The sequence below is a fragment of the Pantherophis guttatus genome, chromosome 7 (assembly GCF_059756535.1).
Source record: "Pantherophis guttatus breed Tessera chromosome 7, ASM5975653v1, whole genome shotgun sequence".
NCBI classification, from domain to species: Eukaryota; Metazoa; Chordata; class Lepidosauria; order Squamata; family Colubridae; genus Pantherophis; species Pantherophis guttatus.
The window spans coordinates 38,432,009-38,576,187 of record NC_142069.1 but is presented as its reverse complement, the minus strand read 5'-3'; the positions used below and the strand labels follow the sequence as shown (position 1 = coordinate 38,576,187).

At 37.5% G+C, this 144,179-nt stretch overlaps 1 long non-coding RNA gene across 1 annotated transcript; it reads right to left on the bottom strand.

Annotated features, from left to right (window-relative positions):
- Positions 1-52,214: 52,214 nt before the first annotated feature.
- Positions 52,215-134,596, bottom strand: LOC117655471 (uncharacterized). Its single transcript, XR_004588677.3, has 3 exons — positions 133,786-134,596; positions 54,528-54,679; positions 52,215-54,375 (listed from the first exon to the last, which is right to left on the bottom strand). It is a non-coding gene; the product is annotated as an uncharacterized LOC117655471 (long non-coding RNA).
- Between the last annotated feature and the right edge of the window lie 9,583 nt (positions 134,597-144,179).

Sequence of the window (144,179 nt, the reverse complement as noted above, 5' to 3'; positions counted from 1 at the left end):
TGCAACAAGCAGGAACCTCACACACCACAAAAAGCCCAAAAACCAACTTTCACACTTTACACACACAAAATTCCACATACAGCTTTGTGAGATTTTGTGTGTTTGTGTAGTTAGATTGAAACACTACAGAAACACACTAAATCTCAGAAAGCTGCACAAATATTATTTTATTTTATTTTATTTTTATATAAAAGCAGCTAAATTTAAAACTTCCTAAACTTTAAATGGCTAGGTCTAAAAAAAGAACAACTAAAAAAATCCCAATTAACTATTTTTTTTAAACTCCCAAAGGGGGAAAAAACTTACCCAATAGAACAGGGGTCTCCAACCTTGGCAACTTTAAGATTTGTGGACTTCAACTCCCAGAATTCCTCAGCCAGCTTTGCTGGGAGTTGAAGTCCACAAGTCTAGGCAGGAAGGCAGGCAGGCAGAAAGAGCTGCTCACCGATGAGCTTGATTGCAGGCAGGGAGATTCAGTTGCTTGCTGATGCATGGATTGCGATCGTCATGCGATCAGCAGCTAAGGTAAGCAAGCTGGAGGCTGGGAGGGGGGGGGAGAAAAAAAGAAACTTTTTTTCTTTTACATGGCTCTGGCGATCCAAGCTGAATTGCCTGATTAGCAGGAAACTCAGCTGGGATGTCAGAGCTTGGCTGGTCAGAGCCATTTAAAAGGAAAAAAAGGCTCTGATGATTGCAGGGCTCAGCTGGGCATGGGGGCGGGGGCAGGGATTTTTGCTACCGGTTCTTCAAACTGCCTGCAGCCATCGCTACCTATTCGCCCGAGCCAGTCCAAACCTGGAGCATTTCACCCCTGAGCCATGCCCTTCTGGGATTCGAACCTGGGCTTGTTTCCATATTAAGCAAATGTATTAACCTCTAAGCCACCGGTTCTTCTCGCTTTGTCAGCTTGTACCAGAGAAGATTAAATGGGTTTTCTATTGAAGCAACCTGGTCTACCCAAGTATGGGAAGGAGTATACTTCTTCCTTTTCGCCTTTCAGCCCCAATCCAGAAGCCCTCAGGCAGTTGCATTCACGACAAACTATTTTGTCATGTGTTAAATTTATATTTACTGACAAAGAAATAAAGGAGACTAGTATAGATCTATTTCAAGCTATTTAGCTCTCATCAACTAGCCATACCCTTCTGGGATTCAAACCTGGGCTTGTACCTAATACAAGCCTAATATGCAAGCATATCATATATAGTGTGTGTATGTATGTATGTGTGTGTGTGTGTATGTGTGTGTGTGTGTATATATATATATATATATATATATATATATATATATATATATATATATATATATATATATATATATATAAACACACACACACACAGAGAGAGATATATGTAAAATATTTTCCATTGACTTTTCTAAGTATGTATATACAGTATGTGTATATACAGCATAGATATATAAATTGATCACAACTTTTAAGACATGCCTTTTTGTGGAAATTTTTAGGCAGATGCTAACAGATTTTGGCAGAACCTATTTAAGTGGCTATTCATTATTTACTTCCACAGCAATCCAAACAGATATTTATGTTTCTATTCCTGACTGTGTATGTATTTAATCAAAACCTTTATTAAAAACCTACATTTTAATTGAAAAGAGAAATTCTTGGTGCACTTAAGTGCTGTGCCGATGTATAGCCCATATTAAATTTTCTTTTACATGAAGATATACTTGTTCAAATGTCTACATGATTTTTATGCAGAACAATTTTTCAGGGCTTCAACAAACTATAACATAACAGAAGAAGAACTCATGAAAGATTAATTGAACTGGTTCTCCAGTACAAGAGACCTAAAAAAGGGCCCTCAAGCAATATCAGATGGCTCTATGAAATGCCTGGAAGAAACGACCTGACACCATTACCTTCTTGGTGAGCATAAAAACAGAAACAAATGTACACATCTTGTAAGTAAATCTGACTTTGAATCTGATAAAAAGAAAATGACATAAAATGACTAAGATACACCTGAGAATTTACTAAAAAGTGGTGTCAATATCAGTGATCCTTATAAAAAGAGCACTATAATAAAACCTGTGGCATTGACTTGACAGACTTTGAGAAACAATGACATAGTCCTTCTGAAGAGAAGGCATCTGAAAAACTTGCATAAGTGCAGCAGGTAGAATATTTACTCTGGCTACTAAGAATACATAGCAATGCCTTGGAATGAAGACATCAAAAATGTAAGAGGGCAGAACAGTGGTTTTTGATAGCGTTTCCAGTTGCACAGCTTTGGCCATTGCTAATACTATTTTATCCATGTCCCAAATTTGCTGTTTCATGACTTCTTTGACCACAAATGCCACAGAAGATAGTGAGAAGCCCTACCCCATGGATTCCTTCCAGAGGACTTATCCAGAGTGATGTTGATCATATAATGTTAATGGAGTTAAACATTCTGGGCACAATAAAATCTTCAAGAATGCAGAAGTCTATTTTGCCAAAACCAGGTTTCTAAAGACATACAACTTTAACAGATAGAACAGTTTCTCAACCAGAGCAACTTTAAGATGTGTGAACATCAACTTCCCTTGAGGAATTTTGACTGATGAAGTTCAACGTATCTTAAAGTTGCTGAGATTGACAACCACTGGCATTGAGTAATGTTTGGGGCACAGTGAGGAGTGCACAACCCCTCTCTCCCTGTTTGGATTTTGTTTTCCTAAAATAATGTAAATATTCAGAGACAAAGGCTGTATAAAAATTGTGTGTTGTTTTGCCTTGAAATAGCTCAAAGGCTGAGGGTATGAACTGATCTCCCATTTGATTAAAAAAAAAAGCTTAGAACAGCACATCATGATCTCTGGCTAATTTAAGTAGCTCAAGCAGTTGGGCTTCCCATGAGTTTGTATATAGATAGTTTAATAAAAGAAGGGCAAGGAGTGACATAAGAGTTTTCCAACATCTAAGCCATGGTGGCACAGTAGTTAGAATTCAGTATTGCAGATTAATTCAGCTGCCAGCAGTTCGATTCTCACCAGCTCAAGGTTGACTCAGCCTTCCATTCTTCCCAGGTCGGTAAAATGAGGACTGTTTGTTATTATTATACTTATTAATAAATCCCCATTTATTTGGCTCCAGGTCCTACGGAGACACAATAATAGAGAGTGTTGTTCTGGCCCAGAGTGAAATGGTAAATAAATAGTGGAAGAATCTTTTACACAGAGAGGTTGCCTATCTGTATTCAATTCCTTGAGTTCTGAGCAAGACAATGTGTGCACAACAGCAGTGCCCTCTGGATTGCATCAACAATCTGACCTCATTAAAACTGATACAATATTAGTTTAGTGGCAATGATGACAGAAGCTGCCTTCCAGATGAATGAATTTTTGTAGGTCAGTTCTGTTCAAATTAGGTTTCTTCCGTAAGGATTATTATCTTAAATTGCAGCCGATACAACCACTGCCAACTCCTAAACCATATTCATAATCCAGTTCTAATACACTTATTGTAAAAGGTGAAGTATCCCAGAAATTACAATCTGAGACAGAAAATACATTAAAAATTATACCTTTTCCTGCTCAGATGCTCTCATATTAATGCTTTTCATGTTTATATCATTCCTTTATCTGTAAGAGCAATGCCTTTACTTTGCAGTGTAATTGTAAATGGCTTGGTTTAGGCTGAAAAATATATTTCCTAAAACTATGTCCAGTTATAGTGACTTGTCTTTGGAAATAGAGGAGTGACTTACTAAAGCCATCACAGAAATACTAGTCCTTCGATTGGCCCAACATTGCAATTATAAATATTTTGAATTGTTTTGTCCTAGTGACTAATTAGCATATGTTTGTGTGTTTGCACACATGTAATGTATGAAAAACACTGAATCAGCACACCAGTAAAATCTTATGCTGAAAACAGATACTTTCATGTCATATGAAACTGGGATTTTATTCTCTAATGTAGGCCACATCCAATATCCAATATCTTTGGAACAAAAGATCATGTTGGATGAGTAAATGATAATTCTATGCTAGGATAATTTTTAGTAATGTTTTAAATTTGAATATTTGGGAAAAGTTATTGTCATAAACTACACTTTTGCATAGACAGAACATTTTTATTCTAGTTTCTTAGCGCATCTCACCACAATGCAAATTCATATTATCAAATAACAGACTTAGAAACATAAAAGGTTTTCCAAAAATGGCATGCTGAGCCATGGGGCAATCTTTTTCTCCTGCTGACAAACAGCTGATTTTGCCACCAAAGCTGATTCTTTGGCATTGTATTTTAAACAGGAACAACTAGGAATGATCCAGACCACCCAATAAAAGAGTTTATAGGGTCATAAAAAGAAAAAAAAATACATATATACATATACATATTTGTAACATAATATAACCCCACCTCAAACATGGCAATATACAAAGTTGTCTGCAAATTATCTTTTCCCAATTGCTATAATTTTTTATGTGTGTGATGGGCTGCTAAACAACACTTTTTACACTAACATATTTGATTCAAATGTATCTTCAAAAATATAAAAAAAGTGAAACAATGCTCTTACATCTTGTAGTGCATTGTGCCTAATAACCGTACAATATTTAAAAGCAGATCTTTACAAAAGCCTATCACTTTGCATATATTTGAAATGCTCAATAGACAAGTTAGAAACATCAAAGGACTTCTTCAGTCACTCAATCATCTAGAAAAAATTCAAACATACATGGCAATGAGATCAGGCATTTTCTCCTGGTAATTATCTCAGTACAAATTATCAAATGTGGCAAATGAATACATTTACATTCCCTTTCATTTTAAATTGGAATCAATGTCTGACCTCCATCCACAATAATAAAAGCATCCTATTTTAACAACATAAAGAAACTGCAGTGCTCTAGTACATGCATGTACATGGACAAAGATGAAATTTAATAATTATTTTTTTTCAGACTGGTCTTGAAAAACATTCAGTTAAAGGCCTCAAACTGAAGGATAGTAGGATGCCCCACTCTAAACATAATTATTATGGCTTGCATAAATTGCTTCTGTATAATTCTGCCCTAAATCTGGCAATTCTATTTTGGAAATGGACGAGTTGTTTTTTCAGTTCTGAATTTCTTAAGGAAAAATTTGTTTTGGGCCCGATTCTGTGGCTGCATCACTGAATAGAGGCAAAGTGCTCCTGTGTTTCATGTCATTACTTCAAAGGCAGGCAGTTCTGCAATAAAAAGAAGAACCCCTTAGAAAATTTGTACAGCCCTACTCACCACTTCATTGATCTAACATACACAGTGATCATACACAGTGGTAAGAACGATAAAATGGAAACACTACATTGGGTTCCTTGAAAGGAAAACATATATTATATAATAATATAATATAATATAATATAATATAATATAATATAATATAATATAATATAATATAATATAATATAATATAATATAATGTTTTAATGTTCCTTCTCCCTTCGTATGTAAAGAGCTGATAAAAAATAATTAATTTTCCATTATATACAATGGTCAAATTGTGACTCTAGAATTTCATAAGATCCAAGTCCACTTTTTTCATATCTTTCTTGAAGTCCAAAGGACAAATTTATTTATTTACACCCACACGCTTTGCTAGGATTGTCTACACACAGATACATTTTGCTATGCATTTGTATGGGAGTTGGAGAGATTCAGCTAACCAAATATTCAATTAAATGTTCTTTGGCTCAAGAAAATCAAAGAGAGAACTGACAATATCACTTATTTTCATGTTAAAGTTCTCATTTGTTTATTCTACTAATAATAGCTGAACATAGTTTCAAATTGTGTCCTAAACAGCACTGAAGGAAAAATAGTATTCCTTCCCCTCCACCATCTTTTTTTTTTTTTTCAGACAGCTTTTCAAGACAGGCGTGTGTCTGCACATAAATGCATAGACATGCAATGGCATTTCAACACTTTTGAGACACCCAGAAAGAAACTTCATGTATAATTCAGCATTCTGATTCTTGTATGTATTATGTAGCAATTCCAAGTTAAGGGAATAGGGGAGAAATCCAATTATGGTACTGTAGGGCTTGAATACATCTTGGTATCTGGATATCCTAGAGTCTCTCATTTCCTGCAACAAATCAACAATTCCTAGTTTCACATACTATTTCTTAGTTTCACACACTATTTAGCACAGAGCTGTTCTTCTGTTACCATGATATTAGATTGCAGCTATCATCCCAAAGCAACATATTCAATCACCTTGGTAGTGATCAGAATTTTTGTCCACGATATCTGTAAGGCAACAGATTGAACAACGTTGCCATACATAACATTTGATGCTGGGTGCAGTTAATATTCCTTGGCAACATATGCATAATGTGCCATATGCCCACTAAGTCAATCCAGCACAATTTCCCAACCAGGTGAGCCTTAAACTCATTGAATTATAACTACAAGCATACATATATTTCTATATCTACAATTCTTGAATATGGTTTCCTAACAAGAAGATAAACATATTCTTCATGGTAATACACACTTCAATCAGTGGTACAATTTAAGTGTTAAAAGAGCAAGGATTATAGAATTTAGCAAAGCTTTTTTTAAAAAATGATTCAGTGGCATTGGAAACAAAATCTATGGGGCTGCCTTGCCTACCAAGACATTTCCACATTCCTTAAGACCCACCTGATATGGCTGTGTGACCACCAACATAAGTTGATCAAAAGAGTATGAGATAAACACTTTTCCAAGACCCCAAGAAAGTCTTGGAAGACAGGATGTTGTCTGTGAGATTTATGCTGCCTAAGAAGCTTCTGCTGTAATTTTTTTCTGAAAACTTTTTCACAAGTAAGGAAAGTTGCCTAACCAGATGTGACTACTCTGTATTTGAATTTTCCATCATGGCTCATGAAAAACCTTTAAAAATTAGGTTGCAATATAAATAAGATATGTATAAAAGTTTGTGTGTAACTCAAAAGAGGATATGGCCATCTATGTTTGAATTCACACCCAACACAACTGATGGCAATTGCTCTATAGGGCGACCTGGGGTCCATTAACTGAGGCGAGACTAGGTTAAAGTCAAACAGGAACTCTTTATTGCTAACAACAGCTGTAGAGGCTTGAGAGAAACAGAACAGAGAACAAGGAGTTTGACAGCTATTTATACTGTAGCTGTCAAACTAAGCAACCAATAGAAAGGCAACATTCTCCCGCCGGCAAGTCCATGCATCTTAGCCAATCAGGGACGCCCGTCGTAAGTCGAGGACTTAACAGCAATGATAAAGAGAAAGTAAATATATCAGCCTGGAAGCCTTTTGGCTGTATTTGTTCTCAATGCTCCTTAACAGAAACAGAAACAAATTGTACATCTACTTGTTTTTTTTGTCCCTAAACCATTGGTCAAGCGAGTTCATTAAAAGCCACTGCTTTTACTAGGCAAGGAAACAATCCTGGAGTATTTTATTCTCCTGCTCTTTGAATCAATAGAGCTTGTTTTATTCAGAGACTATTAAAGATAAACTTTGTAAACTAGTCCGTATCCATGACATGAAGAATACATTTGTACTCCTTATCTGCTACGTTAAAATGATTTATGGTTTACCATAAAATGAAATTCTATTGCATACAGGATTCTCCAATTTACTTTAATTTAATCCACTGGTTGCACACACCCTTATTGTTAAAGCAAATATAAATCTATCAAAATGGATTTTTTTTTCCTTTTTGATTTCCATTTTAAAAATGTCAAGTGGACTTCTTGTCCACTTGAATTTGAACCATTGTTCCCAATTTGAAAATAATATGAATCACAATTAACGTAATAGAAACTATTCTTTGCAAAATGCATATTAGTATGATTTTAGATTGGTGACAAAATTGTTAATAGTATTTAGATGTCTTCTAAAAGTGACCAGAGTTTATATTTATCTTATCTTTCTGCTGTACAGAGTATTACTATTACTTACAGAATAAATTTTTAAGTAGGAGATTATAACTCAGTTTGAAAACTAGTTTGATATAGTGGTTAAGACATCTGGATAGGAACTGGGAGACTCTGAGTTGTAGTCTTGCCTTTAGCCTGAAGACAGCTGGGTGATTTTGGGCCAGTCACTTTTTCTCTCAGCCCTATGGAAAACCACTTTTGAAAGCCATTTCTAAAATAATTCCTGGGAAACTGCAGGGACTTCTGCAGGTATTTCCCAGAAGTTAATACTAACTCAAGAAATTGTCATAGATTCACAAAAGGCAGTTAATGAACCAAATCTATAAATATGGTATTCTGGATATAAAATTAATATTCAAAAAACAAATATAATTACAAGATTTTTAACACAAGAAAAACCTGTTTGTCAGTCTTTCAGGAAAATATCTTGATTTGTACCCGATTAGGAAATAATCAAGAAGTACAGCATATCAAAATAACTGTGTCAAATAATGGTAAGAGACCTTAAAAGGTGGAAGAACTTCAAGTTATCTTGGTTTCGATCAACTGCATTTATTAAAACAAATGTGTTATCCAAGATAAATTATTTATTTCAAATGACACCAATCAGAATTTCAGAGAGAACCTTACAAAAGTGGGAAAAAGCTGTCAGTAAAATGGGGATAGACCCAGACTTAAACCAAAAAACTACAAGGTTCCAAAGAGAAACGACCTCGCCCTTCCAAATTTTAAACTATTTTATAAAGCAAGCTGCTTGTCATGGATAACATAATAGATCAAATCACTGAACAGAAAACTGGCAGTTCCGAAGGGGGTGGCTTAGGCAAGGGACTTCAAAGATTTTTATGGTGCAGAGATACAAAGGAGGATAAAAACTTAAAAGGACATATTATCAAAGTTTGATAAAAGTATAGAATACTACAAAGGGAATAATAAGCCCAACAATTTCATCTCTAGCATCTCTCTCAATTGCTTTTCATGTTGGAGATAATTACAGCAAGAAAAATGTAATAACATATGCAGATATGGTTTACTCAGAGTCTATGAATGCACTAAAATAGAGCTCAGTGGTGGAGGCTGAAATATACAATGCTTACTATGTTTACAAATAGCCTGAAGACTCTCAAGAAGGAAGGAACGTTCTTAAGAAGAAAGGATCAAGCGAAGGCCTAGCCTGGAGTTAGGGCCAACTCCCCTCCCCAATTTCATCCCTAGCTTATCTAATTGTTATCTGATTGGAGACATCTAATTGTTCCCAGGAGTGGCTGGGAGGAGTTAAAAAGGGAGGAGTTAGAAAAAAATAATTCTTATAGTTGTCATTATTTTAATCTTTCTTTTTTCTTTTTCTTTTTTAGATATTTTAACTTTTATCAAATTTGCTTCATTTATCTTTTTTTTTCTTTTATTAACATATAAACATACAGTACAGTGGAAATTCTTAAGTAATTAGCTTAATATCAAAACTATTATATAATCAATATTTTGATATGAATCACAGTTCTTTTTTAATGTTATATTTAATTAAGGATGAAAAAGCCAAATAAAATGCTTGTAGTGTTGACATCCTAATTTGCAATTAATATTGATTGATTTTTTTTCCCTTTCTGTATTGCCAATACTTGAAGTTATCTAAATAATAAAGTATTAATAATATCTAATCATATCAGTGGTGAAATCCAAATTTTTTTACTACCACTCCTGTGGACGTGGCTTGGTGGGCATAACAGGGGAAGGATTCTGCAAAATCCCCATTCCCTCCGCACTCCAGGGGAAGAATACTGCAAAATCCCCATTCCCTCCCCACTCCAGGGGAAGGATACTGCAAAATCTCCATTCCTTCCCCACTCCAGGGGAAGGATACTGCAAAATCTCCATTCCCTCCCCACTCCAGGGGAAGGATACTGCAAAATTCCCATTCCCTCCCCACTCTGGGGCCAGCCAGAGGTGGCATTTGCCGGTTCTCTGAACTGCTCAAAATTTCCATTACCAGTTCTCCAGAACCTGTCAGAACCTGCTTGGTTTCACCCCTGAATCATATCTTATAAACATCACTGTACTGAAGCAGTAAAATGTATTATAATAAAAGGAAACTAAACAAAGAAAACAAAAAAAACCCCACTTCAATTGAGATCTATACTTATTTCTACAATTGAAAACTAAATGAATGAGCCCTAATAGCTTGTTTTAGTAGTTAAAACTGGGGAAATTAAATTAGTAAATTCTGAATTTGTTCTGTTTTCTGAATTAATTCTGAATTCTATTTGTAATCCATTTCTTTAATCTATACCTCATTGTAGCCCTAGAACAATTTGTCCAGGGTCCTAAAACGTTAAAATTGGTAAGTGCTCAAAAACTTAGGAAAGCTGCCTGATGAGAATTAAATATATATTAAAGAATACATTTCAGCAAGAAAATGGCCTCTATTACAATAGGCCCCAAGCTGGAGCTGTCTAATCAGCTGGCAAAGACAAATGAGGGTAGGGAATGTCTAGAAGAATATCTGAGGGAAGGAAAACAGTGTGAAAATGATGTGTATGATCAGGCAATTGAAGTCCCAGCCCTCCTTTACATGTATCACAAGCACAATAAAAAGAGGTACAACTTTGACTTCCTGATTGCACCTGCCATTCTGACATTGTTTACTCTCTCTGGATGCCCCTGAATATAGAAAACAGTGGCACATTGTCTCTTTTACTGTGCTATTGTATTCTTTGTTTGCATGATCTCTTTTCTGCTTAAGAAAGCTGGCCCCAAAATTTGCTCTCTTACTATAAGAGCTCTACTCTGAATTTTGATTTCTAGTCGTATAAGGATCTTACAGTCTGGACAGCCTCTTCAGACCTATATATCTGTTTTGTTCACCCCAGGAGTGGCAAAATGTGAAGCTTCCTGTTGAATGCTATAAGCCCTTTCATTCTGGTTTTCAGCTTTTCACAACCTTGACTAAAACAACCTTGTGTGGCATGTTGAGAAATACACAATGTACTTGCAGCTGTGGCTATAAACAGAAAGAAAGGCCATTGCTCAAATTAACAATTTTCCATCCTTGATGCTATTTCCTCAGGTTTTTCAGTTGTTCATATGGTTGTTATTTGGATGGAGATTTCTATTATTTACAGCTTTAGGAAACTGTCTGGCCTATTATGCTTTTCCTGCTTGATATCTACTGCTTAATAGCAAACTCAGATACCTGAAAATAATCCACTTACAGTAAGGAGCTGCACTACAAAAATCCAGAACACCCCTGAGTTTTTGTAGTAACTTTCTATACATCTTTGCTTACACCTCATGGTCATCCAGAATTCTGCAGTACAGACAGAATAACCCTAAGGTACAGGAAGGTTTAAAAAATCATTTGCACCCGTACAAATACTGATGTCATATTTTATCAAGCGATCAGAGACAGATGGTGCCTTGCACGGCTCCTTGCACCCACCTGACTTTTGTTTCCAAACCTGTCACTTAAAATATAAACAAGAAGTTGGCATGCTATAAAGCGAAGCTGTGGTCTGTTTAAAAAAATGTTCCTGACCTTTGCTTTCTTTTAATATTTGAAGCATAGTACTTTGTGTAGAAGTATGTTCACCTGCTCCAGAAAGAAAAACAAAATCCTAAACTAAGCTGGGACAGTAGAGCACAAAGTGAGTGCTTCAAAGTCAGTTTCTGATACATTCTTCAAAATGTTATTGCTATAGACCTGGAACTACAGGAAGTGTTGAACTTAATATGAATGATTGGCAATCATATGCATATAGGTTGTATCTTTAGGATATATATAGTTTGTGGTATAATGCACAAGAAAGATGATCTTATAGTCTCAAAGTCATTAATTCCAAATCATAGCAGCTTTACTCTACTAGCAAAAATATAAGGAGGATTACTGGGAAAAATAACCACAAAAGCCATTTAGTCCTACATATGATCTACATTTAGTAATGTTTTATCTGATTAATGGCTTCTCTTGAATCAAAGCTCTAAAATATCAATAGCAAGCTGTGATTTTTGCCAGAAAAATCCCAGTGAAATAGACGAGACCCAGAGCTCTTATTTGTGTATTTCAAAATGTAAATACACAATACATTTTAATACATTTTAATCTTAGAGAATATTTTTTTCCATGTATCTAAAGATTGCAACTATGCTAATCTTACTAAAATGATTTTTGTTAATTGCTTAAAAAGTATAATGGCTACATTTATACATACACTTAGGAAATGTATGTGCCCATGCTTCTTAAGCAAATAAACAATAATTCTATTGTTCTATGGAATAATAGAAACAACATCAGTACAAATGCACACAAGATAATGTATGTAAAGTGGGGAAAAATTAAAAATGAACATCTGGTGCATCATGCTCAGTCACAAATTCACCAATGTCAGGCTCCACTAGCCACTCAGTCTAATGCCTGTGGGAAAGCCAAGTTTTTATAGCCTTTTGGAAGGTTAACAGGGTTTGGGAAAGGCTGTTCCAGGACAGGCACCACAACAGTGAAGACATGTCTCCTGGGGATGGGGAAGTTCTGATGAACTCATAACAGATAAAGTTCATTATTCACACTGAGAGAATTTGCATTATTTCTAGAGGAATATAGTTTTACTCATATTCCAATGAATCCTCACTACTGATGATCAATAAAAAAGGATAAAGACAGGTCAAATTTGGAAAGATTCATTCTTAGTTTCAGTAAACTATCAAACATTACCTGTTCATACCAGAAGGCATAGTTCAGCAGAATTCATCATGCATCTTGCTATAAATCTCAACTCTACCCTGGAAACAAACTTCCATTCTCACAGTCCTGAATATTAAGATTTTTTTTAAAAAAACCCTTCAAATTCCACTTTGATAACCATCATGAAATATTTGCCCATATTGAATCTTGATTTCCAAGTGTGATTATCAGAACTAGCATTGAAATATTTTGATCCTATATTGTTAAGAGCAATAAAGGCATAATCAGGTGGAACAGGAGATAGTGGTAGCTATTTTCAGAAAAACAATAATTATCATTCAAAGGAAATTCAGAAACAGAGTCAAATAAGGAAAGTTTGTGAACGACTTCCAGTTGGCACTGCCGGTCTCTCTGGACCGCCGGCCCCACGATTTCGTAAAAGCCGCTTTGACAGCGTTTACAGCTGTCTGGCGGCTTGAAAACCTCTCCATCGGGAGAAGAAGGAGAGGAGAGCCGGTGGGTGAGAGTAGAGCTCCCCGTAAGCCTCCTGGAATAATTCCAGAGGCTTCGAGGGCGAGAGCTCCCCGGTCAGCCCACTGAAGCTCCGGATCCGGGACGACTCTGTTTAAACAGAGCCAGACGTCGCGACCAACTCTGCAAGCAAAAGTGAGTTTAATTGATTACAGGAGCAGACAGAGCGGAAACAGGAGTACAAGCATTTGCAAGTAACAGTGTTTAACTCTGGGTTTACATTATTTCTAATTGAATCTTTCTGAGCTGGAGGCTGGAAGATGGCGCCTTTGTTCTGGGCGTGAAAGTGAGTGTTAGAAACGAAAGTGCTTATTGAGAGCTTTGTGCTTTGAGAGTGGATTGCAGCTGCTGGGAACTGAGAGTTTGGTGGAGAAAAAACTATTTTGCTTGATAAATTATAAACTACAAGCTTTAGAAAACTGTTCAAGGGACTTTGTGGCTGTGGAAGGGAAAAATATTTTTTTTAAAAAAAGATGGCTTCTAAGCAAGTTAAGCCAGGAGTTTCTAAAAGTGGAGGAGGCTCTCCAGTAGTGTCATTTGTGACACAGAAAGCACAACTTCCGGCTGATTCACAGAGCCAGGAGGCTTCTTTTAATAAACTTAAAGAATTTATAAAAGAAGCCATGAACAACCAAAGAGTAATTATGGAAGGGAAATTAAAAAAATTTGCAGAGGATTTAAAGGCAATTAAAGATGTTGTTGAACAAAAGCATAATGAAATAAGAGAGGATATTGTGCTAGCAGTTTCAGGATTGGCAAAACATCTTGTTCAGATGGATGAGAGAGTAGAAGAAATTAATGAAGCCAATCTGAACTTGGAAAATAAAATAGGAGACATTATGACTAAAACAGAGAAGGTGGACGATGAATTGGTTATGCTACAATATAGATCTATGGAATTTGCCCTGAAATTGAGAGGGCTGAAAGAAAACAGCAAGGAAAATTTAAAGGACATTTGTGCTGAAGCTATGGCTGAGATAATTAAAGAAAGACCAGAAGATGTGGCAGTTCGAATCGATAAAATTGATAGGGTTAACTCGTGGGTGGCAAGACAAAGGCAGTTACCAAGAGATGTGGTGATCTACTTCACAACCAGGAGGATCAGAAATGATATTTTACAAGCTTCCTACAAGAATAAGGCTCAAGTGCCTGCAGCGTTCGTATTTTTGGATGCAGAGAAGGCATTTGATCAATTGAATTGGCAATTTTTGTTTAAGATAATAGAGAAAATGCATTTTGGAGAGTATTTTATACAATCAATTAGAGCAATATATCAGGAACAAACAGCACAGATAATAGTTAATGGAGGTTTAACAGATTCTTTTAAAATTGAGAAAGGTACAAGGCAGGGCTGTTCATTGTCTCCATTGCTGTTTATTTTAACTTTAGAAGTTTTGTTGAACAAGATACATGACTCTGATAAAATAAAAGGAATTGTAATTAGACAGTAAGATTATAGATTAAGAGCATTTGCAGATGACTTGGTTGTTACTTTATCTCAACCTATAGAATCGGCACCACATATGTTGGACATAATAGGTCAATATGGTAAGATATCTGGATTTAAAGTAAATCAACATAAGACAAAGATGATAACTAAAAATATGTCCATATCTCAAAGAGAAGATTTAGGGACGATAACGGGGTTTAAAATAGTTAAAAAGGTTAAATATCTAGGAGTATATATTGCAGCCTCAAATACGAAATTATTTAAAAACAATTATGAAGTTCTCTGGCAAAAAGTGCAGAAAGAAATGGAAAATTGGAAAAAGTTACAACTATCTCTACTGGGAAGGATAGCAGTAATAAAAATGAATGTATTACCTAGGTTTTTATTTTTGTTTCAAATGATATCAGTACTTAAGAAAGATGGAAATTTGAGGGAGTGGCAGAAAGGGGTTAATACTTTCATTTGGGGCGGGAAGAAACCAAGAGTAAAACTGAAAATTATACAGGATGTACGTGAGAGAGGAGGTCTCAAAATGCCTAATTTAAGATTGTACTATGAAGCAGCTGTTTTATCACAAATTAGTGACTGGTTTAATTTAACTGAAGAGAGAATGTTAAATATAGAAGGTTATGATTTGTTATATGGATGGCATGCTTACTTGTTATATGAAAAAAAAGTGGATAAGGTGTTTAAGGGTCACATACTTAGAAATGCCTTGCTGAGGATTTGGGAAAAGTATCAATATAAACTAAACTACAAGATACCTATATGGGCAAATCCCAGACATGCAATAGAAAACATAAGTATAGAAGAAAAACAGGAGGTAATTACTTATTGAGAGACCGAGTCTGCTGGTATTAGGAAACTACTGATGAGCTCCCTCAGCAGAGTTTGCATTGCAACTCAGGAAGCGACATAAGACTGGTTTTCTCTTTTTTCTTTCGGTTACATTTCCTCTTTAATTTTGGCTTGAATTCTGTTGATAAATTTCTGATTAGAGCATTTTTTTAAACCAAAAAGTTAAGCTAAATAGGAGGTTAAATGTGAGACAGAACTAGGTGTTAGAGGGGAAGAATTAATACCTCTTTGCATCCTTATTTCTTTCGCCCTAAACTGCTGTCTCTGGCAACTGCTTTTCATTTTAAAAAATGTCAAGAGAAAATTAAACCGAGCCCTCTGTACTATTCAGTTTGGCCTTTAGTTTTGCCATACTGAAGCTTCTTAATTGCAAGAAGCTTATTTCATGAAGTGAAATACATATTCATGTTAACCAAGAAATAGGTTGAGAAATATTCTGATATATTTATATGGCAGTTACTTAGTTGGCATTTTTAAAAGGCAGCAAGGCACAATAGACAAAGCTGCATATAAAACCTATTGATAAAGTGATTTGTTCTATTTCCAATAATGAGAAATGATTAACTTAGCACTATTGAGGGAAATCTTTATTGGTTAAAGATCACTTTATTTCAAAGAGTTGAACTGAACATCACCTGGTTATGCAGATACATGTTGAATGTTTTTCAATTATTTTTTTCAGTTTCTGTGAATAAGTAACAATTGACTTTATTCTTGTTTATATATGATCTCTAAGTGATGATAACCTTTGTATATTGTACTGTACATTTGAACATCTACTTCAAGCAATCTTTACTTTTCAAAGCAGTTTTCTCAGAAGTATTTTTAATATCAATTCTGGGTTTATATGAATAATAAGGATAAGAAAGAATAGTTTGCAAAGCATTAATATGTAATTTTCCTCATTCGTGAGAAGATGCGTAGATATATTAATATGTATTAAAGTTTTAACAATGATGGTTTTGTGATGGTTCTGAGCTAATCAAAAACATTTAGCATAATCCATTTATTACTGGGTAATAAATATACAGTTAGTCGTCTACTTACAACAGTTTACTTATTGACCACTCAAAGTTACAACTGAAAAAAGTGACATGACCATTTTTCACACTTATGACTGTTGCAGCATCCTTATGGTCATGTGATTTACATTCAGATGCTTGACAACTGACTCGTATTTATGATGGTTGCAGTGTCCCAGGGTCATGTAATCTCCTTTTGCAACCTTCTGACAAGCAAAGTCAATGGGAAAACCAGATTCACATAACACCTGTGTTACTCATTTACCTACTGCCATGTTTCACTTAACAAATGTGGCAGGAAAAGTTGTAAATTGGGGCAAAACTCCCTTAACCAATTTCCCACTTAGCAACCTAAATTGTGGGCTCAGTTGAGGTCAAGGACTATCTGTAGTTATGTTGACCTAATCTAAAATGTGTTGGTTATTTTTATTTCAAATCAAGATAGAATCAGGAAAAGAAAGGTGGGGAGGAAAAGTTTGCAGCTTTCTAAAGTTAAAGGTAACCTCCTTAAATAGAATAGAATAGAATAGAATAGAATAGAATTCTTTATTGGCCAAGTGTGATTGGACACACAAAGAATTTGTCTTTGGTGCATATGCTCTCAGTGTACATAAAGAAAAAAATAAAATATATTCATCATGAACCATAAGATACAACACTTAGTGATAGTCATAGGATACTAATCTTTTGTAAATAAGGTAATTATGTTAGCTTCCAGCAGGAAAAAAAAGGAAGAGTCCTTTTGGTCCTTGAAATAACAGTACGTTTATTGTTATTTAATATTATCTATTTTCCTGGACTAGAATACAATCAGCTGCACAAAGTATTATTCTTAGTATGAAAATGGGAAAAAGATCAGCAATGAGATGAATAGAAATGAAATGCATAACTAAAAATTATGATAATTAAAAAGAAAGTATAAAAGTATGCAAAGCAAGGGCTAAACTGAAAAAGAAGACAAAAGAACTATTAAGAGCTAAATTGCAAGATAATGATATATAAATAATACATTTTCCTGTTCAAGTTTCCTATTTCCTTAAGAATAGGGTGTATGGAACTGAATCAGTACACTGTGATGGGATGAGGGAAGATCACTCTCAACTTTTGAAAAACTACTTTCTTATCTATGTGAGCTTTTTAATCTCCACTGTAACAAATGAAGTTGATTTTTTTAAAACAAAATCTAGATATACCTTCTTGTCTTTGAATCTAAGCATTGCATTTCCTTCATTGAATAAACTATTTGATCAGTATTCATGATGAGTCCATAGGATTTTTACTGCATTGCAATCCTTATTGTGCACTACTAAATTTTTGTATTCATTGTTTTAATTTTGTCAACAGGTATTGTCACATTTTAACATCATTTAATATCATCAATAAACGACGGAGCCACAGCTGCAGCAACAGGAAATGCCAGAGAACATTGTGTTCTTGCAGCTGCTTCAATATAATATGTTCTTGCTAAAGTCTCAGTATATTTATAGCTTATAAAGAAATGGAAAGTTGCCCTCTTCATACCAACATTTAAGCCAGGAGAATCTAGGTGAATATGCTGGGAAAATCTACCACTTAAAAAGCTATCCCAGACATGATTTTCTTACACATAGTATGGTAAAACAAGTATCTACTGTACAGTATTCCATGACACAAGGTTTTTTTTTAAGGTGATTGATAGTATTCTCCATCAGTTCAAAATTAAAGTTCGCAAATATTTTGTTTTTTTCAGATTTATATCTCTCTTGATTAATAAAGGGTTATATTATTTATGAAAACATAGTAGATGGCACTGTAGATAGCACTGAGGGTATCTGTTCCCTGATGTTCCTCTTATTCACTGCCATTCTTTCCTGTGGAAAAAAGATGCAATCCATAGACCTGGCCTGGCCTGGCCTGGCCTTTTGCCCTTTTCCCTTTCCTTTCCTTTCCTTTCCTTTCCTTTCCTTTCCTTTCCTTTCTTTATTTGCTTATATGAAACCAGTTTTCACCTCTGACTGGTCACCATTTTGGAGATGGTGTAGTGTCTTTTATTCACCTTCTTCATCAGCTTTGAAAGTCATGAAAACAGAAATCCTTGAAGATAGCATCTTCTTACTTTTAAATTTTGCTAAGCCCTACCTCTTTCTATATACTATTTCATATTACCTTTGTGTAGCCATTGAGTAACATACATAGAAGTCCCTTTCATTCTTCAATTCAGTTTTTGATGTCTGGCTCAGGGGTGAAATCTGACAGGTTCTGGAGAACTGGAAGTGGAAATTTTGAGTAGTTCGGAGAACTGGCAAATACCACTTCTGGCTGGCCCCAGAGTGGGGTGGGAAAGGAGATTTTGCAGTATCCTTTCCCTGCCACATCCACCAAGCCACACCCACCAAGCCACACCATGCCCACCAAACCACGGCCACAGAACTGGTAGTAAAAAAATTTGGATTTCACCACTGGCTTATGTTTTTCCAGTCTTAAATCCACTCATTAAAATATGCATTTATTCATATATAATGCATATAAAATATACATTTATTCAGTGGTCAGAATTCCTAGTTTTCCTCCCAAATTAATTGGCTTGATATGATAACCACAATTTTTAATATATATTTCTTAAACTTTCTTAAATCTCACGTTCTCATATTTATGCCTATTTCCTTCATATTGTTTTACTGAGATAAACTGAGACTTTTATATCATTATCATGCCACAAATGAGTTTTTGTACATATGAAGATTATTAGAGAAAAAGTGCTTTTTAAATGAGGTCACAGGGAAATGACTATATAGAGGGGGGAATGGAGTTCTGATGTTACCATTTTGATGTTGCTGCCCATTGTTGCAGATGCCTTTGCCTATAAATTATCCATTACAATCACTAGATAAATAAAGCATTTAACACAACACTATTTTGCTAAATAGATGGAATGGCGAAAATACTTTATGGTATCATTACAATTTCCTTGTTGTTAATGTAGAGGAATATGGAGATAGTGTTGAAGAAAGTCAACAGCAGCTGTTACAAAAATGCTGTCAGGTTTCCAACCAATGCCCTAATAAAAGCAGGAGCCTCAAGCCAGTTTTCAAGAAAAATTCAGTTGTTTATTAGGAGCGCCATGTCGGCACAAACCAAGCGAAGCCAGCTTTCGTGCCTTGCCTCTGACCCTGTTTCCCACTCCCCCCAAGGTGTGTCACCAGTCACATTTCCCAACAAAGCAATTTCACGGGTCATAGGAGTCACTCCCTCTGGCTGTTGTGGGTTTCCATGGAGATGGCCTTGACTTCGGCTGGTTAGGATGTGTTTTGTTTTGACCGAGGTGTGAATTCCTCAGTGCAGTTGCGAGATGCGATTTCCCATTTCCCTGCCTATGGCAACTTGGGAGTGGGTTAGAAAAGCTTCGCAAGTTGACAAATGCAGCTCAGCCTGAGTGGGAAGGCCTCCCCACCCCAAAATATTCCCCAAAATATGAAATATTTTGGGGAATATTAAAAGAGGCAGAATATTATATTTCCCCAAAGGAGAAATGGAAAAAAATATTAACAAAGGCAGAAAGCAGCCCCATATAGAGATGTATATTTTGTGCCCATTAAGAAATCAGGGCCAATCTATTCATAAACAAAACATCTTCAGCTCCATCTGATGAGATTAAGGACAGGATTAACCCACCACCTATCAAATAATAAAAGCACACAAAGCAAACCTCAAAATTACAAAATACTGTAAACTGTATAAAAATCCTTGACCTCATCAAGCTAATTTGTCAGCTGTCCCATGCATGCTGTTGTTGGTTCTGCTCATCAATAAACAGAGTCCTTCTTTCTAATCAGCCTCTATTTTATATCTAGCGCCTTTCTCCCAGTTTGGAACTGGACCATATTTTTCTTCCAACACCTGGAAAGACAAGAAGCACTGAAGAAGAAACTTAAGACTGATCTTCCTATAAAATTCTGCCTTATACCTTAGAAAGTTTATCACGTTGTAAAGATTCTGTTATTGTAATGTATTCATTAAAATAGAGTTTTAGAAATTCTTGAGATGTTTAATGTATCTCAAAGGGTACACAGTTTCTTAAGCAATATATTTCTTGCTAAACATTAATAGAGATATACCAATAGGAGTCTGATGAACAATGTGTGATGAATCCTCCATATCTATCTGCTTTCATTTAATCTGTACATTAATCAGTTCATGGTCTCTCTAAAAATTCACAAAATTATAAGAAACCCTATAGATCTGAATAATTAGACTCACATATCATCTTTAGCTGCCTACTCTCTCCCATACCCAGCATTATACCAACTGTATTTTCCATCTTTTGCTCAGATGGTGAACTTATTTGTGATAAGTCATTCTGGGTATAGAGTGAAGATGACTAATAAACTGATCATTCCCAGTTGTACATTTTCACTTCCAGCTTTCTGAGTGACGATTTGTCTGCAGTGTCTAGAGAGTTTGAGGGTCTGGATGGGAAAAAACAGATTGTGATTCAATCCTGCCTGAGCTGAACATATACAGATTCTGGGTCACTCAGAGATAGGAGTTGGAGCATTTCCATCTTAAGTTATGGATGTGTTGGCACTACTTCATTCAGGCTTGTAAACAATTCCTCCTGGATTCACTGTGTCTGCTCAAAGAACAGATGGTGGCTGTAGTCTTGTACACCAATTGTGCTCATGCCAAGAGGCCTTGCTCCTGCCTTAATCAATTTTTATTTGCCTATCTGAAAAGCCATCCAGAAGCTTCAGTTGGTCCAGAGGTGCAAGTAATTAGGGGTTCAGTTTATTTCACCCATTTGACATCAACATTTCTGACTAGCTTCCAACAGGTTTTTAGATGCACTTCAATGTGCTGGCTATGATATTTAAATCTCTACAAAGCATGGGACCAGGTTACCTGTGGGACTGTCTTCTCCTGAGAATATCTGCCTGGCCCACACACTCCCCATAGGATTTGTGGTGACTAGAAAACACCAACCTCCTTGTAAATAACCCATAGTTCCTGCCTACAAGTAGCTTCCTTAACCACTGCCACCTTATGGAACCTAGGAATGGGGCTGTTCTCCCTTTCTCTAGAATGACCTGTCCTCTCCACTCCATTCTTATATATGATGGATGCCAACTATGGTTGCCTTTAGAAAAGTTAGACTTTTGAATGGTGTTCCATTTTGGCTATCAAGATATTCCCATCTGGTCACTATTTTGGATATTTTTCTAATATTGTATGTTATTTTTCTTTGTTATTGTTTATTTTTGTTTTACAATGTCCAGAGTCACAGTGTTGAGTTGGATAGCCCTATACATCCATGAAATAATCATCATATCCTGTAGAATTATATATATTCTAATTAAATATAGTAAAAACCATTGATTTGTATGGAGCCATTTTAGCATGTAAATAGAGAGCAAGTGGAATGTTTAAAAAGAGCTAAAGCAAGGCTTTAAAAAATTATAGATAAAAATATACAAAAGCAACACATGTGCACAACAGCAGAACTAAGTTAATGGATGGACAAAGATAGGACAAGATGGCCATGGCCAGACAAATAATGTCAACAAAACTAGGAAAGTGATTGGAGAAAAGGTCAACAAGATATTGTCTTGTTCAGCAATTCAGCAATTGTATCTATCTTGTGTTACTGTAACAAAACAATAACAAACAGCTTTCTCGTCAAAAATAAAGGATTTTTAACAGGAAAAAGACTGTAAGCTCAAATTAACAAAGATAGAAAGAGATGCTATTCAAGGATAGTGAAATATATACTATACCAAGTTCTTGGAAATGTACTAAATATTTCAGCAATCACACCAACAAAAATAAGTTAGTTTGCTTGACACAGCGTAAATACTGTCATATTCCCAAAGGGAAGCAGCTTCAAAAATGATTCTAGAACATAACGAACCTCCAGCTTCATAAACAAGTGTGAGAGATGACTCCATCTGTAGCTTATGCACAAGCTTAATTTTTATGCCCTGACTCACACTCACTTTAGGCTAATTACCTAAAGTGTAATCGTGTGAATATAAATTCATTGATTGATAAGTATTAAAGAATATAAGAACTTTTGTTCATGTTCCCTAATTTGTGCCATCTGTTTCATTTGTGCTCCTGAATACAATTTAAATGCCTTGCAACAAAAAATGCATCATAGATCAGTGGTTTGGTGTCTAAATCTTCACAATAATACATAATGTTCTTCAATTCAGACCTGATTGTTGTGGTGTGTTTGGATATAAGTAAAATAAGGTGAAATTGTATGTAACATTTTTGTCAAACCTAGCATAGGGAAGAACTTCTCCTTTCTAGTTTAATCAAAGAGCCAGCCCCACCATTAAGAAAAACTATGGACTAATATTTGAATCAGAAGTACAGGTAGTGCTTGACTTACAACAATTCATTTAGTGACCATTCAAAGTTACAACGGCACTGACTTGTGACTTATGACCATTTTTCATCACTTAAAACCTTTGCATCATGTTATCAAAATTCAGATGTTTGGCAACTGACTCATACTTAGGACCTTTGCTTTGTCCCAAGGTCATGTGATCAACGTTTGCAACCTTTTGACAAGGAAAATCAATGGGGAAGCCAGATTCACTTAACAACCATGTTACTAACTTATCAACTGTGGTGATTCACTTAACAGCTGTGACAAGAAAGGTCATAAAATGGGGCAAAACTCACTTAGCAAATGTCTCACTTAACAACAGAAATATTGGGCACAATTATGGTCGTAAGTCGAGGACTACTTCTAAAGAAAATAGTTCAATAAAATTTTATTTCCAGGAAAAGAGAGAAGTGTCTATGTTCCTAAATGTTTTGCCTAAATAATGTAGTTGGCTTGGGGTATTCTACAATTTCATTTTGTGAGGTAGGTGCCAGTTTATTTTAGCTTTAGCAGGGGGCAACATATATCCAGTCTTGTTTAATCAAGACACCAGTACTGTTAAGCAGAGATAGGACTCTCTAGTATTTGAATACAGGAACACTTAGGAATTCCAGAGTTGCTGACTGGATTTTTAAGTTGAAAAAAATGCCTTGGAAAATGTAATGCAAAACATTTTTATAATACTGCCAAAGACTCTGTGGATACGGTTAACAAGAACTGGGCTGCATTCTAATTTAGATTCTAATGCTAATATTAATGCTTTATTAATGCTAATATTAATATTAATACTTTTACCTTTTAACTTTTTAAATTGTAAATTTTAAATTTGTCTTAAGTATTGGGGGTGTTTTAATTTGTCCCAGGCCAAATTATCTAATGTGGTTTTATACTGACTTTTAAATTTTGTAATCTATGTGTTTTATTTTTTGGCTGTTCACCACCCTGTTCGGGAGTAGGGCAGTATATAAATTTAATAAAAATAAAATAAAATAAAATAAATAAAAATAAATAAAATGCTGATGTTAATCTTTACCCTACCCTTTTCACCTTCAGACAAATAATGGCTGGGTCTTCTTTGGTAGGACTACTACATGCAATAATAAGACTGTTAGATATAGTTGCATGTATTCCAATGTCCAATCCTTTCTCACTTTTGGTTCCAAAATGTATGTTCCTGGATTTGTTGCTATTATCACTTTGCAAACAATGGCCTTAATCTTTATACTGTATATAAAAGCCAAATACCACTCACTAATCACAAAATCTCCAGAACAATAAAGCCTACAAACTTGAAATTTGGCATGTATGTTTCTCTTGGCTTCTAGGTGCTCACTAAGAGAGAATTTTTCGAAATGGCCATCAGATCATTAGTATTTCATATACAGTATTATATTCACACACTCTGATGCTAAGGAGTTAGACGTTTTACTCCCCCTCCCCACCTGAAAGGAACTCTGTCCCAACTGCCAGTTGCCTTATATTAACATGCTCTGATGCTTCTCCTTCACTAAACCGGGCATGGCCGTGGCCAGCGCTTGACTCATCCGGCATGTTGGCTGGAACATTCTACTCCCCTCCCCAACTGCCGGTTGCTTTATATTAACACGCTCTGATGCTATGGAGTTACACATTCTACATTAAGTTTCAGGCTTTAAGTGTCACTTTATCATGCCCGATCACATAGTTTCATAGCGAAGCACGGGCGTCCAGCTTGCCTTGAATATTTGTTTCTTTGCCTGTTTAAGGTTCATTCATTTTACCAGACCTTGCACTGAAATGAGACTTGAAGAATTAATAATCTACTTGAAGAAGTTAACTATGTTTTCATGCTCTTTAGCATATAAAATGCAATTCTGTCGGCATACATTATCATTCTAAATTTAGCAAATAAAATACATACATTTATATCCAGGTTAGAAATTGAGCATGAATTGAATATGAATATAGGCTGCATCTTTCTCTTAGTAGCATTCAATGTTTACATGATAGGTTTAAAAAAAGAGGAATATTATGTCCTGTTGACATTCCTACATAATTTAAAAGCTAGAGGAAATGTTTCTTCCCAAATGTTAACAAAGCAAAAGGGAGAAGGGAGACAGAGAAACACAAAGAACATCTCTTGCAAATAATTTTAGAGGTTTTAAACGTTAGACACTAATTATGCAGAAAAGGCAAGCTCTGGCAGTGGTGATAATTATAAGATGCAAGCAGTTTAAAATGCTGAATCTTGAAGGATATAGTTTTGTGATACAGCATAATTATACTTCTTCCTTCACATGAAAATGTAGTATTCATTTCCCAGAGCACTCAGCCAAACATAAATATCTGTACAAGATTTAATGTAGCATAGAGGGAAATACGCAGATGTATATCTATAAGACCTAGGATCAGTTGCAAAATTACTCCCACCTCTTCCAAATTCTGCAAAGAAAATTAAAGATACGAGTTAAGAACATATAGGTTTAAATAACTTAATCATAAAATTGTGCAAAATATAAGAACTTCAAGGATCAGCTAAATGCCTCAGAAGCAAGCAAGCTAAGCAAGAAGACCATAGGCCTACCACAAGGTACTGTAGTCTGGATTTAGAATTGCATGTTAGGGCTTTCATGTTGGGAGTTCAGTAAAAAAAAAAACAACCCACCTTCTTTTAATGTTTATTTTTTCTAATTGGATGGGAGGTTCAAAGGATGGTCTATAAATAAGCTTCACACTTTCATTTTGCCCAGATATTTATACTTGAATACATATAATTTATATATTTTCAAACTTCTCCAAAGGATTAAAGAAAGAATCTCAGATGTTAATTAAATTTGAATAATTGAGGATAAAGTTTCTAGAAAAGCCACCTACTTTGCTAATAAGATATTAAACAGTATTTTTCCCCCTTTACTTAGAAAATCTTTTTAGCAACATACCGTATTTTTTTGGAGTATACTTTTCTCCCCCAAAAAGGAGGTGGAAATGTCTGTGCGTCTTATACAGTGAATATTGCGGTGGGGGTGAGGGGGGTTGGTGTGGCGCCGATCAGCTGTTCTAGAATGGGGCACAGCAGCGAATGGACGTGGCAGTGGCAAATGGGGCATGGTGGCAAATGGGACATGGCGGCAAATGGGGCGCGGTGGCAAATGGGCCATGGTGCAAATGGGCCATGATGACAAACAGGCCACAGCGAACAGGCTAGATGAATACCGGATAGATGCTGGGAGGCAAAGGCAGATTTTTTTTTCTTGTTTTCCTCCCCAAAAGCTAGGTGCGTCTTATAGTCTGAAAAATACTGTAATTAGAATGTATCTTCAAGATTTTCATTGTGTCCACAGGAAGGCCTGGCAAGAGCCACATTATCCATTTTTTTAAAAAAAATTGATTTATATGCCGCCCTTCTCCGGAGACTCAGGGCGGCTTACAATGTGCTCAGCAATAGCCTTCATCCTTTTGTATATTTATACAAAGTCAGCTTATTGCCCCCACAACTGGGTCCTCAATTTACCTACCTTAGAAAGGATGGAAGGCTGAGTCAACCTTGAGCCTTGGCGAGATTCGAACCTGCAGTAATTGCAGGCAGCTGGTCTTAATAACCAGCTTAATAACAGGGTGCCTTAGACCACTGTACTACCACTGTACTATCCCCATTTGTGGGATAAAGAGCACTGCAAAGAATGCAAGACTATATCAATTATATTTTATTTTTTTAAAGATATTTATTTGTTAGGATTTTAATGTCTTCATGCTGGAAGCATGAAAGTTGTTCGTTACGAGATGGGTGGCAAATAAAAAAATCAAATCAAATCAAAATTTATAGGTGGTAAATGCTATAGGATTTAGGTATTTTAAAGTGTTATTTGGACTTTTAACAATCACAATACTATTTATTATAAAACATTTATTATGTTTTTCCCATCTGAGAATGGCAGGGAATTGTGCCATCAGTTCTTGACAAACATGATAAAAATAGGCTCATTGGGCTATAATAAAGGGAATGGAGGCATATCTCACCCTAGGGATACAGGATGCTTATTCCTGGTCTAATCGTATCATTGTTTTCACACCTTTAATGATCATAATAAAATATTGTATATTTTACATCATTTTATTTTCTGAAAGAGTACATTAAAATATGCCTTACTTCATTCTGTGACAGTTGCCCTACACAACTATGAACTTACCATAAGTGCACATATACAAGAAGAATTTTATAAGGTATCAATCCCATGACTGTTCCTTTCCTGAGTCAGCAATGGCCAAAACAAAGTCTGAAATAAGACCTTGTTACAAAGAAAGATTATTTCAGACTCCTAGCTGGTTCATATTTATCTGGAGGTAAGCCCCACTGAATAAACATAGATAGACTATCCATTAATCATTTGTAGAACTATGTATGTTTGCCCATGATGGTGAAAACAGGAAAAGGAATGGAATAATTGAATGAACTAGATTTTCCAAAATTGATGTCTACCAGAAGTGTTGACACTAGAACTTTTAGAATGCCAAGATAGCAATATCAATGAAACATAATTGGACAGCAATTTGGCAATGAAGAGAAGAAAAACAGTTAGCTTGATCACTATGGCTTATATACGTGGAAAAGGCTGTGCAGAAGCAGGACACAAACAACTTGGGTGCTGCCATATTTTTAAAGTTTAGAGTTAAGAACAAGCAGAACTTTTACTAACTTCTGTTTGTGATTCAGAAAGAGCATATGGTAGAATTAGTCTGTTCTAAATTTTTGAAAGAAATTATTTTCCAAATACCAGTGGTTAGACACTAAAATTTTCACTTAACTGTCTTTAAAGATTCTAAAATGATTATTAGAGTGAGTGATTTGATAAACTCATATGCATGAGCTCAGCTTCAAAATGTTCTCATTCTTTAAGTTCTTCTTGGAAACTATCACATCAATATTTTCAAGATGATTTGGAACGGAATTTTCTTTTGCATTATTATTTATAATTTTGATCTTAAAAACTATATTGAAATACTCAGTGCTGACAAATGTATAATGCAAAATACTGTATAAACATATAAGACAAAGATTACAATTCAAAGCTGAAATTAGCAACAATTTAAAAATAGAGGCCTAGAAAAAGATGTGTGTTTTGTTGTTCTTTGAAAGAAAGTTAGGACCAAACACAACTCCTATAGGAATAGATTCAGGGCTGTCTTAACAGCAATATGGGCCCCGGGCAAAGCAGTGTGCTGGGGCTCCTACGACAACTACTCACAGGAATAAAAAGTAAATGGTCAAAAAAAATTAAACATATATTTATTTTATTGGCACTTCCAACAAAATTGGCATTGAAACATTAAAAACATGCTGTGCGGCAACAACTAATCAACATGATAAACATTTGAATAATACACGAGGCTTGAAAAACACAATAATACTCAGTAACCCATACATAACCCATGTTGTATTTATATGATACAAGGTGCATTGGAGGGTTAACATACATAGATTAGTATGGGGCCTCTATACTCGTGGGGCCCACGGGCAAGTGTCCATCAGGTCCATGCGTTAAGTCAGCCCTGAGTAGATTTCATTATTTATAACCATGTAGATAAACACCTTTTCTCACCTGCTTGATAAATTAGACTTTGAAAGTAGAAGCTTTATCAGATGGACCTCACTTATAAATCTTAAGATAGGCAAGTATACTGGTTAAGGTGCTATGATTGAAAACTGTAGGTTCTAAGCCTCCTTTAAGCTTAGAAGTTGGCTGGGTGATTTTGGTCAATCACTTTCTCTCAGCCCAATCTAGATCACAGAACTGTTGGTCATGGGAAAATAGAAGGCAGGAGTACAACTGCTTTGAGTTATAAAATAAAATATCCAAAGCAATTGATGACACTACAAAACCATAAAGACTACTGAAATAATTTATCAAAGTTCTGGGACTGCAACCTTTGTCCCATCTAAATTTTACATTACTACAAACATTAAACAACTATCCACCATTTTTATCTGGTCTCAAAGAATGCAAATTTTTGGTCCAATATACTGTACACACAAATGTCATGCATGTATATACAGTTAGTGAAAGATAATGCTGTAAATATGATTCATTTGTCATAAGTGGAAATGGCAACTATAATAATATTTTATTGGACTTATTGATACTACATTTCGATATTTCTTTTTTATTGCTCACTCCTAACATCAAGTAAAATAAAGCTATAATGAAAAAAATAGGTGAAGGAAATTTTTAAAGAGAAATAAGAAAAACATTAACTAAAGACTCAAATAGGTTGGTTTTGGTGTGATTGCTTTATTTTGGCTAGGAATCCAGATTCCCAACTGAACAAAGTACATCCAAACAGGGTGTTCCTGGCAATCTGCCATTTTTATCTAAATACATCTATTTTCAGAACTGGAAAAGCCATTGTTCTGATGCTATAATCAGCAGTTCATCTTAAACAATGCACCTCACAAGCAGGATAGAAAACAGAGTCAAATACTAATTACTGTCATTTTCAATTTCACAGTGAATTGGTAACATTTTCTTTTCTGATTTTCCTGGACATTGACATTTAGAGAAAAAAATAGAAATGTTAATTTTTTTAACATCATGAACCTTCCTCTTACCCACTTTCCATTTTGAATTTGGCATTACGCATACATTCTTTATTTCTAAAATGTTTATATGTGGTGAAGAACCCCTAAAGAGCAATCTGCTGAATTCCGCCTCCATTGTTCAGTGAAGCTGCTCTGACTCATGATAGAGAAGCCAAAGAATTCTAGGACATCCCTCTCTAGCAAAGTTATGCCACATGCTTCAGAGTAATGGGGGAGAAACTGAGGCTTACAGTAAAAGTTCAGTTTTGTCACTATGTCTTTTATGCAACTAACATTATGTGGAACATTTGTAAAACTGTGGATGCCAGCTTGGTTCCATGGTATCCGTAGACTGCCAGCATTTTTAGAATCAGGTCCTGGAGACATAGAAAGCAGCTGAGAGATGAGTGATGGACAGCTTACCAATCATATCTACCTAACAGCCATTTGGTGAATAGGCAATTTTCCTCTATTGCAACAACTCCTTGCAATTCCAAATAAATCCACCAGTCCACAAATGTTGATTGTTTACCTCTAGATACTAAATAGTCAGCATGGAATTTAAAAGTAAGAAAGGAAAGGAAAGAAGATGTGACAATAAAGAGTCATAAGTATGTGGCCTGCTTTAGTGTGTTCCACAATTAATTCAGATGTCAGTGGATTCAATTCAACCCTAAATTGAGAAAAAAATCAGGATCCAAATTCAGGATCCAAATCTTTTATTTTTCACAGGCCAGTATAGTTAAGCTATAATGTTTATAGCTTAACTATATACCGGTAAAAATATTTTTGTTGGCTGTATCATTAAAATGATGAATGTGTAAAATAAATAAATCCAATGCACGTGCTTTTCTAAGAGTTTAATGAAATGTTAATGTAATATTTATAAATACATGGGATTATATATGACATATCTCAGATAATAGTTTCCAAATGCTACACACTGTCACATAAGATTTGATGAAGCACCTTAATAATGAGACTGTCTGACTATAATATTACAAAGACCCCTTTTATGCTTTATGTCCTTTCTTTTCTCTCCCTACCTACCAATGAAAACAGATGAAATTTACAAATTCAAAATACAAATACAATGCATTTGGGCACCACTGCCACATGGGTATTATCAAATTAAAAGCATATCTTAATGAGTTAAATGTACATCATATATACAGTCTCCCCCCAAATAGTTTTAGTATGGCATTTATCAGGTATTTGCCTCAAGAAATATCTACTTGAGCAAAGGCTATGTTGGCCTTGGTCACTTTATGCTATCAAAAAGCCAATAAATGAAAGCCTCATTGTTTGGGTTATTTGTTTTAATTCCCCTGTTTAAACTTCAACTCAAATGAAAATTCACAGGCAGGCAGAACAGAACAAGATGGTGGAACAGGAACAGATAATATTTAGTGGTCAAGAGCTATTATCAAAATGTTGATAATAAAGGGAGGGTCACTCAGGGGTGAAATGCTACTGGTTCTACTGAACCGGTAACGGCAGGAGCAGGTGGTTTGGAGAACCGGTAGCAGCAGCAGCACAAGGTGCCGCCCACCCACCCGGATGTCGTTACTTGGTTTTAACCAGGAAGTAACCTGTTTTTTACCCTCTGTGCATGTGCAGAAGGCTTTGAGCATGCACAGAGGGTCCAAAATTGCACACGAGCGCGCACCTCAAACTGATAGGGAAGGTAAGTAGATTTCACCCCTGGGGTCACTGCAGGTAGACAAAGCAGAAAGGGCCATCTTATATGTCAGCTGTGCCAATTCTCCCATTTTCCCTTGTTTTATAGGGAGATGTTTAACTGCTTTTATGTTATGAATCTTTAATTATTTTTGGGTGTGTCCTGTCCAAAGACAGTGAGAAGCTGTTGTCAATTTTCAACAGAGGCAGGAGGGGCTCCTTCATTGCAAAAAGATGACTTAGGGCCAGATCATGTCCTAAGCCTGCAAGTTTAATAATCTTTTTGTTGAGTGAATCATGTACAGCGTTATCTGTATTTTCAGCTCTTTTAGCTCTGAAATACAATCCAACTAACCTCATAGGTAGACCCGTTTTTTCCTTTGCACCTAAAGACTGCTACTTAATTCTCCACTTCTGTCCACACATATAAATGTGCCTGCCCTCTGAAGCTAAGAAAAAATAGACCCACCAAGAGATCATTGTCTTTTCATTGAAATGGTGAAATCTAATGGTGAGATTTATTATAAAAAAAGAAAGCTTCAGGCCATGTAGAATACAGAAGGGATTCCATATTAATGCCCTTGTTAAGACCAAGCGCAGTAAATATCAAAGGATATCTGTTCCTTGCAGGAAACCAAATGTTCGGCGCAAATGCTTACAAGAGAAAAGTTTTTGGAAAGAACTAGGATCCTGACAGTCCAAGATGTTGTTTCATGTAGAAGTGAGAAAGCTTACACCTTCATATACTGTATTTAAGCTTTCTAGTTGCTGAATTTATGTTTATCTGCAGGAGCCCAATGTCATTATACTGACAACAATGGAGAGATAAGGTTTTCTTGTGCACCCAGACAGTGCCAATATGAGTCACCAATTTCTCCTTTCACCTCCCTATCATTTTCCTATAGTGACAAAGTCTTCCGAAATTAAGTTTGGAAAGTTGTCCCTTTTAGCAAGGCCAAAAAAAAACTCCATTTAAAAATTGAATAAAGCAATGGCATTAAAAAAACACAAGGAAATAGATCACCTTCCCACTTCTTTCCCATATGAAAAAAGTAAGTTGTAATGTGGTATAAAGTCTCCTGAATTACCTCTGTCACAAACTGAAATAGATTAAAATGATTTTCCTAGTATATTTTCTCACATCTTTCTGTGTATTTATGTCTTTGTAGTGAGTAGTATACTACCCTTAATTAAGACATTAATTATAAACAAAACAATGGGTTAAAATTTTAAATATTTATTTTGCAAGTGGTAATAAGAAAAGATCGACTAAATAATGAAAATGTAATTTAAATTAGTGAAAGAAATATTGTATACACTGTAGATAGCCGATGAAAGTCAAAGACCAGAGTTCAATCTAATCTTCATTTTAAAAAAAACAACAACAACTAAGATTACATCAAATGCAATACAATGTAAAAGAGAAATATGATCAGATTTTATATTCCTATTTCAAAAAACAATAAAAATGATTAACGTAACCATCGGTATGTGGTGGCTCATGAGGTTAGGACATTGGGCTGACAATCGGCAGGCTCACGTTCGAGACCTGGTTGCTGCTAAGGGATGGAGTGAGCCTGTCACACACTCCAGCTCCTGTCCACCAAGAAGTGCAAAAGTGGGTGACCATGATTGGATAGACGGGTACCACTTCATTGAGTAATTTAACAGGGATTTGGAATGAGCCCCCATCCATTCCCCACTCGGGCAATGGTGATGTCACCAACCCTTTCAATCTGGAAATACATTTAACTCACTGTTTTCTTGCTGTCCGTTTGTTTTGGGGGGCGGTATTTCTTTTTTTGTGGACATAAAGAAATCTTTTCATTTCAGATTTGGGGCCATTGCAATGTCAGGAGGTATCCAATCCTTTTAAAAATTAAGGATGCAACTTTATAAGAAATAGCCAGGTATGTTCAGTCTATTCATTCTGCACATAGCTTTCATCTGTGTAAGACATCAGAACTTGGATATCAAGGGTGACTTATTAGTAGTCAGTAAAAATGTTTAACTATTTTCCCAGAATTCAATATTATGATTTCGTCAATAGCTAGTTAATATTTTAATGTAAACATGATATTGCGACTGTTACAAATATAGGAATGAAATCTAATGCCTGACAATTTTATATATATGAAAGAGAAAACACAAAAAAGAAAAACTATGCTGTACTATTAGCATTTTTGTTTCCATTTCTGGAAATGTTAACACAACCTCCACCAGCACACACACACACACACACACACATCAAAAATCCATTTTCCTGCCATTCTCAGATATAATATGTTGGCTCAGGGACTAGTTAAGAAAAGATTTCTGACATCGCTAGAATGTGAGAATGAAAGTAGATGTATATTAAAATAGAACATGTTTGGCAATCAAATAAAATAACATTTTTTATGTATGAAAACAAGCACAAAATCCAGTAAATGTTTCCAGTCCGAATTGTGCTGGGATAGCTGCCAGAGGTTACATTAGTAGATGAAGAAACACTAGACTGTGGAAAAATGTATAGCTGGAAGAGAACAAATATTTATCACCCCCTCCCCATACTTTAAAGCCCAAAATAAAAAAGGTTGCATATTACTTGCCACTATAAGGATTAAAACTAATGTTTATAAACAAAAAAATCTCACTAAGAAAACATTGATCAGAATACAGAAGCCCTAATAAGATAATTTGGCCCACATAATGAAAAGATATCACCCTCAGTTCTATGTAAATCTGCCAATAATCCAGAACTAGGCTAAAACTGGGAAATGCCATAAGGCAACTAAGCAATAATATTCAACCTCTATCAGCATTTTAGATTCTGATACCTTTGCTTTTGCTCTGCAATTAAATGATTCAAGAGAGGAATCTCAAACTCTTCCAAATAACGTCCGGGATTATAAAGTATGAGAGTTTTCTGATGTCTTTGAACTGAGAGTTAAAAGCTCAGTGGAATGAACTTTGCAATGGAATAAACACTAACATAAAAGGCCACTTCTTCATTCTATCAAATTTTTGCAAACACCAATTTCTGAGAGAAAGAAATACATAGGTGAATAGAAGAGTAAACACAGTTGCATTTCTCAGAAATGCTTTCATTGAAAAAGTTCATTTTAAAAGCCTGTACTAAGACAGGAAGAAAGGAAGAAAAGAAGAAAGGAGGAATTGCACCTGCATAAAAAAGGACGTGGAGAATTTATAGTTACAACTATGGGTATTAAAAGCAAAGGCATATAAAGTCTTCATATCTTACAAATGGTGGCATTTTGCATTACAAAAATGAAGACGTGGGGATTGCAAAATTTTGTGCAGTGTTTTTGCAAATGGCAGACTGTTAAGAGAATGTGATGGAACAAACTTGCGGCTGGAAAAACCAACTGCTGAGTGATATCAAATTCTATAGATTTGCCCATCTCTATTTCAAGGTCAATTACCAACCATGTGCTTGCTTCACACTCCTCCAACAATAGATTCCAGGAGGGATTATTTTTGGCAGAAGTCAACTGGTTTATAATGTGTAGCAATTATTATGGCCAGAAAGTAATTTAAAAGATTCAACATAATTCCTGCTGTGGTTGGAGTCCAATAATTATAAACAGACTTGGAACTTATCCTTGCCCTATAGAGAACTCCAGTTCTAACAATATACATAGTTGTAGAGTTTCAAAGACACAAGCTAAAAAGATCTCAGGTCACCAAATGAGATGGTGATTCTATGCCTAGAGAACAGCATCCACTTTAGTCTTAAAGTAAGGCCTCATAAAATGTAATATTCCTCCTAGACTACTACCAAACTATATATTAGATTAGAGTCTTTATTGTTAAAAACATAATAAAACAGTAACTTCAGAGCAAGCAGAAAAGAAAACCTGAATCTGATCTGTGAAGTAGAGATATGGATCTTTTCAGCCTGCATCATTATGATGATCTAAAACTTAACCTCGAGAAAATGAGAAACAGCATATGGATATTCCATTTCCCCAGAGGGGAGCTAATATTAGATTTGGGCAGGAGAATGATAGAACGGAGGAGTAGCACAATAAAATTTCAAATTCCAGGGGCTTATTAAAAAAAAATACATCCAACTTGGCTACTTGTCCCTTACAGTCCCGTTATAAAATGCCAGATTTATAGACTGATACTGATGCAGTTTCTTTTACACATATGTGAACTCAGACGTTGCTGTGAAGATATATCTAGAATACAGCTGCTTAAAGCTCCTACTCTTCCATGAGGCTAAAAAAAATCTGTGCACCCATAAATGTACATATATTCCCTAACCGCAGAGCAGAGGTTCTTAGAGAGGCAAGAATAGAACAGTAGCTACTGTAGGCAGGTGGGCATCAGTCTATTTCTTTTTATATTCATATTCTGTGAATAGGATTGAATATTTTCCAATGTTTTTTTTTCTAGTGCCTTCATGTCAGTCTGGACTCCTGGCGATTGACTGGACAAGTCACTGAAGTTTTCTTGACAAGTTTTCAAAAGTGTCTTGTCTGCTTTCCAGTACTAGAAAGAGTGACTGACCCCATGGTCACCCAGTTAGTTTTGTGCCTAAGGCAGAATTAGAGCTCACATTCACCCAATTTCTAAATAGGTGCTAATAGATCCACTATCCTAAACTGACTCTCTTTTTCCAATCTAGGTCACATCTATTCTTAAGAATTTTATTATAAGAATGGATTATCTTGTTCACTTCAGATATTCATAAGATTTCTATACAACTTCAATCTGTGAGCCTTTAAGCTTATTATAAAGGGTCATAATCACTAAACCAATAAAGATCCTGAAAATATTTATTGGCCATGAACAATATTATTTTTAACTCCTTGAAAGCGAGTCTTTTTTGTAAAAACAATTTGGAAATACAGCAGACAAAATTTGGGGCCCTACATCAAAATTATGACAGATTTCCCAGGGTATGAAAAAAATTAGCAAAGAACTTCTACTTGTTCAACAACAATATTATGAAATAAATAGAAGATTATTGTTTTTATCCCATCAATAAACAATGAAATTGAATATGGCATTCCACATGTGCAAATTATCCTGTTGCTTAAGAAGTACTATATTATCAGATATTCACTGCTGAAATGAAGTGGTTAAAAAAAAAGAATAAAACCAACATCAGATTAAATATTTGGGAAGAAGTTAAACAAGGAACTCAGGAAGACCACCCAGCCACAATAAGGGACTTTTTGTTAATACAACTGAGATGGCCAAAGATATGTTAGCAAATGTAGAATCTGACTTGAAACAGTTGAATTACTGAAACACAGAAAACAGTAAGTTAGATAGAGTCAAAGTTCAGAATTTTATAATATGATTTTATCTCTAAATCATATGATTTGGTTGTTGCTTTATTCAGAAAGGTTACACTTGTAATATAAAATTATCAATTATTTATTTATTTATTTATTTATTTATTTATTTATTTATTTATTTATTTATTTATTTATTTATTTATTTTATTCGGCTTATATGCCGCCCTATCTCACAATGGACTCAGGGCGGCTCACAACAATAAAACACAAGCCACAATAAAAATAAAGACTAAAATCTAAAAAAATTAAAATTAATCCATTTAAAACCCTTAAAACCCCATCATCAGACCAGGTCAAGGGATTTGAAAAGCCAGGTTTTTAATTCCCGGCGGAAGGTGCGAAGGTCGGGCGCTAGTCGGAGCTCCAAGGAGAGTTGATTCCAGAGGGTGGGCACCCCAACCGAGAAGGCTCTACTCCTGGGGGCCGCCAGCCGCCACTGTCTAGCCGACGGCACCCTGAGTAAGCCCTCTCTGTGGGCACGAACCGGGCGATGGGATGTTGTTGCTGGCTGTAGGTGGTCCGCCAAATATCCTGGTCCTAAGCCATGTAGGGCTTTATAGGTCAACACCAGCACCTTGAATCTCACCCGGAGGGCAACCGGTAGCCAATGCAAACCGCACAGGAGGGGTGTAACATGGGAGTATCGGGATTCTCCCATCACAACCCGCGCGGCTGCATTTTGCACCAGCTGAAGCCTCCGAGTGGTCCTCAAGGGCAGTCCCATGTAGAGAGCGTTACCTAGCATTTTTTAGAATTCAATTTGACTAACGATACAATAGTGTGATGCTACTACATTTTAGTCAGTACTACACATTAGGTAATCATTTATCTTTTTTTAAAAAAAAAAAGCAATCCCTTTAGTTGTGCACTTGAGTTGTAAAATGTAGGTAGTCTCCAAGGACCTTTTGGCAAGTGTATGCCATATAAATGCATAATAGTTAACATGTTTCCACAAAAGATATAAAACATAAATGAGATCAGAAGAAAATTAAATGTGAAAAGATTCAGTCGTAATTACCTAATTTTGGCAGTGTCTTTCCAATGACATTAAAAATGTCTTCAGATTATGCTTTTGCTTCTTTTAAATTCTTTCCAGCCCAATATAATGTTGGAAAGAAATTATGAAAAGAGAATATCAGGAGTCTGTCCACCTGCCTACCATTAGCATAATAACTTTCCAAAATCCTGAACACTACAAAAATTTGGTGTGGGAAGAGAAGCTAACAAAAGAACATTTGAACAGGGTGCTAAATGCTGTCATATCTTCCATTCTAAGCCTTTCCTATCTCATACCCTAGTTGGATCTATTATTAAGGAATTGAAAAGACTTCCAGGAGCCATTCTCTGTAGGGCTTCCCTGTCTTGCTGTTATAAAAGAGTGAACTAACTGTGATGGTAAGTATGCTGTGAAGCACCATTCTAACCAAGCTAAAGTCTTAAATGAAAGTCTTTTTCATCACTTTCTTTTGTGGAGTGATTACTTAGCATGCACTCTCTGCATCATAATACTTATAAGATATTGGAAATGTCCTGTTCAAACAGAAAAAAATAGGTACTAGCTTTTTTGCTTAAATGGAAATTACAGATAACATGTACATGTATGTTCCATCCAAGCATTCCTGTAGATTCACAAAAGTATCAGTGGCTAAGATGTTGAGCTTGTCGATCGAAAGGTCCCAATTGGCAGTTCAGCAGTTTGAATCCCTAGTGATCCGTAACGGGGGAAGCTCCCATTACTTGTCCCAGCTTCTGCCAACCTAGCAATTCAAAAGCACGTAAAATATGCAAGTAGAAAAAGAGGGACCACCTATGGTGGGAAGGTAACAGCGTTCCATGTGCCTTTGGCATTTAGTCATGCCAGCCACATGACCACGGAGACGTCTTCGGACAGCACTGGCTCTTCAGCTTTGAAACGGAGCTGAGCACCGCCCCCTAGAGTCAGGAACAACTAGCACATATGTGCGAGGGGAACCTTTACCTTTTTTTATTTCTGTATCAGTTATTTTATTTATCCTATGGTAATGTTACAGTAGCCAGGAGACTACAATGCTAATACAGAGTAGTTATTTGACTGCCTTAAGACTACTAACTCGTTTGATTCATGATTGCGCACTATCCATGGTGCACTATTGGCAGGGTGGGGGCAGCATGCTAGCACTGCACCAGAAAGAAAGATGAGTGGCTTTCCTGCAGTAGTATCCAGGGCTTTGTCTTTCCACCAAAATCACCTCACAAACAGGTGTTGCATCTGGGAAGGTCCAGCAACAGCAGGAATTTGACCGTCCACATGAAGCACCAGTTCCTCTTCCCACCGAAGTGGTGCCTATTTATCTATTCACATATAACATGCTTTCGAACTGCTGGGTGGGCAGAAACTGAGGGAAGTAATGGGAGCTTACCCTGTCACACAGTGTTAGGACTCAAACTGCTGGAGCAAAGACCATCTCCAGCATTATTAAGCCACTGAACCACCACATCTCCTTAATAGTTAATAAACATTACAATTAGTCCCAGTTATTATAGTTAGTCATTGTGAGCTATATTCTTGTAAGAATAAGACATTCTTAACAGCAAAGATGTGCTTAACAGTATCACACCTGCCATAAAAGCAAAAGATTCCAAGTTTAATTCCAGATGTAAGTAGGAAATATCTCCATTTGAAATGGCATCAGTCAGTATATGCCAAGGCACTGTGTTCTTCCAAAAAGTCACAGTCATTAATAAAGAATTAACTGGGATAGATAGATATTTGGGGGGGGGAGGTAGAAGATAAAATAACTTTGTTCTGAATTTAATGCAGATTTAGTCATTTTAGATTTCGCAAATCTAATTAGGTATAGAATACAGTCTCCTGAGTTTTCTGGAATATGAAAATGGTCATGCTAGGTTTAGGAATTTTGAAGCCCATCCCATCTTGAGATCTTAGATGGGGAAGGCTATGTGATAGCACCTTGAGGTCTACATAATCTGTTTTTAAAAAACTGACATTCGGGTTGTAGAAAATATATTTTCCATCTCAAACTCTATGGAAAGCAATAGATTGCATGGCTTTAGAGATTCTGTGCACATCTTAATGTTTCTAAATAAATAAAACAGCAGGATTAATGCCTTTTCCATTTGCTATATAATTATTAAGTTTAATTTAAATAAACTATGCACATCGCAGTCACATTAATTTTGACAGCTAAAACTGAAATCTTATGGACATATTTCATGACATTGTGAGAATGTCAGGATACAATAATATCGAAACAATAGTATCCAAATAATGTTCCTCAGACATGCTTTGCAATGCCTATATTAATAACAGGGTTGGATTATTTTCTTCTTGTGCTTTAAGACGATCCCAGTGAGAAACTGGCCAACAGCTCTTGTGTTCTTCCAACATTCTGACTTAAATTCAGTAAAGCTGTTCTGAAGTTGAAGACCAAAGACTGAAACAGCAAGAACTCAATTATCAGCACTTTCTGATGTCACTGAGATATATTTATTTTCAATGCATAAGGCGGACTTCACAGCCACTTGAAAAAATATTTTCTTTACCCATATAAAACACATGTTATAGGAATTCTCTAACACATGACTATCTACCCTACCTCCTGTGAGGCTCCAGTTTGTAGAACTGTCACGTGTTAAAGAATTTCTATAACATATGTTTGTTCAAATATGAGTCAATGCTGAGGTGATAAGTAGCCACAGTGAAGTGTCCTTCTACAATTAAGCCATGAATTTGTTTGGCTTCTCACATTATTTCAAAGCCCAGGGAAAAGCTGTGCTACTGTGATTCTCACAATTCTAAAGCTCTCACTAAAATTCAAAAATCCTTGCTAAGCATCTAATAAAAGCAACAATGATGTCACACAAGTCATCATAATGCAAAATTATATACATTTCAAATTGATGTCATTATGTGCTTAATACCCTTTGCTCTCATGTAAACATCTATGGATCCTTGGTATTGGAAAATATAAATCTTGACAAGTTACTGAACATTTTGAGTACTACACATCAAGTAATACTATAGTACCAGTCTTGCAAAAGAAATATGAGAAACAAAAAGTTTCGATATAATTCATCTATTGTAATGATTATGTGGAGATACATACACACACACATACACACACACACACCAGGGGTGAAATCCAGCAGGTTCTGACAGGTTCTGGAGAACTGGTAGCGAAAATTTTGAGCAGTTCGGAAAACGGGCAAATACCACCTCTGGCTGGCCCCAGAGTGGGGTGGGAATGGAGATTTTGCAATATCCTTCCCCTACCACACCCACCAAGCCACACCACGCCCACCAAGCCACACCCACAGAACCGGTAGTAAAAAAATTTGAATTTCAACACACACACATATAAAACCTTCTAGAGCACAGGTGTCAAACTCACTGTGTCACATTGCCATCATGTGATGTATCGTGACCTTTTTTCTCTTCATGGAGCTGGGAATATAAGCAGAATATAATATAATATATATATTTATATATATATTATATATATATATGTATGTATAATATAAGCAGAAAAACTAAGAAATCATAATGATTGCTTTTTATATGATTATTACAAAACTTTGGAACTCATGCTGAATCCAGAAATGTGAATCTTGGATAATACTTCTAATAATATTACTAAACTTTTAAGCTCAGCAGGTCAAAAACAAAAGCCCAAGCATGAAGAGTTTCTATTGTGCTTACTTGCTGTTTACCTCTAAATTATTCATCTAATTGTGTGCAATTTAAACAGGATACTCAGTAAAACTCTGAAAGGGAAAGGTTTTTTTTTTCCACAGTTCAAAGGCTGGTTGTCATGATTAATAGAAATAAGAGATATGATTACAAAACCTTCCTGCAATACAATTTTTCTCGTTCTTTCTTGAACTGTAGGTTTGTGTTTTGGAACAAATCTGAACAATGACAAGAACTACCTCTTACTGACCAACAGATGAGCACTGATTGGCTGATGTGTTTCTTTTCTGGCCTTTTGGCCAAGAACAGCAAACTCTGCTTAGCTGTTGCTTCACTGCAAGCTCTGTGGCCTAACAAAGAATTAAACATGCTGGAGTCTACAGTATCATGGTAACCTTAAAAAGAATTTTAATAGCCACTCAACTCTACTCTGATTGAGTTGTTTAGCCGAGTTGCTTCATGCACTTTAGATTTTCATTGAACAGCCATCTTTCATTATTTAGATAAGCAGAATTAAATGAAAACTTTACATATTAAGTAACTACTCTATATTACAACACAAATTTGCAAACATAAGATATGCAAACTGTTAAACATATTGTGCAAGCTTACCCATGACATGCATTTTCGGGTTCCCTAGAAGATCTGCATGAAGCAACGCTGGAAGCAACCTGTATAGCTGAATTGGACATGCAGTTATGAGGCCAATGCCACACACACTCCTGTAGAGGTTTTGTATATAATTACATGGATAGTGAGGATACTTCCCTTTTGTCATGTTCTCATCCTAAATAAATCAATAAATAAATATTAATTTCACATTTTCGGGTTCCCTATATTGGCCTAATAATGATCTATTTAATGCCTTTTGAAATGCCAAACACACACAAAAAGAAAAAACCTTGAAAAATGAACTATAGGTAATCCTTGATTTGCAACAGTTCATTTAGTGACCGTTTGAAGTTACAATGGCACTGAAAAAAGAGATTTATTACTGCTTTTCACACTTACAACTATTGCATAATCACATAATCAAAATTTGGGCACTTGGCAGCTGGTTCATATTTATGATGATTGCAATGGGGCAAAATTCACTTAATAAACGTCTTACTTAGCAATAGAAATGTTGATCTAAATTGTGGTCATAAGTCGAGGACCACCTGAATTCAACAGAGTGGAAAATATACATAAAACACTAGGAAATGGCAGAGATTTTATTTATTTCTTACATTTTAGAACGGTCATAATGGAGACAGCTATTGGAGAAGGTGGATTTTGCTTTAAACAAAGGAACAAAATGCTATTAAACAATCAGCTAATTTCTTCAATCACAGTGTTGATATTAGATAATCAAGAAATACATTTGGATATTGACAAGCAGAAGTTTTTTTTCTACTTTCTTCTTGGTATGCCTTTGGCACTCATGCTTACATTCAAGAACATCCTTTGACACATCATTACATTTGCAATGGATTGCACACTTTGAATAGAGTTTGCTGGACTGTATTGGATTAATGTATATTGGGACAGGTCTGGAACGACTCCTACTGGATACGATTCCTACAGATACAATTCCTACTGGAAGAAATAGAATCTGCAAGAGGATATAAACAAGAAATAAGGAAATTCCAACCTGGATTCAATTTGAGTGGTTTCCCTCCAAGCCACCTTCCTTTGAGGCTCCCCAGCCCACTTCCCAGTGGTGAAATCCAAATTATTTTACTTCCATTTACCTATGGTAAATAAACCTATGATCTTGAAAGTGCCTGAAACAGAGCAAGCAAAAAAAAAAAAAATCCGACTGCAACCTTTAGTGCGATCTCAATGGACCATGAATTAAACTTTATGGATCTGAGCCAGTAAAATCAATATAAACTAGTTTGCTTTTTAAAAAAAATCATTTATCTTCAGAATCATTCTGTAAGAATTCAATTATAATTTAAAATCCTTTTTCCAACTATGATATTTGGAATCCATTTTTCTTTAAAAATGACCATATGTAACAGAATCAAACTAAAAATTATTTGCAGAATTCTGAAAATATATTTCTGGAAGTTTTATCAACAGTGAATTTTAAAATAATTTTTTCTCTACTTTTGCATTATACTGAAACATTTTATGGAAGTAAACTATGAGTAGTTCACACACCTTATAATACACTATATAGCTATATTAGGATCTTGAGAAAGTATTTAATTTCTTTGTAGGTCGGTGGAAATTATCATTGTAAATAGGATCTGACCCTGAGTCTACTGGAAAATAATTTTTCCTTCCAAAGAAATATAAACAGCTTTGCATGGGTCAAGTTTTCCTTGTTTCACTGAAAGTTGTTTTTCAGATAACCTAATGAGCTTTTTGTGCTGGTCAGCTCCAGTTAAATGGCAGCTCTTACATCAACAGGGAAAGAATTCTATGGCTTCAAGGTCAGAAGGACTATGAATGCATTGCTAAAATTGGAAAAAGTTGATTCCTGCTTGTTTGGCTGTGATTTTTTACCAAGCTCTTGAAGGAAAGAGGTAGTTTCATACGTTATTTATTTGCCAAACTAAAATTCTTGTAAAGCAATATTATTGTCAGATTTCATCTCTAAACTGAGGCAGATTTTCTTTTTCTACAAGTAACAGAAGGTTAAGCATCTAGAAAACATGCTTAGGTACCTTACTGAAGCCACAATGACATAATGTGGATCATGATATCACTTTACAAATAACACAATTTGTATAATTCTATACTTTAAATTCTATACTTATAGGATTAGGTCATGGCACACATAATAACATTTGTCTCACCTTGACCACTATGTAGCCCTCCATCAAAATTGCTGTGAAGATGTAGCTGATTTTCTAATGCAACAAAACTAACTTTGATTTTGTACATTGTGTGATTCTAGTAATTGAGTTTTTTAAACTGAGGCTTATGTGTAAGACAAAGAATAAACTGGCATAGTCTGTTCAATAAACTAGTTTAGCACTGGAACTTCCAGAGGTGGTGTGGAAAACTGAAGGCAGTTTTGTGCTCCTTGTGAGGAACCCCAAGACAGCAGTTTTCCATGGGTTTGAGTCAGGGGTGGGTTCTAAATTTTTTTACTACCAGTTCTGTGGGCGTGGCTTATTTTGTGGGTGTGGCTTGGAGGTCATGTGACTAGGTGGGCGTGGCTAGCTGGTCAGAGTCATTTCTGGAAGGTCCTCGTACTTACGACCAGTCCTCGCACTTATGACCCGACTCATTTGTTTGCTTTTAACACTGATCAGCTGTAAGACGGCCCTTTGAAGCCCCGCGGCAAGAGTTTAAACAGTTTTTTTCCCCTCTAGTCATCAGCTGAGACTCAGGAGGCAGCAATAGATTGGGGGTGGGACCAAATAAAAGGTAAGAATAACGTGGGTGGGTGGGAGGATGGGAGGGCGGGGGGGAAGAACCGGTTCGGTGAGTCATATCGTCACTGCTACCGGCTCGGCTGAACCAGACTGAACCAGGAGGAACCCACCACTGGTTTGAGTGCTGGGAAATGACAAGATTAGCCATTTTGCTCACAATTGCAGTAAGTCATTTTAAAGGATACTATGCTCAGGGCTCACTTTCTAATAACTTTTGGAAATTGCTTATTAAGCATCTTAAAGTTATTACAGACCTTGAGAATGACAAATTTGAAAAGCCTTTATCAAGTGACTTTTACAATTATCTTTAAAGAAAAATTAATTACAAGCTTAAGAATGTAAAGAATTTGAAATAAGCAACATAAAGCTATTGACAATTTAGATCTAAGCCTAAAAGATGTCAATGAAAGAATGTCAGGTGTGAAACACATTTTATTTGACAAAACAATGAAACTGCTGAAAGCAGAACTACAAATAAAAAATATTAAAAAATAAATACAAGTAATAAATCAAGAGAATGATCTGGAAAATGTTTTCTTATTGGATCTTTAAAAGAGTCTTATTAAAGCCTTGAAGAAAAGGGTGATGGGACATACAGAAATATTTGATTGAATTAAAGATTAAACCTGTTAGAAGTAAAATAATATAAAGCTGGTCTATTTCATCAAGGTTAAAATGGTTCAAACCATTTTAAAATGCATTTCAAAATGCAACCTGGCTACCTTTAATGGACTTTTTTCTGACACCAGGATTCTAAAGTTGACGTCTTATATGTTTATGTATCGATAAAGAACAGGATATGTCATTTCAGTTGGCAGATTTATAGGAAAAATGTTCACCAAAAAAGTATTTTTTTGTCCACATTTTTCTTAATAGACATTATTTTGTATCGTATTGTACATTTTATACATTCTTTTCTAATACATTTTTATGTGTACTTTTCCAAAATTACTCTTGGTATGCATTTTTCTGAGTTGAAAATTATACTGAAATACATGGGAAAGTGTTTCTTTGGGTTTCTTTGTCTAGCCTGGGTTCAAAGTCTGAGGTCTTAAATTCACATCCCATCTCTAAAGTAGAATCGTGCTTTTCAGAACCCTTCCAAAAGAAGAAATCAATATATAATTATTAATGTGCCAGAAAGGGAGAATGATCAGGTGTTAACTAACAATGCATACATTTTGCATATTCCTCATGCCCAGAATTAGGATTGTTTATTCAGAAATGCAAAATGTTTTTCCTCAGTTTCCAGCTGTGACTAAATTTGGCCCTCCCTCACTATTTTTTGGTTTGGTTTGGTTTGGTTTATGAATAAAGAATAACTATTGTTAACGATGGATGAAAATGCATACTGAGGAAAAGATGAAAACATCATTAAATATAGAAAGTCTTAGTTATACAAGTCATGACATTTTCCTACATTATTGCCTTTCCTGTACTGTATCTTTTCAAATACACTATTTATTCATATAATTTTGCTTTTAATGTTCTTAAGACAAACACATTCAACAACAAAAACTCCTCAGAAAACCCTACCTGGAACAAATAAATAGAACCTTGTCTTTTCTCTGGATAATAGTAAACTCAGTCTTACAAGTATGATAATAAATAATATATTTATCATTTAGGAACCTGGAAAATGTATCTATGTTTATGCAAACCTTTGTCCAATTCCCCGTATTTTAGCTGGTTTATCTACTATGCTAGAACTCATTTCTATGCCCAAATTTGCTTTTATAGCAACAGGCTTATAAAAAGCTGCTTTAAAAAATTAAGCTTGTGATCTTTGTCTCTCAGGGTCTTTCAATTTCAATATTAAAAAAAAAACAACTCCCTCCTAAAACCAGACTTTTTCTCCAGCTATGCTTGCTGAGATATTAATGTAATTTGATTTGTATTTATCCAGGCAATTCAATACTATTAAGGTACTTCAGCAGCTGCTGCTATGCTGTTACTTTTGTTGATCTAGGTAAACAGCTTAGCAAGGAGAGCAATCATTTACTATGAAGAAAAATAATGCTTTCCCTTCCCTCTTTTTTCCAGAAAAACCTGATGTGTCTTAGCATCACTGAATATGATACACTGAATAATTCAAACACTTTGATATTGATGGCTGCTCCTTCCATAAGCTACTTTAGCTGAATGGAAAGACATGCATCTGTGTGATTGTGCTTAATCCTAAAAAGCGGAAGCTATTTACCACTTCAATATCTTCATGGTCAATACAGGAGGGTGCAGATCTTTGCATTTTAAACTATCAGAATAATGTCATTATCATTCTGAAATGGGATAGATTAGTGTTTTTCAGTCTTTAAGATGTGTGGACTTCAAGCCCAGAACTCTTCAGTCAGCATGGTCTTAAGGTAGAGACTCATATTTTCAAACAGTTTTCTAAGTTGTTTTTATTTTAGTATGTTTTTTCCGCTGAAGGAACAACATATGTTGCCTCCCATCATCTTGTGGCTTTTGCTGAGCACACAAGAAGGAAGTACAGTTTTTTAAATGCTCTTTATTCACCTCCCCACTACTCCAGACAGAAAAAATCCCAATCTAATTTTGTATCACCATCATCTTCTACTTCTCCTTTTCCTTCTCCTTTTAGATATTGTAAAGTTAAAACTACAATTCATTTCATTTAGTGGTGACTAAATTGCATTGAAGTCAATGACTTTTACTTCGGAGAAATCATTCATGCTGCTGATCATATAAACTGCGTTTCTGCATCATTTAATAGAATACAAAAGTGAAAAAAAAAGTTCAATAACAACTTGTGTTGATGAATTTCTAGAGCACTTTCTTGCCCTAGAATAGGACAACACCTCTAAAAATGGATGAACCAATCTGATTTTGGCAACGGCATCGCACTTGGAAGAGATCAAGGCCTCACCACAGTTTTCCATCTCCAGTTCAACTATGGCTCAGAGCAGACAAGTGGAGACTCAAGGTTATCAGCCTCTAGGAAGAGAAAACAATCGAACTGACCTGACAGTGAAATAATGATAAAGAGGAAGAAATATCTTTCAACATGCACACAGTGCTTTCATTCCACCACCATAGTATCTCTACAGTATAAAGGCCATTCATCTTTGAAATGTCTCTTTGTAACACTTCCCAACTCCCACTAATTTTACTAACAAATTTTTAACTTAAACCCCTTTAATATACAGTGGGGTCTGAACTTATCACTTATACAACCTTCCATATGTCGCATAAAAAGAGAAAACAACAAAAGATTCATTCAAGTCAGACTCAGATCCTGGTGACATCTGTGTAGTTTTGTTGGCAATAACATGGAGATGGTTTGCCATTGTCTTTCCTTTTAAATAGATGTTTTTTCCCCACTTTCCAGTGTAGCCTACAGCCTTGGGACTTTCTGCTAGTGTCCCTATCTATAACCCTACTCCTAAGTACTAACTGTGTCCAATCTTACTTTTCTTTTCCAAAAGTGGGCTAAGTGCTGCTACCTGCTTGGCAAAATAATCACTTGGTAGAATTTTAATTTAATTTCTTATTGTTTTATATAGGAAACTAGCACTAGCACTAGCACTTAGACTTATATACAACTTCATAGTTCTTTACAGCCCTCTCAAAGTGATTTGCAGAGTCAGCATATTGCCCCCAACAATCTGGGTCCTCATTTTTACTGACCTCGGAAGGATGGAAGGCTGAGTCAACCTTTAGCCTGGTGAGATTTGATCTGCCAAACTTCTGGCAGCCAGTGATCAGCAGAAGTAGCCTGCAGTACTGCACTCTAACCACTGCGCCATCACCAAGAAATCAAGCATGGCAAGATTACACCTTAAACTATAAAGTAAAGGAAATCTCACATTATTAACCATCTCCAGTTGCTAAAGAAATAGTTCAAAATGCATTTTCCCAACATTAAAAGCTTGTAGTTCCAGGCTTTAATATCTGAAATTGGAATCTTCAAGCATTTAAGAGGAAGAAAAAGTAAATTTTAAAAAGTAAATCCATTCATGAGAAAAGTAAAATATAATAGATATAGTATATTTAGGTTTTCCAAGTTGTGTAAAATCTAGTGTATGGCAAAAATAATTTTGTTTTATTAATTATTTATTTAAACTACTTTTATATTTTCATTGCTGTATTTGCAATCAAGTTCAAAAAGATATAAAATAATATTTATGTTAAACCAGAGGTTCCTAAACTTTTTGCCACCATATCTCCTTTTATGGTAATCTTAATGTATCACATCCCCTAAAAAGCCAAACATCAAAATGAACACAAATGAACAATAAAAACAATACAATGAAACTTTGAGAAAGGTGACTTTATGTAACTAAAAGGTTCTTTACACCTCTCCTGGACTCTTGTCTGTATTTAATGCAGGTTACACCTGTGAAATCCTGTGTTAAACAATAGAGACAACAGAGAACAAAACCAAGGCAAAATGCACCATTAATCTATCCAAGGTACAGTATGGGTGTATGTTTCTATGCATTTATTAGCTTTTTGCCCCACCCTTATTACTTTGGAATATATAAACTAAGAATGAATTTTTTAATGGGTACATAAAAGTTGTAAATGTAAAAGCAACCTTCTCAAGAATTTCTGAAGGAAGAGTTAAACCTGTGTCTCATTGATGACAGCCGACCTCCAAACCCATCTGCTACAGTCACAGGAGCCCTTAAGGGAAGATGTAAGGTAAGGATGATCAGCCTAGGAGAAGGTACAGGTTATTGGTAATGGGACAGGCTTAAGGACAGGAGCAGTGCATACACACTTCAAGAGACATTCTCTTCAGTGCTTGTATGACTGGTGGCAGTGGTGGATTTCGGGCAAACCGATAGTGGCAGCGGCGGGAGGCTCCACCCACCCACTCGGACATCATCACAGATGATCTGCGCATGTGCAGAAGTGCCGCATTTAAGCGAAGCAAGTGCGTGCACGCGTGCGCTCCCGGTTCCAAACCAGTAGCGAAGGTAAGTGGAAAAAGTGGTACTTTTTCATTTCCCCAGAGCAAATGACCATGCAAACATTGGCTCATAAAATCTCAGCAAATGTCCTTCCAAACACACCACTTTACACTTGTTGAATTTGCAAATATGTAGAAAGGGAATACTTCAAATGTCATTATTGTGAAATGATTTGTTGGACTTCATATTGTGGTCATACAGTACTTGAGTAGCTATTTATTTATATTTTCATTTGGGTTGTTAGCTAGATTTTTGTCCTCTGTCACCTTGAATCAGGGCAAGAAAAACTTGTTCAGAACTAGTCTGAGCCTGCTCAACTGTTGATTCATAAGTAAAAGCTTTAAACAGTAAAGGTTAATGAAGCTTGTTCCTACCAAGTAAACAAGTCTTTGAGGACCAAAGGTGAAAAAAAAGTAAGCTCTCCTGTAGTGAATTCTGAAAAGCACTTTTCAAACACATCATAATAGTTATGGTATAACAAAATAGTGGTGCCAGTTCCAATATTTTTAAATAAACATTGTAATTTCTGGAGGAAAGACCTGTCTTTTTGATAAGCTGAACTTTGCAATGGAAGGGTGATTTAGGCCATTGAGTACAATCCCCTGCTCAGTGTAGGAATCAAAAGCAAAGTATCCCAGTCAGAAGTTTGCTTAGCATCTGCTTCAACCTATCCAGTGAAGGGGAACTCACCACCCCTCTGGATAATGGGTTTCACTGTCAAAGAGATATGTCTTCCTGTAACACTATTCCATATCCTGCACTCTGAGATGACAAAAAACAGACCTTGACCTTTCTCTCCATGAACTATTCAGTCTTTTAATGAATGCTTCTATAATTCCCTTTTGCAATCCTGTCTTTAAGGCTACAGGTATCCAGTTCATTCTTTCTATCTCTCAACTTATTCCAATGTTTCAATCTTGGACAGTGTCCATAATGGTATATCAGCAATGTAAAATATAGTAAAACTATTAACTATCATAATTTCAAAATTATATTTCTTGCAATGCAATCTTAAATTGCATTTGTGTTTCCAAAAGCATGATACTTTGCTGAGTTATATTCATCTTGTGATCTTCTACAATTGCAAGATCCTTTTCACATATCTAGTAGACTCATACACGATCATGCATTATAAGCCATGCATTATTTGTAGATTGCTTCATAAAAAAAGAGCTTTATAGTTGCATCTCTTAAAATTCTTTTGATTGTTTTCAGTCCTTTTTTCTAGCTTATAAAGCATTTTTTCTAGCACATTAATTTAAATTTTGTTTATGTCGTGTAAATTATTTCTCTTAGTGTTTCACTTGGGTTTTTGGCAAGTGCAAGCATGATTCTCTTTCCAAGTCTTTAATGAAAAGCATTTCAGAACAAGAGCAAATGCTGTAGCTCCTACTTTATATTATAGTCCAATTTGATGAAAAATTACTGATAAAAACATTTAGGATTTAGCTTTCAAGATAGCTGTGGCTCTAACTAAGAGATATATCTATTGTAATATAATTAATTAGCTTTCTGATCAAACTGTCATGATATACTTTGTCCAAAACTTTCTTGAATTCAAAATATGTGTCAGTCAACCAAGATCTAACTTGAATCTGAGATCTGAATATGAAAGCATCAAATTTCAATTCAAACTGATTTGAGATTTGGTTTGAGAAAAGATTGCACAATATCTTTTTACAACAGGGAAACATCAAACTGACTGCAGATTCTTCTTTTGGTAGTAGACTGGAATAAAAAACCCTACCCTGCTATTTTCATCAGGTTCTGACAAAAATGAAGCATTAGCACACATTATGCTTCTCTTTTATACCTGACTTATGACATCAAATATATTTTAACCTAACTGTATTGCCTTTGAACCTCAGACTTTAATTTCTAATTGATTTGTGTCACCGTCTTCTCTTGAATTCAAATAAAAGCCTGACTATATCAGACTGGAATATAAATTACAAATGTGTGTATTGATTGCTAATATCACAATACATATTAAACTAGTGACAGCCAGCAAAAAAACACCTGGGCAGAGAAGTAGTATGTAGTATTAATAGCTGACAGGTGAGCAAATAGCTATTAACAGCATTATCCATATGCAAATATCAAAATGCAACAAAAATGGTATTTGGAAAATGAAGATAATATAATGAAAACATATGAGATTGCAGTCTTGGGGCATAGATTTCTCTTATTATGAATGTAAGAGGGGAATATTAATTGGTTTATTTGGAGAAGAATTCCCAAGACATCTTCTGTACAGAGAATCCATAGAGTAACTGGAACCAGAGTTAACAGACTAGAAAAGAACCAGTGTTGTGTTGGGACCTTGTAGCTTCAACCAAAAAGTAATCAGTTTGCTTGCAGCTGCAGCTTCTCTGAGGCCAGTGGCAGGAGGAAAAATATATACTACATGCTTTTAAAACTACCTTAGATAACTGTAGATTTGAAATTATGGGTCATGGATGATGAAATAGGTAATTTCCAGTTATTTATATTAATGTTTTATAAGGGTTATAATCACTACCTTTGAATTCTTTTATTAGATCAGATTGAAAAATGGTGTAATCTGAAACAAATATGAGCATAAAAATATAACTAATAACAGTAATAACAAAACCAGGAGATTGTTAGTTCTAGTCCTGCCTTAGGTATGAAAGTTGGCTGGGTGACTTTAAGTGAGTCACACTCTCTCTCAGCCCATGACATCCTGGAGACAAGCTGGCCAGTCAATCCCTGTCACAACCAATGAATTAATAGTTGATCTGAAAAAAGTGGATTGCGTAACAATGGGGATATACTAGGAAGGAAAAAAAGGTAAGCATTTATTAAACTCCTCAATGTACAACACATGTTCCCTTTAGTGCCATATTTCCTTTTATTCTATCACAGCAGACAATAGTAATGTGATAACATTCTCATTAGAACATTCATACATTTTGTGTACATGTACATTTTGTGTCAGTTTTTTATGTTCTAGGACACATGAGAATCACATTGCAAATAGCCTGTATCGTGCATGTATTTATTGAATCCTCTTTATCCATACCAGAATCCTGTCCCCGGAGTTCATCTGAATCAGGCAAATAATATTCAGCATTTAGAATTTCAGGACTGTATTGTCTATGAAAATTAGAATGGCCAATTTATTTATTTATTCAACCTCTAAATCCACCCATCTCAACCAAGTAAATCTGGGTGACTTAAAATTCTAAAATTATAAAACAATTAGAACAATTTAAAAACATTAGAAAAATTAAAATTTCCATAAAATTAACAAATACAAATAGCAACCATGATTATTAATCAACTAATAGTAAAGCCAAGTAACAGGGTCCTTCACATATTCTGAGCCTAAGTAATTTCAAATTATTAGATGGATGATATTGATATTATATGATCTAATTTCATGATAATAAAATTATTGTAAGAAGCTAATAATTGAATCATACTCATGAGTATGCGCTCATATGTATGCATATTTATGGAAGCAGAATATATTCATCTATGAATAGGCAGACTGAGCTTTCTTTAAACAGTTTGATCTGCATAAAATAGAATTATATAGTTCAGTACAGTTGTTGATATGCTAGTACAGAACTTGAAAAATATGCAAATAAGAACTGGGAGAAATCCTCTATGTCTATTTAATAATTAGACTATTTACAATAAACCTGCCTTTTTCTGGTGGTTTTTTCCAGACTTTATTGCATAATTTATTAATAAATTCTACTTGTACATTGCTTTTTGCTCAAATGCTCAAAAAATTTCACAAAGCAATATACAAAAGATTCTACTACACTACTAAGAAGAAAATCAACTGATAGTTAAAAATATTTTTACAGATTTTTTAAATGCTAGCAAGGACAGCCAAATGCATCTTCATTTGCATTGCTAGCCCAGTCAAAATTATGTAAATTTTGTAATTATGTTCCCATATATCAGGACCAAAGTCAGTATATCAAGTCTGAATTTGATTGGGGTGTGGGATTGTTTGTATCCTTGGGTACTCTGACATGAATTCAGTTTGGCACAGTTCGAAGCTGAAGTGGGGAGAACCGAGGAGGATAGAGCCTTCAGCCAAAACAACATAGTTAGCTGATGAGTCAAGTACATTCCAATAGCTGGCTAACTGGAGGAGGAGGAGAGAAGTCACCAAGCAACTAGCTCTTATCTTGGTTGGACAATGTGACAGTTTGTTTTGGAAAATTGAGAAACTATTAGTAGTGCCAAGATGTTGTATCTAAATAAATTTGTTCTTTGAGGGAATGCAATGCATTGTAAGCTGCCCTGAGTCTCTGGAGAAGGACGGCATATAAATTAAAACAAAGAAAGAAAGGAGTTTGATTTGTAATGGGTGCATTACTTGGAACCTGACACAGTATTCTTAAAAGAGCATTTTCTGCATATTTCAGTAGCCAAATAAGTTTATAATCAGAGAGGCAGACCTTCAGGTTCAAAGCCCTGATAGCAGGGCAATAGCAACATCTTAAATTTGTCCAATAAACATTTGATAGGCAATGCAGTTCTTCTGTATTGTAGGTATCATGGGATTCCTAGAGCATGGCCAGTTACATTAGTTGACTAGTTATCTTTTTTCAGTAATTTCAAAGTAATCTATATATAACACATTCCAATAGGTAACCAAAGCTGGCTGGAATACTAATCTTAATTATGCAAAAGTACTCCTCATGACAGCCTCAACCTGCAGATTCGGTGACAATTGATAATCAAGGTGCATTCCCAGAATATGGACCCACTCCCTCAGGAGGAAATGAAACACCCTCCACATTTCTAATCCAGTTTTCTACTTTTCCATGGCATTTCCAGTCAGTTTGGATTTAATGTCAACCAGTTACTAATAAAGTTAGTCAGTGGTACAAATACTTCCTTGGAGATAACAAGAAGCAATATAAGTAGATATCTTCAATACTCAAGTGGAATCCACTCCAAAATCTTTGATGGCTTCTCCAATCGGTGTCATGTAGATGTTGAGCAGCATCAAATGGAAGCTGGAAATCTGTAAAACAGAATAGGCCAAGTGTTGACCAGTAATCCTATAAAACTATCTTTTGAACACAACTGTATATTTTAAAATGGAACTAAATCTCATTAGGCAATGAAAACCAATAATATGGCATGATTTAAAGAGCTAAGTGAGGTCATCATCACCTTTTCCAGGTTCCAGAGGGCTTTTCATCCAAATAATTTCAAGATAAAGATTCAACAGACAGCCTGGCAAGGACCTTATTTCCTGCTGGCAAATGTAGCTGTGTGCCATCTCTCTAGTCATCCACTCTCTAGTCTCAGTCTAATTAGAAAGGCTACATTAAAAAAAACATAATTAGAAATAGTAAAAGTACATTGTGATAAGGAACTACCATTCCAAATAGTATTTCCAGGAAACATTATTTATGTATTTATTTGTTTACATTTATTGGCCACTCAACTCTAGTAGACACAGAAAGTTTCAGTAAGAATAATTTAAATTAACCTAAAGAATATCTTAGCCAATTTTTGGGTTTGTGGATGTGTACAAGTACAACTTTGCATCAGTACTGACTCCTGGCAGCTGCATGGACAAGCCCCTGCAGATTTTCAGAAGTGGTTTGCCGTTGCCTCCTTCCTAGGCCTGAGTGAGAGTAATTGGCTCAAAGTCACTCTGCTGAAGGCAGACTAGAACTCATAGTCTTTCTGTTTTTAGCCTGGTGCATTAACCACTATACTAAACCTACTGTCTAGCCAACCTTGATTGATCTAAAAAAACCAATAGGTCAGACTTTTTATGTGACAAAATTCTGGTGGTAATTAGGTCTAATGCTGCTTGATTTATACTTCTTTATTCTAATGGATTAATAATGCTTGAAATTCTGAAGCAAAATAATTCTTTATGTTTATGACATCAGTGAACATTTCAGAAGTTAGTCAAGGAAATTCTCAATGGAAAACCAAGAACCAAGCATGAAAATCTAACTAATTATCCACCATCATGGTATTTGCCTAACAACCCAATATAAATAAAATAACAAAATCTCAGCCTCATTCCATTTTGCAATAATTTTCTTGAGTGATTCTGCTAATAAGAAATGTTCACATTAGGTATGTCAAACTGGTAACAAAATAATTCTGTATTTGTTTTATATACTGGTTGGCATCCTCTAAAACAGAGCTTCCCATCCTGAAATCTTCAGTTATATATTCCCATAATTCTTAATCAATAGGTTAGAGATTCTAAAAATTATAATCCACCATATTAGCCAGGAGCCAAGTTTAGGAAGATTGAGCTATGCAATTGCTGAGTTTTTCTAACTTGAAAAAAGATTTCACAATAATTTTGAAGAGCCTTTTGTTATTCAGGATATGCACACCATGTTATTATCCAGACAATCTGTGACTGAAATAGCTACCCACCAACTAAAGCATGGTTTGAGTTCAATATGTGGTTTACTCGTTCTATCCAAATTCAGCAAAATGTAGCATTGTGTGCTTTTCCTTCCCTTCTTCTTTAGTTTGGCAAATGAAAAAGAACAATGCTCAGATAAGATATGTTATCTAACTTTGGTGCTTTCATGGCATTTCCGTTTACAGCTAGTGTTGACATCCACTCTTTCCAATAGAGATGCAAAAAGTTGTTTGCATTACTTCTCTTCCAGTCAATAAATTCTAGAGTGTTATCTTGTGAACTGAACAGAACAACAGAATGGGAATTGGAGAATTCCAAGTGACGACAACTAACTAGAATCAAACAGGCTTGTAAACTTCAGGATATGTGAAGCAGGTACTGTGTATTCAGAAGTGTATTATTCACCAGGAATACAATGAAAAGGGAATGGATTATTTACTTAACTTCCTACCAATTTGTTATAAAACAACCTCTAGAAGAAATTATTTTATTTAACAAGGTATTTAAAATAGATTATCTGGTCTGTAAACCTTTGGACATCAAGAATATTTAATTTTTATATTTCTAAGACTTTTCTTTAAAACTACTAAAGTATCAAATGGCAGATAATGATAGTTTGCAACTGTATGGAGAATGGATGTAGCTTGGGACCTCTGGTTGGACTATGTTTTACAACATAAGTGGGCATTTGTTCCCTCCCTTTACATAGCCATTGTCATTCTTCCTTCAGTGAAACCTCCATGGAGATGAGTCAGCACTTCCCACACAAGTCTTCTCACGCTTTAAGCACAAATAGCCTGTGTTTACAGGCCTGGAAAGGAGCTGGGCTGCTGAAATTACAAACAGATGGGGAAAAATATCTCTCCCACTGGAACTAATCATTGGTTGGGTTATTGATCACATCTGATCAATGGCTGCTGGGGAAAAGAATTAGGCATTGTTTGAACTATCTTACAATGATGTCACCTAGCTCACAATGGAATTTATATATCTAGAAAAAAAAAGCCATGACATAATGTATGAGAAATTGAGAAAATCAATATGGAAGGTGAAAGCTTCACCAGAAGAAATTTACTTTACATGAAGCCTCAGTTCAAGGAAACCAAATGTTTAAAAAAGGAAGTTATTTCTTGGTTCTTGTAGCCTAAATTTCTGTTTATTTTAATTTCACATAGTATTTGTTAATTTCATTTTAGAATAATTGTTTTACTATAATCAAACGTCTTTTTTGTTCATTAAACTAGGCTTGTAGTATTTCATATTTCTGGAATGAAGGGAATTTGCAATTTATGGTTCAATTTCTAGTCCTTTGCGAATATTCTATTTTTTTCTAGTGTTCATTCTCTAATTTTTCTGCTGTACTTGGAATAGGTTTGGATTTGCAATGGACAAAAAAATGCACTTTTTTCATATAATGTCAAAAATGTGGCACTTTCTGAGACCTGTTTGGAAGTATGATAATCACTTTACTTCTCTGCTGAGAATGCAGGAAAAAAATCAGCATCAGGATTATACTTCATGAAACCCTTCCTAGACAGATATAATTGCTACTTCTGGCCCATGAAAGGATTATGTCTTAAACAGTCCTTCCCCATCCTCCCACCATCCAGTTTGAGTCTTTATGTTTTGTGATAGCCTCTGAATCTCTGCTCATTCAATCTAGTTTATCTCTATAATCTTTGTTCTCTTTGGTTGCCTACTCAAAGGGATTTTCATAAAGAAACCTTCTTTGAGCAGCACTGCTGAAAATCATTGAACAGTTCAATTTCAGTCTGAAACACAATGCCAGTTGCATCCTTTCCTCCACTTTCAATCCTAATATCCTGGTACAGGAAGAATAGCAACTGCCCAAGCAGAACAATAGAATTATTTCCCATTCCAGGTGATCAGCTGTCTCACTATACAGTTATGAATAACAATAATCCCCGATGGTCTCAAGGGTGACATTTCTCAATCCTTATCAGCACTGCTGCATACACCAGGGCTTGATAACATTATGGGAATAAAAAATGACTCCTACCAAGCTGCCAGTGGAAAAGTAATAAATACCCATTTTCTGAAAAGAGGATCAGCTGTGCTTTTTATATATTTTTAAACCCATCTTACAAAGGATATTTGTCTACTGCAATCCTAATAACCAACCCTAAGGGTTACTGTGCAGACTGCTGCTTGGTATTGAACCTCACCTTCAGTAAAAGAAGGCATTTTGCTTCTGGACTGTATTGAGTAAAGATAAAATAGTTCAGACTGGAAGACAAAGAGAAGACTCTGTCCTCCTGCTTTCTATTTGCAGCATTATAAGGCACTCCGTGCTTTGCAGAAGCCACACACACTATCCTTTCTCTATCTCATCTATAGAGTATGTTTACCAAAACAAACTGTTCTAAGTAAATCACAAAAATTCATTTTTCTATATTCCCTGGTAAAACTTTCACAGAATGGAAGCAAATCTACAATTGTGATGGTAGAAGCCAGATTTGGCATTCAGATTTAGTTCCTGACATATCTGGTTCAGGAAGCTGTCAGTCAGAACTTACACCTTGGGCTAAATGGGTTTTTTGGTTGACATTACAGACATTATGCATGCATATACCTTTCTGATTATATCGGGTGACAAGATATAAGGTGGGTGGATCATCTCACAAGTCCATATTTGCAATACATGGAATTTAAAATTCTGTGCCCATAGTTATCCTTTAGGCGTAGGTTACAAAGCAAACTGAAATATTAAGTCCGTACCATTTTGGTCCTCAGGCAGGCAGAATGGGAAAGTACAATTTCTATGCACCAAAAGAGGGGAACCATTCCTTTTCTATTCACTTGCATTTAGAGTCAAACTACATTAATCAACTGATGTATTAATCAGTCACTGCAATCCTAAGAATATAAAATAATTTTGCTATAAAATTCTTAGAGCAAATGTTGTATTTTCACCTAGTGAAATTATGCAAAGATTATCATTTTTGGAAGAGGAATTTTGATGGTTCTTAGAAAAGGCTGTAGAATATTTATGAAATTCTGACCTTTAGGTGAATGTTGGAATATAGGTACAGTATACCTATAATATTTTCTTTCAAGTTAAGCATTTTCTGTCCTCTACAGTGTGTGGACTGTTTTGAAATGGCTCTTGAATTTATTTACAGTTATTACTAATCTTAGATGATAGTTTACAATATATGTGAGCTACCTGAGGAAATAAGTCTCCTTAGAAGTACTGTAATATGTCAGCCTAAGTCAGACCTGAAGCAAAGGACAGTAGCTCATGCTTTCTTGATTGGAAAGGAAGAAAAAGAAATAATAATAATAATAACACGGTGCCTCCAATTCCTAATCCCCTCAACCGCTGCAGCATGATACCATGGTCGATGGTATCAAAAGCCGCTGAGAGATCTAATAGGACCAGGACAGAGGAGCAACCCCTGTCCCGAGCCCTCCAGAGATCATCAACCAATGCGACCAATGCCGTTTCTGTGCTGTACCCCTGCCTGAAGTCCGATTGGTATGGGTCCAGATAGACAGCTTCCTCCAGGTACTGGGATAGCTGTCGTGCACCACACTCTCGACAACCTTCGCCACAAAACGAAGGTTGGAGACCGGACGATAATTTACTAATACAGGTCCAGGGATGGCTTCTTGAGGAGAGGCCTCACCACCGCCTCTTTCAAGGTGGCGGGAAAGGCACCCTCACTCAAGGAGGGATTTATAATCCTCTGGAGCCAGCCTCATGTAACCTCCCGGGAGGCCAGTACCAACCAGGAGGGACATGGGTCCAATAAACATGTGGCAGCATTAAGCCTACCCAGAATCCTGTCCACGTCCTTGGGAGCCACGGGGTCAAACTCTTCCCAGATAATATTCTCAAGACTCACCCCTGTCTCCCTCCCCGGACTCATCCAGTCAGAGTCCAAGCCTTCCCGAATCTGAGCGACTTTATCATGCAGGAACTGCACAAAATCCTCAGCTCGACCCTGCAAAGGATCTTCCCGCTCTCCCACCCGAAGGAGGGAATGGGTCACCCTAAACAGAGCGGCTGGGCGGTTCTCTGCAGATGCGATAAGAGCGGAAAAATAGTTAAGATTTTGCCACTTTTATCGCCACTAGGTAGGTCTTGATATAAGATCTCCCCTGGGCATAATTGTACAGGTTTCTATGGCATAACCCAATGAACTCAAGTGATGTGTGAGTTTTTTAATGGTTAGAAATCAGCAATAAAGGAGGCCGCCTCAAAGTTTGCATTCCACCCTTCCCCAATCCGGTGTGCCCTTCAATTGTGTTCAGACTGTAATTCATATAATTCCTAACTGCTTACAACCCACTTGTGGGGCAACAAGTTGAGAAACTACTTCATAGAGTTATAACTGTTTAATTGGGCAGGACATTAGATGATGTCATTTGAATTAGATAGTACTCAGTCATAAAATAAAGATGCTTGAAGGAAGATATTGTAGTAATTTTACTGTAAACTAATGATGTCCTAGGTAAGTAGATCCTTAATTCACCAAATATGGAAGAAACTATTCACATCTGGAAAACAGAAAAGTGAAACTGATAAGTGACAAGCTTTTGAATCTGTTTGCCCTAAAATGTTTTCCTTCCTCCATTATACCTCATTTTACCTCAGAGCAAAAAAGAATGTGCATTTTTCTAGAATTTAAAAAAAAATGTTGTGCAGCTGTTGTGAACATATTATTTCACTTGATTAAGTTCCCTTTCTTCTCAGAAAGTTTTCGCTTGATGAATCACTTTTAAAAGTGCTTTTCATCGGAAAAGTTAAGATAGAGGAGAATATATATTTTTTCCATTTTAAAGAGATGTCTTTTACCCTAAACAGGGTAAAAGATGCAGTAATGATGATCTACCAATCATACTCTGGAAAACATATAAAGCAAGCTTCTTTAAGCTTAAAAATATGTGCTAGACAGATGGCAATAGGGGTTTTTTTTCTTTGTTTTTATTCCTCCAAATTGTGCATAAGGTTCCTAGCATAAGTTTACATTCATCCTGAGCTTCAGTTTTAGCATGAAAATGGCATAGAACACTGAAAATTACAAACATTTTCTGTAAGCTACATTTTGTAATGCATTTCCTTGATTTTTGCTACAAACCCACTCATACATAATTTACATTGTTTCCATTTCCTGTTACTGTAAATTTCAAATAAACGATAAAATGAATAGTGAGGGTTGTTTATCTAGTGATGACTATTAAGTTGTTAGTTACTTACGGAAAATATCTCGGTTTAAAGTAATAAGGAAAAATAGAGGAAAAGTGAAGATACTGGGGCTGTGCAAACTGGAAGGCTTACATATTTATTTGTTTTTTCAGAGATATGCACTGTAAATTTGAAACCAATATTCTGTATATAAACTCAACATGTGCTTTTTTTTTTAACTTAAAAGTAAATTATACTTTGCTTAGCGGAATTTTTTCCTTTTATGTGGATGGAGATTTTGAGGGCTTGAAAATTTATTCAGTTTCCCAGCAATTCCAACTAACAATCAGTAGAGAGGGATTGTGTGGATTATATTTTAACAGAATCTGGAGAGCTACAGTTTTCTTACCCTGAAGGTGTACGTTATTGCAGTATAACTATGGGTAGAATTATGTAGATATTCAAGTTTCCTGCTTGAAGTGCAAAAGATGTTCCAGAGCTTGTGGGAGCACTATTTCAGAAAAGTCATCATCACTTTTCTGTGAACACTGTAGAAGTTGCAGACAGATGCTATATTTGTTCCTCTTCATGCTCTGAACTGCAAAATGGCACTAACAAAAATATATCCCACATAATCCATTGTTAACTGCTTCTAATATATATAATTGGCAACAATATAAATTAAAGATCATATATATGTGATACATACATCAGGGGTGGGTTCTAATTTTTTTTACTACTGGTTCTGTGGGCGTGGCTTATTTTGTGGGTGTGGCTTAGAGGTCATGTGACTGGGTGGGCGTGGCTAGCTGGTCATGTGACTGGGTGGCCATGGCTATGTGTATAGGGACTACTCAGAGGACTGAAAAAAGTCATTTCTGACAGGTCCTCGCACTTTTGACTGGTCCTCACACTTACGACCATCCTCACATTTATGCCCGTGCAGCATTCTTAACAACCATGTCACTCATTTCACAACTGTTTCTCTTCACCATGGTGATAAGATAAGGCAAAAACCGTAAAATGTGAGGACAGTCGTAAGTTTGAGGACTGGTCAAAAGTGCGAGGACCAGTCAAAAAGAACTTTTTCAGCCCTCTGAGTAGTCCAAATGCTTAAAAAGATACAGTAATAGAGAGTGATGAAGGAAGGAAAGGGAAATTAGAGTAGGAGTGAGGGTAAGAGAGGGAGGAAGAGAGGAAGAGAAGGAGAAAGGAAGAGGAAATAGGGAGGAGAAGAAGAGGGGGGAAGAGAAAGTAAGAAGGAAAGAAAAGAGAGAGGTGGTAGGTTTGAGGAGAAAGATTGCTGTACAATAAAAAAGATGAAAGGGAAGAAAGACAACCCCAAACAAATATAAAGTTATTAAGATAAAGAATGAATTGTTAAACTTTAAAGAATAAAAGAGAACAAATATGAATAAATAGCAATAATTAGAAACACACATACAAACATACAATGTATTTTCTTTGAACAGAGTATTTGACCGGTTCACAAATTTAAACAGTGTTTAGTCATTTCAATTAAATTTACAATTTCTATATTTCCTTTTTGCCATATTTATTCCTCATCTATTTTTAAAAAAACAATATTACCCTTCATCCTCATCTCTAATCTTAATCAAATTCAATTTTTCCCTTCTATTCTATATTATACCCCTTCCCATTGTCATCTATTTTTATATCCATCCTCACATTGGTTAATTATGTAATTATGTAATACAGTTATTTAATACAAATTCAACATTTTAATATAAATCAATTAGTTATATAACTATCTTTTTTGTATATCAATCAATATGAACATGAATATTCTAATTATTTCTAATTATTCTAATATAATCCAATTTCTTACAAATCAATTAATTATATTTACCAATAATAATAAACCAAATAATTTCCCCCATATATTCCTCCAAACTACAACTTAACCATTTCTGCTTTCAACACAATATACAATTAATAGTATCTCAATTATTACAATTCCCTAGTTAAATAGAGCTTTTTTCTTTTGTGTTTTAAAATCTTGAACCTCCTCTTTTGCCCTAAATTTCCCACTGTTTGCAGTTTTGTACCTACCTTTTTTGGTGAGGAAAAAGAAAAAGAAATCTCTCTCTGCCTCATTTTGTCATGTTGCAGCAAAGACCCTGCTTTACTTTCAGTTTCGTTTTTTCAGCATAGCTAGGGGGAAAAAAAATCTGCTCCTCTCTTTGCATCTAGCAACAGAGCCCTCCGCAAAACAGCTGAAAGCAAATCAGCTGGGAGTCCAGAGGCTGATCAAATCAACTTATGGTAATTAACCTATGCTGAAGCTGAAAGGGGCTGTTTTTTTCTATTTTTGCAGGTCTTCTCATTTGTTTTCTTTTAACACTGATCAGCTGTAGGGCAGCCCTTTGAAGCCCCACGGCAAGAGTTTAAACAGTTTTTTTCCCCTCTAGCCATCAGCTGGGACTCAGGAGGCAGCAATAGATTGGGAGTGGGCGAGGTAAGCGAATGGTGACCGGGCCGGGAACTGGTTCCGGGGCATGGCCAGCCAATCTTATTACTGGTTCTCCGAACTATTAAATTTTTTTACTACCAGTTCTTGCGAACCGGTGCAAACTGGGAGCAACCCACCACTGACATACATACATACACACACATACAGTGGTGAAATGTAAAATTTGTTACTACCGGTTCTGTGGGCGTGGCTTGGTGGTGGTTGGATTAATGCGACTGGTTTTTTTTTGTTTTTTTTTTACTTTTAAAAGCATTTTTTCTACAATCTTAAGAGATTGCAGAAAGAAATGCTTTTAGAAGCCTCTGACGATCAGGCAACTCAGCTGGGATCACCAGAGGCTTTTAAAGGCATTTTTTTTCCTACAACCTCTTTGGCCAAAGAGGTTGCAGAAAAAAAATGTTTTTAGAAGCCTCTAACGATCCCAGCTGAGCTGTGTGATCATCAGAGGCTGGGTTTTTTTACTTTTAAAAGCATTTTTTTGGCCAAAGAGGTTGTAGAAAAAATGCTTTTAAAAGTAAAAAAAACAGCCTCTGATGATCGCGCAGCTCAGCTGGGCATGGGGGGGGGGCACAGGGATTTTTGCTACTGGTTCTCCGAACCACCCACCACCATCGCTCCGGATCGGGCGATCTGGTCCAAACCGAGAGCATTTCACCACTGATACATGCCATTTTCCCTGAAAATGCAACCTACTCAGAAAGTAAGTCCTAGCTTGATTTTTATACATGCACCCAATATAAGCTCTACCCCCAAAATAAGCCCTGATTAAGACCCCGTCCACTCCAGGGTGCACAGGTAAAAATCAAGCTAGGTTGGGGATGGGGGGTAGAGCTGCCCTACTACTTACCTTCAGACAGATACAGCCAGGCCTCGCACACCTCAGCCCATTTCTTCTGCAGCTGGCAAGGCTTTCCTGAAGACCTCTGTAGCCGATAACAGAACTCCAGATCAATCCGGAGCTCTGCTATTGGCTACAGAGGCCTGTAGGGAAAAAACATTTTCCCTAAGTAAACACTCACAAATTATACTATTTTCATTCATTTCTTTTTTTTACTTTGGATCACTTTCTTTCAGAATGTTGCACAATTTATCTTTTTTTGTCAGAATTTATCTTTTTTGTTGTTGTTGTTCATTGAATATTAATGTAATATCATATAATATCATGGACAAAACTATGAATTCCCTTTAATTCTAGTTTCACAAACATGGAACATGGCTATCTGTCCTACCTACCTACCATTAATTCATATTCTTCATGATATATTCAGCTTACATTCAAATCACAATCTTCTGTATGCCATGATCATCAACAGATGGGCCCATGAATATTGTTCTCTATTGCCCACATGACTTCGGCCAACCATAGCATTCATATAATGCTATGTTACTGTCTGTAGGTGTATCCATGCCATGCAGCATTCCGTGTTACTAGTAAGGATACAGTCCAGCTATATTTGACACAGTTTAACCAATTTTCACAAGTATAAAGTTTTATTCCAAGAATTTTCTTTGCAAGTTAGGACCTGTGAAAATTACTTTGAAAGTCAACATTCTGTTGTTCACCTTCTACAACCAAGAACTAGTGACACACAATTATTAATGTAATTATATACATAATACAATTATCACTTAAATAATTATTTTTATCAGCATTATATCTATACCCTAATTATATTATAGCAACACAGTCTTCAAAACCTAGCTTTCAAAACCTCTGCTATGCCACTTTAGATTTTGCTTCTAATAATTCAGCAACAGTTTTAAATACAAATATACTTTAAAGTGGGGGAAAGGACCATATGATGCTATTAGAGCATTGTCACTGTTTTCAGACTGTCCAGTTTTTAAGCTTTAATATGGTCTATGTTATCAAAAGCAAGATCTGGGAAAGGATGACAAAAGTGCTACTGGCAGATGGACAAGCCAAAATTAAGTAAGACTGGTCATAATTGTTTTTATGTGGAACAAGTGATTTAAAATATATTCTAGAAAAAGTACAGGATTTACAGTACTACACATATAAAGTTATTAGCACTAAGCATTACTAGGAAAATTAGACCTCAAGAGCTGCGCACTTTAGAAAAAAAACAACCATATAAATATTCTATCAGATATATACCCCTTGAAGCAGAGTCTTTAACTCAACCTTTTTCAGCTAGTATCTTCAGAAATCTTGGACTAGAGCTCTCATTTCCATCCAGTCTGATCATTAGCCAGGATGCTGGAATTATAATCCAACATATCTGGAGGCATTTGGTTGGAAACATGTTTTATATTAGACTAGAGCATGATTAGGGGACACGGTGGCTCAGTGGTTAAGATGCTGAGCTTGTCGATCGAAAGGTCAGCAGTTCAGTGGTTCAAATCTCTAGTGCTGCATAATGGGGTGAGCTCCCATTACTTGTCCTGGCTTCTGCCAACCTAGCAATTCGAAAGCACGTAAAAAATGCAAGTAGAAAAATAGGGACTACCTTTGGTGGGAAGGTAACAGCGTTCCATGCGTCTTTGGTGTTTAGTCATGCCGGCCACATGACCATGGAGACCTCTTCGGACAGCGCTGGCTCTTCGGCTTTGAAATGGAGATGAGCACCGCCCCCTAGAGTCGGGAACAACTAACACATATGTGCGAGGGGAACCTTTACCTTTGCCTTTAGAGCATGATTAGGCCTGTTCTTCCTTTCTGGGTGCCAATTCAAGATTGATTATACTAAAAGAGGAAAAAGTTCACACTGATCAATTGGCCAAATCCGTTGTATCATGTTATAGCTGACTTCCTTGTATATCCAACTAGGTGATAACCTGGTGTTGCCTGGGTATTTATTTATCCCAATACTTTATTAGACATGAAAAGCCATCACTCACTGTGGTGAGAATTAGAGACCTAATTGCTGTGGCCAACAGCCTGGGAAAAATTCAACAGGGGATTTTATGCATTAGCAGACACCTCCCCCAACAACTTGCCCTCTTTGATTGAAGCTGAGGGCCTAGGGGATTTATTTTTTGTTTGTTTTTGTTTGTTTAAGAACCAATTCCCCTTACCAGTAGAAGCCCCCTTGTGGAGTACTGTGAAGCCGTTACTATGGCAACTCCATTGTGATGTACATTAGAAGCCATTTTAAGGCACAACAGGCTGTATCTTAACAGAACTTGAATACAAAATGCACACTATCACTGTCAAAAATACTGTGAATTGACACTATAGATATACAACTACAGCCCTATGCAGAATCCATCACTCACATGTAAAAAACTCATTCCAGTTCATAGAGATCATAAAGGAACAAAATTTACAGCCCAGCGACCTACTTGTGAGCTTCGATGTCATATCCCTCTTCACCCAAGTGCCAATCAAAGAAGCCTTGACAGCTATCCAAAACAAATATAACCCCCCCCAAGCACATCCTAGATCTGACCAACCACTGCCTATCCAACATATACTTCATCTATAATGGACAAAAATACAAACAAATAGAAGGAGCACCCATGGGATCACCCCTCTCACCTGTCATTGCTAACCTCTACATGGAACACTTTGAAACCCAAGCTCTAGAAAAATCTGATCACAAACCCAAACTCTGGCTCAGATACGTAGATGACATCTTCATAATCTGGCCACATGGGAAAGAAAAACTGGACAACTTCCTCACACACCTCAACAGCCTACACCCCAAAATACAGTTCACCATGGAAACAGAAGCGGACATAGCTGATAGCTGTCAACTTCCCTTCCTGGATGTCTTAGTCTACAAAAAATCCAATGGCTCCCTAGGACACACCATCTAGCAGAAGAAAACACACACAAACCGCTATCTGCACGTACTCTCACACCACCACCCAGCACAGATCAACTCCGTAGCCAAGACACTCATCTCCAGAACAAAACGCTTAGCTGACGAACAACACCTAAAAACTGAACTACACACTCTTACTAACGTACTAACATCCAATGGATTCCAAAGAAATAAGATTACCAACCTAATCCAAAAAGAAACCTCCACTAAAATCCAAGACAGAGAACAAGAAAACAGCAAAGCCCTCCTCCCATACATAAAAGGCACCACAGACAGAATCAGCAAGATCCTCCACAAACACAACATCAAGACAGCATTCTGCACAAACCAAAAAATATCCACCATCCTAAGAAACCCCAAAGACAAAATTGAGTTAGAAAATCAAGGAGTATATGAAATCCCATGCACCGCCTGCCCCACCACATACATCGGACAAACCAACAGAAGAATAAGTGCACGCATTGAAGAACACAAGAACTCAGTCAGGAAAGAGGAACCAACTTCTTCCCTGGTCCAACACCTCAAAGCCACCGGACATGATATTGACTTTAAAAAGACCAGAACTATCGCCAAAACTGAACACTTTAACAACAGAATAATCAGAGAAGCCATCGAGATAGAAAAACGTCCACACAGCATGAATAAACGAGATGATACCTCCCGCCTACCAGCCATTTGGAAACCTGCCCTTATTGACAAATAAGTCCCTAACACAAAGAATGACACTAGACCCACACTCACGAGAGCCACACAGGATGTAACCACCACACATCCACGCAGAAAGCAGACTCAAACCCACACTGATGATGAGGCACGACCATGGACCAGAAACCAGACCACAGCTACATCATTAGCCACTTTAAACCCCTCCAATCCATACATGAAGCAGACTGACACCCACCATGAAGAGGTGGCATGGCCACGAACATGAAGCCAAACAACAGCAACACAGCTCACCAGCTCAAATCCCCCTGCTACTCAGACTAACCCGAGCACAACCAAGCCCCCACCTAAACAGAACACACACCCATCCAATCAGAGCACAGCCAACCCCCCATCCAATCAGAGCACAGCCAAACCCCCAACCAATCAGAACACACCTCCACCCAATCAGAACACAGCCAAGCTCCCACCCAATCAGTTCACACCCCCACTGGCAGTTAAAAGGAAGAAACAGCTGCGATCACACACATTGCTCCTAGAAGCACGAAGCCGAAAACACCAGCCTGAAGATGACGAATGAGCTTTGTCGAAACGTTGCCAAGACACCTCCAATTTTACGCAGGAGAAAACCCGAATAACCAAAGACCTACATACATACATACATACATACATACATACATACATACATACATACATATATATATAATCCATATTTCAATAGTTCAACAGAACAGAGAAAAGTTAATTAAAATAGGATACCTTATCTTGTAGTCTTGCAAATATTTAGTCAATGCAGTTTATTCACTAACATATGGGTGGGTGGGATGAAAGAATAATTGACCCTAAAATGTACACATAAATATAGCATCATCAAAGATGATTGGACTGCAGAATTACTGTTTACTCACCCCTTCTCAAAAGAAAATTATAGTCTCATTTACAGTCAGTTCATATCCTGATTAAAAGACACTAGTAAATTTATAGATTTTTTCCCCATATATTTCATGTTTGGTAGATCTTTGTATCCTATTTCTGGTTTTAATGCAGTCAAGATTTTAAAAATCTTGGGTAAAATATGTATTTTACTAAGAAAGAACTAACTAATCTTTGGATATGCTGTTTTGGTTTCAGAAAGTTAAATGCACAGATCATATTCTGAGATTTTTTTCACATGCATTAGAAAATCTTGCACTCCACATTATATTCATACTTTGACCATTTTTTTTAAATGCCACCAAATAATCTCAACAAAATAATTGTATGGGCAGTTTCCTAAATCTTGGCCTGGGAAAATAGCCAGGGAAAATCTGATCTTGTGCTAGTTGTTTAGGAGCTCTCATTTTAACTTGCTGCTATTTCCCAGAGTGAGAGATTAAATGCCCCACCATGTCTGCAGTAGAATATCCAATAGAAAATTTGAGGAATAACGCTTAAATTCCATTATTTAAAAAATGGGAAGCAACATCAAATAGGATGTTGCCTGTATAATAATAGCTAGCTTCTATATCTAATCCCACTTTTTCCAGCAAGCCGGGCTGGTTTAAGAAGAAATTTTAAATGTTTTAATTGGTTTGTATTTTTAATTTTGGGCCAAATTTATATATATATTAATTGTTTTTTAATATTTGTATTTTATGTTTTTTAATTCTGGCTGTACACCGCCCTGAGTCCTTAGGGAGAAGGGCGGTATATAAATTTAAAATAAATAAATAAAAAAATAAATAATCCTCTGCATCTGAGTCCAGGTACTAAATAATACAAATTGATATGTTCAATAAATTCAAGTAGCAACTTTAGGGAAACTCTGTTCCAGTATAGGCATGTTTCTTCTATTCAACTTCCATATAATAGTTGCAGGATTTAGAAGAAGTTGAGATGCTTGGTGCACTCTCTCTCTCTCTCTCTCTCTCTCTCTCTCTCTCTCTCTCTCTCTCTCTCTCTCTCTCTCTCTCTCTCTTCTTTCTTTCTTTCTTTCTTTCTTTCTTTTTTCTTTCCTTTCTTTCTTTCTTGAAAAGTAATTCGATATATAATGTTCTAACTTTCTTTGTGTGTAACTGACAATAAGAGTTTGCAGACACCATTCTCTATCTAGTTTTATAGGCTATCAATGGTCACAAGAAGAATTGGCCACATCTTCAAGGGAAATGGTGTGCAAAAAATTACCATATAAATAATTAAGCAATTGGTGCTTTCAGAGAACTGGATATATCTCAACCTAAGATACTGTATATTAATCTATTTTGTTCATTCTTTTTCATTTTTACCACCCTAACATGGATCTTTGTCTTGGTCTTGTTATCTGTCCTAAAACTCTTGCTGTCCTGTCTCTTGTTTTACTCCTTTTTATTTTAATTATTCCCAATTTTATTATCTTCATATTAAAAGATGTAAAAGAAAACCCATCACAGACAATAAAATGATATGATCCATAGAGAATAGGTCCGTTAGCATATCCTCTCTATACTAAAAAAAAAGGCAGTTTTTAGAATGATTCAATCCTAAAACTACATACATTTAGATACCTGCATATAAAAGTGAAAATTGTAGAAGTAATTGCATTCTAAAATATATTGTAATTGCGTGTAAAAAGACTGAATATTTAAGAAAGCTAGATTCAAAGCTACATATATGAATGAAAGTTAAGTACAAAAGAAGATTTTGCAGTAGTTATTAAAAATGGGATTGAATAATACATTAAAAAGCAATGATAGCACTTTAGCATCCAGACTTATCTTACATTTGTACAATGGTTCCATAGACTGAGAAACTCTGAAATATATAGATATAAGAGTTATAGATTCATATGTAGATATTTAGATTATTTTCACAGATAATTGTTTAAAAAAAGTCTATAAAAGCTAAATAAATCCACATTACTCTTATTAAATATTTCAGGTTCATAGGTTATAGTTTCTGAATATTAATACTTTTTTTTACATTTTTAATCCAGACTGTGCAACATATTTTTTCTCCTCTACAGCATAATGGTAAACTATGCAGGAATCAATAAATGAACTCAAAAGCCACACAGCATCATTGTAATTGCTGTTCTTCTCATTTCTATCCTTACATAATTATCAGAAATTGGATGCCAGAACTAAGCTGTGATTAGAACTGAGAGTCAGTTAATTATACTGTCCAGCAAGGTTTCATGTGGAAGAGGGAGTGTATTAAGAAATAATACGCTAAAGCTAGGTGAATCTTAGAAAATCTATATGTTAAAGCAGGATTCTTACTGTTTTATTTTCAGTCTTTAATGCTAGATCTTACTTTCATTAATTCAGTATGCTTTAGCTCCCCAAACAAGAGGTGAATTTGCTCAATGGAGAAAGTAAAAGTTAGTGATATCACTTTTGGATAAAGTACACTTTCCATGCACATATTTGTAATAAAATTCCAACTCCATTTCTCCTTAAAGTAGGGATCAAGGGGAACAGCTCCAGGAGAACTGGAAATAAATGTCCTGGACCAAGAAATGTGGTGAGAGAACACAAATATCTTCTCTTGTGTGCATTTTTGGCATTCCAGATTTCCCTAAAGTATTATTCCATGAATATCACAACCACTCCTTTCTGTGGGATGCCAGATCTGTGTTTGGTAAAGGAAGCATGTTTCTGGAACATCCCAGGAAAGAGTGGTGTGGGGCTGGACCAGGGGTGCACTTCAAAATTTTTAGCAAGGGGTTCTCTGCCTGGTTGCTGGGTGGGGATGGCCATTGTTGGCATGGCCTAGTCGGCCTCCTACACCATGGGGGGCGTTTTTGCCCTCCCTGGGCTCCAGAGGCTTTCCTTGAGCCTCCAGGAAGGCAAAAATGGCCTCCTCAGGCTCCAGAGGCCCTCTGGAGGCCGGAAACGGGCCTGTTTCCAGCCTTCCCAACTTCTGGTAGGCCTGGTTTTTGCTCTTCCCAAGCCTCCGTGTGCGCCCTGCACTTACCTGCATCCAAAACAGGCCACATGGGGACTCCTGGGAGGGGCGGGGTGGGAGGGGCCAGCCAGGGGTGGATTTGGGCATTCTCTGAACTGCGCAGAATCTTAGCTAGAGGTTCTTCTGAACCTCTGCTAACCCCCAGCAGCCCACCCCTGGGCTGGACAATAACTCCAATTCAGCAGTGGGGCACAGCATAATTAAGGAAGCTGCAGGGAGACTCTAATAACACCCTAGATTACATGCAATTTCTCTGGTCCATTCTATCTGTTAGCTTTTTTCAAGAATTAGGCAGATTTTTGCTTTGATCAGTACTTTGGGAAATAATCTGTGTATTTACATATTTCTGTGCTTATGTATACAGAGCAGGAGAGGCACCACTCGAAAATACTTTATTATGATGGTAGTTTATTATGAGGTAGCAGTTCTTTTAATAACAAAACAAGTGCTTCATGTAAATAATAGAGACATCAGCTTTGCTTTATGGATAGATGTGATCAAAATAACAGCAATAATAAGCCCTTCAGAGGACCTTAACCCGCAAGTTTCAGCTGGAGGCCTTCAGTAGATTCATGGCAATAACCTTTTCAAATATTCCCCCTGTACTTCATCAAAGTAGGGATGAGGCAAGAAATCCTCCACAAAGAGGATTTCTTGCCTCATCCTCATCTAGCAAAGAGCCTAGATTTTGCTGAACCAATGCAAAATGTGTCCTGCCACAATTTAAAACAAAAAAACTATTTTAAAGATACAGTAAGGCTTTTTAGAATTTATTTATTTCTTGGGAATGACATGTGTTTGGCATGATTCGTGAATTACCACTGAGTTGCCCTTTCCTGGTGGTCTGCTTTGCTGCCTCTAATTACTGAATTTTCTGAGATACTAAGTAGGCTGATATAATTGTTCAACCAACTGATCCTCCTTCAGAAGAATCCTCTCATTTGTGGCAGGTCTTGGTTACATCAGGGTTGTGGTTTACTGGTGTAATCTGTGGTAGTTAATTAGTACAGGTAGCAGAAGCATGCTGGCACAATGTTAAAGCATCAGACAGACTACAGAGAAAGAGACTTGGCATAGAAAATGTGGCATTCACAGACATGTTATATCTATGCTTATAAATAATAAAATATCTGGGCCAGTATTTTGCCCCAACCATGCAGAATTACAAAAGAATATTTAATCCATATACCATATGTACCAGTTTGACTCAGTGTGTGTTCTGCACTGGTCACCCTGAGCCCATATTCAAGTGCTGAATTGAATTCCCAGTTATGCTGGCAGGACCAGCCCAGAGGTGTCACATTCCATTAGCACAAGAGAAAACAAGTTAAGGCTTCTGGCTGCCCAGAAGCTGAGAGCTGAGAAGTGAATGAAGCTCAAAATCGTGTTAGCCTTGTGACCCCTAAAAGAACTCTGATAGGTAGAGAGATTAAATGAGGCGATATTGCCTGTTGCCTGCTTGCTCCTGCAAGTGTCAGAGAGTCCATCATACCACTTCACAATCTTCAGGATTTTCCAAGTTCGGAAATGAAATTACCCTTGAAAACAGCCGCAAAAACAGCAAAAGGGCTACAGAAAGTATGGAGCCTTTTGAAAGATTATGAACCATTCACATCCACTCGATTCTTATTAAATCTGCTTCAGTTTGTATGGGGATGATTGAATGAAGCTGCAATAGATGTAGAGCAGCTTCATCTGCTAGATATAGAACAGAAGTATCACGCAGCCCTGTAACTTGAATTCAGTCAAATCTGTTATATTTGTTCACAACTAGAAAATCCTTCAGTCCTGTTAACCATTATAATGATGGAAGGGGTAGAGAAGTAGAGAGAGGAAAGAGGAATGGCAATTCATAGTTGCCTGATTTCAAGGTCATAAATTATATTGCAAGATTTTTTTATATATATAAATCCATTTGAAAGTTAGCAACATGGGTCTTTTCTCCTTTAAGACCTGATTATGATTTTGTTTTGTTTTTTACTTATTTTCTTATCCTTATTGCTTGAATGAGTTATCTTACAAGGTTTTAAGGATCTGAGTTTTAGGTCACAGAAATAGCTGTAAATAAAGCACACCTAAATAAAGGAACACTCAACACCAAATTTAAAGTCTAACGGACATATCAATTTGATCCAACACAGAATTGTCTTTATTTAACATTCTACGTGGAGAATACTGAAAGTTACAGAAAGGAGATGTGTAAATTGTTTGACAGTTTAATGAAATGTGAATGCATTATTTCCTATAAATAGTACAGCCCACAAAATATCTAAAATTCTTCAGACAGAATTTTGGCTTTATTCAGCTTTATGAAGTTTGCCACGGTGGCCACGGTCTGAAAAGAGCCTTGGTAGTACAGTGGTCTAAGGCACCCTGTTATTAAGCTGGTTATTAAGACCAGCTGCCTACAATTACTGCAGGTTCGAATCTCGCCAAGGCTCAAAGTTGACTCAGCCTTCCATCCTTTCTAAGGTAGGTAAATTGAGGACCCAGTTGTGGGGGCAATAAGCTGACTTTGTATAAATATACAAAAGGATGAAGGCTATTGCTGAGCACATTGTAAGCTGCCCTGAGTCTCCGGAGAAGGGCGGCATATAAATCAAATAAATAAAAAAAAAACAGTGAAAGAGTGGACTATACACCAAAGTTAGTTTAGGTCATCACAAAGGGATGGTTCTTTCATCAGCACCCAGGGGTGGGCTGCTATGGGTTCTCCTGGGTTCAGGAGAACCCATAGCTAACATTATGGTTCAGAGAACCTCCAAATCCCACTCCTGGCTGGCCCCGCCCTTCCCAGGAGTCTCCACATGGCCCATTTTGGATGTGAGGTAAGTGCAGGGCCTACTCAAAGGCTCAGGGAGGGGGAAAAACAGGCCTCCCAGAAATTCCAGAAGGGAGCCCGGGGGAGGCAGTTTTTGCCCTCCCAGAGGCTCGAGGAAAGCCTCGGGAGCCTGGGGAAGGTGAAAACGGGCCTCCCACCATGGTGCAGGAGGCCAACTAGGCCATGGCCACACCTGTTCAGCAACCGGGCAGAGAACCTGTTGCTGAAATTTTTGAAGCGCACCCTGTCAACAACATATGTTATACTCAATGTAGCACTGGTATTTATCTTCTTGGTCAGTTCTAAATAATGATCCACACAATTTCCATAAGGATACTACAGAAAAAAATCTCTTAAACTTGTAAGAACCAGGAATCACCCATTAAGTCTGTTTGAATATAGGATTTATTTTTAATTTTCTGTTTAACACATCTTTCTATCCCCTCTTCTCCCCTTCCAACTGTCCTGTTGTAGTGCACCAATGCTAAATTACCAAAACTTATTTCAGGTCTATATAAGGTCAAAATCCAGAACAAAGAGCTCTTCTAAACAAGAGTTAAACACAAATGAGTTTTAAACCTCTATACAAAATTTGTACAAAATAAATTGGGTAAACAATTTTCTAAATTTCTCCTTGGAATAATTTATTGAAGGAAGGATAGAATATATTAGTCAAAAAATAACCACCTGGAAAGAAATAACTGGAATTCAGTTATTCCAGAACTGATTCGAAGTCAGTGTTTTAAAAAACACAGAGCCCAACAGTCTTCTAGCAGTTGCAGTTTCAGCAATTTTATTAATCTTATAAAAAGTATGGTCCTAGAGTAAGCCCTTAGCCATAAAAAGGTCTATTTCTCTATAGAGAACTTATACACAGAGGAAGAACCCTGTCCTCCTGGTTTCCAATGATCCAACAGCATTCTTTCTCTAAAAAGGCATATATATAATAATAAGAGACCTGGCTTTCTTTCAGTCATTAGAACAGAGAAAGAGAGTTTCTCTTTCTCTGGCAAATGGTTTCTACCCTTTGCAATTTCACTGTCTGCAATAGCCTGGAGAATTTTGCACAGCCATCTGCATATAGTTCTAATCAGAACTAGCAAGCTTCTTCTTGCATTTATAACATTGTTTCAGATAAGTGAAAGTTAGCCAAGACACTTTAGCAAAATAAAATCTGTGATTTCACAAGGGAGGATTTGAGGAATGAGTGTGTTTATGCAAGGCAGTAGTTCCTTATTTTAAAAAGAGAAATGAAGACTTCTAACAGTAAGATTTCAGAGTCAAACCCACACTGTTTCCTTAAAACTTAACCATAAGTCAATGTTTAGGTGACACTGATTTCCTGATCTCTTCAAAACAAACACCTGTTGCCCAATCCTTACAAGTACAATTTCTACAATGCAATTACTGTATTATTCCCAAACAGAATTACTTATTGAAATTAAATGAAACTCTCCTCACTTGGTGGCTTGGAGAAATGAAAAAAAAGGGGGGGGGAGGGAAAATTGTTCCTCTTGTGTGGTTACTGATGTATGTACCTATACATTGAAAGCATGCACTAAAATGGATATTTCTAATGTGTGAAGCTTAGTAATAAAACCAACATTTCAGAAGCAGTATAATGCAACTTCCGAAATCTGCAAGTGGGCATTGCACGCTGCCCAAAAGCTACCAACAAGGACAAATTATGCATTGTAAAGATCATTTGGAGGTGGGAGATATTTCCAATGTAATCTACCGGATTCCCTGCATGGATTGTCTCTGTGACTATGTAGGACAGATGGGGAGGAAGCTAACCACCAAATTGCAAGAACACTAGTGAACGGTCAGACAAGGACACCTGAACTCATTGGTAGTCTCACATTGCAATGAAGAAGGACACACATTTAATTTCACAGCTACTAAGATCATTCGGCCTGCAGGTACAAAGATAGGGAGGAAAATGATTGAAGCCTGGGAAACGTGCCTCTTTTCAGTTCACAGGAGTGCTGGTTACCACCAGTTTATCAAATACTTAGGAGCTGAGGGCTTGGCAGCACAAGGAAATGACAGCCAATCACCAGCAGCCACACATCAATCAACCAGTAGGAAGTCATCACATAAATATGACTCACGAACCACCCAATGCACATATTCCAGGAGAGAGAAGTTCTTGAAGTTGGGCTCCAGCATGAATCTGAAAGCACGGAAGAGTAAATCTCTGATCCCGGTGACTGACCTAAATTCTATTTCGCATAAAACTAACTAACTAGTATAGTAAGTTTGAAGTTTAAGTGTCTTAATAATTATTTTTAGTTAGGTAACAGTAAAAGTTGCAGTAAAAATACCATTTCCTATTTTTTGGGGGGGTGGAATTCATGAAGATTCACAATCCAATCATCACCTAAATATATTGCCAATGGCTATATTTATTTAGTTGATTATATCACCGACAGCTGGAATCTCTCAGCAGTTTGAAGTCATAAAATAAAAGTTAAAACAAGAGCAATTAAAATCAAAGTGAAAATCACCAATAGTGAAAAGAAAGTTTCAAAATGCCAGCCAAAAGGTACAATTCCTCACTTCAGTAAACAAAGCATTCTGGAACCCAGGGCATGGAGTTACAAGGATCTTGAGGGCTGAGTTACACCAGGTGTAAAGGACCCTTCTCAGACAATTTGCAGATTTAATGCAGATTTAAGTTTAAGAGAGAAAGTAGCCCTTCAAGATCTTGAGTGAAGTCAAAACCAACGATGTGAAATGTGATTTGGAACTAGGTTCTCAACTATTATAAATGCATTGAACTTTTCATATAATCCATGTTAACAATCTCAATGCAAGATTAAGGGCAGTTCCCAGAATATTTTTAAAGGGAGTCCACTAAAAATTGCATTAGAGATGTCCAATTTAGACATGCTAAATAAAACACGAAAAACTCCCCCTTCCACACCCCCAAATCAAGCTATTACTGACACAAAAAAAGTGTGTGAAAACTCACCATCTCATAACCGCAGAGGTAAAGGATGTTTTGAGAACATGCTGAACCTTTACCCAGCTGTCATTAAGCTACACTTTGTGTTCTCTGTCAAGTTATTTATATAACTTTAACGGAACTCAGCATCTTGACTATGCATATGTAAAGACTTTTCACCTCTCAAACTGATAATATCTATGTTTATTATTTTAGCACCAACTGTCCTGTGCTCTTCAGTTCCACTCAGTTCCATCTTTCGCAGTAAAAACATTGAATGTCTAGACTTCCAGATATTGCAAACTACAACTTTCAGAATTCTTCACAACTATGTTTAAGGCTTCTATGACCTGCTTTACCATCAGAATTTGTACCACTTTCTCTTTATTCTAAAGAAAACTGGAAAATGTTTTATGCCAGTGCTTTTACATCAGTGAAACATAGAACATAGGAAATAAGAATTTAGGACAGAAAAACCCACTGATATAATATATAATTAATTTCATTTTACTTTCTGAAATTATATATTATCACATCTCTCTTATTTCTGTAATATATCCTGTCTAATCATTAAAACCATAAAACATAAATTGTTAAATCCATTTTTTCTCTTTTGTACAAAAAGTCTGTAAGGGATTTCCAGTCAGTAGTAAATGTAGATATTGTCTTCTCTCTGATCAAATAAGTTTCATTCTATCTTCACCATCCATTCCTCCATTGTGGATAGCGCAGAATCTTTCAAAAGGTTTGAATTTTCTATCAGCTGAAATTTCTGTGTGATCTTCAAAAACAGACTGATGTAGAACAAATTACCTTAATTTAACAGACATACAGCATGGACATGAGTTGTGGCCACAAAAGGCCACAACTGACATGCCAGCCAAAGCAGGCACTGGACTACACTTTCTTGTCCCAGGAGACATGAATCTATGAGTACCTTCAGATTATGAACCTGCACTCTCTTGGGAAGCACAACCATATCAAGAGTCAAGTTTTTATAGTCATGAAAGCAATAGGTATATGTCAGAGTTTGTTGCAGAAATCATATCCAGAAAGCACACACAGATAACTAATTCAGCAGGATTCATTAACTTCTCTTTATATACATAACACATACAATACATACAACAGCAGATTCATACACATACAATCAGGGCCGGATTTAGATGAAAAGAGGCCCTAGGCTATTCCACTTATGAGGCCCTTTCACCTATAATGAAAGTGTAATTTTAATTTTGCTAACAATTTGAATGTAGGCCCCTCTTGATCTTGAGGCCCTAGGCTGAAGCCTAGTTAGCCTATAGGAAAATCCGGCCCTGCATACAATACATACAACAGCAGATTCTTCCAACATGTTATAGAGTTACAGGCAAAAAACACAGGCAGAGGAGAGAACAGCAGAGATGAGTTTTAGTTTCAATTCAGCAGACTAGTTTTCAACATTTGCATAGACTCAGAGCTTAATACAGACAAAGAGAACCTCCTCTATATAGGGCAGTTAAGCTAAGCCTAAACCACGCCCAGGCTCCTAGCTATCTCCAGCAAATACTGTTTCAGTTTCCAAACAGTCCCCATTGGCTGACCTAGTTACTATGCCTATTCATTGGCTGACCTTGTTACCATGTCTTCCCAATCATGACTTCTCATACACACTGACAATATATGAATTAACACCTACCCTGTCTTGCTTGAGTTGAATCTGAGTCTGTTTCCCTCATCCAGACCCTGATTCTCCCCTCCCCATATCAGAAATTCCACCATAATTTCTAATGGAAGCATGCAACTGTGCATTAATCAGCATTTTAATGATACCTCAACCTGAATCAATGTATGATTTCTTTCCCCTCGAACAGGAAAGGCTAAAAAATTTCAGTATCTAAGAAACAGAATAATAGACTAATGGCAAACAAGTCTTAGCTCATCTTCACATTGGACGCCAACAGTTTACCATTTTTTACACTTGAGGTAGTATAGCCAACTCTTATAAAGTTATGATGTCAAGTATGGCTGCTATATGCTGATCACATATTTAAGGAAAGTAACTACTGGAGCTTCAGATGTTCCTATGCAAACTTCTAAGCAGTTTTAGGAAATATTTCCAACAGCAAAGGATGAAAAGAAGTGTAGTTCTGTATCATCTGGATAGATTGCCTATGACTTCCAGTAGCACTAATCCATTATGTTCTTGTGTGAAATAAGAGGGGTGTAATGGGTCAGCGGTTAAAGATGCTGAGCTTGGGTTCGAAACCCAAGCACCATGTGATGGGATGAGATCCCGTTACTTGCCCCAGCTCCTGCAAATCTAGCAGTTCAAAAGCATGCAAATGTGAGTAGATAAACAGTTACTACTTCGGTGAGAAGGTAATAGCATTGCATGCACCTTGGTGTATAATCATGCCACATGCCGGCCACATAATCATGGAATTGTCTTTGGACAATGCTGGCTCCCTCAGCTAAGAAACAAAGATGAGCACTGCCCCATAGAGCCAGATCCTTTACTTTTGTGTGAAGTAGCCATTTCAGGTAATTAAGCAAAGACGTTTTAATTTTGAGGGGAGAGAGAAAATGGCACTGATGAATGGATTGGACAGCCCACTTGCTTTGTGTCTAACTTTATTCTATTTTATTTGTTATTATTTTAATCCCTCATTGAAAACAAGGTAATTCATTTTTATGGTTATTTTAATTATACATTACAATTAAAAAGGTAAGAATCAATGCAAACTAAAACATAAAAATAAAAAATAAAAAAATAGAAAATACAGAAAAGAACAAAAAATAGAAAGAAAAAAAAATAAGAATGTTTATTTTTATATGACTTCCCCCTCACAAGTATGAACGATTTTAGTTCTTTATCATCTTCTCTTAAAATACAACAGTCTTTTATCTACAACAAATATTTAAAGCCTAGTTCTTGTCAGCTAAAACCCATTAAGGGTTGCCAGAGATAATGACATATCTATTGTAAGTTAGTAAACCAACTTTGCTTTGCTTCCTTTTATTTTTAACAATCTTCATGTTTAAACCCTTCCAATATTATCCTGGAACTTGATTTCTTTTCATTTTTCTTTGCTCCCCTTCTCATAAAATCGTTAAAAACTTTAACAAGTCTCTTTTGTAAATCCAATATAGGAAAACTATCTCTTTTTATTTCTTATTTATATATCCCTTTTACCAGGGGTGGGTTCTACTTACCTTTATTACTGGTTCACATTGCACCCGTGCGCGTTCTTCTATGCATGCACAGATGCACAGATCACCTATGATGACGTCCGGGTCAGTGGGCGGAGTCTCCCACCGGTTTTACTACCGGTTTATGCGAACCGGCCCGAACCAGGGGCAACCCACCACTGTCTTTTACTTATTAAAATATTAATTTCATTTGTATATTCAATGTTGCAATTTTTAAATCAGTCTCAGTCTTTCCAGAAGGATTTGTTTCATACTATACAACTTCTATACATATTTTACACACACACTTTCAATAATGCAAGTTTAAAAATTAACTTCTTGGTCCAGTGTTCACAAATACCCTTCAATGCATTTTTGTTAAAGTATTTTGCTATATTCCATATTAATAAATTCAATTTAAGTAGTCTTCTCCTTTAATTATAATTTGATTTCCTCTACTAACCAACTTTCAAAAACCTATCCTTTCATGTATTTTTTTAAGAATTCAAAACAAGAACATTTCCCATGGGAAGAATTCTTATCAGCTTCAAAATCTTATTTCAAATCCTGTTTGCAACTTTCTAAACATTTGTAACCAGTCTGCTTGTAACTTTCTAAACAGTCTAATCATCTTTTTGCTCTTCTTCCAAATTTAAGTCCTTAATGTATTGAAAATGATTACTAAAGATTGAAGGAAACTCACCCACAGCTCTAAAACTGATCATTGTGAAGATTCCTAATAGTTAAAATTTGTTAAGAAGCAATGATAATAAATGGATGATAAAGTGATAAATGGAGCTCAGCTAACATTATGTCATACAGGCTGCATTATGGCTGTGAGCTTGGTTGAAATCCCTTGACTCCCAGCCATTCAAATCACAAGTCAACACAAAAACCTCTGTTCTTAAGACTACTTGTGAGAAGCAGCTGTAGTACATGTGGGTGATTTCATTATCTCTCCTTCTTCTGGAAAGACTTCACCAGCTGATTTCTGAAATGATTTCCTTATGTAGACTGATAGCAATGGTTAAACACTACATAAACCCAACTTGCTAATTTAGCTATGATTTGAAAAATGAAAATGCTTATGTCAACTCGGGAAGCATTCCTGACCTGCTCTCGAGTTGTCATAGGCAGGGGAATGGGGAATTGAGCCTTGCAGCTGCATTGAGGAACTTGCATTTCAATCAAAACAAAGCAAACCAGGCAATGTCAAGGTCATCTCCAGGGTGACCCATAGTGACCAGAGGGAGTGACTTCTACAACCTGTGAAATTGCTTCATTGGGCAATGTGACACACCTTGGGGGGAGGGAAAAACAGGGTCAGCGCTAAGGTGCGAATTAGGTGAGGTCAGAGTTGGCTTCACTTAGTTCAGGTGGACATGAAGCTCTTAATAAAATAACTGGATTTCTTTTGAAGCTTGGCTTGAGGCTCTGATTTAATTGGGGCATCAGTTGGAACCCTGACAGCTTAACTACCTCCTTTTGACCCTGAAAAACAAGAGGCTTGCCAAGCACCTGATGGCCACTCTTGTTTTTTTTAAGGACTCACAAGTCCTTAAAGGCAAAACTAGCCATGGGTAACTGAGAACCAAATGTGTCTAGCATTATTTCACCTTATTCTGACTGTCCTTGCTGCCTCCCTTCCAGCAATCTGTTCAAAAAGGAACATATTTGTCTTCTGTGGAGGGCTTTTGATATCAAGTTAAGGGTTACATGAAATCAGGAAGTTTCTTCTTCCCCCACAGAAATAGATCTCACTCTTTCTCTCCAGCTATCTTTTAATGTTCTGACACTCACATAAGGTAAAATTTTTACAGGGCAATTGCCTCATGTAAGCCAGGCCAATTGGCAGGAAAGCCTCATCTCTTGCTTAAAAGATAAATGACTAATCAACAACATCCTTCATGCTCAGTTTCACACAGCTTTGTTTATCATGTATTATTTATTGGAGCACTAGGAAGATAGAATACTTGGATGATTAACCTTTACTTAGCAAATGGAGCTTTGGGTGTCTCTGCAAAATTAAAAGTGGCTTGCAGAATTGTTTGTGAAAACCTAAAGGCTTGGCAGCGGGTGGGTTGGAGTAAGGGGGAGTTTGAAAGCTATGAAACTTCTCAATAAATATCACATTACATTGCAGCAATGCATTTTGTACAAAATAGGCAATATACTTCACCAGAAAATACTAACACATTTAAGTTATTAAAATAAAAATGAAAGTATGTTTCTATAAGATGCGAATTCCATCAATATTCTGAAAATTATACATCTTCAACCCAAGTAATTTGACAAATATATTGAATATATATGTGTGGTGCAACAACTTAGAGTTGATTTTTAGTACTTGGTGAAATCTTGCTACTGTATCATTGGAAGAATTATGTGGGCTGCCTCTGATTTTTAGGCAGTTAATTTCAGCATTTTATACACAACGCAATGTGGAGAAAATGACAGAGAAAACTGAAATATCAAAATGAAGCAGACTGACTGGTCATCCGAAGAAACAAATGAAAAACAGATTATATGCATGAAAAAGCTTCCTCTGGAAATATTTCTATACTATGCAAAATTTGAAAAATCAAGTTGAGAAGAGAAAATAAAATGCTTCCATTTAAATTTAAGTGAAAAGGCAAGTAAGAGGGATTAAACAATACACACACAACAAATGAAGAGAAAAAAATTAGCCCGTATACTCTGTAGTAACTAAAAACATAGCACTAGGTACTTAAAAGTTATGTTTTAAGGCTACAACCCTTTGCATACTTTCTAAAATATTCTTGGGCTTTCAGAAATTAGGCATAGAATAACACCATATATTAGTATGTGCATGTGAAGAACCTAAATATATGCAGTTAGAACTATGAACATTGTGTGCCATGTTATGTATCTTGTTGAGCCATATTGTTTTTTCCCAGAGCACTGCTGCTTCAGCAACATTTGTATTTTTTACTTCCTACAGATAATTATGAAGCAATAACATGAGGATCCTAGCCAAGTCAGGGCCACAGTCAATGGGATAAATTGTACTCAAATTTATCTAATCCATCCTCAGGAAACATTGTCCATTTTTTATATGTCTGTTTCATTGTTCTCATGGCAATAAATCATAGGAATTACATATTTAGTTATATGCATTTCTATTCATCATGAGCAATTAATAAATGGAAGAATATACCATATTATTTTCACATGGGCAAAGGCTTTCATGAATGAGTGAATATCTTCTCTTGCTTTGACTTTCTTAATTATATGATTGGGGAATTAAGCAATTATAAAGATATAAATGACACATTTTCATTATTCAATAGATTTTTCATAAATCTATAATTTATAGATTATAAGAGACCTTCCAATTCATATGCCTTAAAACCCTCATCAAGATCATGTTAATAAAAACAGAATGTCAGTATTCAAACCCTATTTTATCACAATTATTTTCACTGAAATGGCAATTAAGCTATGTATATTAGTTACATGCTTGAATCAACAGCAGCATCTATTTGATGATGATGATGATTAAAATGGTTCACTGCAACAACTATAAAAATAGCATATAACAGTAATGAAAAATTGGTGGGAGTATATAGTTGAAAAAGTGAGCATGTTAAAATATTGTGGGATTTCCAGGTACAAACTTATAAAGTCTTGGCTCATAATACACCAGATTTAACTGTGGTTGAAAGGAAGAAAGCATAGATAATTGTTATGGCAATACCAAGACAATAGAAGACAAAGAATTGAAGACAAAAAAAAAGTATCAAATCTGAAAACTGAAATTGAAAGATTATGGCATAAACTAGCCATACTAAATGCCTTACCAAAAAATCTTGGACAGCATTTAGAAAATCTGCATATTGACAACATTTCTCTCACTGCTTGTATCTGCACATATACTAAGTTGATGCATTACAACAACATCCTAGGGGAGGAAGTAAGAGGAACTCAGTGAATATGAAGGCCAACCTGAATTAAAGAACTGACAATTATGATTTCACATTGTTGAAAATAGATAATAATAATAATACAAGTACTACTGCAAACAATATTACCTATTCTTTGCTTAAAAGGCATATGAACACAAGCTGTAATTTATTTATTTAAAGTTCTGCCAAACCAGTTACTTGACACAACCTGCAGGAAAATAATTTACTGACATACTTGTCTTCTATGCCACAATTAGGTTATGTAGTGTAAAAAAAAACCAAAATTGTTCATAGAAATAGAGCATTTTAATCTTCAGTGTTCCAACCAGCAATATTTCAAAAGTGTTTAGGGTCTTCTTAGCATTTTGATTCTGGGTTGTTATTTTTTTTAAGAAATTATTTTCTGGTGTTATTTTGAATTATGAAGTAATTTGTTGATGATAGCCGCTCACAGCTGGTTCAAAAATAGTTCAAAATTAGATTTGAGATTTAGGTAAGTACTGTGATGACACAAGTTGAGAGCTGATCTTGGTTTAATTATACCACCATCAGGTTAGCATTATCACTGTTATTCAAGAGGCAAAGTCAGGGCAAAAACTGGTCTCAAATTGCTATTTATGCACTGCATAATCTTATCTTCTTTTCTAAATCCGTCCTAACTTGGTTTCTGTTTTCGTTCATGCAGTGTTAAGGAAATTTAATAGCCACCTGTTGATGACTATCTAACTGTGATGGTAATACCTGCTTCATTTCTTCCTCTCAGGGATAAGGGCTGTTGCTGAAGTGGAAGTCAGCAAGAATTATAGACACTTGATACCACAATCTTTGTTCCAAAGAAGATCAATTTCAAGAGGGTTTTTTTTTCTTTTTTTACTTTATCAGTCTGGTTCTGCTAGGTCCAAGGAATCACTGGTTTCTTAAAGCAATCATAATAATTTAATATGGATCATGATAGTGGGAAAATTCAGCTTTCTACAAGTTGTATTGAAATATTGTAGAATCACTGCGACCAACTGGTACCCAGATCAAGACTGAAAAAGTGCAGATTGAACAACATACCAAGAAGCCAGAAAGACATCCTTGTAAATAGAAAGTGTTCCCGTTGAGTTAGAAGAAAATGCAATTATGGAATGTGTGAAAAGATCAACAGAAAGACTAAGAAAGGCATACATCCAGGTTTCCCCCTTAGATATTATGTGTAATGTAAGGTAAAATAATCGATGTCAACTGAGAACCTCTTTATCAAAAAAAATTGGAAAAATGATTTTGTTACATATCTGACCAATATACACAAATTGATTAATCATATTATATGATTAATCATAATATAATATGATGATCCCAACTTATGGTAATAATCAGTTTGTTTACATTGGTATGTTGTATGTGTGTGTGTGTGTGTGTAATTTACTGTGGAAATGCCAAATTTAATGTTAAAAAAAGCAAGATTTTGCACTTAGGTAGGAAAAACCAAAATTTACAAGTACAGATTAGACAAAACCTGGCTCAAAAACAGTAACTGTTTTTGAGGGACTTGGACGGGGTGGGTTCTACTTACCTTTACTACCGGTTCACAACGGGGCCACACGCACTCGCACGCGCGCTCTTCTGCGCAAGCGCAGAAGCATTTTCATGACATCAGGTCAGTGGGCGGGGGCCTCCCACAAGTTTTACTACCGGTTCTATAGAACCAGTGCAAACTGAGGGCAACCCACCACTGGACTTGGAGTATTAGCAGACAATCACTTAAATATGAGTCAGCAGTGTGCAGTAACAGTCAGCTAATACCATCCTTGGTTGTATAAACCTAGGCATAGACTCAAAATCATGTGACGTATTAGTACCATTTTATAAAACCTTAGTAAGACCATATCTGGAATACTGCATCCAATTTTAATCACTACATTCCAAAAAATGTTGATACTTTGGAAAAGTAGTTGCAAAGAAGGGCAACTTAGGGCAAACCGCTTAGAGAGGGCTGTAAAGCACTATGAAGCGGTATATAAGACTAAGTGCTAAGTGCTAAGTGCTAAACTAGGATGATTAAAGACTTGGAGACTAAAACATATGAAGAAGGGGTAAATTTATTTTCCAAAGCACCAGAAAGCAAGAGAAGAAATGAAAGGAAACTAATCAAAGAATTAAGGAGAAAGAAACTTCCTAGTTTCTTAACCAGTGGAACGGCTTCCCTTCAGAAGTTGTGAGTGCTTTATCACTGGAGGTTTTTAACAAGGTTTTTAACCAGAGATTGGACAGCCATTTGTCTATATTATATAAGGTTTCCTGCTTGAGCAGGGGTCCAAGGTCCCTTCCAGCTCTATTCCAATTGTGAGATTAGATGATAGATAGATAGATGATAGATAGACAGTCAGTCAAACAGACAGACAAACAGACAGCTATCCTGTTTTCCCCAAAATAAAACATTCCCTGATAATAAATCCAATCGGGCTTTTGAGCGCATGGCAATAAGGCCAAGCGCTTATTTCAGGGTTCAAAAAAATATAAGACATGGTCTTATTTTCGGAGATATGAGAGAGAGAGAGAGGGGGGGGAAAGAGAGAGAGAGAGAGAGAGAGAGAGAGAGAGAGAGAGAGAGAGAGAGAGAGAGAGAGAGATCACAATCAGACTAGATTGTATATACACACCAGTGGTGGGATTCAAAAAAATTTACTACTGGTTCTGTGGGCGTGGCTTGGTGGGTATGGCATGGCTTGGTGGGTGTGATTTGGTTTGGTGGGCGTGGCAGGGAAAGGATACTGTAAAATCTCCATTCCCACCCCATTCCAGGGGAAGATTACTGCAAAATCCCCATTTTCTCCCGATCATCTGAGATTTGGGAGGCAGAGAATAGATAAGGGCAGGGCCAGTCAGAGGTGATATTTACTGGTTCTCTGAACCTCTCAAAATTTCTGCTACCGGTTCACCAGACCTGGTCAGAACCTGCTGAAACCCACCTCTGATACACGCACTCAAGTAGAAATTTTAAAAAATTGTTTGCATTATGCTAGCTTAAATCTGATTTTTAAATTGGAGGTGTGGAAGCAGATTGTAATTTAATTTGCATTCTTTTTATGTCAAGTCATTATTAAAACTTTTTAAAAACAGTTATAATTTTTAGTGAAATCAACTATTCTGGTTGAATCTGCTTTTATAGTATTTTTCATGAACATGCTCACTTTTTATAAGATGAAAGATTAAACACAGGGTTCTTTCATGTCTTATCAGAAGGAAATATGAACAACAATTTCATTAGAATCCCACAGAGAGTTGTGAGTGTTCCCAGTGTCAGGGTGGCTGATCTCTTTGGAGATAAAAAAGAAAAGAAAAGAAAGAAAATGAAAGGAGATAACAGAAGTTATGACCCATTTGTATTTCTCCCTTTAATGTAATTAATAATATTCATTTCTTGACTTCATAATTTAAAGAAATGTGTAATATAAGACTGTGAAATATTCATATTGAATGCTCAAAGGCAATAGATTTTATTGCAACTGATTCAAGATCTGAATCTGTAAAACCTTCAACCATAGCCATAACCACTAGCTATGATGGGAAGCATTAAAATATCTCACGTTTGGGCAGACAAGGTAAAAATGCTAAGTATTCTATCATAGTTTCTTATAAGGACATATGTCTGCCAGGTTTCAGTTGGATAACTTTTGAAACATTCCTGTAGGTAATACAGATAGCAAGGATGATGGGGGAAAGTAGCATGTTTACAAGCAAACTGCTTATAGAGAGGTTGCTGTAGAAAATATCCTGCCAAAATTTAGAAACTTTTAACAACCGCTTAAAAAAATATTCCTAGAAACTGAAAGATCCATGACCTTGTGACGATTTACTTTTCTGGGCCAGGAGAATTCGTGGGTAATGGTCATTCATAATATTAATTACTTAGAAATCATAGGGTATATTTATTTATTTGTTTATTAATTTTTTATGTCATCCATCTCGTGGTTCTAGGCAGCTTACAGTCATTTATTAAAATATCACATATAACATTAAAACAATAAATGGACCATAAATTTAAAATTCAATTAAAATTCAATTAACCAAAACAGAGAGGAAGGGAGTGAAATGTGCATTAGGAAGAGGTGGGTTCTGTCTAATCCATTAACCACCTCCAAGATGCCACTCCTCCATTGATCCCCCAGGCCACCTGGCAGAGCCAAGTCTTCAAGCACTTTTGGAAGGCTAAAAGGGTGCGTGAGGATCTTACTTTGGAGGGCAAGATGTTCCAGAGGGTGGACACCATGGCAGAAAAGCTCTTCTTCTGGACCATGCCAGATGAAATTCCTTAATGGATGGGTCTGCAACATGCATTTTCTGCCAGTGCGGCTAGGGTGGGCTAATCCCATAGGGGTGAGATGATTCCTCAGATAACCTGGCCCCATGCCATGAAGGGTTTTAAAGGTGATAACCAATACGTTGAATTGGGCCCGTAAGCAAACTGGAAACCCTTCCAGCTCATGGAACAGCATTGTAATGTAGGTCACCCTAGTGGCCCAAAGAACTCCCTGGATGGCTGTGTTCTGCACTGGCTGAAACTTCCAGCTACTCTTCAAGGGTAGCCCTGTGTAGAGCACATTCCAATCATCCAACTGTAAGATGACCAGAGCTTGACTGACTTAGTGCAAGGATTCCCAATCCAGGAAAGGACACAACTTTATCTCCTAGCCATGACTGCCACCTGCTCATCAAGTAGGAATCATGAGTCCATGAAAACCCCCAAGTTATGCACCGGGTCCCCTGGAGTAGTGTGATCCCATCCAGAACTAAAGATGTTAAAGTCCCCAGAACTCCAAAATCCAGGCACCCAAAGCCACTCAATCTTACCAGGGTTCAGCCAAAGTCTGTTGTGCCTATATCTTATTCAAGAGGGGGGATCGGACCTGGCAGGTATTATGGAGACCTGGTTGGGCCAGGAGTGGGGAGTCCCCCTCGTAGATATGTGCCCATCAGGCTTCCGTGCTTTCCATCAGCTGAGAGCCCAGGTCAGGGGCGGGAGCGTGGTGGTTATTATAAAGGAAGGTCTTGATCCGAGGGAGACCACTGTTCCACAGATAGCCGGATGTGAGTCCCTTTTTGTGAAGTGGGGCCGTGGAGTACAGATGGGCTTGTTGATCACGTACCTGGCTCCCTGCCACGTGGCAACGGCCCTGCCCAAGCTGCTCAACGTCATAGCTGAGGTGGCAGTTGGTACCCCCAGACTTTTAGTCATGGGGGATTTCAAACTGCCATCTATCGGTGAAACGTCTGAGGTGGCTCGAGAGTTCATGGCTTCCATGACGGCCATGGACCTTACTCAGTTAATTCATGACCTACTCACATAGGTGGACACACTCTGGACTTGATTTTTGTCTCTGGTCAGTGGTCGAGTGGCCTCGATACAGGGGATATAGTCATCGAACCCTTGTCATGGTCTGACCACTCGCTCCTTTGACTGGACTTTCTAACCGCTGCAGGGAGGCGGGACCGACCAGGTGGTTCCGCCCCAGGCGCCTGATGGATCCTGATAGGTTCCAGATGGAGCTTGGGCCATTTCCTGAGACTCTGGCTCATGACTCAGCTGAAGACCTGGTGGCCGCCTGGGATAGTGCGGCCGCCGGGGCTTTGGACCACGTCGTGTCTTTGCGGCCTCTGACCCGGCACCAAACTCACCTAGCTCCTTGGTTCTCCGAGGAGCTGAGGGAGATGAAGTGCCGGAAAAGATGCCTGAAGAGTAGTAGCTCCGAATCTGACCGAACACTGGTGAGGTCTCATATTAAGACCTAACTTGTGGCGATAAAAGCGGAGAAATCTAGCTATTTTGTCACTCTTATCGCATCATCAGATAATCGCCCAGCTTCCCTGTTTAGGGTGACCTGCTCCCTCCTCCATCTGGAAGCGCGGGATGATCCTTTGCAGGGTCGAGCTGAGGACTTTATGCAATATCTGTATGACAAGATCGCTCAGATTCGGGAAGGCCTGGCTTCTGACTGGGTAAGTCCGGACGGGATGACTGAAGCAGGTCTTGAGAGTGTTATCTGGGAGGAGTTTGATCCTGTCGCTCCCGAGGACGTGGACAGGATCCTGGGACGGCTGAACCCAACCACATGTTTATTGGACCCGTGCCCCTCCTGGTTGGTACTGGCTTCCCGGGAGGTTACACGAGGCTGGCTCCAGGGGATTGTTAACACTTCTCTGAGTGAGGGGGTCCTGCCAGCCATTTTGAAAGAAGCGGTGGTGAGGCCCCTCCTCAAGAAGCCCTCCCTGGATCCGGCTATTTTGGCTATCGTCCAGTCTCCAACCTTCGCTTCATTGCGAAGGTTGTTGAGAGTGTGGTGGCACGGCAGCTTCCCCGGTACCTGGATGAAGCTGTCTATCTAGACACAGTCCAGTCCGGTTTCAGGCCTGGGCATAGCACGGAAACGGCATTGGTCGCTTTGGTGGATGATCTCTGGAGGGCTCGGGATAGGGGTTATTCCTCTATCCTGGTCCTGTTAGATCTCTCAGTGGCTTTTGATACCATCGACCATGGTATCATGTTGCACCGGTTGAGGGGGATGGGGGTGGGGGGCACCATTCTGCGGTGGTTCTCCTCCTACCTCTCTGACCGGTCGCAATCCATGTTGACAGGGGGGCAGCAGTCGACCCCGAGGTGCCTTGTTTGTGGGGTGCCACAAGGGTCGGTCCTCTCGCACCTTCTGTTCAACATTTATGTAAAGCCACTGGGTGAGATCATCCATGGCTTTGGGGTGGAGTTCCATCAGTACGCTGACGACACTCAGCTGTACATCTCCACCCCAGGCCACCCCAACGATGCCCTTGAAGTGATGTCCCAGTGCCTGGAGGCCATGCGGGCCTGGATGGGGAGAAACAGGCTCTGACTCAACCCTTCCAAGACCAAGTGGCTGTGGCTTCCAGCGTCCCGATATAGCCAGCTGGTGCCATCGCTGGCTATTGGGGGCGAATCACTGGCCCCCACGGAGAGGGCTCGCAACTTAGGCGTACTCCTGATGCACGGCTGTCTTTAGAAGAGCATATGACGGCCGTGGCCAGGGGGGCTTTTTATCAGGTTCGCCTGATACGCCAGTTGCGTCCCTTTCTGGATCGGGACTCCCTACGCACGGTCACTCAAGCACTCGTCACTTCCCACCTGGACTACTGCAATGCTCTCTACATGGGGCTCCCCTCGGGGTGCACCCGGAGGCTGCAGTTGGTCCAGAATGTGGCCATGCAGGGGATTATGGGAGCGACGGGGTGCTCACATATAACACCTCTCCTGCGCGAGCTGCACTGGCTTCCTGTGGTCTTCCGGGTGCGCTTCAAGGTGTTGGTGACAACCTTTAAAGCGCTCCATGGCTTAGGGCCGGGGTATTTGCGAGACCGCCTTCTGCCGCCAATAGCCTCCCACCGACCGGTTCGCTCGCACAGAGAGGGCCTCCTCAGGATGCCGTCGGCCAGGCAGTGCCAGCTGGTGACCCCCAGGGGGAGAGCCTTCTCTGTGGCAGCACCTGCCCTCTGGAATGACCTGCCCCCTGAGATACGCACGATATCAGACCTCCGGACTTTTCGTCGGGCCCTGAAGACACGCTTGTTCCATCTAGCTGGGCTGGCTTGATCCCATCCTCTCAGTTTTTTTTTAATCGAATTTCAGTTTTAATTGGGTTGTTTTAAATTCAGGCCAAAATTATTTAATTGTTTTTTAAAATGTTTTTAACTTTTATATGCTATGTTTTATCCTGGCTGTACACCGCCCTGAATCCCGCAGGAGAAGGGCGGTATAGAAATATAATAAAATAAATAAATAAATAAATATGCTTCTTTTATGATGGCATTTTAAAAAACAAACTGGGAAATGTTTGATAATGAACATATCAATTAAATTGATAATGAAAATGTATGTATTCATTACTGTATGTATGATATAAATAATGTTTTGCATTATATAATAATCAAAGCAGCATGCATACCACATTAGGCCTGCTCATACCCTGAAGAATACCTAAATAAGTCAGAACCAAACAATCAGCAGAAATGGGAGTAAGGAATCAGTTTTTCTGGGTGTTAGTGAGAATATGGAAAAAGAGACTGAAATATATGAATAGACTGGACTGGAGTAGACTGGATTGGACCCAAAGATTAACGAAGATTATACTACATGTCAATAAAATTTAAAAGTTAACCAAAAAATATAAAAGGCTTTGATATAGAAAAGATAGAGGATTACTCAGGAAAGAAGATCATTTTTTTTTCAAAAGTGCAGTATAATAAATACAAATTCTTTATTTCACACCAGGCAAATCTGCCTGTATAAATTCTAACAGAAGAATGAGTCAAAAACCAAAAAATATCAGCATTCTACTGCAAGCAGTTCAATAGATTAAGTTGATAAAAGTCATGTCAATGTCAAGAAGTATGTAATCTATATCAAAATCTGCTGTCAACTTTTCCTCAAAATATATGGAAAGAGGACAGAGCTAGAAATGTCAGAGTCCATTGAATCTTCAAATAGATTTTCTCAGAAGTAATTCAAAGACACAGTTCAATATCTGAAATGTCAATATCTTCATTTCAAATTTCAGTTGAAGAGGATAATTCAATTATATTTCCTTCAGATATTGCCTAATTCATCACTTAATTCATATTGAAGAAACATGCAGCATATGTATTTTTCACTGATTATGTTAAGTAAAAAATACATATGCCACATGTCTCAAATACATATGCCAGTGAAATGTGGCTTATTCAACAAACCATGATTAACTAAATTTTTAGCATGAAGTATGAAATAGAACAATTTAATTTAACAAAAAGAAAAGCTGCTATATTATATATCATGCCCCATTAATATGTTTTGCAGCCTAACTAGGCTTTGACAGAAAGGAAACAGGCTAATCCCAAATTCCTAAATATACTTAACAGTGGACGAGATGGCCTTAAATTCCCCAGACTCCTTTACATGCCAGCAAGATAACAATGAATTTGAGTATCCTTCTTCTATTGGGATCAGAATCTACAAAGCTTCCATTTTCATCATGTGCCTTCTTTTGTGATGAGCTCCTTTGCCTTGCTATCTTTCGGCTCTCCACATGTGGCCACCAGCATTCTCAAAGGTCTGGCTGAAAATTGTCTTTATCAGAACTGGAAGCAGTTGAGGCTACATATCTTCTTTTTTCAGTACCCTGGATCTTGTATTCTGGTTTCTGAATTGACAGGTTAATCAGAGGATCTGTTTTTCAAGAAATATGATGTATGCATTGAGGCCTGACAAGAGGTAAATGAAGGAGATTGAGTATGTTGTACTCGCTGCCAAATCTCGAGTAACTGCTTTAACCAGATGCAGGAGCCTGAATACACAGTCTCCCTTTCCAGCTACCCAAACATTTAGATCCAAGTTTCAGAATCTGAGACCCACAAATATTCAAAGCCTTGGCTAGAGGCACCAACTCTCCTCCAATGATGTGCCAAATAGTAATTTAAATATGACAGGAATGAGAAATGTTCACTATTAGGGCACAATCACATTGGTTGTACTTCATCACAACAAATGTCTTGTCCTTGCCATGCCAACCTTCTTGTCCCAGCCCTACTTTCTCTTTGAAGTACACTTGGGATGTTTTCCATAGGCCTAGTGCTGCATTTGATCTGAAAAAACTTTATATCTTTGAGTTACCCAGATACCGGACACCCCTGCATCCACAGCAGAAATGAAAGAGGATTGCCATTTGGTCCCCAGACTAAGCAGCAACATTTTTATTTAAATTGTCAGAGTGACTGCAGCCTAACAGACCTTCTCAAAGGCTATCTACCATCAGTATATAATGCTGACAGGAAAGAGAAATAGCAGTCGAGCATTAGGAGATTCATTTACAGGAAAAATTTTCAGCTTCCATTATAATGTATTATTTATTATTAAGCTTCTCCAATTTTCTGTGAAAAAAAGAAAGGTAAAAACAGTCAAAATGAATAAATAAATTTAGGCATAAAATTAAATTAAAAACATGTTTTATTTTTGTGGCTTTTCTGACAGAAATATGCCTTTAACAATATATTTGATCCAAAAAGACAACAAAAATTCTGACAGAGGGACAAAACATCAACAAAGAAAACAAAACAGAAAAATATATGTCTCAGGCACTTTGGCTACTTAGGTTTGAAACTGTTGATGCAATAGAACCTTGTAGCACCTTAAAGACTGGTGTTTTATTATTACATGAGCATTTAATGAAATGGACTGGGATCTCTGAAAGCTTGAAATGTTTAGATCGTGAAGTGTCACAAGACCATTGTATCTACTGTGAAAGACAATACTGCCAGTTAGGGAATTGACAATATTGAATTTATGCCCTCATAGTGTTAAATAGAAAAATGGAACAACTGAATTACTAAACTTGAGTTGCTAATGTCTGGACAATCTCCAGATTCCAGTAAAGATTTCTGTGTCTATGTGGATGTTTGCTTCCTTGATCTGGCAATCTTAGGTAAACACAAGAAGCAAACCACTTGTACCTCATGATAAAATGGCTTTCCTGGTGACTTTTCTGTATCCTGTCTTACTGTGTCTCATTGAGGCAATCCTGTTGGTATTCTTGGCTGAAATAGATAAATATAGCATTCAGACTTATTCATATTTATTGAGATATTATGGCCCACAGTTCTATTAACTGTAGTTGTAGAATGGCTTGCAAATAGGTTGAATTCACACAACAAACTATGCCACATGCAAAGCAAATTATGATATCTTAGTTTAATCAGTCAATATCTGAACACAAATTTACTTTAACATGTCCATTGGTTGAGGCTATCAAACTATATAGCTGATTGCTTATTCAATCAAAACTATGCCAGGCTAGTCAATAACTATTTGCAATTTCCAAAATGTAACCTAAAACAGATGTAATTCTAAATTGTTTATGTTAAAAGTAAGGAGGAAATAACTGCTCTGGGCAAAATCCTGCTTTGCAACCAATATAACAGGATACAACTTTTTAAGTTCTTTCTTTTCACTTAATGCATATGGTTAAGCATCTCTTGGTATTTTGCCATGGAACAACAAGAGACGTTTTGTTGCCAGCAGATTTCCACAGAAACTACAAATCTCCAGCTTAAGCTAAACCAAATGTCTTAACAGATGTACATGAAACAGAAAGGAAAGCCAGCGAACTGAGAGCTGTAGACAATCTATCCTGATGTGAAAGTGCTTTTTTTAAAAAAAAAATCCATCAATGTAACACAAAAAGAGTAGTGCAGATCCTGTTGGTCAGCAAATAAGAGCTCTTTTTAAAACCAATATGTGGTCACAAATGCTTTCACTTGTTTCACTGATGATGAACTACATCATAATTACATATCTACTCTAGGGAATCTTTTTCTGCCTGAGGTCTATGCTCCCCTAAAAGAAAACCCTATTACTTCAATAATAACAAGGCTAAAATTTTTGGTCTGTTATATTTATTTTAAAACAAGCAAGCAATTTGGATAAAGTCTTATGGAGATGAGATAGCCCAATTTACACATTCTGCCTTCTCCAGAAAAAAGCAAAATAAATCAAGATTAAATTTTAGTACTGTTATCCTGGGGGATTCTGGCAGCTGAGAAAATTTTGTGTTTGGGGATGTGGGATAGGGGAACCAACCAGTGCCCTTGTAGCTACTAAAAGGGAGTAAGAAGATGTCACTACATTTGAAAAAAAACACAACCCTTCCAAGGGAGCAAAATCATATTTTTCAACTTAAGGATCTTTCTTCCATACCACCATTATCCTTCCAGGAATAAACAATGTGAGGGCCAGATGCAGCTTTTATATTTTCTGATATTCCAGTCAAACGTCATCAGAAAGACATATTTTTATAGATCTCTGAAATATGAATGCTGGCACATAAATTCTGATTCTGTCATTTACCTGGATAACACCATGTCATCATACATACACACACACACCTAGAGAGAGAGAGAGATTTAATAAAACAGAACAAAAAGAAAAGGAATAAATCAATAATAGAAAAAGGAAAAGGAACAACTGAGAAAAATAAAAAGAAAGCAATGTATCAACAACAAAATTATACATGTATGGGTTTCCATAAAAAGATAGACAGCAGATTTGCATAATGCTTTCAATAAATGACCATTATATTTCTTTGTAATTGTCCAAAAATAATCTATGACTATATGCATATTCATAAATTGCAAGTAGTATCAAGTCTTCATTCCACTTAATAATTTCTTTTTCTTATCTTGAAGTCTCTTAACAGTAGGAATAGCATAGAACGTCCATTTTTCCTGTCCAGCTGTCAATTTCCATGCATGAATAATAATAGAGTCATCTGAAAATATTAATTTTGTGATTCACGAAAGCTTTTTTTAGAGTGCTGTACAATTATTTTTGCAAAAAGTAGAGAATAGAGAAAAAAAGACATCTTTGTGGATTGCACACCATTGGTGCTCCATAAGGCCTTGAAGACCTGATTGTTCTCCTAGGCCTTGGGTTAAGATATATGGGAGTTTATTGGATGTGCCTATGTTTTATATAGAAGGATTAGATTAGGATTAGGATTAGGATCTTGTTTTTATTGTTTGTTTTATTGGATCAACACAATAAAAGGAGTCAGTTTGGAATTGATTGATTGATGTGTCAAGAAATCATTTTCAACTCCTAGTGAATTTATAATATAAATATATTTTGTCCAAGAACCATCTGTCGTTTTATATTTTCTAACTATGTGGGTTTGGTAAAAATATAAAACTGGTTTACCATTGCCTTCTCCTGTCACTATAGTAATCATCTGCTGCAAGAAACTTCCTATATAAGCCAGGGGTGGGTTCTAAAATTTTTTACTACTGGTTCTGTGGGCGTGGCTTATTTTGTGAGCGTGGCTTGATGGTCATGTGACAATTCTTTAGGATTTAGCAGAGGTACTGGTCTGCCAGGCTTTTAACTGCTTGCAGAGCTGTACCAGTCTACTCATTTGTTTTTGTAGGCACCAGTCTACCCATTTGTTTTTGGAGGCACCGGTTTACCACCACACTGCCTTTTAACACTGATCAGCTGTAGGGCGGTCCTTTGAAGCCCCGCGACAAGAGTTTAAACAGTTTTTTTTCCTTCTAGCTGATCAGCTGGGACTCAGAAGGCAGCAATAGATTGGGGGCGGGGCCAAATAAAAGGTAAGAATAACACGGGGGGTTGGGGGGGTGGGAGGGCCCAGCTCCCGAATGAAGAGAACCGGTTCAGTGACATCATATCGTCACTGCTACTGGCTTGGCCGAACCGGGCTGAACTGGGAGGAACCCATCACTGATATGAGCCACGGTGGTGCAGTGGTTAGAGTGCAGTACTGCAGGCTACTTCTGCTGCCTGCCAGCTGCCTGCAATTTGACAGTTCAAATCTCACCAGGCTCAAAGTCGACTCAGCCTTCCATCCTTCTGAGGTGGGTAAAATGAGGACCCAGATTGTTGGGGGCAATAAGTGACTCTGTAAACTTCTTAGAGAGGGCTGTAAAGCACTGTGAAGCAGTATATAAGTCTAAGTGCTATTGCTATATTGCTGCTGCCCGTTCTCCGTTCCTGTTTGCTTTAACTTGCAGTTGGGGGTGACCTTCACACTTTAGGTGACTCTGCTGGAAATATCTACTCTTGGCATATACTCCCAACATTCTTCAGGAACAAGAATAGCCCCCCTCCCCCCACCTGCCCCCTCACAGATGAGGAAGCACAGCAGGACTTGGTGGAAGAGTTTTGAGCACCTAAATTGAATTAAATAAGTTTTTTTTAACGAAGTTAAGATATTAGTTTTAAATCTGTTTTTCCTCTTGGAACTCAAAGCAGTGAACCGAAGCAAGGAAAATAGATTGTATTTTTTATGCCCATATCCTCTTAATCAGAGATTATGGGCATAATCCTACCAAAGTGAACAACTCTTAAATCTCATTTATTTCAAATAAACGAGGAACTGGAATCAAATATCAAGTCTTTCCCACTTTAGGAATGAAAAAAAATCATGTTTGATGTTCTCTCTAATGCTCTAAATATTTATAGCTCTAACAACAAAGTTGCAAGTCATTACACAATAGCTACCCTGATCTATCGGATTATATTAATTGCACACAAAAAATCAATAAATGAACAATGGAAATCTAATTATAATCAAACAACCAAAACTGATCAAAGAAAACAGCTCATATTCTAAACAGATTTAAAAGTTCTTAACTTGATCTCTGTGTTCTAAATGGAGCATATGATCCTTTGGCGCATATTTGGAAAATCAGCTCTAAAGCCAATGCTACCACCAAGAAACCACTGCCCTGAATCTTTCAAGCTAATTAAAAACTAAAAGCAGTTTTCAGTAGAAACTCCATAGGTCAGGGTTTTTTTTTTTTTTTATCCCAATAAAATAATACCAACCAATATGAGAAAATGGCGTACCTGTGATGACAATGTTTTTTTACACTGTCTTCTTACATACATTGTGTTATGATGACAATGTCTTTAAAGTAGCTTCCATTAGCCTATATTCAGTTCAGTAATGGCTGAGCCCTGGAGCCATGAAGGTCATCCAAAGTTTCCATATGATAATTATTTCTATAACTCAGCAATAAGAAAGGAAATTCCAAAGCAATAGTTTTGGCTCAGGAAAAGGCTTGAAAGGCATAAGAAGACATAGGCCACAAGTTCTCTTTAAAATTTAAGAGCCTGTAGTACAGTGGACTAAAGCACTGTTATTAACAGATTAACATCTGCTGCTTGCAATTACTGCAAGTTCAAATCTCACCAGGCTCAAGGTTGACTCAGCCTTCCATCCTTTCAAAGGTAGGTGAAATGAGGACCCAGATTGTGGGGGCAATAAGCTGACTTTGTATAAATATACAAAAGTATGAAGGCTATTGCTTAATGCATTGTAAGCCACCCTGAGTCTCCGGAGAAGGGCGGCATATAAATTAAAAAAGCAAAGCAAAAAAAGCAAAAATGATTATATCTACAACTCCATGGATAAATCAAGTTTATCATATAAACATTCCTATTATAGACTTTCAAAACAACATCGTGGGAAGAGAAATGAACATATAATGGGACTCTTGAAACAGTATGCCTGAAAGTCATTCCAAAACAAAGATTCATCTTTCTTGCCTATTTCTATAAAGTTCTGTTTTAGTTAAAAATTCCCTTTCATTCAATGCCTGTATAACCCCGCATCATTCATCCTCATTATGTGATCTGCATTTACATGTCTGATTTTTTATACATTGAACATTGTTTTGAAACCAGTATATCAAGAGACATAGCAAACTTTAATTTTCCATACAGAGACTGATTACATTTAAATAGAGAGCTATTTCTTCTCAGTAATTCAACCCAGAAGAAGAAGGGACATCTTATTTGAATATCTACAGTCACTGATTTCTTGAGAAATTAAACAATAAACATTTAAAAAGCAGACCTGCCCAATGATTCCTATGTGCTTAAAACAAGGCAAAAATCAGAGCCAAAGGCTGTTATAGCTACTTCTATGTCTTGTCCACTACCACCCTCCAACCAGAACAAGCAAAATATGTTATCGTTTCCCCACACACACACAGAAAAGATAGTAAACCATGCTCAGAATGCCACAATATTAGCGCATGCTTCCTCATATAAGACACCAGAAATTTATTAGATCTGATAACATCCCTTCTGTATAGCCAGTGGTGGATTGTCCCCAGTTCACAACGGTTCTATAGAACTGGTAGTAAAACCGGTGGGAGGCTCCGCCCACCGACCCCGACGTCATAAAAATGCTTCTGCGTTGCGAACTGATAGTAAAGGTAAGTAGAACCCACCCCTGTGATTAGCCCACTGGTAGGAAGATCTATGCATAGAATCCATGGAGGGAAACCACTCAGGGTTTAAGTTCTGCCTTAAACTAGTTTTTGGAAGTGGTACATAGAAGTGTTTTATATAAAATAATTGAAAATAGCATATAGGTCTGAGGAAATAGATCCTTCCAAAGTATACCTCAAAGTGGGTTCTGTTACTGTGCAAAATCTTAATTTGAAGTGAGTTACCAATTTGATGCTTGAACCAGTGAAATCAAAATGCATCTGGCTATCATTGCATTTTACTTTAAGCCATTGGCCAGAATGTAAAATGTATATATCAGCAAGATAGGAAAGTCAACAGTTCTTGAATGGAGAATTTCAACATTTATAAAGATACATCTGTAGATACATCCATACCTGAGGAAAATTAGTAAGTCCATTGTTGTGCTGCCAAATATCCTGATCAGAGGTGGGTTGCACATATTCTGAGCACCATGGTTCGCCATGCTTGCACACACTCGCTTCACAAGTGCCTTCCATGCATGCATCCGGCCTTCCACACATGTGCTTTGCTCGTATGCACACCTTCCGCGCTTGCACCTGGACTCAAAAATGTGGCTAAATAGGACAGTATTATACTGGGGCGAAAGTCGCCGCTACCGGTTCACCTGAACAAGTCCAAACTGGCTGAAAAGTCACTGATCCTGACTTTTCCTTGCATTCAGTTAATGGGCAGTTGTACCTCAGTATCTGGGGGAGAAACGTTCAGCTCAATGGCTTCATCTTGGTCAAGGAACCAAGGCTAACAGTAAGAAAAACATCATGCAGGGGGAGACTAGCCATGACCAGAGAAGATACAGTTACAGAAGTTTCTACTCAGTTTCTACTGCTCTTTATGTGCAGGGTCAAAGGGCAGAAAGACCAATATGCTATTCAACAGTCATGGAAATGTTGGCTCACTCCATCAGTTAAAAAAAGAACAGACCATTTTTTAAAAAAAATTCAAACAGCTTCAGGAAGGAAGGAAGGACTAAACTGGGATATTTTTGTGCACTTAAAGAATGGAAATCTCTCCTCTTCTTCTTTCTTTCAGTCTCTTGTGTGTCTTGGCTTTTTAGACTGTAAACCTAATAGTAAACGGTTAGGTAATATGGCAAAAGACCTGGTTACTTAAGGGCCATTTGTCAGTCATAATTTCTGCCCAACCAGTTGAATCTGGTAGGGTTAGCAAGATCCAAGATTTCATTGATTAAGCAATGCCATCTCACTGAACCTCAAAAACATACCTTTTCTGTAGCAGCTCTTAGGAATGTTATTTTCTCCAAAATTTGAATGGCTTCCACTCTGCTGGTGTTTCAGCAGACCTTAAAGATCTCTTCATCAAAACCTTTGGAAAGGATAATTAATGTCCCTTTCCTTCTTTCCTTTCCTTTCCTTTCCTTTCCTTTCCTTTCCTTTCCTCCTCCACCTCTTCTTCCTCCTCCTCCCCTCCACCTCCCCCTTTCCTTTCCTCTTTCTTTCTTTCTTTCTTTCTTTCTTTCTTTCTTTCTTTCTTTCTGACTGGCTGTCTGTTTTCCTTCCTTCCTTCCTTCCTTCCTTCCTTCCTTCCTTCCATTCTAGATTTATTTCCTTTACCACAATTATTCTTATTTTGTGCTATTTGTGTGTAATTATCTGTATGCATGTATGTGTTTCCTATAGTTCTTTGTGGTTGTAAACTACCTAGAATCATTGGGTGACACATAAATTTAATAAATTGTTATTATTGCTGGTCTGACAGTCAGTTATTTAGACTGGATATAGAATTTTTATCCACCTATTGAGTCCTCTCCAACAACCTAGGAAAGGAAGATGTTACTGCTTGATAATTTAAAGATACCATTAGAAGAGAATGTGTAAAAGATATTACTGCAGAATGTAAACTATTCCAAATAAAACTGCCTTTTGCAATTGACTAATGGTAAATTTTGAAATGCCAATGGTGTTCAAGTAATGTTTTGGAAATGCAAGGTACCTATTACTACTGATACTATCTTTGCTTTCTTTTGATATAGTTGTTCTATATCTATTTCAGGTCTTTATATTTTGTGAGTTTCTCATTTTCCCCCCCTCTTCTATCCTGCTGTCTCCAAGTTTTGCAATGTCCACTATCCATAGTTGTTGTTGTTGTTGTTGTTGTTTTGTCTTTCTTATCAACAATTGTTACATTTGAATGTTATGTGGCATATGCTTCTCTCTTTGAATTCTCTTTAATTATGATTCATCATACAATCAGCTAGATGTTTTTATCCACCTATCAAATCCTTCCCAAGGACCTGGGATAGGCAGAAGCTATTGTTCAATAGTATTAACTCACAGTCACTCATGCCCTTGTCACCTCATGGTTGGATTATTGCAACGCGCTCTACATGGGGCTACCCTTGAAAAGTGTTCCGAGACTACAATTGGTCCAGAATGCAGCCGCATGAGTTATAGTGGGTGCGCCTAGATACACCCACATTACACCAATTCTCCGCGAGCTGCACTGGCTCCCTATTGGTCTCCGGGTGCAATTCAAGGTGTTGGTCATTACCTTTAAAGCCCTATATGGCTCAGGGCCAGGCTATCTTTGAAACCGCCTTCTACCACATAGCTCCCAGCGACCAGTAAGATCCCACAGAGTCGGTCTCCTCCAGGTCCTGTCAGCTAAACAATGTCGGCTGGAGGGCCCGCGGGAGAGGGCCTTCTCTGTGGCTGCCCTGGCTCTCTGGAACCAATTACCTCCTGAGGTCCGGACCGCCCCCACCCTATTGGCCTTCCGAAAAGCGGTGAAGACCTGGCTCTTCTGGCAGGCCTGGGGCCATTGATCTCGTTATAATGATATTGCTTGACCCAGCCATGAATTGGAGTGCATGTGTTTTAACGTTTTAAAAGTTTTTAATGTTTTAATGTTTTTCTTTTTAACATTTTTTATGGGATTGTTTGCATTGTTTTATTCTTTGTTGTAAGCCACCCAGAGTCCCTTGGGTGTTGGGCGGCATAGAAATGCGAATAAATAAATAAATAAACAAACAAATAAATAAATAAATAAATAAATAAATAAATAAATAAATAAATAAATATTAAAGGTATCATCACTATATGTAAGTTCTTCCAAGTAAAGCTGCCTTTTGTAATTAATTGGTGATGATTTTGTCAGTACTGACAAATAAAATAACAAGACCTGGCAATGGCTAAGAGCAGAAAAGTTGAAGAAAGAGACAGAGGGTGTAATTTTGGCTCCACAAGACCAAGTCTTAAGAATAAATGCATACAAAGCCAGAATTAAGAAGAGAGCAACAGACAGCACAAATGCCACCTCTGCAAAGAAGCTGAAAAAACAGTGGACCACCTGATTAACAGCTGCAAGATTGCACAGACTGATTATAAGCAACTGCATGACAATGAAGTAACAATGGTGAATTGGAAGATCTGTACGAAAGACCACTTGCCTTCAAATAAGAACTGTGTTCTTATTTTCCTGCTCTTAGCCATTGCCAGATTTTATTATCTGCTTTACCTGCTATTTTTTTAATGTACTGTCCTTATAATATTTTGCCTTGCCATATGTCTTTTCTATTCTTCATTTGGTTTTTGTAGGCCACTTGGTCTCTCCAGTACTTAATAAGCCTTCATGGTATACAGGTTGTGTTCAACTTACAATGGTTTGTTTAGTGACTGTTCAAAATTACAACGGCACTGAAAAAAGTGATTTATGACCATTTTTCACATCTATAACCATTGCAGTCTCCCCAAGGGCCAATAAAATATTGTAATATGCAATAAACATGCTTATGGAATTATGACCAGGGAAATCAAGTCTAAATTATTCAAATTTATTGGGTTATTTTGAGTCAATCACTGATGTCTGCTATTCTACAAACTATGCCATGACCAAATCATCACCAGCTCATGATACACCATTGAATCCTACATTATCTTCACCAATCCCAGCTCCCAAACACCACAAGTATGCTGCTATAATCTTACCCTGACAGATGTTCTCCTGAACTTGGAACCTGCACTGTAAAGAAAGAAACTTTACCTATAGAGCAATGTAATAGCTCATTGGAGGGGGTCCCAGTGAGGCTTTATCTTTTCTCTTAAAAAGCTGGAAGGAGAAGTACTACAATCAAGCCGATATAAAGGCAATTTATATTGGCAATTTCAGTTGCACTAGATTGAAAACATCATCTTTCAAGTTTCTCAGAAGCTGAATTTGAATCAAAAGGTACAGCAGTGGCCAAAATTGTGGAAACCTTTTGGGAAAAGTGTATTTTTGAGGTTTGATCACTAATAACACCACTTTTTTTGGGGGGGGGGGAGTTTTAAGATAATCACATTCCACTGCTGGAATGGCCTGGGAATAGCCCAAATCTTAACCCAATTGAAAATCTATGGAGCCAACTAAAGAAACTTGTTAGTCAGAAGCGACCCAGCAATAAAACCCAGTTAATAGAAACAATCATTCAATCTTGGTTTCACATTATAACAGCTGCATAACTAAAAGACTTGGTTCACTCCAAGGGAAGACGTAATTCATGTTAAAGGTTACCCACTGATGTGATAATTTTTGTATATCTCGTTTTTTCTACATGTTTCACTTTTCTTCATTATACTGTAACTCCTATCCTAATAGAAAATCCTTCATAAAAGTTATTACATTATATTCTTGATTACATTATCTTTCCATTGATATATAATTTTATGGTACTACTCCCAAAAAACATGGTGTTGTTAGCTAGTTTTAGAAAATACATTTTTCCCAAAAGGTTTCCACAATCTTGGCCACTACTGTATATGCCAGCCATAGCTGAGAGGCAGTATCATTGGACCAGATGGTGCATGTCTTGTACTTAAACCAGTATTCTGTGTATGATAGACCTCACTGTCTCTTCGTCTTGTTTACTTTACAGTATTATTGATGTAAACACTGGAGAACAAAAGGAGCTCAAAAAGAAAGCAAGGATATTCATTCCAATGTGAAGTACATGTGACACGAGAAAGCCACAAAAGTATTGCACAACTTGAATTTAAAGAAATTTTTTTTGAAGAAGTAAACATTACAAAAATGAAAGTGTTGAAAGATGTTGCATGTGTTGAACAACATGCCTCCATTTATCAACTGAATGACAAATCCACAGAAAGTTTGTTTTACACTGCTCATTCCTCAAGGTAACATGAAGAGTTAGATTTCAATTCTATGTACCTTTTCCTGGGAATGAGTCTTACCAAACTGAAAGGGTTGAATAGCAAAGCACTGGATTTGGTTTCTTTGTTCACTTACAAACTACAATACAGAAAATTAAACATTTCACATTCTCTGACAGAGCATGACCAGTCAGAGAAGGGATCTGCAAATTAATAGCCTCTTTGGGAAACATACAGACTTTCAAGGCCTCATGACAAATGGTCAAGATATTTTATTTTATTTTATTTTATTTATTTATTTATTTATGTCGTCAAGCATGTATTTTATGACAGATACAAGTGTAAACATAATTATAAATACATGAAAAGGATATGAATAAAAGAAAACATTAGGACAGGGACAGTAAGCACGCTAGTGCACTTATGCATGCCCCTTAATTTTGGAAGGGACCAGCTTAGAAAACCTTATCATAAATTGTACTGTGATAAGACAATGTATCATACAATATCACTTCTCTACACTAATGAACCTTGATGTGAGTTCTTTCAATCTAAATTAGCTAAATACAATTAATCTAGTTAATTAAAGTTCTGAAATCTCCAATACTTAATCTAGTATTTCTTCAGACCAAACAGCTAAAACATGATAGATTATTACATAGATGAATCCTCTGCAAATAAATATCTGATCTTTTAATCTCTAGCTATTGCTTTCCCCGTTGTTTATAAAGTTCATTTAGGTCATTTGGATGGGATTATAAAAGCAGAACTTGTTCTTATAGCTAGATCAACAATTGTGGTAAGTAGGACAACACAGCAGCATTGTAACCATAACATAGTTGCTCACAGCACCTGCCAGTGCAATTACTTTGACATGAAATGAGTTCTTTCACATTTTCCATGGGGAAACTCAATGTGGGCTTATTACTCCTCAGTTCCAGCTGGTAACAACATTTCTTACCTTTTCCTTGGTCCATATAATATAACAGCAATGAATATTAACTGAATCCCAACTATAAAGCTTATACTTCAACTTACTTTGACCAAAAATCAAGCTTAGCAACAAGATCATTGTGAAGAACAAGTAATTTTATACAATCAGTTATATTGTACTCTGGAGAGGAAGAAATGTCAAATACAAGTTGCCCTTCCAATTTTTTAAAACCAGTCAGTCTGAGAACTGCCCATTTCTTCAGGAGCGAAAAAAGGCTGTGTGTGAATTAAAACAATAGCCCTGGAAATCTCCCAATCATTCAACTAACTCAGACAAAATATAGGATAATTTAAATGTAATACTTGTTATGAGTCTCTCATGGTAAAGGAATATAATGTAACATTTAAAATAATTTAAATGCTGTTGTTGTTTCACATGTCTCAACAAAGAAGCTTGAAACAACATTTTCAGTTAATTGTATTTATAGTTTGTAAGAAAGAAAATTTCAGCATTTTAATAGCCTTTTATTTAGTAGCCTTTTATTTCTTGGCACACTCAAATGAAAAACAGAGTAGCAGTTAAGATCGATTTTTTGTCTTTGCTCCGTTTCATATGCATCAAGCCAATTTTTTAGTTGAGCTAGTCTCCCCTCATCTTGTCTTAGTGCATATGTTCTCAGTGTACAGAAAAGAAAAGATACATTTGTCAAGAATCATAAGGTACAACACTTAATGATAGTCATAGGGTACAAATAAGCAATCAAATCATATTAGGAAACAGTCAATATAAATCATAAGGATACCAGCAACAAGGTTACAGTCATACAGTCATAAGTGGGAGGAGATGGGTGATAGGAATAATGACAAGATTAATAGTAGTGCAGACTTAGTAAATAGTTCGACAGTGTTGAGGGAATTATTTGTTTAGCAGAGTGATGGCGTTTGGAAGAAAACTGTTATTGTGTCTAATTGTTCTGGTGTGCAGTGCTCTATTTTTATTTATTTATTTATTTATTTGATTTGATTTCTATACCGCCCTACTCCCAAAGGACTCAGGGCGGTGCACAGCCAAACAATAAAACACATACATACAAAATTTAAAAGTAGAATAAAATCAAATTAAATAATTTTGGCCCCGACAAATTTAAAACCCCAAACTTTTAAAACCAATTTAAAATTGAATGTATAAAATACTAAAAGATATTTGAAAATCTTTTATAAAAGAGGGAGAAAATTAGGCCAGGCCTGCCTGGTGAAATAGTAAGGTCTTTAAAGCACGGCGGAAGGTGCGCAGATCCGGGATCCTCTGTATCTCTGGGGGGAGCTTGTTCCAGATAGTAGGTGCCCCCACAGAGAAGGCTCTCCCCCTGGGGGCCGCCAGTCGGCATTGTTTGGCTGACGGCACCCGGAGGAGCCCCTCTGTATGGGAGCGTACCGGCCGGTGGGAGGCTATTGGTGGTAGTAGGCGGTCCCGCAAGTACCCAGGTCCTAAGCCATGGAGCGCTTTAAAGGTGGTAACCAAAACCTTGAAGCACACCCGGAAGACCACCGGGAGCCAGTGCAGCTCGCGCAGGAGGGGTGTTACATGGGAACGCCATGTCGCTCCCATTACCACCTGTGCGGCCGCACTCTGCGCCAGATGGAGCTTCCGGGTGCTCCTCAAGGGGAGCCCCATGTAGAGAGCATTGCAATAGTCCAGGCGGGAGGTGACAAGGGCATGAGTGACCGTGCGTAACGAGTCCCGATCCAGAAAGGGACGCAACTGGCGAATCAGGCGAACCTGATGAAAAATCCTCCCGGTCACAGCTGTCAAGTGCTCTTCTAAAGACAGCCGTGAATCCAGGAGGATGCCCAAGTTGCGAGCCCTCTCCATGGGGGCCAATGATTCTCCCCCAATAGTCAGTGATGGCATCAACTGACTATATCGGGACATCGGAAACCATAGCCACTCAGTCTTGGATGGGTTGAGCCTGAGCCTGTTCCTCCCCATCCAGATCCGTACGGCCTCCAGGCACCGGGACATCACTTCAAGGGCATCGTTGGGGTGATCCGGGGTGGAGATGTACAGCTGGGTGTCGTCAGCGTACTGATGGTACTCCACCCCGAAACCATGGATGATCTTGCCCAGCAGCTTCACATAAATGTTGAACAAGAGAGGCGAGAGGACCGACCCTTGCGGCACCCCACATATGAGGGGCCTCGGGGTCGACCTCTGTCCCCCTGTCAACACAGACTGCGACCGGTCAGAGAGAAAGGAGGAGAACCACCGCAACACAGTGCCTTCCACCCCTAACTCTATAGCGTCATTTTGAGAGTAGGAGTTGAAACAGTTTACGTCCAGGATGTGAGCAGTCTGTAAATATTTTCACAGCCCTCTTTTTGACTTGTGTAGTATACAGGTCCTCAATGGAAGGCAGGTTGGTAGTAATTGTTTTTTCTGCAGTTCTTTTTTTTTTCAATTTTTTTTATTTTCAAATTACATAACAATAAATATTTTTAACAGTACTGTGTCATGTGTCTCAAACAAGTATTTACATTTATTCCTAAACTACAGGAATACATTTATTCCTATATTTCTCTGTTCTAACAAGTTATACCACTTATCCCACACCTTATAAAATTCTGCTTCTTCCTTGGCTTTCATTTCTAATGTGAGCTTGTATATCTCAGCATATTCTAGTATCTTGTATATAATCATCTCATTGGTTGGTATATTTTCTAATTTCCAACATTGAGCATAGACAATTCTCGCTGCTGTTACTATGTGTAGAATAATGTATTGGAGTTGCTTCGTGATTTTTCGGTTAACCATTCCTAATAAAAATAATTCAGCTTTAAATTCAGTTTGTTCTCCTGTTATCTCCTGCAGCCATCTCCTTATCTGTTCCCAATATTTTTTTGCTTTAGGGCATTGCCACCACATATGATAAAGTGTTCCATCTTTGCACTTACACTTCCAGCACTCCGGTTTCATATTTGCATACATTTTAGCCAATCTCGCCAGTGTTAAATGCCACCTGTAAAACATTTTGTACTGATTTTCTTTGTATGCAGTTGAGAATGTTAATTTATAATTTTTGCTCCATAATTTTTCCCATTCCTCTAATTTTATATTACGGCCTATATTTTGTGCCCATGCTATCATTGGATCTTTCATTATTTCTTCCTCCATTTCTACCTCTAACAAATTTATATGCTTTTGTTATAAATTTTTCTTCTTTGCCTGTCAAAATTCACTCTAATTGTTGTGGTGCCCCTTGGATTCCATATTTTTCCATATCTATTTTGTATTTCAACTGTGTCTGCAGGTATGGCCATCCCTCTATAAGTATATCCCGTTCTTTTAATTCTTCATCTGGTTTAAGATTCCCCTGACTATTTAATAGTTCTTATTATCTTATCATCTTTTTTTATCCAATGTATTCAGATAGATCGTTGCCTCCGTGGGCGAAATCCACCTTGACAGTTTTATATAATGTTTCCTTTTCATTTTTCCCCATGTCCCTATTAGTGCATCTCTTATTTGATGCCAGTAGAAATATGAATGTGCCTTGTTTCATTTATGCCATAGGAAGGCATGCCATCCTGCCTGTAAATCATGTCCTTCAATTGTTAAAACCCTTTTATTATCTAAATTTATCCAGTCTCTAATCCACAATAGCCCCGCTGCTTGATGGTAAAGTTCCCTTTCTGGTAGTCCAAAGCCACCTCTGCTTCTACTATCTTGTAGCATTTTCATATTTATCCATGCTTTCTTACCCAGACATATAAATTTTTTAATTATTCTATTTAGTTCTTCAAAGAATCTCCTTTCTAGTTTTATAGGGGCTGTTTGAAATAAATATAATAGTTTCAGTAATATGTTCATTGTAATCACAGCTATCCTTTCTGCAGTTCTAATTATCCTCTGAAGTCTGTGTCTGTCTTGTTGGGTTGCAGAACCAAACCAGACAGTTATAGAGGTGCAGATGACAGACTCAATAATTCCTCTGTAGAACTGTATCAGCAGCTCCTTGGGCAATTTGAGCTTTTTGAGTTGGTGCAGAAAGAACATTCTTTGTTGTGCTTTTTTGATGATGTTTTTGATGTTAAGTGTCCATTTTAGGTCTTGAGATATGGTAGAACCTAGAAATCTGAAGGTCTCTACTGTTGATATTGTGTTGTCTAGTATTGTGAGAGGTGGAAGTATGGAAGATTTTCTCCTAAAGTCTACTACCATTTCTATGGTTTTGAGTGTGTTCAGTTCCAGATTGTTCTGGTCGCACCACAAGATTCGTTGTTCAACCTCCTCTCTTTATGCTGATTCATCATTGTTTCAAATGAGACCTATCACTGTTGTGTCATCTGTGAACTTCAGTAGTTGAACAGGTGGATGAGATGCAGTCATTGGTATATAGAGAGAAAAGAATTGGAGAGAGCACACAGCTTTGTGGGGGGAGGGCTGTGCTAATTGTACAGCTATCTGATGTGATTCTGCTTAGCTTCACCTGCTGCTTCCTGTCTGTTAGGAAACTTATGATCTTACAAGTGTGTTCAAGTACTGCTAGCTGGTTTAGCTTAGTTAGAAGAATGTCTGGAATGATGGTGTTGAATGCTGAACTAAAGTCTACAAAGAGGACCCTTGCATAGGTCTTTGGAGATTCAAGATGTTGTATGATGTAGTTCAGAGCCATATTAACAGCATCATCTGTTGATCTATTTGCCCAGTATGCAAATTGCAGGGGGTCTAAAAGCAGATCCGTGATGGTTTTCAAGTGGGACAGTACTAGTCTTTCAAAGGTTTTCATAACTACAGATGTTAGAGCAACTGGTCTGTAGTCATTCAGTTCCTTGCTGGTGGGCTTCTTCGGCACTGGGATGATAGTAGAGAGTTTGAAGCAAGAAGGAACATAGCACATCTCTAGCAATTTATTGACAATACGGGTGAAGATGGTGGCCAATTAGTCAGCACAGACTTTTAATCAAGAAGGAGTTATCTTGTCTGGGCCTGGAGCTTTTCCTGGCTTTTGTCTGTGAAATAGGTCTTTCACTTCCTTTTCTGTGATCACTAGGGGTTGTGAACCCAAAGGGATGGGGTCAGTTGAAGGAGGTTTGATCTTTCTTGTCTTGCTGTGTTTTCTCCTTATAATCTACACTAGATGATATACTGTTTTGGAAAACAATTAGTAGATAGAAAGTAACTAAATAATAAAGAAGTAGCATCATATTAGATACTGGCTGATTCTTAGAAAACCAGTCAATGACATGAAATGATTCTGCTTCTCTGAATAAATGAGTGAGAATTCTTCTTGATTTATCAACTAAAGTTATTGCTCTTAGCAATCCATATAATAATCAATTACTAGGGCATATCTAGATATGTCCATATTGTAACCTTGCAAACAAAACAAAAGTAGTTTACTACTATAATTTCCTGAACCTTTTCAAAGTTCCCAGGGTAGTTCAGAACTCCAAAATTTTCAAATGAACTCTCATACAAGTACTAACAAAATCTGACACTACTTAGGTTTTTTGAGATCAGCCAGATTGGCTACATACCACTACTTATCTAGATACCAATCAGGGTTCTATGTATAAAATGGCCAGAAAATATATGAAAAATCTATGCAAATTTAAAAGGCCTTTTTTCCTTAAATCTGTTATGCATCTGACATCATTCAGGCCTATTCATATTGGAGAACACATATTTGAAATAGCCTTCCCAATCTGTGCAGACTAAATATGTGGTTTAGTTCCAAGCAATTTATGAGGAAGGCAATTGGGGAGATGTTCTACTTTATTGGAAATGCAACTTTGAAATACATATAGTGAGCAATATATGTCAGAACAGTAAGTCAGAAGTACAAGGTCAGGCTATATGCCTGTAAACTTTGGTCATCTTTATTTAGGTTTAGAACCAACTAAACTTGGTAGAATTAAGTTCAAAATAAGCATGTCTAGAATTGTGGTGTGAATTTAATTATTGTATTATGTCAACTTTATAACAAGTGTAGAAAGCAGCATGGCTAAGCATAACCATGTTGAATAATCCTTTAATAAGGCTGTATTTAAAATGAGACACGTTATGTGTTAAAACAGCAATGGTTTCATTACAGCTCATGGCAATTTTGGATACAGCGCCAGTTTGTAATTGGAATCACAGTTAGATATGACCTTCTTAGGTGTGAACACCCAACGTTACCATTTTTAAAAAACAATTCTAGGAATAAAACACAATCCATATGGGAGATAGCTAGCTCTATGGAAGTTTTATAAGATGAAATGTTGTATTTCAGAAAGAGGTATTCCCTTATAGAATGGAGGGGAAAAACCTAGCCATTGTCATATGTAATTTCAAACTATTAGTCTTTCAAGTGCCTTTTCTCAAAACCTCTCCCCACAGAAGCTGCAACATTTTTTTAAAAATGTTTTGAAAGAATTTTATATGGCAAATCTATTACCTAGCCAGCAACCTTTCAGAGGCAGGTTTCAAAAGAAATGCACATTATAATGGTGAAAAAAAACCTGAGATAGAATGAGTTTTTAATTAAAATAGACTCATTCATCACATCTTAAAGGTAGAAAATACATTTTAAAGTTGTCAAAAAGATACAGTACTCTTACAAATAGGTCATTCTTACAAATTAATTTCCAATGTGAAGACTACAAATTTCTACAATCCAGAAATGTTAGCAATGTTAGCAACTGTCAGTCTAAGTGGGAATTTAAACCCACCACATCTGGATAATGCCAGATTACAATAACTGAAGAAATGAATATAAAGAAAATGTAATATAGTTATAACAATAAACATTCTCTTTTAAAGGATAAAAAAATATATTTAAAGGGGAACTATAAAGAGGGAAGGAGGGTGAGGTAGTTGTCTGAGGTCTGCATTGGAAAATGCCTTTAGGAGAGCTAATTTGATTGCTAAAGAGGAAATGACTTTTTATAACCAAAGTAACTGAAGATCCAACAATACTTGAAGGGAAACTAGCAAAGTCATTTTGTGGGAGGGAATAAAAAAAATAATCAGTTGGTACATAATTTTCATTATTATTTTTTTTATCTGTTTCCTCTTATTTTGTCTGCCTTCTTCATCATGTACAAAATCCTGGATTCTGAGAATCCGACTTGAACTTTGCAGGGCCGACAGAGAGTTACTGATCCAAAAATTACCCAACTGGCTTCAAGATGAAGACAGAACAAGAATTCATAGACTTCTGATTTTTAGTCTGGTGTCTTAACCACTACACAAAGTAGCTATCTAAACAATACATTTAGATGCACAAAAATCATTATAATTTGAATGCAGATTTAATAATCATGCAGACCGATACATTGAATTGAAAAGACCACATATTAATCTTAAAACATGCTGAACTTGTCAATTGAAAGGTTGGCAGTTCAGCAGTTCGAATCCCTAGTGCTGCATAATGGGGTGAGCTCCCGTTACTTGTCCCAGCTTCTGCCAACCTAGCAGTTCGAAAGTACGTAAAAAATGCAAGAAGAAAAAATAGGGGCCACCTTTGGCGTTTAGTCATGCCGGCCATATGACCACAGAGATGTCTTCAGAAGCACTGGCTCTTCAGCTTTGAAACGGAGATGAGCACCACCCCCTAGAGTCGGGAACGACTAGCACATATGTGCGAGGGGAACCTTTACCTTTACTTTACAATAAGTTCCATCCAAAAGAATAAATGTTATTCCTAATTGTATCACAAATATACTGTACATAAAATAGAAATCATAGGATGTAATAATTTATATCCCAGAATAATTGACACATGCAGTTATGTTCTACACAAGAGAATACAGTTTACTTACATTTTTTTCTGAATGGTATTAAAGCAGCCTTCAGTCCTGTAATACATTTTTCCTTTCACATACAGTTTTATTGCTAAAAACTAGTTATTCCAAAATAGCAGTACTATAACTATTCCTCAAAGGAGGTCAAAGGGATTAGAGAAACCTCTAAATACTATGTTTCGTGAGTGGCCTTCTTGAAGACTATCCACGGTAGGGTATAGAATTCCATACTGTATAAAGAATATTTATATTCCACAATGTATCCCTGTATTAAGATGCCTTGATGCATATTCCTTGCATATGTGGCTTGAGAAGGCTCACCCACATAACCTCCCCTTGTCTGCTTTCCCAGCCACAGTCAATGCACTTTTGCTCGAACTGATGGTGTGTGGAAAACAAAATTTGTTCAATCAACTCAAGTGTTTATAGTGAAACAACAAAGATTCAGAAAAGAAAATATAACTATATTATATATATGTATGTATGTATGTATGTATGTATATGTATATGTATATGTATATGTATATGTATATGTATATGTATATGTATATGTATATGTATATGTATATGTATGTAGGTATGTAGGTATGTAGGTATGTAGGTATGTAGGTATGTAGGTAGGTAGGTCTTTGGTTATTCGGGTTTTCTCCCGCGTAAAATTGGAGGTTTCTTGGCAACTTTTCGACGAAGTCTCATTCGTCATCTTCAGGCTGGTGTTCTCGGCTTCGTGCTTCTAGGAGCAATGTGTGTGATCGCAGCTGTTTCTTCCTTTTAACTGCCAGTGGGGGTGTGAACTGATTGGGTGGGAGCTTGGCTGTGTTCTGATTGGGCGGAGGTGTGTTCTGATTGGTTGGGGGTTTGGCTGTGCTCTGATTGGCTGGGGGTGTGTTCTGTTTAGGTGGGGGCTTGGTTGTGCTTGGGTTAGTCTGAGTAGCAGGGGGATTTGAGCTGGTGAGCTGTGTTGCTGTTGTTTGGCTTCGTGTTCGTGGCCATGCCACCTCTTCATGGTGGGTGTCAGTCTGCTTCATGTATGGATTGGAGGGGTTTAAAGTGGCTAATGATGCAGCTGTGGTCTGGCTTCTGGTCCGGGGTCGTGCGTCATCATCAGTGTGGGTTTGAGTCTGCTTTCTGCATGGATGTGTGGTGGTTACATCCTGTGTGGCTCTCGTGGGTGTGGGTCTGGTGTCATTCTTTGTGTTAGGGACTCGTCTGTCAATAAGGGCGGGTTTCCAAATGGCTGGTAGGTGGGAGGTATCATCTCGTTTATTCATGCTGTGTGGACATTTTCCTACCTCGATGGCTTCCCGATGGCTTCTCTGATTATTCTGTTGTTAAAGTGTTCAGTTTTGGCGATAGTTCTGATCTTTTTAAAGTCAATATCATGTCCTGTGGCTTTGAGGTGTTGGACCAGGGAAGAAGTGGAGGAAAGAGGAACCAACTTCTAGATAGATAGATAAATAGATAGATAGATAGATAGATAGATAGATAGATAGATAGATAGATAAATAGATAGATAGATATAGATAGATATGTTTTCTCAGGTTTTCGCGGGTGTTTGTATGTAGGTCTTTGGTTATTCGGGTCTTCTCCCACGTAAAATTGGAAGTGTCTTGGCGACGTTTTGACGAAGTCTCATTCGTCATCTTCAGGCTGGTGTTCTCGGCTTCGTGCTTCCAGGAGCAATTGGTCTCCTGGAAGCACGAAGCCGAGGACACCAGCCTGAAGATGACGAATGAGACTTCGTCGAAACGTCGCCAAGACACTTCCAATTTTACGTGGGAGAAGACCCGAATAACCAAAGACCTACATATATATATATATATATATATATATATATATATATATATATATATATATATGCGATATTTTTGCAATCAGGGTTTTTTTCCTATGTTGAAAGATGTTAAAATGGCCATGGTGGGATGAAATCTCTATTCATCACTTTCAGACCTGTCAGACATTTTATGTTGTTTCTTCTGTGACTTATGGGAGACTGGGATAGCACTATTTCGGCCTTTTTAGACCTCTTCAGCCAGACACACCCATATTTTGTGACTCCTCCCTGTAGAGGTCAAATATTTATTTCTTTTGATTCATAGGTATAAATGTGCGATATTTTTGCAATCAGGGTTTTTTTCTTATGTTGAAAGATGTTAAAATGGCCATGGTGGGATGAAATCTCTATTCATCACTTTCAGACCTGTCAGACATTTTATGTTGTTTTTTCTGTGACTTATGGGAGACTGGGATAGCACTATTTCGGCCTTTTTAGACCTCTTCAGCCAGACACACCCATATTTTGTGACTCCTCCCTGTAGAGGTCAAATATTTATTTCTTTTGATTCATAGGTATAAATGTGCGATATATATATATATATATTATAGTTATACACACACACACACACACACACTATATATATATATATATATATATATATATATATATATATATATATATATATATATATATATTTGCTAGGAAACATGTTCTATAATTGATTCAATTATAGAATTCAGATGTCGAGATATAGATTATAATTAACCAGGTCCAATATTTCTATTATTTCTCTCTGAAAGTCACAGCCAGTCATTCTCCTAGAGAGAAATTTTTAAAATGTTTTCCTTCATCAGTTGTGAACATAAATCTATGGCATCCTTGGTACTCTGATGTTGTTACCTAGTTTGATAATGAAACATCTTCAAGAAGACAACCAAGCTCAGAGCACACCAAGGACCCCACAATTCAACCCTGAACTACAGATATTATCTCCTAAAGGTAAATGTTGTTCAATTTTGGTATCATAGAAATATCTTTTTACTTGTGTTCATTCATTTGTCTAGTCAGTCAGTCTCTATTCCATTTACTCCACTTACAATTCCTTTGTACCAAGATCTGCTTCTAATGCTATTGTCCAGGATGTAATAGTCACTCAGCAATGGATACAGAACAGTGGTGGCATGCGCAGATCACCCATGATGACGTGGGTGGGCAGACCCTCCTGCCGATTTTACTACCGGTTCTATAGAACCGGACCAAAACAGGAGCAACCCACCACTGGTACAGAATACATACACATATATCTATCAACTTTTCCTAATCTGATACCTTTCATATGTTGATTCCAATCATAAGCAATATAGCACAAAATTGCTGATATATATATATGCACAGATATACACACACATTTCTGACCCAGCTTAAAAATCTCCTGTACCACATGTTTCTTATGGATAAGTAAAAAATCATCATCATCATCATCATCAGAATTCTTGAAATACATAATCATTTCTCTTTGATTTATATATTAAAGCATGTTGAGTTTTGCATCTTACCAAACAATAGTAATAGCAATAAACTTAGATTTATATACCGCTTCACAGTGCTTTACAGCCCTCTCTAAGCAGTTTACAGAGTCAGCATATTGTCCCCAACAATCTGGGTCTTCATTTTACCCACCTAAGAAGGATGGAAGGCTGAGTCAACCTTGAGCCACTCAGAAGGAACTCCTGGAGTGAGCAGTGAGTTAGTCCTGCAATCCTGCATTCTAACCACTGCGCCACTATGGCTCTTGATAGCTTATTATATGAGCAGAATGAATTATTTAATAAACTATGACTGCCCTTATTCCATGACCATCAATTCCTAGCAGGAGTGCTGACCACTCACATAATAAGGACCATCCAAGTTGCCAGTATAAAACAGAGATATGAAATTCATAATAACAATTTTCATGTACCAGCAGTAGACAACAACTACTCTTGCTTGTCATCTCTATATGCACATCAGAAGAGTGGAAGGAAAAAATCTTTACAAGAACTGAAGATTAATGAGCTGATACCTATCATTTATTTTCCCTCATAATAGTTAGGAATATCGTCTAATAATTGTAGATATTTTTCATTGAGGGTCTTCTGGCTTAAAGAGGTGGATATAGAAGTAAAGATCACAATTTTGTGTGTTTCACCACACCTTTCAGCAAGGCTTCTCCAGTGCAATGGTTCAGAAATGGGGATCGGTGTGCAGTAAGTAAAATACAGTATGCAAAAGTCTGTACCACAAATCTGGACTACTATTATCCTATTATATATCTATTATCCCAGGAAATCAATAATAATTATATTGGAAGCATCCTAAAAATAAAGGTAAAGGTAAAAGCTTTTTCCTTCCAGTTGTGTGCGACTCTACGGGGTGGTGCTCAAACCTTAAACTTATAAATATATTACTTAAAGGATAAGTATCCTTCTCTGATGTGTTCAGTTTAAAAAAATATCCCTTGGAATGGTATACTATTATGGGTTTCCTATCAGTACTTTGTGCATAGTATAATCAGTGTAAATTGCCTCTGAATAATAGCTTGTGATGGTAAGACAGTGAGGTAATTGTCAGAAGAGGTGAGACATCCAAACCAAGGAGACAGCAGCAAGGTAGCCCTGTGTAACAAGTACAAATTTGAATCAGACACACACACACACACACACACACACACACACACACATACACACACACACAACATGGTTAGTTGAATTTTGGCTTTGCCAGCTGCAGTTCTTTTGTGAAGGATGTTTCCTGTTGAAGTCATGCTTTCTATCTATTTTCAACACATACTGTATATGTATAAAAATGTTCAAAAATACAACAAATACCCTATGATTTATTTTCCCACAGAGCCAAATTGGGAAGCATTGTGACATTAGATCAAAGAGTAGGATAAGTGTAGCAATACATTCAGTAGTCATAAAGTAATAATCTTTCATTTCTGAGATCCCATCCCATCCAGAAATTGAATGAACTGATTATCACAGTGAACTGATAATCAAAGAACAGATGGCATGGTGATGATGCAGGAAGAGTTCAGACCCACAATTAAAGCTCAATCTAAGATAACAGTGATCTCACTGCCTCAAAATGGCAAGATATACTTAAGTGACGGCTAGATGTCAGGAGGTTTTAGGAGACTAAACATCCACCTCAACATGCTGACTGCAAACATTCACATCGCTCTATCTATCTGCAAAATGCATCTGAAATACAATGGGTTAGGATTGTGGTCCCACCTTGAATAAACATCTGCTACTGGAGCAAAGATGTTTTAGCTCAGACTACTAAATCCATTTATCTTTAAATTTTTCTTTGATGCAGGCTTACTCCTACACTAATATAAAGACCTATGCTGAAATACTTCAAACCAGTCTTCCCTATCCTGACATTTTTCAGAGCTATGCAATTCCTACTAATACCCAACAGAAGAATTATAGGAGTCGCAGCCAACATTTTGTATCCTGAGAGCACCAATTCTGAAAAAGTTAATTTATACAAACTCTGACCAGGCATTTATTTTATATACCTAAGGAATGGGTTGGTTTTTGTTTTTTTGTTTTTGCTTACTCAGGCTAAAATGCAACCCATTTTATGAAAAAAAAAAATAATCTACAATATGAATGTATTTGTTTTTCTCTTGTAAAATTTCCCAGGTCTATAAAAATCAAAGGGGAGGGGGGGAATGTCCATTCAGAAGTCTGGAGGGAGAGAGCTGCACAAGCCTTACCACAAGTTAGCTTAATGCATTCCCTGGCTCTGATAAACCGAAGCTCTGACAGAACAAAAGTCTACAAAATTATGGTTAAATGCTCACTCTTGTGACAAAGTGCCAGCTATTAAGTAAGTGCAAGGACTTTTCATCTGCTTCTCATCTAGCTGAAAGTAGATGGCCTGGAAATTATAGGGGAGAAAATTACCTAAATTCAATGCATTTTAGAAAAGGTTATATTTCAGCTTCTTTTGTGTGCAGGACATTTAATGTGAAAGAGTTTTAAAGAATCCCTAGAGTTTAAATTCCTCTAGCTCTTATGCCACTAGAACAAAACCTAAATCAAGGAACTATTGCCTAGTGCTATTAATAGGTGTATGTCTAGAAACCTGGGTTCACACTATTGCATCATTGTTGCTTCTTCTATTGTTTGCACTATGTGGACTATTGAATATCTAGTATTTAGGTATCAATTACAAATCATAATATAGTAATATTAGTTAATATTATTTACAAATTAGAAAATTATTTGTTACAAAAATTATTATTTTTAATCATTTTCAACTTAACAAAGAAGAGGCTCATAAGTTTACAACCTTTATATGCCAGATTGATTCAATATAAAAAAAAACTAAATCAGTTGTTTGTTTACTGAATTGACAGAGTTTAATGATGGTCAGTGGTTTACAAGGTATAAAATACCATGACAATTACAACTTCCACAGTTACATTACAGCATAGATAACAGTAAAAATAAAGATAATGAAAATAAAAATGGGGCAATTGTAGAAGGAGTGCCAGAACCTGGGTCAGAGTCAAAAGAAGAATCAGCCTTCTCCATAGCCACAAGTGGATTAAATCCAATCCCTCTTAAATTTCCTTAATTTTTATCTAGCATCGAAATAGTGCTAACCATTAGTTGAGTATTCTTGCGCACAGGCATGAACAATGAATCACTTTAATTACAACTTCACGCGTGGTCCTGATTTTTACATCTGACGGCAATCTATGAAATCAAGAAATCAAGAAAAATCAAGAAAATGCTCTCTGGAATAATTATGATTTTAATAAGATGCTAAAGAGAAGCAGAAAGAGGAAAAGTCTTATCCCAAAGGAGAGGCAATTCCAGAGTGACAGCATCACCACTGAGAAACAGAGCCATCTAATATCAATTCCTCATATCTGCTGCCTTGAGACTAACAGCATTTCCTATATGATCATGACAATTCAGTTGGAAAAGACAGTCTTATGGCACACAGGTAGTAACATCCAGGGTCCAGAGATAAATGCCATATATAAACCAGAAACTGGACCACTTGGGATCACAGTTGACACAACAGCCATAGCTGGGCAGAGTTTCCTCTAGCTATGGCCTCCACCTGCTATTCTAGCAGGAATTGTAAGCCTACAAGGATTCCCAAATTGCAGCTCTGCTTTTCCGTGAATAGTACCTACCCATCCAGTGCGTTCCTACCCAGAGACAACAATGGCATTGACAGAAAACCTCAATGTATAAACAATAATCAGTCTTACTTGGGTTCATCCTCAGTCTGTTAATCTTTATCCAGACCTTTACAGCCTTCAAACACCAGGACAGAATGTCAGAAGCATCTGCCCAACAGCCTAGAATGGCTATTCTTTAGCATATTTATGATGCCACATCCAAAGCCATTGAATGACCTCATCCAGCAACCTTATATCCTTATCAATCATTTGAAAAACTAGGGAGAAATGGCCTCAAACATTTTTTTACACTAAATAAATAAACCAAATGTGAGAATGCTACTGAAAATACGTTGGATTACACTTCATTTAATTGTACACAGATTCACCAGATTTTTTTTTTCAGCCAAACAGACCAACAGGAGATTGTCTCCTTTTCTATATATTTACTTGAGCCTACTATATTAAAGAATCAAAATGGTAAGGAAATGGGTGTCAAAGAACAACATTAAACATCTTAACACTACCTATTGCTGACTTAGGCCAGCCTCATTCATGGACTGGAATATGACAAGGTATCATGAAAAATGTAACATAAAAAAGTATTATCAAGACACATTGGGCTGTGGTTAGATATAAGCAGGAAAAGCTTCTATCCTAGGCATGGAAGAGGGACTTCTGAGAGAGCCAGGTGAGTACAGAAAAGAAACAACTCTCTCCACACACTTACTTGCAATGTCTTGTTGCCTAGGGCAACTAGGCAAGTCATTACATACAAATGAAAAATGGTCAAGACTTCTTTTACCCAAGGGTTGAATGAAAATGTGTCACCTCCATAATTTTAAACTTAAATATGTATTTTAATAAATGAAATAGGAAAATAATACAAGAAATGAGTTCTTTCGCTGTGTTTACTTTTCCATATAAACACCATCATTCACTACACATTTCTGCCAATGATGAGCAAACTTCTTAAAACTATCATTAAAGAACTCCACCTCTTTGACTCTTCAGATAGGTCCTGAAAATATTGGATTCAAAGAAATCCCCTATCTATATCCCAAAAAACAGTACCCATGAGGTTTTTCTGTCAAAATCTGGGGTTTTATTTTATTTTCATATGGAAGTTTTGTGATGATATTCCATGAACTGATGCTTCATTTCTGCGTATAATGATGACCTCATGTTTTGTCAGCTGTGCCATGAAGAAATTCCTCATTTTCATTATTATAGCATGCCAATAGCCGGCAAATTTCAACTCTTGAAGCTTTTATTACTGCTGTCAGCATACAAGGAGCCTATCTTGCACAAATCTTCCAATATTGAAAAATATCAGTAATACGAACCACTCGTTCCTGTGAAATGCCAGGCTTGACAGCAAGTTCTTTTTGAGTGATCTACCAATTGTCATTATTCACTTCATCCATCTTTCTTAGGTGAAATTCATTGTTTGCTGTCACAGGTCATCCACTTATTCTTGAACATATAAATCAGCTAAGCCAAAATTATATCATATATCACTAGAGCCTGGTGGCGCAGCAGACTAATAGCCTGTTATTATCATTCAGCTGCCTGCAATTACTGCTAGTTCGAATCTCCCCAGGCTCAAGGTTGACTCAGCCTTCCATCCTTTCTAAGGTAGGTAAATTGAGGGGGCAATAAGTTTGTGGGGGCAATAAGCTGACTTTGTATAAATATACAAAAGTATGAAGGCTATTGCTTAACGCATTTTAAGACGCTCTGAGTCTCCGGAGAAGGGCGGCATATAAATCGAATTTTTAAAAAAAAAAATTTTAAAGCCAAAAAATTGTATTTTTTGGCTTAGTGACATACATCAGTCATATTAACATAGATATCACCATAAACAACCTATACTTAATGGTGGATTTCAATTGAAGGCACTTCCGCGGTTATAAATTGAATCTTGGCATGTTATGTGACAAAGAGTCACTGCCGGATTCTATTTCACAGCCAATAGCAACATAATCTTTCTCATGGCAAATTCCCACCAATTGAAATGAAAGATCAAATGCTAAAGAACACATCAGAGTTTCCTGCACATCAGTACTGCCATCTATTGGTGTCTTACAACATTGGAGTCATTACCTTTCATTCATCCCTCATATATATATTTTGTGTAAAATAATTTAACTCTATAAACAGATGAAGACAGATTTTAGTAATAGAAATTTGGGCATGAAATTGTTCCCACTGTGGCAGATTGTGTCTTTGTGGTGGTAGTTCAAAATATCTGCTTTCTGGCTAATGTGACCTGAAACACAATCACTTTTACAACAAATTACCCATTTAAAGTCTGTCCATTTTCATAAAGTAGCTCATTTTACTACTTGCCTAGACAGTAAACAGGATGACTCCATTTTTCTGTTGCTTCTTTCCTTCACCTCCAGCCAGCTCAGAAAGAAAACCCCACCTATAAGACCTTTGTCCAAACATTATGTGGCAACCAGCTTCCTTTTTTTTCCTCTGCCTACTCCTTTAGAGTGGTATTGCTTGGTGCTGAATAGTCTAATGGGAGAGTTCAGTGCTGGGTCTGCACTTTCCCAGCCATTAGCCAGCTGCCACTGCATTTTATTATCTTGAGAGGGGGGAACTGTGCATCAAAGCAATTTCCAAACAGTGTGAATGGGTGGAAGTAACCCAGCCAGGACAACGTTCAAACATGTATTTTTGGCGCACATACATAGTGCCATCTGGAATCCCGAACCACAAAGGCCAGCAGGCCTGCTTACACACCCTTTACACACCCTGTTTTGTTCACTGGTGTAACAGTTAATCTTGATAACAAGGCAAACTTGTAGCAAGTAGCTGTTTTCATGCATAGCCATTGTTTTGTATAAGCAGAACCGCACAGAGCCAGGATTAAAAACAAAGGTAGAAGGCGGGGCTTTGTGTGAAAACAAAGGAGGCAGACCATGGAAAATAACCTTTGATTTGCTTCTGTAGTTGGGTAGAAGAGAAACAGATTTTCCCTCCTACCCTCCACTTAAAACACACAGTAAAGCTGCCTGTGAAACAGTCAGGTACAGTACTTGGCATAACTGCGTCTAGAGCTCAGATCAAGTACTTGGCTCTCTTTCTCTTTCTGATCAGTATAGTTCAATCATTCAAAATCATTGTGCTCTCTCTCACACATACAGAAAGGAGGGGAGGAAGGAGGGAGGGAGAGATCAAAGTCTTGGCTTGTGGTACAAGATCATACAGATATCATTCAGATATTATAGTTATAGGGGTAATGTTTGAAGACTAACTGTTTAACAATTACCAAGCACCAGATAATATATATGAAATTTCACAAAAACACACTGAAACGGCTACATAATCTTAAATTATGCACCTTTACTAGGAAAGAAAGTAGGGAGAAAAGATTCATTGTCATTAGAAATATGTATTGTTTTTCAGATTTTTCTCTCAAGCACCTATAGTTTCTTTGATTAATGTGCATATTATCATGGCCTCACTGTTCATGTTCAGTCCCTTGATAGTTTATCCTGTGATTTAGTCTGTCAACTTCTATTTTTTACTGAAAAAAAATCCTAATTCAATGAAATACTGAAGAATTTATACATCAAATAACACAGTGCCACACTGAGACAACAGCTCATTACATAATCTCTGTTATTTAGGCAGCCGATGGGTAAAGAAGCTGGTATTATTCTCTCCAGATTACAGATGGGGGCCAGAAATACTACAGGTAAAGGATGGGGATTTGCATAAAAATTCTTAATTAAACTGGCATCTGAAATGGTGATCCTTTGGCTTATGACTCTTCCTCTTAAAACATACAGTAACATTTAATTATATATATATATATATATATATATATATATATATATATATATATATATATATATATATATAATTTATTTTACATGTTATACTGTATATAATATTTATATTAATAGCAAGAATGAAAACACATTACAGTTACTAAATCAGAACATAAGCCTGCTAATCTATCTGTACAAGGAGGCCTTGGTGACAATAAAATCATATAGTTGGTCTACTGCAACATGTTCTACATGGGTCTCCCTTATAAGTGATTCAGAAACTGCATCTGGTACAGAATGCAGCTGCCAGATTGCTGGTCAATAGGACTCACCACTGCAGAATAACATATATTTTATTATCACTGCACTCATTGCCAGGTTTACAAGCCCAGTTCAAAGTTCTGGTTATCATGTAAAAACATGATATGTCATAGATTAAGAAAAATATTGTTTATAATAAGATTTCTCAGGATATCATCCATCCAGAATAATTAGTTTGAATAATAAGAATTTGGTTAATAAGTAAAATTTAAAAATACATATACCTTGTTTCCCCCCCCGCCCCCCCAAAAATAAGACATCCCCTGATAATAAGCCCAATCAGGTTTTTGAGTGCATGGTAATAAGGCCAAGCGCTTATTTCAGGGTTCAAAAAAATATAAGACAGTCTTATTTTTCAGAGAAACACAGTAGTATTCATAGCAATAGACAACTATTAAAACCTATAAATGAGGCATATAGGGAAACTGTATCTGACAAATTCAGAAGTACAGTAGTTTTACCATCATAAATGTTAGCTGTTGATAACTTTACAATTCATGTAGTTAATACAATTGCTGCCCAACTTCCACAGTCACATACAATCATTGGAAAGATACCTTAACCATTCTCAACAGCAAAGCATTTATAACATTTAGAAAATAAGTATGAAATATCAAAATGCATGTTCTGTGTAGATCTATAATCATGGCCACCAGTGATTTTATACTTATTCAAAAACAGCCTGGGGAGCTCCAAATCAGGTCAGAGAAGCAGTTCTTAGATCGCTGGAATTAGTCTTTTGCCCTGCATCTTTTTTCTGAGTGAAATCTCTACCCTTTCCAAAGCCATTATTCATTCTATGGGTCTTGTTAGCTCCATGCAAAGAAATAAAACTGATCAGGTATCAGAAACAATATACTGTTGTGGCCATTTTTAGCAGGCCCCTGAAAAGCAGTTACTAAAGCACGGGAACATGTGGGTCATTGTGCTCTTGTCTTGCTTTGGCAGATATCTGGTTGGCCACTGTGGGAATAGAATGCTGACTAGATAAACACTGGCTTTCATCCAAGGCAGCTCTTATGCGCTTATATTCCTAAAGCTGATCAAAGCAAAACAGGAATGAAATTTTATTAATAAATTTTATTATTTTAATAATATACACTAGCCATTTCTATAACAACAAACGTATCTAATCAGCAAAACCCAAAATCACAGTTTCATTTTATTCCACCTCAAGCATAAAGTCCAAAAGCAGTTTCCAAGTAGAAAGAAAATAATTTGTATTCTTTTCTTTAATCAAAGCAGTCAATTTGGGCATCTCTGCTAACTCCATCAACTATTGCAGCCAGTCTTCCATTGTAGGAATTACAGTGTCCTTCTATTTTTGTGAATAAAGTAATCCTGCTGCTGTCAACATATATAACATCAAAGTTCCAATTTTTTTTGAAGTTCTTTATCCATTAAGCCTAAAAGAAAAGTTTCTGGTTTTATCTTTATATTCACTTTAAGGATCTTCTGTATTAAGATGTGGATCCTACTCCAATATTTCTTTGTTTTATCACATGTCCACCATAAATGGTAAAATGTTCCTTCTTTACATTTATTTCCAACATTTGTTTGAAATACTCTAAATACAAAACTAAAGCTTGGCTTCTATAGTATACTCAGGAGTGCCCCCAAAGGTGCTTTTTCAGGAGGCAACTGGGCTTTCTTGTTTTTTCTTTTGAAGACATTTCACTGCTCATCCAAGAAGCTTCTTCAGCTCTGACAGGATAGTGGGGAATGGAAAAATTTATATTCCTTGCAGACAGCTGGTAATTTGCATCCTTTTAGAGCACTTTGAAGCACTTGGAGGTTTATCTATGTTCTCAGGGTGACCCTGAGGACCTTTGGGACACTTTTGTGACAACCATGACCTGGAAGACTGAGGTACCTTTGTGACATCCATGACCTGAATGATTGAGAATCTCTACAAACTTTTAGCTATACAATTTGGGATGAACACTCTTTGAATTGTGTGGGAGTAGGAATGGATTTCCAAAGGAAAAAATGCAGACTATAGGAACCAGGAGCACTACTCAGGTGACCCTGAGGACACAGATAAACCTCCAAATGCTTCAACGACCCACTAAAAAGATGCAAATTACCAGTTGTCTGCAAGGAATATAAATCCTTCCATTCCCCACCATCCAGTCAGAGCCGAAGAAGCTTCTTGGATGAGAAGCAAAACATCTTCAAAAGAAAAAACAAGTAAATCCAGTTATTTCTTGAAAAAGCATCTTTGGGACAACCATGACCTGGATGACTGACAATCTCTACAGATTTAGGAATGGTCCATAAATCTAGAATCATATTACATGAATTAACAACACTCCACTGAAAAACTTAGAATTTATGATTGACTTCATCCATACCAATTAAGGATACTGGGAGACTTAGTGCCAGCACATCAGGGGGGTACAATGTCTGGAAAGGACATCTTAAGACACTTTATACTTACATTAAGTAATTCATACAATACTTTCAGGGTTGGATTAGAAATTCCCACAAATGCTCTTGATAGGGTACTAAATTGGTTTGTCTGGATTATTTTGAGAGGAAAAGAAAGCAATTTTTGTTCTTAATTGGCCCTGCTAAATAATTATTTGTTTGGGAAACTTGGGTTGAACCTATAAAAGTCACATTATCAACATATAAACAAAACCATATCCATGGCAGAGCTCCAATGTTATTTCCTAGAGATGGATTTTTGGTACTCGGTCTCATCTTAACACTTTAAAAAATACTAAAGATTGTTTGGCCCTATCCCGCCCTGGATATTATCCACTGAAACAAAATATATGTTGGCCTCTACATGTTTTTCTATTAAAATATAACCTTGATAATTCTTTTTTTTAATTGAAGCTGGCATAAGAATACAGTATATACAGAAACAAACTTTCTTCCCTAGTCATTTATTTCACAAAATAAATACTGGAATGTAATTAAAATATGCATAATTAGGCAAGCATTAGGGCACTTAAATGGAGAAATAATTCAGATAACTGTTAAATTGGAAAAGTCTAGAATATAACACATCCAGCCTGCAAATATATTCTACAGTCTGACACTTAGCAAATTACACACAACAGTATTATAAATTGAATAATATAGTTTCTTATGGCTCTAATAGATTCATCCTTCAAGTACCATACAGCATGCTGAATACAGAGAACAATTTCTCCAAGAGAAATATCAATTATCTTTGCCATGTTCCATTAATGACAATGTGACTATGAAGCAAATAGCGTTCTGCATACTTCTCTCATGGATATGTTTATAACTTTAGCTAAGATGATCAGTTAAATTTGTGAGCTTCAAAACATTGTTACACTAAAAAAAAAGTTGCAAGAGAGAAAAGATCCATAAAGATGTATTGGGTGAAGTAATTATTTGATCTGAGTCAATACACCAACAATTTTTTTTTCATTTACTTTTCTGAGAAAATTGAATAAGAAAAACAGGCCCCAATCAATTAATCAAGGATCAGCATAAAAACAAGAACAGAAACAAAGCAAAATAGAAATTATCCAACAACAGCAGCATAAAGGATATGTCAATTTTGATTACTTTGTATATGTAAGCATATTATAGTATTGTTAACACTAAACTATTCATTCCCATCATAATTTTATTGAGATGATTCCGACAACAGGCCAAACTATGACTTGTCATGAAAGCTAGACCACGTTATCCAATCATTTTGAATGCCACCAAACATATTTCTTTACAAAGTAGTTACCAAAGAAGCATATTTGGGATATTAATTCCCAAATATGAAACTACTGATTTCAGATAACAAAGCTAGATGTTTATCTGCATTCTGGAATTACAAGTTATCATTTGGAATCTAAACCATGGATTGACATATGGATTTTGTCCATGGACAAGTTTTACTTCATTATTGAAAACCAAATCAAAATATCTACACTTTCATTTAATATATTCATTTTTCCTAGTACAGTCTATTAGAGATAATAGCCTAGCAACTGGTCTTCACAAAAAACTTTGTTTATGTGTTGTTCTACCAAGTTGTTGTTTTGAGCTGATGGTCTTGCTTATCATCAGTTGCTTTTCTTCTTACAGCATTATTAGTATAGCAACGAAATAAAGGAGAAAATAAAGGAGAATATTTGTAGCTCAGGGTTGAAATGAGGGCTCCTTGATGTTCTCTGACTTGTTTTCTTGCAGATGTTTCATTACCCTATCTAGGTAGGAGTAGCAGTGATGATGTTACCAGTTAGGGTAATGAGGCATCTGAAAGAAACCAAGCAAGCTCAGATAGCAGCAAGGACACACACACACACCCCGCTGCCCCACAATTGGGAAAAGTTGCAGAAACATTCCACTTCCATTTTTCTTACTCTGGGTTTGAGAAATGGCCTTGAGGTATAAAACACTTTTTTAAAAATGCAGATGGCCTTTCCAAATATTGATTACAGCTAAATATTTATTTGTTAGAAGAGGACAAAAATGTAATAAAGCCAAAAATGTTGGTATCTATGGTGGAAACAATATCCACCATCCACCAACAAATGTCTATGGAGATTCTCAGTTTTCCAGGTCATGGTTGTCATGGACAACCAATCCTTCCATTTTCCACCATTCAGTCAGAACTAAAGAAGCTTCTTCGGTCAGAAGCAAAATGTCTTCAAGCAAAACAAGGAAGTCCAGTTATCTTTTCAAAGAAAACAGCTTTGGGACATCTACCAACAAGTGAAGAATATCTGTAATTATTCTATTACAGACTATTATAACTAAACAAAGCTGCCTCAGTTTTCAGATGATCATATACAGCAACACAACAGTTCCCATTTGATGCCTTATACCTCAGGGAAGATCAGCCTTCTATACCATCCACAAGGCCCTCTGAAAGAGCCAAGGAATACAAATACAGATGCAACCCCTATATCTTGATATTTCAGTGATTATATCTAACTGTAAAATGCTTTGATAATGCAGTTTTCGAAGACAGAACGGTACAAGCTGACAGAAAACAGTTAATATTAGACATGCAATATATTCTCTCCTTCCTGCTCTGAACATCAAAAAACCTAACTAAATAAATTTCAACAATTGCATGCCTTTTCTTGAGAATTAAATAGATGCACAATTGAAAACAAAATTTCCTGCTTGCAGTGTCTCAGGTAAAGGCTGCAGAAAAAAAAAAAGCAAGAACATTTCATTCTGGCCTCTTTCCACTTCACTGGATGCCATAGAACATTCCTAACCTTGAGGGGCTGGGGAAGCACCAGCAGTGATAAAGGCAAGGTCACTGTTAGAATAACACTTTTAATGTTAATAGTTAATGAGTGAAGACATAGAGCTGGGATAGCACAATTCAAGGAAACAAACATAAAATGAAAGGATGTGAATTTTTTGACAAACACACCGGCTGAGGGTGGGATACACCAATTTCCTCAAGCAGAGTTTTAGTCATATGTAGAATGTAATCAGGACAAGGGTTTATATTTGTTTTGTTTTCTTCTCTGGGCCAAATTCTATTTTCAGAAATTCCAGTAACTGGTGAGCTTCATCTCCTGTCAAATGAAACAGCTATCCTCTATGATAGGCCCTTCCAAGCTACTCAGGTGGTTCCTTTAACAGAAGTAGATTACGCATGCGGACATATTGAGTATGCATTCTTCTCACCATCAGAACTGAGTAGCACCATCAAAGTACTGTTAGAAGGACAACTTCATTGGGTGGGAGAGGCTTATGCTGTGAGTAAATCCAAAAAGGGACTCAGTGGAAAGGTGAGAGTGGAATGATATGGCAAAGAGGCCGGGTGGATTATCATTTATTTTGTAGGTGTGGGCAGCCTGTTTTAACTACAGGGTGTAACATTTATTTATTTTGACTTGCCAGAATGGCAATCACAATAGGGCCAACAGCAAAGAAATCTATGCATATTAAAATTAATTTTAACATCAATATTTGCAAAAAACAAAACTGATAAGTTAAAGCACAGAAAGGTTTCTATTCACTTTTTATGTTCAACAGTATAACTCTGAAAAAATAAAACAATCCTGACACAAATAGATTGGTTCAGAATCCTTGGATCCACTAGCCAGATATATCTGCTGAAATATAGTCTACTCTCATCACAACATTTGAAGCCTATAGTCTTATTTTTTTAAGTCAATTATCTTTTAGCCTTTCCCTGCCTCCCTAGTCTAGTCCAAACTGCCAGAAATTTCTAGAACATTAAACTACTTTGCAATTTCATCTAATATTCCAGAAGAAGGCAAGGGAAAATACCTATCTTCTCCTGTTATCATGCACAGGCATTCTTTCTAACCACAGTGATGCCAGAATAATGAAACATGTATTGTGTCATCAAATGCAAGATCCACTCATATATTTGAAGATATATAAAGAACCAAGCTTGTGTCAAGTTGTTGTGACACATCTTTTAGTACTTGCCCACCCATGGATGCCTGGATTCTTCTTCCCATCCTTCTCCTCCTTCCTTCCAAGCTGTATTGCATTAGTACACAATCCTGCCAGGGCAATGTGCCCTGAAAAAGCAGTTCACAGATCTCTCCCCCCCCCAACATAAACTGAACGATAAGAGAAAAGAGGTATTCTGACACAAGCTTTTTAACAGACAAGAGCCTCTCTCAGCAGACTTCAAGTTCACATGTCTGACAGCTATTGCTTAAACAATCATACCAAGATACTTGGTTGTTGTTGGATTTTTTTTTAACAGTATCACAGAATTCTTTGTTGCTTTGATACTGGTAAAGCATCCCAGAAACGATACCCTCTGTAATAGCAAGAGATTCTTAGTCTGTTCAATAACAAACAAGACATGAAAATTTCATAGTGATCATTTCCTCAAATTCTAAAAACACAGCTATACATCTTCTATTTTAAAGAACTTCATTTCACACCTGCAGGGGTGCACACATACACACACACACACAATATTCAGGAAAGAATAAATATATACTGTATTTCCTCGAAAATAAGACCCTGTCTTATATTTTTTTGAACCCCGAAATAAGCGCTTGGCCTTAATAAAGAGAAGGACAAGGGGAGACATGATAGCAGTGTTCCAATACCTCAGGGGCTGCCACAAAGAAGAGGGAGTCAAACTATTCTTCAAAGCACCTGAGGGTAGAACAAGAAGCAATGGGTGGAAACTAATCAAGGAGAAAAGCAATTTAGAACAAAGGAGAAATTTTCTGACAGTTAGAACAATTAATAAGTGGAACAACTTGCCTGCAGAAGTTGTGAATGCTCCAACACTGGAAATTTTTAAGAAGATGTTGGATAACCATTTGTCTGAAGTGGTGTAGGGTTTCCTGCCTGGATAGGGGGTTGGACTAGAAGACCTCCAAGGTCCCTTCCAACTCTGTTATTGTATTGTATTGTATTCTAGGTCTTATTTTTGAGGCATGTGGAGCAAGATGGGGCTCCTCTTGCAGTCTTACCTGATTTCCAGCTCTGCATTTAAATATTTTCAGGGAGGGCTTATTTTGGGGGGGCAGCTTATTTTAGCACATGTGCTCAAAAGCCTGATTAGGCTTATTATCAGAAGATGTCTTATTTCGGGGAAATAGGGTATACTTTTGCTATAGAGAAAACAATCAGCAATGAAAAGGAAAATGTTTGAATTTCTAATCTTCTCTTCTCCCCCTACCTCTTTTTTTGTATTTTAGGTGAGTTTTTAACTTTTTTCTTTTATCCTTTTTACATTTCTGTATATGAAAAATATAGATCATGTATACCTTAAATCAACAAGATAAGAAGAGAAGAAAAATGCATCCTTATAAGAGAAAGTTGATGGCATAAAAGAAGTTCATGTTAGCAAACTATTTCTTTTTTCTGTTTAAACCCTGATGTCTACTCAACACAGCTACAAAATTGCAACACAAAGCGTAAAGATTACAAATTAAAACTAAGATTAAAGCTTCATGGAAACAATCTATGTGATTACTAACAGTCCTGATAGCATATGATCAATCAAAAACATTAAAACTAATTAACAATTAAAAGTAGGGCAAAGCTTAACAGAATTTCCAAATGCTGATAGAACAAGGTGAAGGACCACTTCTAAGGGGAATACTCCATAGCCCTATAGCAACTTGAGAGATGGCCTTCTCATGCTGGCCATAAAGCTATATTGCTGACAACATGGACAACGTTGTCAAAATAGCCTGTACTGCAGACCTGAATACTTAGACAGGTTGTAACAGGAGACAGTTCTGCAGCAAGCAATAATCTCTCATTAAAATAACTATTTGGTATATTCAACCTAATTTAAAATACCCATATTGATTGTTTCTGAAATCCAATTTGTATGATGTTTCAGCACAATCATCTTGCTGTTTCCTTAGTCCTTTTTCCTTTGCTTTTGTTCCATCCCGCTCCCCTTTATTTTCTACTTCTTAAATGTTTTATTACCTTTGATGTGGTGGGCCAGTAGTGAAGATGCTCCACTTGGAAGGTTGAGAGCTCAATCCTAGGTAGCAACAGATGTTTCTCTCTTAGGGCAGAAAAAAATATCTGCAGCAAACTCCACATAGGCATCAGGAAGGGCCTCCAGGCAGTAAACTCTCAGCTCCATCCAGTCATCTGGGCTATACCTTGAATTAAGGGACTACAGGGTTGTAAAAAGAAAAAAAAAACATGTTTCATGACCTTAGCCTCCTTATATAATGGCAAATTGTGATTTTATATCATTTCATATTAAAAGGGCTCCAAGGTGAAATCTCCCTCTATAATATTAAAGGGAAATTAATTAATGTTTGAGATTATAGAAAGTTTCTGTTTCACATATATTATTGTGGTAATTGTTGAAACAACCTTTTGGGTAGAAAGATTTGTATGCAACTAGCCTCTCAAAATACTTTATATCATTTGTGTGCAGTTGAATTGGACATACTGTTTTGCCCTTTTGTTCTAGACAGAGCAGAAATTCTTCAATCCTTTTTAAGAGATGGGACTTCCCGTTAACAGAGGCCATGGCACCATTTCTTTCTTTGTTTTCCAACAGATTTTGCTGTGAAAAATTCTATTGGCAACTGGATTATTATCTGGCATTTTCCACAATGTGTTATTGGGGTGAGAGATGGAAGCTATTTCAAGAATTAAAAAAAACTGGTGGAGAAAATTGCCCTCTTTTTTCAGAAGAGTGAAAAAAAGAAATATTTCAGAAATATTCTCATAAAATAAAACTCTTTGGTGAATTTTCTGAAGATTTGGAATTATCTGAAAGCTATTTATGGAGAAACTGGCATGAAACATTTTAATTAGCATTTCTGGATTTATAGGACCACCCAGTTTAAAAAATGTGATTCTGGGCAGGAGAGAATCTGTGGCAAGATTGACTAACCTACCAACAGTTCACAAATAAAAATAGGGAGATTTCCTTGTCATTTTCTTGCAGTGTAATTTGAATACATACAGTATAAACATATAGTGGTTACTTAATGCATTTCTGGAGGAAATGGTTTCTTAAAACTCGTTTTTAAATAAATACTGCACCAATAGGTAGTTAATTTGGAAAAACAATTGAAATTGGACTAATAACAACATCATTATATTCATTTAGCCCTCTAATATTATCTATTCAGACTAGCAACAATGTATTCAACTGTCAGCTGTCACCTTATGCTTTCTTGTGCTTCATTGCTATGCGGTGACAGACTGTCATGAACTGTGTGGAGGGGAAATGAAGGGGAGGATGCTTGGGGAAATGAAAGTAAGTGCTGTACCTCAGGGGTGGGTTCTATTTACCTTTACTACCGGTTTGCAGCGGGGCCGCACGCGCGCTCTTCTGTGCATGCGCAGAAGCGTTTAGTGGTGTTGGGGGTCGGTGGTGGAGCCTCCCGCTGGTTTTACTATCAGTTCTATAGAACCGGTGTGAACTGGGGGCAATCCACTACTGCTGTACCTCCTGGAGACACTGCCTCAAGGTGACCCAGCAGAAAGAAGGAGGGAGTCACATACCAAACGGTGCCTGGACTGACCATTATGAAAACATCTTGACTGATTCTGATTGGTTACAATGGGGTGGGCAATGAGAGACAGTTAAGGGAGGGAAAAGTAGAAGTTAGGGATTTTGGCCCACGATTCTCAATTCTGGTTATGCAATACTGCAATAGAATTGATCTCTAATAAAAACCATATCTATCTCAGCAAATGGAGCCAAGGATCATTTCTTTTTAGAGATTCAAGTTGTGGCAGGTCCAACAAATACACTTTTATTGAAAAGTGTAGGGATTAGATTTAAAGGAATTTTTACATCCAAGACCCTTATCTTCATAGAGAAATAAATGTATTTTCCTGTTCTGCTATACTGTTAGTGATACTGTGTATTCTGCATTATTATTATTCTTTCAAATATGGTAGGCCTACCACTCATTTTTTTTAAAAAAAATCTGTTGATTTACCCAGACAAACTGTTGCAAGATAACCACTGTCCCAGAATGAAACTGCCTTTCGGATTGCCTAAGTGAAGACTGAGTTATTGTTCTCCTCCCATTGTTTCATTTTATAGAAATTTTACTGTTTATTGTTTTGATCTTCTTGTTTGTTTATAGTCTATATCAGTTCAGGCTCCCTTGGGAGAAAGAGCAATATAGAAACATAAACATAATGATAATGACACCAGTAACGTGTTTGAAACTGCAAGCAACATTTTTAAAAGACATTTCCAAAAACTAGGGACAATGAGGGCGAAAAAGAGGCATCAAAGAATTGAAATACCTTTGTCCAGCAAGCTTGGCCACTTCACTTACAACACTATCTAATTTTAGAGGAAAGGTTGGACAGTGGCAGCTTACTGTTCTTTCAATAGCATCTTTCTGTTACTTTTGATTGACTTTTAAATGTTCATCTCATCCTGTATGCTTTTAGAAGCTCATGTCATCCTGCATGCTAAAAAAGACAGCAGTAACATTGTTTTCATGTCACTTATTCTTGGTTGCACAAAGGCAATTTAAAGTACTTGATGCTGGCACATTTTCTGCAATGTGTTCTCTCCCACCATGTGAATAGTCACCATGTGACTGTTTGCTCATCTCTGTTGTGCAAGAAACTCTTTAAACATTTGCTCAAGAACTGTGCTACATTTGTCACATGAATGTTTGCCTTCAGACACAAAGCAGAGAACACAAGGAGGTGTTATACTTATTCAGTTAATGCTGCATGCACATCTCAGATGTTGAGAGAGAACAGGAATAATCATGCCTAAAAGCTTTTGATATCTGCCTAGAATATGAATAGTGAGGTCAGGAACAACAAGGAAAAGGCTAGAAACTGAGCATCATTACTTATTTAGGAAAACTTACACGTTTAAAGCATTTAGGCTTAGAATTCTTAATAAATATGAATAGAAACATGACAGAGCTTTATCAGATGATTATCTTTGTAGGGAAAGCAAAAATCCTTCTCCCCCTTCCATATAGCACAGTACTTGGATTTAAATTTCAGCAGAGAGAAATATGACTTTACTCAGTGCAGAAAGTATTGAAGGTCACAGATGCACCCCACTGTCAAGGGTTACTAGAAGGGTGGTATTCACTTACCTTCTCCATTGAGAGTGGAGACAGCAGCCAGCGTGGGTAGTGCCCATCCAATCAGCTTGAAGGACTGAGCCTGCCAATTTTTCTTAGTCCCGCCTCTGTTGCCGGGCAGGCCAGCTTTTGGCTCAGTCCTTCAGCGCTGGCTGGTGTGTGGGACTGCTCTCTGGCTAAATTCTCCTTTTTAGCTCTTTCGTTTGAATTCTTTCGGTTTTTTCTCGACTTGGACTGTTCAACTATTCTTTGGTGATTCGATTTGGACCTTTCTGAATTTCTGGCTGACCTGGACTGTTCTGACTACGAGTTTGAAGGTTTTGTGAGTAAGGCAAGGCCTCGTTAACACCGGCCTCCCCTGGCCTTGCCAGGGGCGTGGGATTCTTCGCCCTATATTCCCTCAAGGAGATCCTTAACTAATTTGAGCTTCGAGGGACATTTACTCTTGCTACGATCTCCTCATTCCTTCGGGGGGGGAGCGTTTAAACTCATTCTTCACTCCCTTCAATTATCGGCAACTTCGGCGGGCTTTTAGGCAGTGGCGCCCGCCATTTTGGATTCAAAAATTACCGCTGTTGGGGGGGGAGCGCCTGTATGCAACCTCCGATCCTCGTCTCCTGCCGGAACGCTCCCTTTGTGGCCGTTTTGCCTCACTAACTTAATTTGAAGGCTACGAGTGGCGGGCTTATTTATTCTGCGGAGGAGCCTCGCGCCCCCACTTTTGCGCTACTGCGGCCTGTTTCTGCGGCCCTATTGATGACCTCGTGGCCACTCTGCGCAGTTTAATCAGGTTGCTGGCTATACTTAGCAGCTGAGGAGCTTCGCGCCCCCCCTCCCCCCCTCCCACTTCATTAATACAAAGCCCGGTTTCGGAGGCCTTCAATTAGCGCCCAGTGGAGCTTTACGCCCCCTTCTCTGTTGCAGCTATTGTTGTTGGGCGCTAACCGCCATTACTGATTAGTGGAGCTTCGCGCCCCCACTCGTGTTCTGATTTGCAACGGTCACAGGACTGTGGCCTTGATTGTTTGTTGGCCTCCTCCCCCTTCCATAATTCCAATTCGTGGAGTTGCTACGCTCCCAATTTCTGATCTATCTGGCCTTGGGGGATTATAATTAAGTGACAGTTTATTTGAGGCTGCCTCGTGTGGAGTTTCTCTCGCTCCCCCTTTATCTATTCAGAGTTGATCAGTGACACACAGTCTGGTGTGCAAGGCATTTTTCGTTACTACCTTCTTTGGCTTCCATGCCTAAGACCCTTTCTAAGTCTAAGCACGGCCGCAAGGCTAGTGCAGGTGAAGTTGGCCAATCAGACTCCACGTCTGCTACCCAGCATTCTGCCATGCAAGATTCCAGGTCTCATTCCAGATCTTCTCAATCCTCACGTTCTCAGCGCAAACCTTCCACACGTGATGTGTCATCCTCTTCTTCTAAAGTGGAAAAGCGTAGAGACAAAGTTCTGACCAGGTTATGTGACAAGGCATGTGCCCAGTTGCCTCCAGCCACTCTTCAACCTCCTACCTCTCCTAATCCACCCCCAGTCGCGGCTCCTTCGCCTTCTCCTGACCAACTATCCCTGCAAGATTGTCCAGTGTCGATTTCCGATGAAAATTTGTGGGGTCCTGATTCAATTTTTCAACAACCGGCTCCTGATCCAACTAGAGTACAAGAGGCTCCTTCATCGAATCCGGTGCCTGCCCGCTCCTTGGATCCTTCTATTCTTCCAGACCACCTGCAGCAAATGATCGAAGCGGCAGTTCAAAGGTCCTTGGCCGCCCGTCCGGGCCCCTCCAGTCAACATGGATCGGTGAGAGAAGTTTTCCCCTGCTCGGCGGCTCGCAGTGACGAAGGATGTTCACATTCAATTCGGTCCGCTTCTCCTACTTCTTCTCACTACAGTCATCCTTCTGCCTTCATCGACGAAGGAGACCCTGATTCTGACCTTTCGGAGGATGAGAATCTTCCCCCGGATCAGCCGGCTTTCACAGGTCTCTTTCCTCAAGCTTTGTTCAAATCATTACTCTTCAAGGCCGTTAATACGGCCCGTCTATCCTCTCCAAATGCGGATCCGGCGCCCTCTTCGTCTTCCTCTGGATCTTTGGACCCGATGTTCGCAGAACCAACTAGGCCTATAACGTCTGTTCCTACCCCTCCTCTCTTTCTGGACGTTGTGAAACGCCAGTGGGAATCTCCGGCTTCTGCTCCCCTACCTTCGGCTAATGATAAAAGAAATTTCCAAGTATCCTCGGATCTGGAATCTCTTCTTCAAATTCCTTCGGTGGATGCCCCAGTTGCAGCTCTTCTTCCTAACTCCAATGTTCCGGGCGAACCGGACGAAGGTCTCCGTCCTGACGAACGCAGATCTGACCAAGTTCTTCAAAAGGCATTTCAGAGTTCCTCCTGGGCGATTAAAGCCACCACTACAGCTTCCTTCTTTAATCGAACAACGTTGCTTTGGTTGCGGCAGTTACAAGAGAAGTTAGGCCCCGGAGATACTCGTATCAAACAAGACCTGAATAAAATTGTTGCCGCCGTACAATTTTCGGCTGACTCCACTCTGAATGCCGCCAGATTTTCGGCGAAATCTTTGGCTTCGGCAGTCGCGGCTAGGCGTTTATTGTATCTCCGTCACTGGCAAGCTGATGCCAGACATAAGTGGCGATTGGCTTCGGTTCCCTTTAAGGGCACGAAGCTTTTCGGGGAGGCTTTAGATCCCTTCCTCACAGAAACCAGGGATAAGAAGAAGGTCTTAGCTGCTGTGTTCCGGAGAGGGGCTCCCCTTTTCTCTCCTTATCCTTCTCGTTCCTTCCCCAGAGGTGCGGATGGAGGGTCCTCCTTTTCTTCTACCTTCCCCTCGTTTAGGAGAGATGGGTCTTTCAGCAGGCAGCGGGGTTCTTCTGATAGATCATTCAGGGGACGTCCCTTTAACTTTAAACGGCCCTTTCGAGGGGGAGGAGGTCGTTTCGCCCGTCTCCGTCGCTAATTGCCCTTTGGATCCTCCCATCGGCGGTAGGTTGGGTCTTTTTGCCTCTGTCTGGGAGGAATCCACTTCGGACAAGTGGGTCCACGCCACCTTAAAATCTGGGTTGGCCATTGAATTTATTGCCCCCCCCCCTCACACCTTTGTCTGCTGCCCGATTTCTCGCAATTCCATCAAAAAGTCCCTTATGGATTCATCGATTCAGCATCTCCTGTCTATCAGGGCTATCCAACCTGTGCCCCCCGGTCAGGAGGGCTCGGGATTCTATTCAAGGGTGTTTCTAGTCCCTAAATCATCGGAGGGGTGGCGTCCCATCCTGGACCTCAAACGTTTAAACAGATACGTTGTGTATCGAAAATTTAAAATGCAATCATTAAAATCTATTCTGGACGGTGTTCGGAGGGGCGATCTCCTCTCTTCCATTGATTTAACAGAGGCCTACCTTCATATCCCTATCCTTCCTTCCCATAGACGGTTTTTGAGGTTTTGTTACGACGGAGTTCACTATCAATACAGGGCTCTCCCATTTGGCCTTTCTTCGGCCCCTCGCACCTTTACGAAGGTGTTGGCTGCCTTGGCGGCCCAGCTCCGTCTCCGTTCAGTCCGTCTCCTGTGTTATTTACATGATATTCTGTTGTTGTCCCCTTCTTTACAGCAAGCTGCTTTAGATATTCGTTTGACGATTGAGACTCTAGCGGCCCACGGGTTCTCTGTTAATTTGGAGAAGAGCCATCTCTCGCCCTCTACTAGGTTAGTACACTTGGGTGCCCTGATTGACTCTCTTCAGGGCAAGGTTTTTCTTTCTCCCGATAGACAGGTTAGTCTACGGCAGTTGATTTCCCGAGTTGAAAGGAGCCGGGTGGTTTCCCCCTATGTCTTGTCTCAACTCTTAGGTAAAATGATATCCGCAATAGCTATTGTTCCCTGGGCTCAACTTCACGCCAGGGAACTCCAATGGTTTCTCTTGCCTTTACAGAAGGCCGGCAGAGGCACTTCTTCGAAGCCGATCCCTCTTCCTCCTGCGGTGCGAAGATCCCTCCGGTGGTGGCACTCCCCTGTTCTCTCGGCGGGTTGCTTCTTCCTAGAGCCCTCCAGGGTGGTGGTGACGACAGATGCCAGTCTCCTGGGCTGGGGAGCTCATTGCCAAGGTCAACTGGCTCAAGGTACTTGGACACGCTCAGAGGCTCGGCGTCCCATCAATTGGCTGGAACTGAAGGCTGTTTACCTTGCCCTAAAATCATTCCGTCACCTGATCTCCGGAACCCACGTCCTTGTCCTCACGGACAACGTCGCCGCGAAGGCTCATTTGAACAAACTGGGGAGCACCAGGTCGAAATCTCTTCTAACCCTGGCAGTTGTGTTGGGGATCTGGTCAGAGCGCCACCTGTGTTCCCTTCGGGCAGAACACATCTCCGGGGTGCAGAATGTTCAAGCGGACTGGTTGAGTCGCCGTCAAATAGACAACGCGGAATGGCGCCTCCTTCCGCTCCTCTTTCAGGAACTGACTCTTCGCTTCGGCCGTCCAGTGATCAACCTGTTCGCGACTCACGAGAACTCTCAACTTCCGCTGTTCTTTTCACGGTACCCTCATCCTCGAGCAGCCGGTGTCGACGCTCTTCGAACTTCTTGGCCGTCGGGCCTTCTGTACGCTTTCCCCCCGACGGTCCTCCTTCCCAGGGTCATCCGCAAGATTCTATCCGAGCGAGCGGAAGTGATCCTTGTGGCGCCTCATTGGCCTCGGAGACCCTGGTTTGCGGACCTCGTGTCCCTATCGGTGACCCCATCGTGGCGCATTCCTCTCTCGGACAATATTCTCTCACAAGGCGCTCTGCAGCACCCGGACCCGGCCTGGCTCAATCTAACTGCTTGGAGATTGAACGGTGCACTTTGAGAGAGGTACAAATCCCGGCAGATGTTGCGCATACTTTGCTATCCTCACGACGGCCTTCTACGGAGCGCATTTACTCGGCCACTTGGCGGAGTTTCTACAACTGGTGTGGCCAGGTCGGTATCTCGCCTCTTCAACCGTCAATTATTCATATTCTGATGTTTCTACAGAAGGGCCTCTCCCAGGGCCTCTCTCCCAACACTCTCCGCCGTCACATTGCTGCTTTATCATCAGTACTTACCTGCGGCTCCTTGTCATCTCTGGCTCATCATCCCTTGATCCGCCGTTTTCTTCGGGGAGCGAAAAATTTGTGTCCTCCTATTCTGCATCGCTATCCGACCTGGGATCTTCCTCTGGTTTTACAGTCTCTTACGTGTTCCCCGTACGAACCACTGCGGACTACCAGTCTCAGACTTCTTACCTGCAAGGTTGCCTTTCTGGTGGCAATCACTTCGGCTCGCCGCATATCTGAACTCGCCGCTTTGTCCACCCGTTCGGACCTTTGTGTTTTCCATGCTGACCGGGTGGTGCTCCGTTTGGACCCTACTTTCGTGCCGAAAGTCAACTCAGTTTTCCACCGTGCCCAGGAACTGGTCCTTCCAAATTTCTGCCCCCGGCCCGCGCATCCGCGGGAACATCGTTGGCACTCTCTCGATGTCCGGCGGGCTCTGCGAATATATCTGAAGAGGACGGCTCCCTTCCGTCGTTCGGAGTCGCTTTTTGTCTCCTTCTTACCTACCTCTCAAGGCAGTAAAGTCTCTCCTTCAACCATCGGTCGTTGGATCCGCCAGACTATTGCCTCAGCCTACGATGTTAGATCCCTTCCGCGCCCTTCAGGTTTGACAGCTCATTCCACCCGCAGCGCGGCTACGACAGCAGCTTGGGCTACACAGGCTTCCTTGCTGGAAATTTGTAGAGCGGCCACGTGGACTTCTCCTAGTCCCTTCATCAGACACTACAAACTCGACCAGTTTGCGTCAGCCGAAGCCTCGTTTGGTCGCCGAGTTCTGCAAAGAGTGGTTGCCGGAGAGGACAATGCGGTCCAGCGTGATCCCCCCCTACCTTCGGGACAGTGAACTTGGGTATGTCCCACGCTGGCTGCTGTCTCCACTCTCAATGGAGAAGGATCGTTGGTCTTACCTGATACGTTCCTTCTCGTTGAGTGGAGACAGCAGCCAGACCCTCCCTTTCTCTTCTTCAAGCTGGACTCCGCATTTCTATTGTTTTTCTGTCTTTGGTTTCGTCTTTGTCCCACACACCGAGTCTGTCTTCCAGTCTTCGCCAAAGCTGGCCTGCCCGGCAACAGAGGCGGGACTAAGAAAAATTGGCAGGCTCAGTCCTTCAAGCTGATTGGATGGGCACTACCCACGCTGGCTGCTGTCTCCACTCAACGAGAAGGAACGTATCAGGTAAGACCAACGATCCTTCTCTACCATTTCACAAATGTTCGCTTTGCTGGCTCACAACACCTCTGTGCATGCTCAGGACCTTCTGTGCATGCACAGAGCATCAAAAACGGGACTTGATGACATCTGGGCGGGTGGGCGGAGCCTCCCGCAGGTGCCGCTAAAGGTTCTCCCAAACCAGATAGAATCAGCTGAATACCACCACTAGTTACTAAAATGATTCAAAATACAGTTGCCTAGTTTAAAAAATAGAATATATTATTTTCCTTATACTGAATTTTTTCAGTCCTTCTGGAGATATCAAGGGTTCAGCCTAGGATCTTCTATATAAAAAACAGTATTCTACCACTTCATCTGTCCCATTTGTTATTTTTTCAAATTTTGATAGAACGATTATAACACAAAAAGATTGCTTCCTGTATTTAGGATTAAAACTTTCAGTTTAACATAGAAACATGTGCTATTTGAAAAATTAGACCAGGAGAAAGGGAACAGGGACTGTTTAATTGTTAAATTGGTATATTTTTAAGATTAGAGATAAGATTTAAATTTGATGAAGTAATAATTAAATAAAGAATTAATGAATAGTATATGAAGTAATAATAAAATATAAGGAAGTTTTAGAAATTGAAATATGATTCAGAAATATAAATATGTTTGAACTGTATTGTTAATAGTGAGAATTTAGGGTAAGAATTATGAATTGTATCATGAGGTATTATTTGAATTAAGATTTAAGATGGATTAAAAGAAGGGTAATTGTTTTGATTATGTTAATATGAGTAAGCTTACTATAAGATGGTAATAGTTGAGATATGTGAGCTAAGATTAAGAAATAAATGTTATGGCAAAAATAGAATATATAAAATTGTGTTAAAGATGGAACAAAAAGCTGAACAAATTTATGACCGGATCAATGCTCTGTTTCGGAAAGATGTATTGCATGTTTGTCTGTGTGTTTTAAAAAAAAAAGGAGAAAAAGGGGGGGGGAAGAAGCGTGCTATTTG